The sequence below is a fragment of the Anolis sagrei genome, chromosome 4, assembly GCF_037176765.1.
Source record: "Anolis sagrei isolate rAnoSag1 chromosome 4, rAnoSag1.mat, whole genome shotgun sequence".
Taxonomy (NCBI): Eukaryota; Metazoa; Chordata; class Lepidosauria; order Squamata; family Dactyloidae; genus Anolis; species Anolis sagrei.
Window position 1 is genome coordinate 174,358,600 of NC_090024.1, and position 144,179 is coordinate 174,502,778.

The following is a 144,179-nucleotide window of genomic DNA, read 5'->3' on the forward strand; positions in this document are numbered from 1 at the left end:
TGCCTTTCTCCTTCCCACATCTCCAACATCGGTCTTTCATTTTACCTTTGTTAATTTTTGCTAATATTTCAGGAGTTAAATACCACCTAAAGACAGCAACTCTTCATCATAATTCCTGCTAAATTTCACTTGTGTGCGAGGTGCTGCTCTCTCACAACAATGACAGGGTTGGGGGGGACACACAAGAAAATTGGCAATTCCCAGAAGTGAGATCTATGTTGTGGATCATGCCATCATTCACTTTCCCTGTAAGAAATCAATGATTGTGCTTCAACTGATCATTGTACCCACCATATTTGCCTGACCTCGCACTGTCAGATTTCCACCTTTCCCCCGCTATGAAGATAAGCTTGAAAGGAAAGCATTTCCTGTCCGACACCACTGTCAGGGTTGCTGTGAATGACTGGTACAACTCCCAGAGGAAATTAATTTTTCCCAAGGGTTGACTAACCTGGAGCATAGATGAGAAAAATGTGTCAAAGAGGAAGGGGAGAATGTGGAACAGCCGTGAAGTTTCATCGCTATCCTATAACTGCATCACAGGTAGGATGAAGATTTTCATCCCCCCTCATACATAAACAATAATGTACCTTGGAGATGAGATCCATGTCTAAACACAAAATTCATTTATCTTCCGGTTCCGGCTATGGCGGTCGGCAGCAACAACGCGGAGCTGCGCCGCTGAAGGGAATACAATCCAAAGAATCCAAGGAATCCACCCCCCCCTACGACCACCAGAATAGGGGTGCATGAGGGTCAACACTCCTACGACCCTTTTAGGCCCAAGAGGGCTGGAACACAAAAGAGGACTGGAACACAAAAGAGCGCGGACCAGGAGACGGAGGTGAGTGAGCAAGCGAACGCCGCCGCCATTGCAGCTCCCCTAAGACGCGGAGACGCAGAGACCTACCTAGTTTGCTAGGGGGCTCTGCCATCGGAGAGCGGCGATCTCGGTGGTTCCTGCCGCTGCTGGGCTGCCTATCACCCTGCCACCTTGTCACCGCGTTGTTGCTGGTGCTGCTGCGACCGCCGAGCGTTGTGGGCGCCGCCATTTTGGCACCGGCCATCTGGCTGTTCGCCGCTGTTGCTGGTCCGCTGGTAGACCTCCGAGCCCCCTCAAGGCTGCTGTTTGCTCATTACCATCACTGCTGCTGCCTGTCGCCGGCAGTCGCGGCTGCTGCCATTGCCGCTGGTCGCTGCTGCCGCTGGGCGTTGCTGCGCGCCGCGGCTGGTGCGGTCGCCATCTTGGCGCCTCAGCGCCGGCTGTTCACCACCGCGGCGGCTGCCGTTGGGATCGCTGGCGAGCCATCGGGCTGTCTATCCGTTCGTGGGGGCCGCGGCTGACCACCGGGCCGCGGCGAAGCGCTCCCGACACCTTATCGACCAGGCCACCGTTCGCCGTTGCTCCCACCGCGGCCTTGGCGTGGCTCGCCGTAGCTGCCGCTGCTGCCGGGTCTTCTTCGAGCCGTTGGGCCAAACCAAAGCGCAGAGCGCAGCGGCGGCGGCCGCCATTTTCTGGCATCGCGTCTCCATCGCCACCGCCCTCCTGCAGCCGGACCACCGCAGCAGGGCCATCGCGGAGCCGCTGGGCCGAGCCGGGGCACAGGAGCACTGCTGCTACAGCCGTCTTTGTGACGCGTTGCCTCACCATCGCTACGGGCGGCCCACTGTTACCGCTGCAGCGACCGAGCTGCCTTGCTTTCACTGCCTTGCTTTCACTGCCGCCTTCCATCGCGGCCACCACTATATGGCCCGCCACCTTGTTACAGCGGCTTGAGTTCGCCTCTACCACCAGCTAACAGTGACTATGTTGCCGTGTTAACTATTTTGTGTAGAACTTGTATGTGCCTGATTTGTGAAAACCTCTTGTGCAGACCTCAATTTAGTGTGTAGATCTCTTGAGCTGGCATTACTACTATGCAAAATTCCTGTGCTGGCCTAATTGTGTAGATCCCTGTACCAGCCGAATATTGTGTAGATCGCTGTGTTGACTTAATATTGTGTAGTCCTCAATACTGTGTAGACCTCTTGTGCGGGCCGAATATTTGTGTAGTTCTTTGTGCTGGCTTAATACTGTGTAGACCTTAATACTGTGTAGACCTCGTGTGCCGGCCTTAATATTGTGTAGACCCTTGAGCTGGCCCACTTTGGATTGATAGATACGAAACAGACCAACGGCGCTGACCGCCGCCGTGTATACCAGCGCCGGATGCCCCATCCGCTCTTAGACCATCCGTCTAGAGGTACACCTGAATCATAGGAATTTTATTTAATTGTTATTACCATCATCCTCGTAAGAGTGTGACTATATATACTATCATAACACACTCCTGGTTGTCCTCGCTGCTAAGTTGTTACAAGACCTCTTTAGCACTTTAGGGCGCCTGCCACCGCTGCTAAACATCACTGGCACTTACACCCCCTTCCTTACCCCCCATGCCGCACCTTAGTGAATACTGAGACTCAGTTTCAGGCACTTACTGCACTTTAAATCTTGCACTTTATGTATGTGCCCAACAGAACATAGTGTTGTCAACCGAGTGGTACTGCTGTCGGTATCACATCTAAGACTCTTGCACTCTCACACTTTACAAACTGTCTAACGGGTGCGGCTGAAACGCCCCCACCACCTGTAGCTATTATCATCCATGTGGCCCCCCACCCCCCTGTTAATACTATCTCTGCTACTAGTAGTCAGCGGAAAGGCCAGGGGGGGAGGTGGGCTGGAGCCCAATGGGGCCGAGAGGAGGGAGGAAGGAGAGAAAGGATGTTGGCAGGATCCAACAAAGCATACAGCTGATGAAGCAGGAATCAGGTCCTTGATATTAGATCGCGGCATGGAGGGAGGGAGGAGTTCCACTAGCCGTGGGGCCCCCATAGAGGTCGTGGTGGGAGGGAGGAGATGCGGAAGAAGGAGACCTCGAATTCGGCCTAATTCGGACCGTTTATCTAAATTAATAACTCCCAACCGGTCTCCTAAGGTAAATTGGTGTAGCCAGGTGAGCGGGCCCTCGGGATTGAAGGTGGTGCTGCTGAACGCCAGATCTGTCAACGGAAAAACGACCTGGATCCAGGACATAATCCTGGAGGAGCGGGCAGATCTGGCGTGCATTACGGAGACCTGGTTGGATGAAGCTGGAGGGGTAAACCTGACCCAGCTTTGTCCTCCAGGCTTCTCCGTACAGCACCAACCTAGATCCGGAGGACGGGGAGGCGGGGTCGCAGTGATCTATAGAGATTCCATCCATCTGACCAGGAGCCCCATCCCGCAGACCACAAATTTTGAATGCGTCCACCTGAGGGTGGGTGACCGGGACAGAATAGGGATTCTGTTAGTGTACCGTCCACCTCGCTGCACTACAGTCTCCCTGCCTGAGCTAGCGGGGGTGGTCTCGAGCCTGGCGTTGGAGTCCCAACGGCTTCTTGTGCTGGGGGACTTCAACATCCATGCCGAGGCGGCCCCCACAGGAGCGGCTCAGGACTTCATGTCTGCCATGGCAACCATGGGGCTGTCCCAACAAATAACTGGCCCCACCCACTGTGCTGGACACACATTGGACTTGGTTTTCTGTCAGGGATGGGAGCAGGGTGGCGGTGTGGAGGAGTTGTCCATCTCTCCGTTGCCGTGGACTGACCACTTCCTGATCAGATTTAGACTCACTGCGCCCCCCAACCTCCGCAAAGGTGGAGGACCCATTAAGATGGTCCGCCCCAGGAGGCTTATGGATCCGAATGGATTCCTGACGGCTCTTGGGGATTTTCCCGCCACCTCGGCAGGTGATCATGTCGAGGCCTTGGTCGCTCTCTGGAATGGGGAGATGGCCAGGGCAATTGACACGATCGCTCCGGAACGTCCCCTCTCAAGTAACCGAGCTAAACCATCTCCTTGGTTCACTGAGGAGTTGGCAGCAATGAAGCGAAGGAAGAGGGAACTAGAGAGCGTGTGGCGCTCAGACCCAAGCGAGCCAAACCGAGCACGGTTTGTGTCCTTTTTGAGGGCATACGCCGTGGCAATAAAAGCCGCAAAGAAGACTTTCTTTGCGGCTACTATTGCGTCTGCAAAAAACCGTCCGGCGGAGTTGTTTCGGATTGTCAGAGGTCTTTTGACTCCCACCACCTCAGGTGGGAGCCCTGACAATTCGGCCACGCGCTGTGAAGCATTTGCTCGGTTCTTTGCAGACAAAGTCGCTTTGATCCGCTCTGGGCTGGACACCACATTAAATGCAGTCTCTGTGGATGTGACACGAGCGCCTGCTTGTCCTATTTTGTTGGATTCTTTTCAGTTTGTGAAGCCCGAGGATGTGGACAAGATACTTGGAGGAATGAGGCCCACCACGTCCATCCTAGACCCCTGCCCATCCTGGCTTCTGAGGGAGGCCAGAGGGGGATTGGCTGAGTGGGTAACGGTGGTGGTTAATGCCTCCCTTCGGGAAGGCAAGATTCCAGCGAGCCTAAAACAGGCTATTATAAAGCCGCTGTTGAAGAAACCATCATTGGACCCCACTAAATTCGACAACTTTCGGCCTGTTTCCAATCTTCCCTTTTTGGGCAAAGTCATGGAAAGCGTGGTGGCTTCACAACTCCAGGTACTCTTGAGAGACACGGATTATCTGGATCCGGCACAGTCTGGTTTCAGACCGGGACATGGTACCGAGACGGTCTTGGTCGCCTTAGTGGATGATCTGCGCCGGGAGCTAGACAGGGGGAGTGTGTCCCTGTTGGTGCTCCTGGACCTCTCAGCGGCCTTCGATACCGTCGACCACGGTATCCTTCTGGGGCGCCTTGCGGAAGTGGGTCTTGGGGGCACTGCTCTACAGTGGCTCCAGTCATTTCTGGAAGGCCGTACCCAGAAGGTGTTATTGGGGGACTCCTGTTCAACTCCACAGCCGTTGACCTGTGGGGTTCCTCAGGGTTCTATCCTGTCCCCCATGCTGTTTAATATCTACATGAAGCCGCTGGGTGAGATCATCCGGAGTTTCGGGGTGCGGTGTCATCTGTACGCAGATGATGTCCAGCTCTGTCACTCCTTTCCACCCGCTACTAAGGAGGCTGTCGAAGTCCTGAACCGGTGCCTGGCCGCTGTAATGGTCTGGATGAGGGCGAACAAACTGAAATTAAATCCAGACAAGACAGAGGTACTCCTGGTCAGTCGCAAGGCTGAGCAGGGTATAGGGTTACAGCCTGTGCTGGATGGGGTCGCACTCCCCTTGAAGGCGCAGGTTCGCAGCTTGGGTGTAACCCTGGACTCATCGTTGAGCCTGGACCCCCAGGTTTCAGCGGTGACCAGGGGAGCATTTGCACAGCTTCGGCTTGTGCGCCAGCTGCGCCCGTACCTTGGGAAGTCTGACTTGGCCACGGTGGTACATGCTCTGGTCACATCCCGTCTTGACTACTGCAACGCTCTCTACGTGGGGCTGCCCTTAAAGACGGCCCGGAAGCTGCAGCTAGTCCAGCGCGCGGCAGCCATGTTGTTAACAGGAGCAGGACGCAGGGAGCATACAACGCCCTTGCTGTTCCAGCTCCACTGGCTGCCGATTTGCTACCGGGCCCAATTTAAGGTGCTGGTGTTAACCTACAAAGCCCTAAACGGTTCCGGCCCAAAATACCTTGCGAACCGCATCTCGGCCTACGAGCCCACGAGGACCTTGAGATCATCTGGGGAGGCCCTTCTCTCGATCCCGCCTGCCTCACAGGCACGTCTGGCGGGGACGAGAGAGAGGGCCTTCTCGGTGGTGGCCCCCCGGCTGTGGAACTCCCTCCCTGCTGATGTCAGACAGGCCCCCTCCCTCATGGCCTTTCGTAAGGGCCTGAAGACTTGGCTCTTCGAGCAGGCTTTCAACTAAGTGCTATGCTACGGGTAAGGACAACCGGATTGAACTACGACGACGAGATTGACTATGATGCTATAAATATGACGGAGCGGATTTTTAGTATAAGTTGATGTATGTATTAGTGATGTTAATTGTTGTTGATTCTTTTGTAAAGTGTCTTTTTGTACTGTACGCCGCCGTGAGTCGCCCTAGGGCTGAGAGCGGCGGCTAACAAATGCAAGAAATAAATAAATAAATAAATAAATAAATACACCTTATACACATAGCCTGAAGGTTATTTCATGCAATATTTTGTACAGGAAACAAAGTTTGTGTATACTGAACTAAAACCAAAGGTACCGTATTTGTAATAAGAAATTCAATGTGCAAATTTTATAAATGTGAATTTAATATGATGTGTTGGAATGAATGGAAGAATGGAAGATGAATGTATGGATGGAGTTAGTAATTTTGGAAACACCAGAATAATATTAAGGCCTGCAATGACTGCTTGCTGGACTTGCTAATGAGAAGCTGTGATAAGAACTGGGACAGTGATAACGGAAATGTTTGCAACATTCCTTATGTTAAGAAGGAAGTCTACACGAGTCTTGTGTTTGTTAACACCAATCAAGAAGATCAACACTGAGATGGATCCAGGATGGAAGATGTCTATCATTAATTTACAACAGAATATTCCTATAAAAGACTCAGTCTAATAATGCTCAAATTGTGGCAGACCGAGGAGTCTGTTCCACCCACCATGCTCTGCTCCATGGGAAGGAGAGAGATGGTGTATTTGGAGAGTGTCAGATATGCTATGGGAAAGCATGATTCTGGACACTTTGGGGCTTCTTTCTCAAGGGAAGAGGAAGAGGTGCGCCTTTGAAGTCTTAGATTTTGTGTAGGGAGTCAGAGATCTGGTCCTTGGCATTGGTCTTAGGGAAAGAAGTTTTGGCATTTCGGCGTTTTGAAGTTTTGGCGTTATGGAACTATACATTGGCAGGCTGCAAGAAATCAGGGTCTGGCCTAACAGGTGCTTCTCCAAGGAGGGAGAAAAGGATATGGTGATACTTGAATGCCTGAGGATGAATGCATGTACATGTGTGTGAATGTTAAATGAAAATGTAATTCCCCTTTGTTTGTTTGTTACCCAATGTAATTGTAAATCCAATATAGTTGCATAGAACCTGTATGTCCAATGTCATTCTTTGAGCCGTAGCAAACTAGGATTTTGTGAGAGCAAACTAAGCCAGCACGAGCGATGCTCCGCCTCTTTCTCCGCCTATTTCCCTTTGCTAGGGCAGCGTTGCGAGCATACGCTCGTGCCGCAGCAAACTACAGGAAGCTTGCACTCGGGCTTGCTCCGAAGCCCCGCTTTCCCCCCCCCCCCCCAAGGCTGCTCTCTCTCTTGCTGGCGTGCCTGTTTTCCATTGCAGAGGGCAGGGATTCGAGCGTACGCTCACAGTTGAATTCTGCCAACTGCGAGAGTACACTCGCATCGCTTCCCTAGCAAGGGAAAACAAGCACACTAGCAAGAGAGAGAGCAGCCTGGGGGGGGGGGGAGGCGGGGCTTCGGAGCGAGCTCGAGCACAAGCTCGCTCTCCCTTCCAGTAGTTTGCTACGGCTCTTTGTCTAAATGTTTTCTGTAATCTGATATATCTTCTTATTGAAAAGTCATTCATGACATATTTTCCGGTGTAGAAGATGACTGGGCATATAAGACGACCCCCAACCTTTCCATCTAAAATTAAGTGTTTAGGATATACTCATCATATAAGACCACCCCTCTTTTTGTAGTAGCTTGAGAGAGCGTTCTTCTTACCGGGCTTAAGGGTTGTCTTCTGCCGGAGGCTCACGGCGAGGGAGAGCCACCATAGGTCGACGGCAGGGACAGCCCAGTGGTCTCCATGGCAATGCAGCTTGTCACTCCTCCTCCATGTGCCCTCCCTCTGCTCTCCTCCTCCTCCTGCCATGCCTGGGGAAGAGGAGAGCTTTCTTCGTTCCAGGCTTGAGGGTTGTCTTCTGCCAGAGGATCATGGCGAGGAAGAGCCAACACTGGGCCGGAGGTGGCAGGGACAGCCCAGTGGTTTCCATGGCAACGTGGCTTGCCACTCCTCCCCGCGCCCTCCATCTCCTCCTCCATCCTCCCCCCTCCAACTCTTCCTTCTCCTCCTCAGGCTACACCGCTTGGGCTGCCAAGGGCAAAGAGGCGGGCAGCTGCCTGCCCGCAGGAGCGGAGCACCCGAAGCAGTTTCTGCTGCTGCACCCCTCTGCCACCGCTTGGCTCCCTCTATCAGGCTTCAGTCTCCCTGAGCGCTCCTCCACTCCATACCCACCTTGGTGGTGGCAGCAGAGGAAAAGGAAGCGGCAACATGAGGGAGCTACTGGGCGACGGCGAGGAGGAGGAGAAGCTGCCTGAAAGACTTGAGGCTTTTGCTTGACACCCTTGCCAAAGTAAGCACCCACCCTTTAAGCAACATTTACTCATCCCTTCCAAAATATTTAATATAATAAATGTTATTAAATTATATTAATAAAAGTCTGTAGGCGTTTGGAGAGCGAGGAAAGGCAGCAATGGCTCATACCAAGCAAACTGCTTGCAAGTCCATCGGCAGGAAGGCTCCCCGCAAGCAGCTGGCGACGGAAGTGGCTCGGAAGAGCGCCCCGGCCACCGGGGGAGTGAAGAAGCCTCACCGCTACCGCCCGGGCACTGTGGCCTTGCGGGGGATCCGCCGCTACCAGAAGTCCACTGATCGAACAAGCATTTGATTAAACAGTGTAACTGAACATAGGAATACAGAATAATGGATGACAAGACTGGATTCTGATTTTACTGTTGAGGCGCTAATGACTGTTATACTGATGTTAATGATTTATGTGATAATTGATTTTAATTGCCCTATACTTGTTTTGTGATATTTTGTACTGATGTTGTTCACCGCTTTGAGTAGCCTGAGGGCTGAGAAAAGCGGTATAGAAATAAAGTAAATAAAATAAAATAATATACCTGGCATATTAGAAGACCCCCAACTTCTGAGAGGATTTTCCAAAGTTTAAAAGTCATCTTACATGCCGGAAAATACGGTAGATGGTTTTGGAATTTGAAAGATTTTGTAATTCCAGACAACAATTGCTCAACCTGCAATGCCCTGTTCAATTGTTTTATGAATGTCAGTTATATGTTTACACAGATGGTGAGTCCTTTTTTAATTTAACTTTTATAATTTGGTATTCATCTTCCTGAGAATGAGATAAGGACCACATTATATTGCTTTCCTATTCTTTTTTTAAAAAAAACAACAACATTACAGTTTGAAATTAGGAGTGGGCAAAGTGAAGACACATCCAGTCCCACAAGACTGTATTTACAGCCTGCAATCATTTCAAATCCCCCAGAAGCCTCCATGAATAGCAACTTACCTTTCAAATATGTTGCAGGAACCTTTTGCTCTGTTTAACATTGGGAAAACAAAAAATTTTCAAAAACAGAAGTGGACTTCCAGCCCTGTTAGCCATGCAACTATAAAAGTCTGAGACCTTTTGTTTGTTGTGTTTTAGTCAGTATATTAAATATTTTTGTTTACCTTGATGTATGTAGCATGTCTTTGTTTTTTCAAAATAACTATTGGCAGAACTTTTAGTACATTCAAAGAAAATGTCATGGTTGAATCTGAATCCTTTTGGGGAATCACAATTAAATATTTCTTGGATGAAGCCGTAAATAAAAGCAGAGCTACTGGAGGAACGGCACATTCTGCAAGGAGAGGGAGCTCTCCAAGAACATCTTTACAGCACAGACAATTTAATACACATCTTTAATCCAGCTGCAATTACTGCCCGTGTTTACATCTTCCATGGCACTTTGAAACTGCAAGCAAATGCATCTTTGCAGAGCCAAATTCCTGATGCCACCCCACATTGTAACAACCCTGGGAGTTGGCAAATAAAATCTGGGTTCCTGTGGAGATTGGACTATATTCCTTCTAGTGGGATGAATATTCGAATTGATATTATAGCAATGGGTGTACCTTTGCCTCCTATTTGTCCAGCGATAATGGATAATGGGAAAGGGTACGCACCCAACAGCGACTTCAGTTTTGAATAAACAATTCCAAATTGCTTAAGAAAGAAGTCAGCCCAAATGAACAGATTTATGTGATGAAAGATTAAGCACAGAAGAATTTGTTCTCTCCTACTATATTTGGCAGGGTCTAAATAATCAGAAAGCACCCATATTTGGATGGGAGATTGCCAGAGAATACCAGGCATTGTAGGCTATATTTATGAGGAAAGTGATGTCAAACCACCTCTGAGCATTCCCTGCTTAAGAAAACCTTATGAAATTAATGATATTGCCACCAAATTCTACAGACTAACAATATACTTTGTAGGTTGCTGTGAGTTTTCTGGGCTGTATGGCCGTGTTTCAAAAGCATTCTCTCTTGACATTTCGCCCACATCTATGGCAGACATCCCCAGAGGTTGAGAGGTCTGTTGGAAACTAGGCAAGTGGGGTTTATATATCTGTGTAATGTCCAGGGTGGGAGAAAGAACTCTTGTCTGCTTGAGGCAAGTATGAATGTTGCAATTGGCCACCTTGATTAGCATTTAATGGCCTTGTAACTTCAAAATCTGGCTGGTTGCTGCCTGGGGGAAGCAGACAAGAGTTCTTTCTCCCACTGTGGACATTCCACAGATATATAAACCTCACTTGCCTTTTTTAACAAAGAATTCTCAGCTCTGAGGATGCCTGCCATAGATGTGGGTGAAACGTCAGGAGAGAATGCTTCTGGAACATGGCCATACAGACTGGAAAACTCACAGCAACCCAGTGATTCCGGCCATGAAAGTCTTCAACAACACAATACATTTTGTCATAATACTTTTCTCCCCACCTCTTGGTTTGTGAGTCTTGGAAGAAATGATGAATGTGAAAAAAGTGGTTAATATTATTAATTTTCTAGTGTAACAATCCAAGGTAAAGCAAAAGAAAAGTCTGGCAATACTTCACAAAAGAGACAACATCATTTATGAAAAACAACACATGGAATGGTAAGATAGTATGGTTTACTATGAAAATATTGCACAATTTCATTTCTTTCTCTCTCAAATTCAATTCTTGCAACTGAGAACAAAAGAATTAAAGGTTGGGAACTGAGAAATGTAAATCACCCTAAGACTACTTGCTTTAAGCTCTTTTCTTCTGCAATCTGCGGAGACCGCTGTGGATCTAATCTGGAGCTCATGGCGAACTGTCTCGCCCAAATTCAGTGACCTATTCCAGGTATATAGGAATCAGGTTCAATCTGTCCTGTCCATCAAAATGATTTCATAAGGTCTGCGTGTATACAATGGGGTACACATTGGAATGTGCATTGAGGCATTTGAATAATAATCCACAGTGCCCATTTCTGCAGGATAATAAATAAGACATTATACAGGTTTTTGCATTCTACTACGTAATCTTGTAGAAATTATTTGACATGTCATTGCTCTATACTGTTAAGCATACAGTCCTCTGGAGTAGTTTATTTAAATACATTTCTAAGAACAATGTAATCAACCAAAAACAGTCCTCAATATACTGCAGTTAACTAGAGCCTGCATCTCATGCTAAACTAAAAGACTCGCAATGTATTGGCATTAAGTCAAATGTATAAAAGTTACATTAAAGAACATTGAAGAGGACAAAAAACCCACATGCTAAGTGGATAAAAAAATATTTCTTTACAACTACACTTTCTTTGTATGACTGTGTATCAAGTATTATTATTTTTTCTTAATTTCAAAAAGGTAAATACTTGGAACCAGCCTTCACCAGCTGCAGATAGCTTCCTTGATCGCTCCTATGCAGTGCCAAATATGAATTTTGCGTTTTTGTACAAAACATAAAATATAGATTTTTCACATCTGCTTTATAGACTGCTATACCAGCCAGCAGAATACAAAAAATACATTTAATACAGAGACTGAGATACAATGCGGTCTTGAGAATCTAGGAACTACAAGAATGAGAGATGCAGTATCCTTTTTTATATGGTTCAAGATAACTTTTTTCTGAAGGAAGAACTTCTAAACAAACTTTTGTGTGTTTGCTATAAGCAATGTTTACCTTGTCTTCATCTGCACCTGGTGGCGCAATGAGTTAAACCCTTGTGCTGGCAGGACTGAAGACTGACAGGTCGGAAGTTCAAATCTAGGGAGAGAGCGGATGAGCTCCCTCTGTCACCCCCAGCTCCCCATGCAGGGACATAAGAGAAGCCTCTCACAAGGATAGTAAAACATCAAAAACATCTGGGCGTGCCCTGGGCAACGTCCCTGCAGACAGCCAATTCTCTCACACCAGAAGCGACTTGTTGTTTCTCAAGTCGCTCCTGACACACACAAAAAAAATCTGCACCATGCTTCATTTTAACGTAACCAATGTAAAATCAATTTCCATATTTAAGCCCTGCAAGCTCCTTAGGCAGAAAGGAAGCAGCAAAAGAGATAGTTAGGAAGATAAGCACTTATTTGCCTATTAATATTTTTAATACCCTCACATGGAGCTCCTGGTGGCGCAATTGGTTAAATCCTTGTGCCGGTTGGGCTGATGACCAACAGATCAGAGGTTCAAATCTGGGGAGAGAGGGTTGAGCTCCCTCTGTCAGCTCCCGTTCCCCATGGGGGGACATGAGAGAAGCCTCCCACAAGGATCGTAAACATCGAAACATCTGGGCGTTCCCTGGGCAACGTCCTTGCAGATGGCCAATTCTGTCACACCAGAAGTGACTTGCAGTTTCTCAAGTCACTCCTGACACGGGAAAAAAAACCCTCACAAAATGTCACATAGAAAAGAGATAGTGCATCTCACGTTTGCTAATAAACTAGGCGATCGTTTTCGAAGACCACATAATCCCAACTGCAAACAAAATATAGCACTTTTATAACAGGTTATAAATAAACTGGTTTTCAAGCATAGAGCCAGCCCAAACATAAGAATACATTATTTAAAAAGACCTAAGGCAAAATGGATTCCATTTCTCATGGATAAAAAAAGAACTGTGCAAACAAGCTTAAAACTATTTTTGTGCCAGTGTTATAAAATATAGTTGTTGGGGGTTTTTTTGTAAGTAGAGCATTGACCCAAATACCAGGAAACCTGCGAAGCAAACCAGGCAAGAATTGCCACTTTCTGTAGGAGAAAGGATACTCCAACATCCCTTTCTCGAACTCCTTCCTTCTCATAGTAGCACTCTTGATTCATTTCACTGACGCTTGGGCACAAGACCTTCGTGGTGGTTTAAGTCCACACAACTGTGCCGGGAACTGTACTATTCCTCAGGAGAGGTGTGCTAACACACCAGTCTTAAGGAGTGAAACTGTTTTTAAACACTAGATCGAGGCTTTACAAAAAAATAACATCCTACTTATTTCTATATTCTCTAAAACGTATTTCCTCCTCCCTCCCTCTGCCGCTACCTGCAATTAGGCAGGATTTTGTTTTCTTTCGATCGTTAGGAAACAAGCTTTTATTGTGCACGATTTTACTTCCTAATCTCTGGTTCTTTGGGCAGAATGACAAAGGATAAGACCCAGGAAGCCGGATGTTTTCCTCAACCGATCAGAAGAGAGGCCCTGGCTCAGTTAGTTTCGTAGGATGACAATAGTGCTGCATCAACCGGCTCCATGCAGGAAGGACACGTGAAAGATCTCATCAACCAGTCATCTATACAGTCCAGGTGGTAAATATGCATGCACGGCAGGAATCTGATAGGGTCCCCGTAAACAAAGTCCATCATACAGATTACGCACCTAGAAGGGGAAAGGGAAAGAAAGTGGAGAAAATCTAAATTATTAACTGGTCCAACCTCCATGAAAGCCACTTAACAGCTGCAGTTACTGCATGATTGAAGCGATCGACAACTCTGACGACAATCTTGAATGTAATCTTCCTGAACCAGCATTGTTCAAGCAATACTTGCAGCACTGTAGCATAAGGCAAAAATGTGCAATAAGCTATTTGGTCGAAAGATGATGAGAAAGCAGCGGGTGAGGAAAATGGAAAGACAAGCGAGGCTTCAAACTACATAAAAAGAATGCTTTCAAATGGACAGCCGCAGTGCCAACAAGCCAAATTTCTATCCCACCTATTCTTCTTTAGTGGATAAAGAAAAAAGGTTGTGAGAATACAGGAAAGGATTCAAGATGATGCCATCCAGAACTTCCTCTCCTCCCTCAATACTCGGTGTGGTTACATCATAAAAGCCTTGACTTTAGTTGGGAGGACAAGAATTATGAGCACAGTGAGTTCGGAGCAGAGCCCAGGATCATGACATATCAAAAGGAAGTGAATAAGCATCATCCTCCCTGTGGACTGACAGCACCGAAACCAGCAGTAAACAGGTAGACATTTCTAAAACCTGCCCCCCTTTTTTTTAAAAAAGTGCAATTTTGCTTATGTTACATGCATACATGTGATATGTATTTTAATTATGTTGTGGTCTATCTGCCTGCTTTAACCATGTTGTACCCTGCATTGAGCTGCAAGGAGAGGAAGGTAAGAAACAAATTGATGATGTTGATGACAGGCATGGGATTCCTCATTTATGACTTCCTTCCAACATTTTCCAAATTTTGAAATAAATTAAAAACTGCAAGGGGATCTTACTTACCCGACTTTTACAGAATACATTTTACATTTTTATGACTTCTTTAAAAAAAAATCAACCAATTTCATAATTATTATTTGAAACACAACAAGATGAATCCACAGCAGACAGTCTGCTGGCTGTTGAATTGGATCACACGTCAGATACTTCCAAGTGTCTAGGACTGTGTGATGTATTGGAGAATAATGCGTGCAGATCCCAGTAAGGTGGCCTTCTGCAGCTGGCAGATGGTAATCTTGTCAGCACCTATTGTGTTTAAGTGCAGGGCAAGGTCATTATTATCATTAGTAGTAGTAGTAGAAGTATTAGTATTATTATTATGCCCCTGGAGGTGCAATGGGTTAAACCCTTGTGCTGGCAGGACTGCTGACCTAGTGGCAGTTGTTGTTGTTCATTCATTCAGCCGTCTCCAACTCTTCGTGACCTCATGGACCAGGCCACGCCAGAGCTCCCTGTCAGCCGACACCACCCCCAGCTCCTTCAAGATCAGTCCAGTCACTTCAAGGATGCCATCCATCTTGCCCTTGGTTGGCCCCCCTTCCTTTTGCCTTCCACTTTCCCCGGCATAATTGTCTTCTCTAGGCTTTGCTGTCTCCTCATAATGTGGCCAAAGTACTTCAACTTTGTCTCTAGTATCCTTCCCTCCAATGAGCAGTCGGGCTTTATTTCCTGGAGGATGGACTGGTTGGATCTTCTCGCAGTCCAAGGCACTCTCAGAACTTTCCTCCAACACCACAGCTCAAAAGCATCTATCTTCCTTCGCTCGGCCTTCCCTAAGGTCCAGCTCTCACATCCGTAGGTTACTACAGGGAATACCATGGCTTTGACTAGGCGGATCTTTGTTGCCAGTGTGATGTCTCTACTCTTTACTATTTTATTGAGACTGGGCATTGCTCTCCTCCCAAGAAGTAAGCGCCTTCTGATTTCCTGGCCACAGTCTGCATCTGCCATAATCTTTGCACCTAGAAATACAAAGTCTGTCACGGCCTCCACATTTTCTCCCTCTATTTTCCAGTTGTCAATCATTCTTGTTGCCATAATCTTGGTTTTTTTGACGTTTAGCTGCAACCCAGCTTTTGCGCTTTTGTGAGAGTATGCAGCCTTGCCGTACGCCTTTCCCAATCTTGAACCAGTCTGTTGTTCCGTGGTCAGTTCTGACTGTTGCTACTTGGTCCTTGTACAGATTCCTCAGGAGAGAGACAAGGTGGCTTGGTATGCCCATCCCACCAAGAACTTGCCACAATTTATTATGATCCACACAGTCAAAGGCTTTAGAATAGTCAATGAAGCAAAAATAGATGTTTTTCTGAAACTCCCTGCCTTTCTCCATTATCCAGCGGATCTTGGCAATCTGGTCTCTCGTTCCTCTGCCTTTTCTAAACCCAGCTTGAACATCTGGCAACTCTCGCTCCATGTATTGCTGGAGTCTTCCTTGCAGGACCTTGAGCATTACCTTACTAGTGGCAGTACCTGGATTCAAATCATTCAGTGGTTAGAATTTGGAGAAAGTGGGCTGAGCTCCCTCTATCAGCTCCAGCTCCCCATGTGGGGACAAGTGAGAAGCTTCCCACAAGAATGGTAAAACATCAAACATCAAGACGTCCCCTGGGCAACGTCCTTGCTGATGGCCAATTCTCTCACACCAGAAGCGACTTGCAGTTTCTCAAGTCGCTCCTGATATGAATATATATATAAAACACCCAGCTTTATCTCTCCCTAAGGAGACTCAAAGGGGTCCCAAGGCAGTTCACAGATAAAATAAGTTAAAATAATTTTTAAAACAGTATAAAATTATTTTTAAAAGCTACAAAGGTTAGAACCGAGCATGCACCCCATTTCCTCCCTGAGAGTAATTACATATTAAAAGCCTGATTGAACAGAAATGTGTTTGCCTGCTAGTAAAAGGAAAATGTTGTCACAATTTGTTATTTTGGTGCAGTGGGAGATCTCTCCTTCTCTTTCTCCCGCTGCAATCTTTTCCTGGCTACCACAGCCTCTGCCTATTATCCTAGTAGTGCTTTCAGTTATCTTTCCTGCCTTCATTCCCATCAGTTCAATGTGCTCCAGATGCCACTGGACAAAGTTTTCATAAAAAGTGGTGTTTATGGGACTTACTCTCTAATTTTTTTCTCAGAGCCATCTCTTCCTGGATCGTAGACTCCTTTCGGCAAATGCTGTATAAGACCTATCCGTTGGGCTATCCTAATTTGTTCCTCTTCCGTGAGCTGTGTTGCTAGACGGGTCTGGCTGGGAGTCGGGTGGTAAACTGGAACTGGAACTTGTTCCTAAAATTAAAAGAGATGCAGAGAAGAGAAGGAAAACAAATAAATTCCCTTTCAATTTCAAGGTCAGGGTAGAGAGAAAGTTGGAAGGGATATATTAATATTTCTTTTTCTGGCAAAAAACCATTCATATGACACTTTCTTTTCTGACAGCTTTATGGATTAATTATAAAGAATAGAATAATAGAATAAATAGCCATGCCAACTTCACTGGGAAGCTGGCACGAACCTATTCTAAGCTATTTTCTGCAAAGAACATTTAATTTTTGTCTCCAGGAGTTCTCTAAGGATTAGTTAAACAGATGTACAAACTTGACATGAAAACTGACAAATTAGGCTTACATGCTTTGGCTAATTGGCTGATTTGCAGTCTGCCAACAAGGAGAAGGTGATGGGTTTCAACTTGTAGCTTATGAAGTATAAAGCATGAAAAGGGGACGAATTTCATTTATAAAAGTTGTAGTTTTGGGAGGGTCAGCATGGTGCAGTGATTAACATGTGGACTAGGCCTCTGGAGAACAGGTTTGAATCCCCACTCTGCTATGGAAGCCCACCTTAGACAAGTCATGCTCTCTTGGGCCAAAGGCAAATTCCCCTCTGAACAAATCTTTCCAAGAAAACTCTGTTATAGGCTTGTCATATGTCAGGAGCAGAGACACATAATATCAACAAGTATCTCATCCCATGAGTGGGGTGAAAGCGGAGAAGTCTGTCTTCTAGGATGGCCAGCCATTCCACATCCTTTCCCCGTCTTTTGCCATTTGGAGTTGGGTAGCACTCAACTCCTAAAAACCCATTCTGGGCTTTGTTTCCATGCATAGTGGAAATTGAGTTGCATGGAGTACCGTTAGAAGTGCCCTTGCGTCATGGGAGTTCATTTCTTAAGAGTATGGAAACAGAGCCCAGACTGTGTGGAATGAGATCCCATGTGTTTGATTGGGATGGGATAGGGAGTCAGAAAAGAAATTTTAACTGACCCAACTCAAGTTCCCTTGATTTGGGAACACAAAGACAAGGATAGTAAGTCCCTCCCATGTATGCAGGCTGATGAATTCACTCCAAGTTTTTGACCAAACTTTCATGGAGATGGACTGGATTCACTGCCCTAATGACATGGAAACCACCATCAGCTGCTACACATACACATACAGACAAAATATTATTAAATATATCCTCTCAAAAGTCCAAATTTTATTACAAGCATAAAAGCTAGATGCTCAGCACCCAATTAAGATTGTTTGCGCTTATGACTGCAGTGGTAATTTCACTAGCTAAAGGTTCCCTCTCCCTGGTTTTCTACAAGAAATTTTGCCCCAAACTACCCTTCTAGACAATATCTAAACCAGTGGTTCTCAAACTGTAGTCTTCTCCAGTTGTTTTGGACTTCAATTACCACAATCTAAGCCAACTGGAAGGCTGGCTTAGATATCTGGGAGCTGAAGTCCAAAACACCCAGAGAACCAAAGGTTGGGAACTGAAAGACATACAGTCAGGAGCAAAATGGGGAAGCCCATAAGCCCCTTCTTAAACAGAGGAATCAGGCTGGTTTAGAAAGATAACTGAAACAGCCATGTAATGCTAGAATCAAGATGTTGTAATTGTTATTATTGCTCTTTCATGTAAAATGCAAAAATCACCACTAGATCTACCTAAAACTTCCAAGCAGGACAATTTTTTTACAACTAGATTCTATAGGCTGGCATTCTTATTTCATTTCGGTAATGTTTTTCCACTCCAAACAAGGACCAGATGGATAGAGAATAGATGCCAGATGGACATCTATTAATCTACAGAAGAAGGGGCTTATGGGCTTCCCTATTTTGCTCCTGACTGCATGTCTTTCAGTTCCCATCCAGAAGTGCTCACAATTTAGTGTGTGTGATTCAGACAGGGGGTTCTTACTATCTTGGCATAATTTCCGGATCTTTACCAGTAGAAGGCTAGAAACAGAATTGAAAGAAAAGGAAATGCACCAACAAGACACAAACTTAAATGCAATAGCGACAGATCCATGTTTCTAAATCAGAACTTAGGCAATTTTGGATGACAATTTCCATATTCCCCAAGGCTACTGGAAACTGTGATCAAAAATGGTAGCTTCTTAAAGTTCTTTGTCAAATCCAGCAGATATCAGGAAACGGAGGGGGGGAAATTCCATCAGGAGGAACTATATTACACCTCCTTTCTTATCCCATCCACTCTAAAAACACCTTTTACAAGTGCTGCTTCTCCCCCAAACATGGCCAGATAAGCATACATTGAAGACACCAGATCCTGTCTGATCTTAGAATCTAGGTAGGGTTGGCTCTAGTTAGTACTTGCATGGGAGACAGCCAACAAATACCAGAAAACACTACAAAATTCATGTGGTACCTGAAGTTGAGAGGTGACATGAAGACACATATACATGTCAACTTTATGTACACACATATTATGGAGGCACAGACATATGGAATTCTTGGGAGAGGGTCCTTTGGAGATCCCGATGGATGACATTATTGAGGGTCTCAACTAAGACAAAGGTAAAGGTTTCCCCTTGATATTAAGTCTAGTCGTGCGCGACTCTGGGGGGTGGTACTTATCTCCCTTTCTAAGCTGAAAGGGGCCGGCATTATGTGGCTGGCATGACTACATGGTGTGCCATTACCTTCCCACTGCTAGGTTGGCAGAAGTTGGGGCTAACAGTGAGAGCTCACCCTGGTCCTCAGATTCGAACCACCAACCTTTCAGTCAGCAATTTCAGCAGTTCAGCAGTTTAACCCACTGTGCCATTTGGGGCTCCAACTACAAGAACATATTTGGTCATTTCTCCATTGCCACCTGATTCCTCACCAGCCAGTGAATGGCCAAATTGAGGTGAAAGGTGGATTTTGGTGGGAAGTTCAATCATTGTGTGAAGTCAGGAGAGAATTTCAACTCCACAACTAACAAAAGAATAACACAAGCACAAATTGGAGGAACCTCTGGGTAAACTACTAATGTGATACCAGCCCACATTTTTATCCTAGTTAAGTTGTAATGACAGCAATTATAAGATTTAAAAGCAAAAGGCTAGATGGGGGGGGGGGGGCAATACTTGATTACATTAGACATTGAGCTATTTACCTCATCGTCTATTATGCCAGAAATGGCACAGTATCCTGGCTGGGGAAATAATTACAAGATGGAAGAAAGGGGTCAGCTGTGCTTACCATGTTACCTTTTTTGCCCAATGAATACCAAATGCTGTAGGTTATATTTTAGAGGCAAGAACTGGCAGGTCCATCTCTAAGCACTCCTTCCCTAAGACACAGGTAATTCATGGGGTTGCCCTAAGTCAACAGGCGGCTTGAAGGCGCACTCACACACATTTCTCAAGCAAAAGAGAAGCAGAAATGTTCTAGCACAGTGGTTCTCAACTTGCGGTTCCCCCAGGTGTTTTGTCCCACAACTCCCAGAAATCCTAGCCAGTTTACCAGCTGTTAAGATTTCTGGAAGTTGAAGGCCAAAACATCTGGGGACCCACAGGTTGAGAACCACTGTTCTAGAACAAGGGGTAGGGACCCTAGACCTTCCTAATGGTGGACTGCAGCTTCCATTAGCTAAGGTCAGTATAGGCAATGGAGGACAAAGAATCCTTGACTACATTGACTAGAGCTATGAGAGCTGCAATCAAACATCTGGAAAGTCATAGTTTCCCCTTCTTTGCCTGATGGGGTAGGTTACAGGTTCATCCTCAGTCACTGGGAAATTCTGTTTTCTGAAAGCCTGCCCGGTGGAAGTCAGCCAATATACACTGGTAATGCCCTGTGGACAATGTTAAGCCACCTGGACCAATAGTCTGAGTCAGTATAAAAGACTGAACCTGATTTCCCCCCAGCTTTCAAATGCAAACCATTTTCATTTATGTACTGCATGACTAACAATTCCCTAATACTCTGAAAACAGGTCAATGGTAGCTCGGGAACTCATAATCCCAGGATAAAGATTATCTGAAGATTACTCAATATAATAAATTGATATAAAATTCTGAATATTTTAAAAAAATATTTTCACAAAGGTATTCAAAGAGCTTAGCTAGTAATTAAAAAAGAAGCCCTAATCCAAACAAGTTACTAATTTCCATGTTTTATTTAATATTTGCCATGATATATATTGTGCTCAACTTGGAAGATACATTTATGCTCCAAAATGATTTCCAACAGGACGTATCTTGATTTCAGAAGCAAATTTGTCACTAACAATGCTCTTATGGACTAATTTTTGAGACCTACAATGCCACAAATATTTGCTTTAAATGGAATATATTGATTGTTAGACTATAATAAACCATAGGCGCAGTTCAGCTCGGACTTAAGTGTACTTAAAACCAATGAAAAGTAATAGGTTCAAAGGTAACGTTCTGTGCTGGACTGTGGCCAACAATGATTTTATGCTCTTTCAACTATTTAGAAGCTGAATGGTAGACACTTGTATTACCTGTATGGTCTTATTAACCTGTGATGTGTTCCAGTATTATTTATTTATTTATTTACCATACTTATATACCGCCTTTTCCAGCCTGAAGACGACTCAAGGTGGTTTACAGTCGGCAATCAATACCCCCAACAACATAAAATATAATTAAAAACATAACGTATAATATAAGCCATATGAAAACAGTAGAAACAATAAAAACAATAAAAACACAGGTCCTCGGCGTCTCATTACTAAAATCATTTTCCCGTTTGCATCATCCAATCATTCCATGGATCTAACTTAGCCTGTTACACTGCATTTGCAAATGCTTGCTCAAAAAGCCAGGTTTTAACTCTTTTTCAAAATGTTAGGAGGGAGGGGACCGATCTGATATCTCTAGGGAGGGCATTCCATAGCTGAGGGCCACCGCTGAGAAGGCCCTGTCTCTCGTTCCCACCAATCGCATCTGCGAAGGAGGCCGGACTGAGAGCAGGGCCTCCCCAAATGATCGTAAGTTCCTAGCTGGTTCATAGGGAGAGATATGTTTGGACAGGTAAGCTGGGCCGGAACTGTTTAGGGCTTTAAAGGCTTTGAATTGTGCCCAGTAGCAAACTGGCAGCCAGTGGAGTTGGCGCAGTAGAGGAGTTGTATGCTCCTTGAGCACCACTCCTGTTAGTAACCTGGTTGCCACCTGTTGGACCATTTGAAGCTTCCAAACAGTCTTCAAAGGCAGCCCCACGTTGCAGTAGTCTATACGGGAGTGTTGCAGTAGTCTATATGGGATATAACCAGAGCATGGACTACCGTGGCTAAATCAGACTTCCCAAGGTACGGCGCAGCTGGCGCACAAGTTTTAATTGTGCAAATGCTCCCCTGTAGAAGGGAAGGGAAAGCACGTAAGTGAGCTACTTGATCATGCTAAAGGTATATTAATTCCTTTTCATAGTTAATTGGTGCAGCTCCTTAGAAGGTCCCTGTCCCTTATTAGGTATGGTAAGTTCACAGCAAAGCAAAGCAAATGCCTATGGGAAGCCCACAGCAACAAAACAGTAGACTTCCAGCTGTGCTCCCCAAAAGCAGGTGTTCAGAAGCACACTATCATGTAGCCGCCATACTGTTGCTGCTACTTACCTTCGTGTCAACTTTGACCTATAACAACCCAGTCTTAGGGATTTCTGCTATTAATTCAAAGAAGATTTGCCATTGTCTTCCTCTGAAGGTAACAGAATTTCACTTTCTCAAAGAGAAGATTCCATAACTGAGTAAAGATTTGAACCATGGTCTTTCCTTAATCCAGTCCAACACTCTAATCCCAATATAATGCAGTCTGACACCACTTTAACCACCATGGCTCAATGTATGCAATCCTGGGAGTTATAGAGATACACCCTATGTCACATTGACTTCTCATATCCTTCATAATCTCTGGCCATTGTCAATCAACCACTTCTGTTAAGGTAGACACTTCTTCCTAAGCCTGGAATATAAATGTTGACAGCAAGAAGCCCCTTCAAGGCACCTTTTGGTCAACAAACCCTCATCTCAAAACAGAAAGAACCCTAGATTTGTTGTTTTTCCCCCTCAAACATGAGATTTATTGTTTCTCGGGATCTGAATTAAGCTACAGTGACTACGCTGGGAACAAAATGTCTTAATCCTAGCCAACAATAAACTAGTGGCCCTGATCATATCTCTGCTAACTTTACAATACATTTTATTGTGCACAACATGAATTTTGTAGCACAGTGGGGGTTCTTATGAAACATCTAATTAACCTGTTCCCTATTATTTTTCTGCTCCATGAGGCGTTTCAAAAAAAGTTGTTGGGCCAATGTCTGAAAAATCTTGCTTGAAGTTTGCTCAAACTGAAAAACGTAGTTCCTTACAGTCAGCAACCACCATGTCCTACACCAGCAGTAGGCAACAGCAGGGCCATTTTTGCTTGTTGCATTTCAGTGCAACCAAAGAGGTACGCTATCACTTCCAACAGCCTGTTCAATTGATTTTTGGGGTCTATTTTGGAAAAGGATTAGAAGAACAAGCTGTTTTCTTGTATGGGTTGAGTAGAGTTTGGGTGGTTCCCAGGCAAAAAATCACCCCCAAATCAACCCAAAATATTTTGCAAAATTTGGGAGCAATTGGCAGATTTAGGAACATTAGAAAGAACATCAGGAAGAACTTCTGGATTGTGAGAGCTGTTCAGCAGTGGAACTCTCCGCCCCAGAGTGTGGTGGAGGCTCCTTCTTTATAGCTTTTAAACAGAGGCTGGATGGCCATCTGTCAGGGGTGCTTTGAATGTGATTTTCCTACTTCTTGACAGGGTGTTGGACTGGATGGCCCATGAGATCTCTTCCAACTCTATAATTTTATGAGGGACTTCCGAAGTGTCCCTTTGGCCACACCTAGGGATCTCAAGGGCCAGACCTTGCCCACCCAACCCTACACATTCAGTCAAAATGAACAACTATATAACAATTTAGATAATTCCATTATCTAATTTCACCACAGACACTACTATATGCAAAATGTGCAACAATACCAAATTTAAGCATTAATTTAATAGCTGGTTTATTAAGTCAGTTATACATTCTTGAACGCAAAATACCCACATTTTTCAGAGGACTGATTATGGAACTGGTTAGATTAACATTAAAAAAGGGATTCTAAAACATTTGTGTCCCTTTTCAATAAATTTTGAAAGGGATTGCTAAGTATTTCTTCACATTACACAAAATATGGAGCAAGTCAAAACTATTTAGACTGTGATCCTTACAAAGGCTTTATCCGCACTAAGACGATATCTACATTGCCATATAATGCCATTTAAGAATGCAGTTTAACTGCATTGAACTGGTTGCTGTGAGTTTTCAGGGCTGTATGGCTATGTTCTCTCCTGACGTTTCGCCCACATCTATGGGGGAGGTTGTGAAGTCTGTTGGAAACTAGACAAGTGAGGGTTATATATCTGTGGAATGTCCAGGGTGGGAGAAAGAACTCTTGTCTGTTGGAGCCAAGTGTGAATGTTGCACTTGGCCACCTAGATTAGCACTGAATAGCCTTGCAGTTTCAGAGCCTGGATGGTTGCTGCCTGGGGGATCCTTTGTTGGGAGGATGCCTGGCATAGATGCGGGTGAAACATCAGGAGAGAATGCTTCTGAAACATGGCCATACAGCCCAGAAAACTCACAGCAACCCAGCGATTCCGGCCATGAACTCCTTTGACAATGCATTGAACTGCATTATATTACAGAATGCAGCTAAACTACATTCTGAAACTGCACTATAGGGCAGTGTAGATGGGGCCTTGACAAATATGATGAAATTTACTTCTGAGTAAACATGCACTACATGTTGTTATTGTTGGGTGTCTTCAAGTAATTTCTGATTTGCCATGATCCTTGGGGGAACCTATCATAGGGTTTTTTTAGCAAGATTTCGGAGGGCAGTTGCTTTTGATCTCTTCTGATGATGAGAAAGTGGGAACCACCTTGCACAATTTTTGAAGAAGTACAGTCATTTGCACAACAATTTTTATGCTAGTGTAATGTCCCAACAGGATGTCTCCCATTGTTTTAATCTTAAACCCTTGTGCCAGCAGGATTGCTGACCAAAAGGTCAGCAGTTCAAATCCGTGGAGTAGGGGGAGCTGCCATCTGTCAGCTCCAGCTTCCCTTGTGGGGACATGAAAAAAGCCTCCCGCAGGATGCTAACACATCTGGGCATCCTCTGGGCAACATCCCTGCAGACAGCCAATTATCTCACAGCAGAAGCAACCTGCAGTTTCTCAAGTCGCTCCTGACACACACACAAAAAATCTTAAATTGGGACAGCTGCTTAAAAATAATGAAGTCTACACACTCTGTATTCTAATTTTCATAACATGCTTAGCTACAGCAAATGTCCCTAAATTCTCACATAAAAAACGCCAATATAGACAATCAAATAGATTGATTGTCCATTTTTCCATTCATGAATACTGAAAACCAGCATAGAACAGATTAAAGAGAGGAAAAATAGTTTTGATGAAACATAGAGCTTCTTGTTATAAGTTTTTTTGCACTTCAATTATTGCACAGCAGGTCCCCCTCATGCCAGGATAATCTCCCAGGGTGCGTTTTAGCCAGATGAGTTTCCACCCTCCGTTGCTCATCAGTTCAGCTCTTCACTTGATTCTTGTCCCTACCAGGTGTGATAAATTTCATTTTATCTGGCACTGGTCCCATGTCAGGCCTCACTGGAAAAAGCACATTCTGCTACTTATTTAAGATTCAAACCTCCAAGATGCTCCACATGGGCAACCCCAGCTTGTGCCTTTTTAATGAGGCAAGAGCTTTTGTGAGAAATATATATACATGTGCCAGAACATGGAGTGCAAGCAGCGATAGACTTCAAGATGTGGCACGGTGCATCAGAAGCAATTGAATAAACAGATATTCTTGTCTGAATGTATTCATAGAATCGAGTTGGAAGAGACCTTGTGGGCCATCCAGTCCAACCCCCTGGCAAGAAGAACAAAAATCACAATCAAAGCATCCCCAACAGATGGGCATCCAGCCTCTGTTTAAAAGCCTCCAAAGAAGGAACCTCCACCACAGTCAGGGGCAGAGAGTTCCAATGCTGAACAGCTCTCTCAGTTAGGAAGTTCTTCCCAATGTTTGGATGGAATCTCCCTTCCTGTAAGTTGAAGCCACTGTCCCATGTCCTAGTCTCCAGGGCAGCACTGGATGTCAACTTCTTAGTACCAGTTGACATCTGAGCTACAAATAGGCTCTTATAACCACATCTAATTCTTAGCTCTTATCATCCACCAAGTCAAGAACTTCCTTCACCTACCCATGTTGATCCTGTGTCCCCTAAGTGCTTTTTAGGGCCATTACTGGAATTAAATATATCACCCCATCATTCTACCAAGGTGCTTAGGTGCTTCTGCTATTTACACTTATACACTTCCACTGGTTAAACCCCTGTGCTGGCAGGACTGAAGACCGACAGGTTGGAGGATCGAATTCAGGGAGATTGCGGATGAGCTCCCTCTGTCAGCTCCAGCTCCCCATGCAGGGACATGAGAGAAACCTCCCACAAGGATGGTAAAACATCAAAACATCTGGACGTCCCCTGGGCAAGGTCCTTGCAGATGGCCAATTCTCTCACACCAGAAGCGACTTGCATTTTCTCAAGTCGCCCCTGACACAACAGCAACCAAAAAAAACCTTTTACACCCTGCACATCTATTGGTATAGACGCACAAGTGCTTTACTTAATGCATTCACTGAAGTAAGCTGAATCTACCAAAACTTACACGACAAACTTCTTTCTCTCAGGTCTCATCACACTTGAGCATTTTCCCACTTCAATCCACTTTAAATCCTGTGACTACCTCCTGCAGAATTCTGGAGCTTGTAGTTTAAGAAGGGGCTTTTAAACTGCTCCTCCAGAGAAGCCCTGGGCCTCCCTAAACTACAAGCCCCAGAATTCTGCAAGAGGCAGTCACGGCATTTAAACTGGGTTGAAGTGGGAAAATGCTCAAGTGTGATGCTACACTTTGTACCCTAACATGGCTATGTCTTTGAATGCTCTTACAGAATAGGTTTGTTTTGACACAGAGGACAAGGCTAAGAGGTCTGTGGTTTACAGAACTTGTTGAATGCAAATACCCATCAGCCCAAACCAGCCTGGCCAACAATGAGGTATGATGGCAACAGTATTTCATTAATAATTGGGGAGCTCAAGATTGCCCCCAAACACTGTAGAACAGGGGTCCTCAAACTAAGGCCCGGGGGCCGGATGCGGCCCTCCAAGGTGATTTACCCGGCCCTCACTCAGGGTCAACCTAAGTCTGTAATGACTCAAAAGCACACAACAACAACAACAACAACAACAACAACAACAACCCTATCTCATCAGCCAAAAGCAGGACCACACTTCCCATTGAAATACTCATAAATTTATATTTGTTAAAATTGTTCTTCATTTTAATTATTCTATTGTTTTTAAATGGCTTTTGCACTACAAATAAGATATGTGCAGTGTGCATAGGCATTCATTCATGTTTTTTTCAATTTATAATCCAGAATTCCGACAGTTTGAGGGACTGTGACCTGGCCCTCTGTTTAAAAAGTTTGAGGACCCCTGCTGTAGAAGAACTGAAGGGTAATTATAATTATCAAGAACTTTTTATTTTAATCCACATTACTGTTAAAAAAAAACCTCCATAACAAAACAAAACAACTAGATTGAGAAACTGATATATCTCTGTTGGTAAAAGCAGAAAAGATGCATGGCCTGCTCCCAAGGGGCCGAAACTGTAAAAATAATTAATTCCCTAAGGAGAAATGAAAAATACTATGGAAACTGATATGATGCTGCTTAATCTTCTCTCTGCCATCCCAGCAATATTTCCATTGAGCTTTGTTCATGTTTCTATCACCTCTCTTACTCGAAGTGCATTCGTATAGATTCCTTCGGAGAGACCATTCCACCCATCTTGCATATTAATAGTAGATCTGTATACATTCCTTATTGGATGAAGAAAGCCACTGCTATGAGAAGGGTCTTGCCAAGGCTATATACAATATTCTTCAGCAGAACAAAACCAAGTACTAGCTTGTTTGTTTGTTTGTTTGTAGCTGTACCTGCCACGCGTTGCTGTGGCCAACCTTCCCCCCCCCCTTCTCTCCTTCCTTCCTTCCCTTTTTCTTTCCTTCCTTCCCTACCTACCTCTTTCCTTCCTTCCCCTCCCCTTATCTTTCCCTTTTTTTTCTTTCTCTCTTTTCTTCCTTCTCTACCTATTCTTCGACTGCAACTCTCAGCAGTCGTCCTGATCCATCTATCTACCTGCCTACTTATCTATCTCTATTTAATCTATCTATCTTACCTATCTGGAGGATTGCTGAGAGTTGCAGTCCAGGAATAAGAAATTGGAAATATGCACTGTATTATCGTTTAGCTTTTTTTTTTTTTTTTTTGGTTTTTAAGTCCTTTCTGCTGCTTTTTTTTGGGGGGGGGGGGGTTATGAGTGATAGTCACTCATTGGTTTGTTAAGGGTGTAGTGTCCAAATTTTGTATCAATTCAACCAGTGATTTTTCAGTTATCTTAATCCCACAAACTAACATTATATTTTTATTTATATAGATTTTATTTATATCATTTATACCCCGTCCAATCTTGACCTCCGAGGAGGGACTCAGGATGGCTACCAACAGGCAACAATTCAATGCCAACACAATATAAACACAAATAAAACACAATCAAATACCTAAAAATATATAAATATACATGCTGTGGCTGCTATTGTTGTGTGCTTTCAAGTCATTTCTGACGTATGGCAACTCTATGGTCAATCTAGCATGGAGTTTTGGGGGGCGGGGTTGTGGGAGGGGAATATTTGTTCAAGAATTTGCCATTGGCTTCCTCTGAGTCTGCCTTGCCCAAGATCACCCAATGGGTTTCCATGGCCAAGCGGGGATTGGGACCATGGTCACCAAGGTCCTAGTCTAACATCCAAACCATTACTCCATCCTGCGTGTAAGTACTGGCTACCTGGGCCTTCAGTGATAAATAATTCTGCATATGAAACAGGAGCATGCAAATGCTTCCATCGAAAACACTACATCTGTTTGTCTTTTTTCAGCAATTGATGCTAAAAAAGGACTGCTATTGTTGAATGAACTTGATTAAAAAAATAGTTAGTTAATAAAGGTCTAACAAGGTCTCCTTCCTCTCACAATAATTTTCCCAATATACAGAAGAAAACAGAGCATTCCTGTTATTCAACACAGTTTGAAATACCATAAGCTGTTTTTGTGAAATAAACAGGTTGGCAACCAATTGAAAAACACTGCTCTAGCGCACAATTTTGAAAATGTTGGATAAAATGTGTTTGCGCCAACATACCACACGAGAGAGATGCCGTAGACTCCTATGTGTGACTAATTTAAGACTTGTCCCTGCAAACAGTGACTGTGCATGTTCAGATCCTTGGGCATAAAGCCAAGAGTGATTTCATTCCCAGCTTATCCACCTCTAATACAGGGAAGACATTTGCACTTAGGACACGTGCAGGAAACAGAAGTATGTTTGCTGAGGATGGATGGTATAGTATAAACAGGGGGGGGGGGGGGACTTCAAAGAAAGTTTGTTTCTTAAAGTTTTTTTTCTTTTGTAAAATCTTTTAATTTGCAGATTATTCAAGCTCAAGGAAAGTATGATCTACTTGTGTTCACTACCAAGAAACAAGTGAATCATAGTTGTTAATAGCAAGAACCATTACATTCCTGGTTGAGATATCAGGTACTTCTTTTCACCCAAGCTTTGCCAGATTATTTTTTGCTTATCAAAGATTTTGCTGTTTTTTGCATTTTATTTTATTTTTTACATCTATACCGATTGTATTTTACTGTACTCTCATTTTTCAGTTGCATTTCATTTTAGTAAATTCCCCAGAGTATATACATTTATTAAATAAATGAAGTGTCCGGAATATTAGGCAAACCACTATCCATAGTTTTTATGGATTTTAACTGAATTTTCTAATACCAATGATATTTTATTCTTTTTTAATTGTTTGTATATTTGTAGATTTTAAATTGTGCTGAAATGCTTTGAATGTAAGCCACCTTGAGTCTCCTTGTGGGGAGAAAAAACGAGGTATAAATAAACATATAATGCTGCAAGTCGCTTCTGGTGTGAGAGAATCAGCCATCCATACAGACATTGCCCAGGGGATGCCTGGATGTGTTACAATCCTGCGAGGTGGCTCCTCTCATGTTTTGCACCACCTGACATCCGCCAAGAAGTTGCAGCCAATAATGAAAGGTTCTCCGGCCCATCCCCTGTTCAGATATCAGCCAGCACACCAGTGCCTTAAATCAATCATAGCTTTCTAAGATCTACAGAGATAGTTGCAGGAACCCCTCAGCAAGCAAGAGTCCAAAAGTGGCAGGCTAAAACCTGGAACCTCAATCCATGGCTGATACCAAATAAGAGACACAGAAGGCTGGGCAATTTGGACAGCGCTGAACAAACTGTACTCTGGCACCACGAGATGCAGAGCTAAACTTAAGAAATGTGGCCACAAAGTGAAGTCCACGACATGCAAGTGTGGAGAAGAGCAAACCACTGACCATCTATTACAATGCAGTTTGAGCCCTGCCACATGCACAATGGAGGACCTCCTTATAGCAACACCAGAGGCACTCCAAGTGCCAGCTACCGGTCAAAGGACATTTAGTATAATGCCAAGTTTTTAACTCTTTTTTTTAAAAAAAATACATTACAACTGTACCCTCAATTTGCTTCTGACATGATAAATAAATAAATAAATAATATGAAATAACAATAACAATAACAACAATAATAATAATAATAATGTTTAGTCTATAATATGGATTGGGTATACTTTGTCCAAAATGCTTGGGACCAGAATTGTTCTATTTTTTTGTTTTGTAATACCTGTATTTGCAGATAGATGGATGGATGGGTATCTCACATTCTATGTGTACATGTACTATTTCATTATCCTTTGTGGATGTGTTTATGTCTCTTTCCACCCTTGTGCCTTGTTTATTTGCCACTTGTGTTGTGTGTGAGATGCAAGGTTGGAGAGAGACCGAGGAACTATGAAATGGTATAATACAGCACTATGGAAACACCTTTTTCAAAGTAGTAACTGTAGCTTTATCTGAAAGAAACTTAAATAACTGAAGATGCTGATTGTTCGCACTAGTCTAGCACGTAGCTAATACTGTGTGCTCCTTAGGGTATTATGCAATGCTTCACAAAGATCATAAAAATGCAGGCAACTCAGAAGCCAACTACCAATGCAGCCTAGCAGAACAATCTGTCATGTCTCTGGATATCCTGAAGTCAGAAGGGAATCAGATCACGAAAAATAACCTCTATAGTTTGGCAGAATCATCCATACATTTATGACACAGCCTATATCAAAAGAAGACTCTGAAATATCCAAGGCAGAGCTTTCTAAACATTTCATGTTGGTGACACACATTTTAGATATACATCATTTGGCAACACAGTAATTCAGTAGGAGCCCCTGGTGGCACAGTGGGTTAAGCCACTGAGCTGCTGAACTTGCTGACCGAATGGTTGGCAGTTCGAATCGAGGGAGTGGGGTGAGCTTCCACTGTTAGCCCCAGCTTTTGCCCACCTAGTAGTTCAAAAACATTCAAATGTGAGTAGATCAGTAGGTACTGCTTCGACATGAAGGTAACGGTGCTCTATACAGTTATGCCGGCCACATGACCTTGGAGGTGTCTACAGACAACACCAGCTCTTTGGCTTAGCAATGGAGATGAGCACCCCCCTCCCCCAGAGTTAAACAAGGCTAGACTTAATGTCAGGGAAAACCTTTACCTTTACCTATCCAAAGAAGACTCAGAATTACCCAAAGCAGAGCTTTCTAAACATTTCATGTTGGTGACACACATTTTAGGTATACATCATTTTGGGATACAGTAATTAAGTAGGAACCCCCGTTGGCACAGTGCATTAAGCCGCTGAGCTGCTGAACAAATGGTCAGCGGTTTGAATCCAGGGATTGGGGTGAACTCCCACTGTTAGTCCTAACTTCTGCCAACCTAGTAGTTCAGTAACATTCAAATGTGAGTAGATCAGTAGGTACCACTTCGACAGGAACGTAACAGTGCTCCACATAGTTATGCTGGCCTCATGACCTTGGAGATGTCTACAGACAACGCCAGCTCTTCAGCTTAGAAATTGAGATGATCACCACCCCACAGAGTCGAACAGGACTGGACTTAATATCAGGGGAAAACCTTTACCTTTACCCTAATACAGTTTTAATAGCAAACCAGAGGTTTAACCAACCCTTTAAAAGAGATACAAAAATGGTAGCAATGAAATGTATGGGGACACAACCTATCCCATAAAAAAATCATTTATATTTATAAAAATATATGATTCGTAGGATAGGATGTGGTTTTTGCTGCCAAAAAATACATGTAAGTGGACATTTTTCATTACGTTTACACAACACACTAGCACACTAACATGTCGCGACCCACAATTTGGAAAGCTCTGACCTAAGGGATCCCAGAGCCATGACTCATTGGCATGGACTAATTCAAATAAGGCATTAGATATGTCTGGAGCCACAGAAGTCACTTGAGGGAGTCAACTCATGCATAAAGAAAAGAACAAGAGTGAAAGCTTTGTTGCAGCTGCCACTTTATGTGCCTTCAGCTCTCGAGCAGCACTATCAGGACAGGTTTCAGCAGCTATATTTGACAGGCTCTAAAAGGCTACGACTTGCAATATGAAATTATAATAGAAACAACAACAAAAACCCAACATGTATTAATATCCAAAGATAGGGCAACAGGCCAGTATTAATATCCTGGAAATTCAGATCTAGTACATCAACTCTGGCACCATTCCCCACCCCACTCTCTTCGGTAGGAATTCCTGCTACTCCCACCCGCTTTGTTTGCTTTTTGCCTCTACTAACATCTGTTGATGAACGGGGTGGGAGTAAACAGAATTACCACTTTGTTCCATATTCTCAACACTACACTTGACATGCCCCGATGCTCATAAAAAGGCCAACCAATACAGTGACCATGACTGTATGTATGAATAAAGAGCTATACATCTTGGTCACTAGAGCTGAACAGCGCATTTTATACAATGTATATGTGACAGTTGCCAGAGTGTGAGCAAAAACAATGAAGCCATTGCCTCACAAACCAGGAACCAGCGCACTCCATACAAACAGTTTCCTGATTCAACTAACTTACCAAAGCCTATGAATCTATAATTAAGCAGGAAGTTTACGTCAATCTGGAAGTTTAAATTAAGAGAGATGATTTTTAGGGAAAGCAAAGATCTCACATGGTTTGCTTGCATACAACTGAAGGATAGGGTTGATCAAGATAAGAAAAATGCAGCCGTAGAGGTTAGAGAAAATTAGATTCACGTAGAGTTGTGCACAGATGATGACCATATATACCTTTTAACAAGTTTATAAATGGCTACAGAGAGAAGACGAGCCTATAAAAGATTACATGAGAAAGTGAGTCCAAAATTTAGGGCACAATGTCCATATAGATATATGGGAAATGTGGTTCAAAGATATACAATCTTTGAACTACATTTTGTGCTCTAATTTAAAAGAACTCCTGTATAAAATGATGCACAGATAGTGTCTAACCCCAAATAAGCTGTTAAACGTATCCCAGAATGTTATTAGCATTGTTGTATATACTCAAATATAAGCCAATCCGAATATAAGCCGAGACACCTAATTTTACCACAAAAAAACTGGGAAATGGATTGACTCAGTATAAGTCGAGAGTGGGAAATGCAGCAGTTACTGGTACATTTCGAAATAAAAATAGTTACCAATAAAATTACATTAATTGAGGCATCCGTAGGTTAAATGTTTTTGAATATTTACATAAAACTGTAATTTAAGATAAGATAAGATAAACTGTAATTTAAAGTAAGTCCAACTCTGATTAAATCATTATTCTAACTTTCTTCAATGTAAATATGCTTACGTACCCTTCCAATAATAATAAAGAGAGTAAAATAATTAATGTAATAACAATAATAAAGTAAAATGATAAATGTAATAACAATAATAGAGTAAGATAATAAATGTAATAATAATAATAATAATAACAACTCGAGTATAAGCCGAGGTGGACTTTTTCAGCCTAAAAAAAGGGCTGAAAGCTAGGTTTATACTCAAGTATAAATAGTACTTTGATTGTTAACTAGATTGCTTGTGTTGAAATTATTAGGAAAAAGGTGACCCAAAATTGATTATATTTGTTAAAGTAATGATAAGCACCACCAATAATGAGACAGGATATAATTGTGCTGAAGTTCTACTAGTACATATATCTTCCAACCCTCTATTAATTTCCCAACATATATTTCCCACATTGGAGAAAATTGAGATCTTGAAATTATTTTATGATTGAAGAACAGGACATATTGTCCACTGCTTCTTCAATGTAAAACTAATCAAGATCAAGACAATCCAAAAAGTTCATATGAGAAGAAAGTTGGATTAATAAGTGCAAGATCTGTTGATGTTCTTCCACTTGGCAAAAATCCAGGAAATTATACATAGCAACTATAGAGCAGAGATGAGAAAGCTATGGCTGCCTACATGTTTTTGGGCTATAATCCCCTTATTTCCTAACCATTTTCAATCCTGATGAGGGCCGGTACAACTTGTGGTCCAGTAACATCTGAAGAGACACAAATTTACCTCTATCACTGTAGAAGAAAGAACAATAATTAGAAACTGTAATCCATCTATTTAAAAAAATCCATAGTTTTGCTCATTTTTGTGTCACGTGAAAAATGACAATAGAAAGCCACAGGAGAAATCATAATTTTTAATTATGACTATCCAGCCACTGGGTATGCTGATCTTCTCTTAAGTAGTGAGGAAGAATCTTGCCATCCGGTTAAACCTGAAGACTCCAGGGAAACAAGAGCATGGTAGGCCTCCTGTCCCATAATACTATCTAGTGATTGGCTGATACATTACATATAATCAGTGGTTACATGAATATGCTGGTTATATGCATATAGCAGTCAATTGCTACTTTGCAAACATTCATATATGTTCATTGAAATATGGTGTTGTTAAAGATGAAAGAAATAATATTGTCTAGTGTCTGTTGGTGAACTATGTTTGACTTACACAGGTTGTGAGTTAGACTACCACAACTCACTTTTTAGTTGTTGAAGTGGTCATCACAGAATCATAGAGTTGGAAGAGACCTCGTGAGCCATCCAGTCCACTTCCAACCCCCTGCCAAGAAGCAGGAAAATCGCATTCAAAGTACCCCTGACAGATGGCCAACCAGCCTCTGATAAAACTCCAAAGAAGGAGCCTCCACCACACTCCAGGGCAGAGAGTTCCACTGCTGAACAGCTCTCACAGTCAGGAAGTTCTTCCTCATGTTCAGATGGAATCTCCTTTCTTGTAGTTTGAAGCCATTGTTCCGCGTCCTAGTCTCCAGGGAAGCAGGAAACAAGCTTGCTCCCTCCTCCCTGTGACTTCCTCTCACATAGTTATACATGGCTATCATGTCTCCTCTTTATTGGTCTTTATGGTCATTCTTTATTGACCATGAAGTGACTAAAACTCCTCCCAAACCCCCCACTCTCAAACCCAAATATTTCCCCATTGGTAGAGGATTGGAGCAGCACATTGTCAGATGAATAATGATGTTATCCAATGTCATTTGGAGGTCCAAAACAGCTGAATGCTTCTCTAGCTTTCCACTGCATTTGGAAAGGGGGAGCAGTTGTGAAAAGATGGATTTGGGGGATAAATCAGCACAAGATTATCATAGCTATCTCTCGTGCAGGATTGCAGCCAGAGTGTTCTCCATTCCAGAGACACTGATAGCTTTGCAATTATGGAACTATATTGCATGGTTTGTGGCAGTGCCTTTGAAGAGGTAGGAAATTTAGAAGTGAAAATGACATAGTTATATACATTTAATAAACAATCCCTGATGAAATGCCACAGATCGTCAGTGTAGATAGTGTATAAGCAAAAGAACAATGGCAATAAACCTATAATAGGAATTAAGATGGTCTAGATTAGAGATGGGAAATTGTGTGTGGGCTAAGGGACCAATTTGTCTTCTAGCTCCTTCCCTCCACCGATGGCTGCACCCCAATCCTTGCAGTAAACTCAAGCACCTTTGTTTTCCTCAGCAGATCTTCTCAAAATGGTGGTAACTGGATTTGCATCACTTCTTGTAGGTTTTCCAAGTTCTGGTAGATGTTGACCAGAGTTATGCTAGAAGACCTACGGAGTCCTAGAGATGTACTCTCAGGTTTGAAAAGAGCTTTTTAAAACTTGCACTTTCCCTCCTTAACCCCAGTGACTGTGGAAGGTCCACAGTATAGGTTCCAGTCTCACTGGAGTGTGATTTTTCCCACCACTAAACCATGAAGTAAACTGAAGTGGAGCACCTACGGAAAAATCACTTTTATAATACCAGAAAGCTTCAAATGCATTCAACATGCAGATGGGGACAACAAATGCCTGGATACCTGCCAAGTATCAAACAAAAACTACTTTCCAAATCACTTTCTTCTCCTTGGGAGCTGATAAATTTAGAATGATCAAAAGGAACTTCATCCACAGTGAGCAGGTTTAGCTTGAATGGGAGCTTTCTGTGCAGAGAAAGCCATATTATACATAGCAGTGATATGTGTCTGAAATGTCAACCCATTTCACTTAACATAAAATTAGAGGGAAGGGAAAATGACATGTGTGGAGCTTGGAAATGCTTCTCCTAGCATCTATCAACCATCCTGGCCACAGAATACAGAATATTAATTCTAACACTAAAAGAATATTATAAATCATAAAAAATTACAATTTAAATAGGATTGTAAATACTGTATATACAGTAAATAGGGTCTCTACTTTGTGGGTTCCAGGTGGCCATGGAACGTAACACCCCCAATAAGTGAGGGAACACTGTACTGTTAAATCCTACCCAAGGTTTGAAGCTGATACTGTAATATACTAGTCTAGCTACTACACCATCCATAGGATCCCTTGAGCTGGGAAGAACTAGATGAGCTTCCAAAGGCAAAGCACTATTCCTTCCCCAACTGCAAATATTTGTTACAAATAGAAGCAAAAGATGAGCCATGATTGCTTAGTTATGAAGATATCCTACTTGATAATGCCTGTCACGTTACTAATTATGAAAAGCAGAGTGTGATTCTCTCATGCCAGCACCACATTGTCATCATTCTAAAAGTATTCTGGCATCCTGCTGGGGAATTATAATGGTGTAAGTCAGGTAATTGCTGAAATCAGAATTAACTACCAACCACGCAACAACAAAAGCAGTGACATCATCTGCAGGGACCTTTGGATGTCTGCTGCTGGTTGTTCAGCATAGCTAAACAGCTTGACCCTGGTATGCCACCTCCTTCATCAATCAATACATGGCTGGGTTGAGGTAGAGAAAATGCAGGTGGAGGTAGGCAGGAGACGAGCATAGATATGTCCTGCCACTATGGCTCCCAATAGTGGATCTCATACCTTCCCCTCCCTTTTAAGAAAGACTTATGGATTAATTTTTACACAAGTGTTCCAAATCAAGAACACAAACCCTTTCCAGGAATATGCTGAGTAAATGCTGTTGGATCAAAGCTGAAGTAAATAAAACACGATCAACAACTAGAAACACCTTGGAAGGAATGTCTCTAGCTATATAATCACAAAGGAAATTGCACAGTTATGACACTGTGTGCTAGAAAAGGCAGAGTCTAGGAGATTTTGGAGATCATATTTCCCAGAATCTCCAGGCAACTTGGCCAATTTCTAAGTTAGCAGGGGGTTTCTGGGAGCTACGGTCCAGAAAAGATAACTTTCTCAAGCTCTGAAGGGAAAATCTTATTGTATTAGGCAACTGATTTTTGCAAATTCAAATTCAAAACAGATACACCATTTCCAAAAGAACTAGAGGGACACTTTATGTTTGCAGCAATTTTGTTCACATTTTATTTGAATCAGTCTACTTGGGGGCAGCATCCTAACTAGACATTGGTAAAACGTTTAAAACACGAGCTATAAGAAAAATCACAAACATTCAAAATGTTTACAATTGTGCTCTGAATCCTCTTGTTTTATATTGCCTTAATCTGTTATAATTCATTTTACATGGTTCCTGCCCTAAGGTCCCATGGAATAGGGTGGAATAGATATATTATAAGCAAACAGAAATGAAACAAATGTTGACGATCATTCATTGGTCTGGTGTCTCAAGCATATATGTGATGTCACATAAAAGTGGTATGCGTAACTGTGAAGGGTTGAGGAAAGGCTGGGGAAGATTCAAGAAGGGTTTCTCCAAGGGTCACACAAACTCTCTATAATGACCCCCTGTTGTAACCCACCCCCCAAAAACTCCAAAAAGCTAAAAGGGGCTAAAAATCCATATCTGGTTTTGAAAGTTTTAAATATGTTAAAATGGGAATAAGGAAGTGTTGGCAAAGTGGGTTAAACTGCTGAGCTGATGAACTTGCTGATCAAAAGGTCGCAGGTTCAAATCCAGTGAGCAGCATGAGCTCCCGCTGTTAGCCCCAGCTCCTGCCAACCTAGCAGTTCAAAAACATGCAAATGTGAGTAGATCAATAGGTACCGCTCCAGTGGGAAGGTAACGGTGTTCCATGCATTCATGCCAGCCACATGATCTTGGAGGTGTGTATGGACAATGCCGGCTCTTCCGCTTAGAAATGGAGATGAGCACCAATCCCCAGTCAGACACAACTGGACTTAATGTCAGGGGATTACCTTTACCTTTACCTTTGGGAGTGGTGGCTGTTAGCTATTTGAATCACCATTCTTGGAAGTTTCCCAAAGAGATAAGTGAACTTTTTGGGGCCTCCCCAAGAAAAACACAGTGTCCAGAGGAGTCTGGAGGAGTTGAAGTTCAGAAAAACAACTTTGGGCCTACATGCTACAATGGGCAGCATTTTGTTGAATTCCGACATAAAACATGCAGGGGACACCTTTGGCTTCTGGGCCAAAAACCCAGACTATCATCTCTCATTCTCAGTCTTGTCCCCTCCTCACTTTGTTTACTTTTCTTCACTTCCTCAGACACTAACTCGCTGAAGCCATCTCTTGAAGTTTTCTCCTGACTTTCATCGGGAGTTGGTGCCTCTAAGATCTTCCACTCATTCATCTTTTGGGAGGTGGGAGAGAAAATTCAAGAGCTGCTCCTTCAAGGCACCTGGAAGAAGTCTGATGTATGTGTCTGCGTGTAGATGAATGCCTGGATTCAGGCCTGTAGCGAGGGGGGGGGGGGTTAGGGGTTCAACCCCCCCCCCCCAAAAATGTTTCAGATTTAAAAAAAAACCTGGATTACTTATGAATTTTAACTGGTTAACCAAATTCCCATGCTAAGTCTATGAGATGCAAAAAATTAAGAGTCCTTCCAGAACTGCAAGCACTATCTCAAGCAAATAGTGACAATTTCTTCTTCTTCTTCTTCTTCTTCTTCTTATTATTATTATTATTATTTACTGTATTTGTATACCGCCTTTCTCAGCCTATCGGCGACTCAAGGCGGTTTCCAACAAAACAGTATACATAGTATCATAATACAATTTAAAAACATTAAAATTACATAAATCACAACAGCAATAAAAACAACATCATTGGCGTCTCCTTATTGTCAAGCATTGTCCAATTCCATCGTCAGTTATCCGTTCCTATATCAGTTGTCTGTATCTGTTACTCTGTGTTTGTGAACGCTGGCTCAAACAGCCATGTTTTGAGTTGCTTCCGAAACGTTAAGAGGGAGGGAGCAAATCTAATCTCTCTGGGGAAGGTGTTCCATAGCCGGGGAGCCACCGCTGAAAAGGCCCTGTCTCTCGTCCCCGCCAAACGTACCTGTCACAAAGGCGGGGCCGAGAGCAGAGCCTCTCCGGATGATCTCAAGGTCCTAGATGATTCATAAGGGAAGATACGTTCGGACAGGTAAGTTGGGCCAGAACCGTTTAGGGCTTTATAGGCTAGAACCAGCACTTTGAATTTATTCACACTGTCATTACTTGCAGCAATAGCCGATGTAGTGAAGCAACCAAGTAGGGAGGGGTGTTGAATGCTCTCATTAAGGAGGCCAGACTTGGTGGAGGTGGTTGACAGGGGTGGAACTGCAGGCTATTGAAGGCTGCTCTGCCCCTGCTGTGCGCTTCAGCATGAGCTAGGAGGCAGGTTTCAACCCCACCCCCCACCCCCGCAAAATTTTCAACCCTTCCCCCCGAAAATTTCAACCCCTCCCAAAAAAATTTTTTCTGGCTACGGCCCTGCCAGAATCGATTATGTGAATAAAAGTCTGGTGGATGGGAATACAGAAGGAAAAGGCCTGCCCATTGCTAATCTACAGCCCCTAGTAGTTAACCGTGGAAGAATAAGTCCCTTGGAAGGAAGGGGAAAAAAAACACTTTCCCCAGCCAAACATAAATATCATGAACCTGAGCTCTGGTCAATGGAAAGCGTAGCAAGGAACTAGCTGAACTAGCTAAACATGAAAAGGCCTGATCAAAGGAAGTCCTGAGGCTATCTTTGTACCAGCTGACAGACCAGTCATGTCTCTTTCATTTAAACAGCAGAGAAATTCATGTCTCTGATTCAGTATTGTCATGAGATATCTTTTATTTTGACACAGGTTACCTTCTATCATTTTACTTTGCCTGAACATCTTGTTCAGTGGGAAAAGTTCGTGTTAGGATTTGTACAACCATCTTGCCAAGGTGGATATGTACTATATATACTCATGTACACCTTGTTTTCAAGTATAAGTCAAGGGGAAGTTTTGGAGGACAAATTATGGATGTTGATATGACCTGTGGATAAGATGAAAGCCATTCTACAGAGAAGTGAAAGCCTCAATGCTGCCTCAGGGGGCCAGCCCACGTAGACATTCAGAAAGGCCAGAAGCAGTGCTATGGCGAAGAGGGTAAAGGGAGTCTGTGCTACTTATGGGTTCTCCTGAGTTACATTAAGCCCTTCTCTTTTGCTATGTTACTAAGAGAAGGGGATGGTTTCTTTTATATATATATATATATATATATATATAAGTGTTAAGGTACAGTACACACATTGACCCATGGTTAAATCAATCCAAGTTTTTTGAGTTGAATTTTTTGCCAGAATTGGTAGGCTTATGCACGAGAATGTATATGGTCTCAAGTTGAACTACTTTCAATTGTCTGATCAAGGATACAAAGGGGTTAACTCAGTGTTTCTCAACCTTCCTAATGCTGCGACCTCTTAATACCATTCCTCATGTTGTGGTGACCCCCTCAACCTTTAAATTATTTTCGTTGCTACTTCATAAGTGTAATTTTGCTACTGTTCTGAATCGTAATGTAAATATCTGATATGTAGGATGTATTTTCATTCACTTGAGCAAAATTGGCACAAATACTGGATGTGCCCAAATTTGAATACTGGTGAGGTTGGGGAATAGATTTTGTCATTTGGGAGTTGTAGTTGCTGGGATTTATAGTTCACCTACAATCAAAGAGCATTCTGAACTCCACCAGCGATAGAACTGAACAAAACTTGGCACACAGAACTCCCATGACCAACAGAAAATACTGGAAGGGTTTGGTGGGCATTGACTTTGATTTTTGGAGTTGTAGTTCACCTACATCCAGTGAGCACTGTGTACTCAAATAATGATGAATTGGACAAAACTTGGCATGAATACTCAATATGCCCAAATCAAAGTGGATTCTGAACCCCACCAATGATACAATTGGGCTAAACTTCCCACACAGAACTCTATGAGCAACAGAAAATACACAATTGGACCAAACCCCTCCCCCCAATTCTGTCTTTCCCAACATGTGACCCTATAATTTACAGACTGGAAATCACAATAATAGAACATGTTAACCTTGATTCAAAGATGAGTGTTTCTGAGATGACTTTCTTAAGTGATGCTTTTCTTTTGTTAAACAAGTATCTCTCAGGAAGTCAAGTTGGACAGTCTTTGCTAAGAGTCACAGAAGTCAACCTACTTCTGCAGGAGTCATGCCCATGAGTAGCTGGAATGATTTTCAAGCTATGTCTTCATAATTCTAGTTGTTATTCATTTACAGGAAGAAGGTGCCAATTGTATAGTTTCATATTACAAAATATAGAGCTGAACAAAAAAAATGCACCTTCTCTAATCCCAGGAGAAATATTAATTTAAAAACAGAAATGATACATCCATTCTAGGAAATACCACTTCCAGTCTTATGAAGCAAATATGTGTAAGATGATATATACTCTTTAAATTCTACATATACGGCCTGCATAAGTTAACTATTGGGGTGCTCCAATTCTTTAGGCTGAAATCCTAAATATACTTAACAGGCAGCAAGTCCAATGGAATACAATGGTAAACCGGCTTAGTTATATTTCAGAGTAAGCACATAAAGAATGTAAATATGATATGTGTTGTCGAAGGCATTATCTGTGATGCTATCTGTGATGCTATAGCATTATCTGTGATGCTATCACAATGGTATCTTTGGCATTCAAGCACTGCAGCCAGTTCAGCCACCTTCAGAGATATTTAGTACAGACACAGGAGAGGGTCTACTCCAGTGGTTCTCAACCTGGGGTCCCCAGATGTTTTTGGCCTACTACTCCCAGAAATCAGGAAATCAGAAGACGCTTACTTCTTGGGAGGAGAGCAATGTCCAATCTCGATAAAATAGTAAAGAGTAGAGACATCAGACTGGCAACAAAGATCCGCCTAGTCAAAGCCATGGTATTCCCTGTAGTCACCTACGGATGTGAGAGCTGGACCTTAGGGAAGGCTGAGCGAAGGAAGATCGATGCTTTTGAGCTGTGGTGTTGGAGGAAAGTTCTGAGAGTGCCTTGGACTGCGAGAAGATCCAACCAGTCCATCCTCCAGGAAATAAAGCCCGACTGCTCACTGGAGGGAAAGATACTAGAGACAAAGTTGAAGTACTTTGGTCACATCATGAGGAGACAGGAAAGCCTAGAGAAGACAATTATGCTGGGGAAAGTGGAAGGCAAAAGGAAGAGGGGCCGACCAAGAACAAGATGGATGGATGGCATCCTTGAAGTGACTGGACTGACCTTGAGGGAGCTGGGGGTGGTAACGGCCGACAGGGAGCTCTGGCGTGGGCTGGTCCATGAGGTCACGAAGAGTCGGAGACGACTGAACGAATGAACAACAACAACTCCCAGAAATCCCAACCAGTTTAACAGCTATTAGGATTTCTGGGAGTTGAAAGCCAAAAACATCAAGGGGATCCCAGGTTGAGAACCACTGGTCTACTCAGTGTCTGCTCCTAAATTATGTATTATCTTTCCAAAGGTTAGGAATCCCCTTCCTTTTGTTTCTGCATCAGCAGGAAAGACCCTTCTCTTAAGTCAGGCCATCAACAACTGCCTGCATGTTATGTTATGTTGTGCTAAACTAGGCAATATTTTATTACTTCTTTTGTTTCAAAGCCGCTTCATTATATAATTTATTAAATTCATATTTTAAATGCTTGTTTTATTCCTTTTCATTAGGAAATTGCTTATTGTGTTTGAAGGCCCCTTGCAAACCAGCTCTGGGAAAACTGCAAGCTATAAATCAAAGTAAGAATGAATCTGGATATGTACTCAGATTTGCCTTGATAAGAAACTTCTAAATTCACCCTGCTCTTTTTCTTTCCACCAATCTAGATACCTTCCCATACACTCAGGCAGTCCTAGGCTTCATGTACACCTTGGAATTAATATGGCTTGACAGCACTTTAAATGCCACGGCTTAATACTATGCAATCCTGGGATTTGTAGTTTGGTGAGGCACCAGCATGCTTTGGCAGGAAAGGTGAAATATCTAGAAAAACTACATCTCCTATGGCTCCTTACCACTGAGCAATAGCAGTTAAAATAGTGTTAAATTGCATTAATTCTGAAATCTTGGTAACCCAAAATCTCCATCTACCCTATCATTGGTCTCTCTCATGAAGCCCTATCTCTCAAGGGACCGTCTTTTTCTCCTCAAACCAATAACCTTCCTCTACTCTTTTTGTAGTGGTCTCTCACTGTGTTTTCTTCTCTCTCTCAACTTCAGTGTTCATTCAGCCTTTCTTTCTGTTCATTTCTCTCTCTCAGAAGATCTCAGAAGTAAGTATCACAGGGAGCAGCTTAAATGTCCCCCTAGACTAGACAAATTGACACTTTAGGCTTGAATGTAACTGGTTAGGCTAGGTTATGGGGGACATGATGACTGAAGATGATCTTACAGAGATAGGTTATTAATTGGCTAAAATTAAGCAATTTTTTAAAATAAAATTATTTTAGGCACACTCCTACTGTCGTGTAAATATCTGAGTCTCTAGCTGTCACAATCTTGGAAGTATGACAGATATACATCCTCATTTATTATCACAGATTATCAAGTCTGTGATCAGTCCACAATAAGGGATTTGTGTGAGTTTATAGAAGCATAGAGTTGGAAAAGATCTCGTGGGCCATCCAATCCAACCCCCTGCCAAGAAGCAGGAAAATCACATTCAAAGCACCCCCAACAGATGGGCATCAGCTCTGTTTAAAAGCCTCCAAAGGAGGAGCCCCCACCACACCCTGGGGCAGAGAGTTCCACTGCTGAACAGCTCTCAAAGTTAGGAAGTTCTTCCTAATGTTCAGGTAGAATCTCCTTTCCTGCCATTTGAAGTCGCTGTTCCGTGTCCTAGTCTCCAGGGCAGCAGAAAACAAGCCTGCTCCATCCTCACTATGACTTCCCCTCACATATTTATACATGGCCATCATGTCTCCTCTCAGCCTTCTCTTCTTCAGGTTAAACATGCCCAGCTCTTTAAGCCACTCCTCATAGGGCTTGCTCTCTAGACCCTTGATCATTTTAGTCGCCCTTCTCTGGACACACTCCAGCTTGTCAACATCTCCTTTCAACTGCGGTGCCCAGAATTGGACACAGTGTTCCAGGTGTGGTCTGACCAAGGCAGAATAGAGGGATAGCATGACTTCCCTGGATCTAGACAATAGACTCCTATTGATGCAGGCCAAAATGCCATTGGCTTTTTAAGCCGCTGCTTGACATTGTTGGCTCATGTTCAACTTGTCCATGAAGACTCCAAGATCTTTTTTACATGTACTGCTGTCAAGCCAGGCATCCCCCATTCTGTATCTCTGCATTTAATTTTTTCTGCCTAAGTGGAATATCTTGCATTTATCCCTGTTGATCTTCATTGTGTTTGCTCTTGAACTGTTTCAACTGAAGTCTAAAATAAGATAAGTTAGATACAATATAGACTACTTAATCTAACATTCAATACAGCAATATTTACTTCATATGAGTATTGTAATATGATCCAAACTTGGAGATGAGAAAAGTGAAGTGAAGTGAAGAAAATTACTTGATTTGATATTCCGGAAAGCAGGCAAGCAAAGCTTTCAGATCCTCCCATAGGTGAAAAAGCTCTTTTTGAAATGGCTATACACAGTTTCTTGTATATAGTGAGTAAAATATTACTTTAAATTCTGCTAGTATTTTGCCTTACACAGCAACATTTTGTATGATTACTCAGAATGCTTCTTGAGCTTGGAGTTACTTTCTAATGAAAGGGAAGCAATTACTGTTTTAATTCAATTCCCATGCATGTTTACCTGGAAATAAGCTTCCCTATGCTCACTTGGACCTAATCTCACACACAGTACATATGCAGAAGACTACAGCTGTCCAGGGGTATCTTATATTTAGCCTGTAGAAGAGAAGGCTGAGACGAGATGAGGGACATGTGTAAATATTTGAGGGGAAGTCATAGGGAGGAGGGACCAAGCTTGTTTTCTGCTGCCCTGGAGACTAGGACACGGAGCAATGGCTTCAAACTATAGGAGGAGATTCCTCTTGAACATTAGGAAGAACTTCCTGACTGTGAGAGTTGTTCAGCAGTGGAACTCTCTGCCCTGGAGTGTGGTGGAGGCTCATTCTTTGAAGGCTTTTAAGATGAGGCTGGATGGCCATCTGTGATTTTCCTGCTTCCTGGCAGGGGGTTGAACTGGATGCCCCACGAGGTCTCTTCCAACTCTATTTGTTCTCTGATGTCTCATTGTAACAAATGGGATTTACACTATGTCAAACATGCACAGAAACTGCACATATTTTTGGGAGAAAGTTACACTGTTTTTCATGGAGATTACTTCCAACAAGCATGTGAAAACAGTCAATAAACCACTGCTTTGAGTTGGTAAGGCTCTTGGAAACCTCTTGTTCATAGGACTGTTGTAAAGTGAAACCAGCTTGATGGCATATAATAACGACAAGAAATCTCATTCAAAACATTAAAGATACACAGGGAGGCAAGTCTGTTTTGTATAATAGCTCAAAGTTCTTCCTTTCTTCTGAAGCTTAAAATATTTAGACTAAATTATAGGTAGATGGCTACATTATACTCATTATCGAGGAATTTCTAAGGATCTGAAATATACAAAAATATGTCCTTGGAATGCAATAGCTGAGATCCAAAGCAGTGTGCATGCCAGATTAATACATGCACTAAACAATAACCCCCTCTTTTTAATGAAAGAGGAACTTCAAAATCCATCAAGAGTCAAGAGACTGTGGCAATGAGGGGAAAAAAAACTAAACAAGGAAAGCCCAATCATGTGTGGATAGCTCCTCCTCCCATAGCCAGAGAATGCCAGACGCACTCTGTCTATACAAACAGAAATGACTTCACTGGACAATGATGAGTGTTTTTGGGAGCTTCATTCCATCACACTGCATCACAAAGGACAAGGGCAGCAAACTGTATATATACTTACACACTTCCTGAATTCAATGTCGGCCTACTTATGGGTCTATGTTCAGGATAAGGGTTGAAGTGATTGTTCAAGATTGGCAGCTCATGTGTAGTTTCAAAAGAACACATCCTATCTCGCATCCTAAAACAATGATCGGTATGTATTGTCGAAGGCTTTCATGGCTGGAATCACTCAGTTCTTGTGGGTTTTTTCGGGCTATATGGCCATGTTCTAGAGGCATTTCTCCTGACGTTTCGCCTGCATCTATGGCAAGCATCCTCAGAGGTGAGGTATGCTCAGTATGATCGGTATGCTCAACAGAAAAAATGTTGAAAGTCAATTATTGTATTTATCCTTAACAAAATAAGTAAATGCATTTGTTTCATTTTAAAGAATATATTTAACTTTGGGTGAAAGCATACCATTGCTTACTAAATCAAAACTAGGAGTTCATACATAAGCTCTATTATGTTACATGCAAAACAATAGTTGTATGGATTACTGTGAGTTTTCCAGGCTGCACGGCCATGTTCCATAAGCATTCTCTCCTGATGTTTTGCCCACATCTATGGCAGGCATCCTCAGAGGTTGTCAGGTCACAGCCTCTGAGGATACCTGCCATAGATGGGGGCAAAACATCAGGAGAGAATGCTTATGGAACATGGCCATGCAGCCTGGAAAACTCACAGCAACCCAGCGATTCTGGCCATGAAAGCCTTCGACAATACAATGTGTTGTATCTTTCCTTGTCACCATATGAATGGGAAAACAAGGCTGGGCCCATAATGGTGAATGGAGTGGCTACTACTGTTCACAGAAAGTATCAGGAGGTTCCCAAAGGAGGAAAGGGTGGGAAGGCCATTTTTAAACTCCTCCCTCCTATTGCATTCCCTTGTGTCACCTCTCTTATGGAGGGAACCACAGATATATGGAGCAGCTTCTGAGGAGTCACAGGTTCTTTATAAAGATGGAGGAATCATAGAATCACAGAGTTGGAAGAGACCTTGTGGGCCATCCAGTCCAATCCCCTGCCAAGGAGGAGAAAAACAGCATTCAAAGCACCCCTGACAGATGGCCACCCAGCCTCTGTTTAAAAGCATCCTTCACCACACTCCGAGGCAGAGAGTTCCACTGCTTAACAGCTCTCACAGTCAGGAAGTTCTTTCTAACATTCAGGTGTAATCTCCTTTCCTGTAGTTTGAAGCCATTGTTCCACGCCCTAGTCTCCAGGGCAGCAGAAAGCAAGCTTGCTCCCTCCTCCCTATGACTTCCCCTCACATATTTATACATAGCCATCATGTCTCAGCCTTCTTTTCTGCAGGCCCAGCTCATGATGGATATCACCTTCCCCCTTGATCCCAGTGCAACTAGAACTCCACAAAGTGCTTCTCATAATCCTATCCATTGAATAAAAGTACTTTCCCCAATTCAAAGCACTGGTTATCAACAAAAGCATTCAAAATAGGCAGTTCTGAAAAGATGACATGCCAAATTACTTTAAATGTTGCAAGTCATTGGAGCCAGTGGAGGGAGCGGCTACGGAAAAAACATCAAAAACCCACTTCCGAAGCCTGATAGCAGTCAAAATATCAGAAAGAAATAAGGAAAGGCAGAAAGAACTACAATGCATTGCCTTCAGAAGTTCTGCATCAATTGTCAGAACTTTATAATTAAGTTCAGGAATTGGAGGGGTCAAATAACTAAGCAAAAACGGTGTTGTGGGCCCCATTTCCCATATAGGAAGAAGGTGATGACAAAAGCCTCCCCAGACAATGATGTCACTGCAGGAAGAAACAAAGGAAGCTGAACTGAGGAACAGGAACAACCCTTTCCTTGGGACTTGAAGGGAGGCAATCCTGGCTCAGACCAGGACTTCTACAGACCCAGGTTTCAGAGGCTAAGTCCACAAAGAAACCATGGAGCCCATTAGGCCCAATCTGAAATCTATTTACCTGATCAACTTTCCCAACCAGAGCAGGGTAGTTAGTCTGAGGGCCCTTCAACACAGCCCTATATCCCAGAATATCAGGCAGAAAATCCCACAATATCTGCTTTGAACTGGGTTATCTGGGTCCACACTCAAATAGTGTGGGATTTCCTGCCTTGATATTCTGGGATATAGGTCTGTGTGGAAGGGCCCTGAGTCCACACTCAGATAATGTGGGATGTCCTGCCTTGATATTATGGCATATAGGGCTGTGTGGAAGGGCCCTGAATCCCCATTCAGAAAATGTTGGATGTCCTGCCTTCATATTCTGGGATGCAGGGCTGTGTGGAAGGGCCCTGAGTCCACACTCAGAAAATGTGGGGTGTCCTGCCTTCATATTCTGGGATACAGGACTGAGTGGAAGAGCCCTCCGATAACCCAGTTCAAAGTAGATATTGTGGGATTTTCTGGGCTATAGGGCTGTGTGGAAGGGCCCTTTGTGTCTTTCTTATTGTTTCCCATTCCCCCCACTATTTCTGACTACCTTTTGAGAGCAGTCTTTCAAAGGGAAATTCGGGGAACAAAAAACATCAACACACTTCCCTTTTCTAGGCTGAAACGGGAGGAGCGAAAAAAGAAACAAAGAAAGTCTCCCTCCTCCTCCTCCTCCTCCTCCTGAGGCTGAGGCGGGAGGCTCAGCAAAGGGAAGGGAAGGGAATGGTTTGGGGGGCCCTGGTCCCATTTCAGACCCTCCTAGAAGGATGTGAAGAAGGAGAAGCCCTCAAAGGAGAGGCATTTTATTCTCAGCGTCGATGCATTTCGACGCCGAGCTCTTTATGAGCAGCCTAAAGACGTCAGGTCAGAGGGGAACCTTGCAAAACCAAAACAAAACAAATGCCAGGCAATGGCGCAAAGGCAGGGCTCACTGGGCTCTCTCCCCCTCCTCTCGCCCCTCTTCCTTTCCTCCTTCTGCAAAGGTGGGTCGGTGTCCCCACGCAGCCCCCCCCCCTTGGCCTCTCCTTTGGGCCCCCGCTTTCCCTCCCCACCGGACTCTCCCCCAGCCCCACCTGATATGGCGGCGGCGGCTCTTGATCCGGCTCCGTCCCGTCCCCATAGCTGGCCCGGTCCGACTGGGATTCGTGCAGCAAGGAGATGTCATCCGAGGTCGGGGATTTCAAGCAGTTCCCCATCTCCCCCCACAATAAGGGCAGGCAGGCAGGCAGGAGGGGGAAGGGGGCTCCTCTTCCTCCGGATCACAATCCCGGCGCAAGGCGGTGGAGACAGCTGCTGCTGCTGCTTCCCTTCGGCCTTCCTTGGGCGCTCATGCCCGCTCTCGGCATAAGCGGCTTAAAGCCCCCCTGGCTTGCCCCAATGACACTCCGCCGCCCTCTGAAGACCCCTTCCTCTCCCTCCCTCCCTCCCTCCCTCCGCCAGGAACAAAGGTCCAGCCCTTAGAGAGCCTCCGCCAGAGCCGCGTTGGGCTCCCCAGCGGAGGGAAACCGAGGGGTCATGTCCAGGTCCACAAAGGCCAGCCCTCCTCGGCTCCCCCAGCGCCGCTCTCCTTCCTGGTCAGCAGCCCTCCTGCGCATTGAGCTGTGTCAGGAAGGCCTCTGTCTGTGTGTGTGTGTGTGTCTCTCTCTAGGCTCCTCCTCCCTCCCCTCCTTCTCTCTCTCTGACGCTCGCCTGGGCGACAGGCCCTGCCCGCCTCGGGGCCACCTTCCCTTCCAAGCCAAAGCAGGGGCTGGGCTGCCAATGCCCTTTCCCTCCTTCCGCCAAAGGACCCCCAAAGCCCCCTTCTCCAGGGACGAGGCCTCGCCTATCCAGTCACCCTTGCATTAGGTTGGCAAACGGAACAGATCCCTGGCAGGGCTGTGATTGAAATCCACAAGGACAATTTCAACAGAAAGGGGGGAAAACCATGAAAATGAACAAAATCTGGCTACCAGTATTTTAAAAAATCTAAAATCATAACAGTAAAGAAAGAACAACAGTCAAAAACAGGGGAAATCCAGACAAGAAACAATCAGGGACTGCTGATCGCCTCCCAACAAAGGATTCCCCCAGACGGTAAGAAGCCAAACCTTGAAACTGCTAGGTCATTAAAAGTTAAGGTGGACAATACACATCTACATACTTGTGTGCTTGAGGTACATTCACATTTACCTCAAACATACAAGAGTTCTTTCTCCCACCCTGGACATTCCAGATATTTAAACCCCATTTTCCTAGTTTCCAACAAACCTCACAACCTCTGAGGATGCCTGCCATAGATGCAGGTGAAATGTCAGGAGAGAACATGGTCATACAGCCTGGAAAACTCACAACCACCCATGGCTGTTATTGTTTTTGGGCATCATGAGTCTACATCAGGCATGGGCAAACTTTGGCACTCCAGGCAGGCCCGTAGCCAGGATTTCGTTTTGGGGGGGGGGGGCTGAGTTTTTTTTCAGGGGGAGGTGTGAGTTTCGGGGGGGGGGGTGAGTCTGAGTGAAAGAGGGTCTAGCCTAGCAAACCTTTTGTATCATTACCCCAATACCCCCATGCATATGGGATATATTGAGTATGATGATCACATCATGATATGAATAAACATAAGTTTAAATAATGCACCAGTAAGGCCTTTTTGCGAACCACCATGAGAATTTCGGGGGGGGGGGGGCTGAAGCCCCTCAAGCCCCCCCCCCTCCCCGGCTACATGCCTGACTCCAGGGGTTTTGGACTTCAACTCCCACAATTCCTAACAGCCTCAGGCCTCTTCCTTTTTCATTAAAAGGAAAAGGCCTGAGGCTGTTAGCAATTGTGGGAGTTGGGCTGAAGTTTGGCCATGCCTGGCTTACATTCACCAAATCCGAAGATCCTACTAATGAGGCCTATTCTCCCACTGAGGTAATCTCTCGCACAGTGGTTTCTCACACGGAGAGCTCTCTCAGACTGAGGCATTTCTCCCACTGAAACAAACCAACACAGGGGCCTACTAACCTACAGGCGCACCTGCTTATACACAACTGCAGCTTTTTTGCTGAATCATTACATCCATTTAACCATTTCAGTGCTTGAGTCACACTTTTGTAATCAATAATATCTATCCAATTTTCAATATTTCTGACAAGCACTCTCGACAGACAGCCATCCAGCCTCTGCTCCAGAGGAGATTCCTAAGCACGATATTCCATGGCCAAAGAGCTCTTATCATCAAAAGGTTCTTCCTAAGGTTTACGTGCCATCTCTTTTCCTGCAATTTGAACCAGTTACTCCATTGTATCCTGGTCTCCAAAGCAGCAGAAAACAAGCCCGCCTTCTCCTCGATGTGACATCTTTTAAAATATTTAACTATGGCTCTCATGTCAACGTCTTTCCTCCAAGCTAAACATCTCCAACTCCCTAACCCACTCTTCATAAAGCCTGGCTTCCAGACCTTTGACCATTTTGGTCGCCCTTCTCTGGCACACCTGTTTCGTGAGGGTTTTTTGGCAGCATTGAGCAGTGTTTCTCAAACTGTGCTCTTCCAGATGTTTTGGGTTTCAGCTCCCAGTTCCCAACAGCTGGTAAACTGACTGGGATTTCTGGAATCCAAAACACCTGGAGGAGCAGAGTTTGAGAAATACTGACATAGAGCATAGGCTGAATGCTGTTTGACACTTTAGCTGCTATAACTGAATGCTAAGGAGTTCTAGCAGCTGTAGTTTGGTGAGGCACCAGCACTCTTTGGCAAAAGGTAAAGACTTTGTAAAGCTGCAACTCCCACAATTCCAGAGCACTAAGCCATGGCAGTTAAAGTGATTGTAAAACTACATTAATTCTTAGTGTTGCACCACTAAAATATTGGGCAATGTATTGGCATGGGCTAATTCAGTAACATGTTTAACAGGTATACTTGTCCTTTGCCTACTTACTGAAAAGAGGGGTCAATTTCAATGTGACAAAAGAGCATATTGCAGCATTAATATGACATGATGGGAGTTGCTTCCTCGTTTTAGGCCCAAGAAGATTACAATGTTGCATTGTTACACTTGCCTAGACAGGAAGGTCCAAGGAACTTGAGTAAATGCAGCAGGGATTGCAGCATAAATGTAGCCCAAGGGCTTATTTCACCTACTAATTGTTGAGAGAAGGGGGTTGGATACTCTACCTCATGTGTAAAATAAAGAGGTGATCATTATTTATTAATTACTCTGAGCAATAGTATTACACTTGAAAAATATTTCTTTCTAAATGGTATTTAAAAGTCATTGCCATGTTACCATGAGAAAATAAAATCAGGAAATTCTGTCTGAAAACTCCATAAACCATGAAATGTGTTGTGTAAAAGCATCTCCAGCCATTTTGTGCAGCCTAACGATTTTAAACAAACTTAAAATTCTTAAAATATCTGAAATTGATTTTTTTTTTGACATGGGAAATTGCAAGTTGCTCCTGGTGCGAGAGAATTGGCCGTCTCCATGGATGTTGCCCAGGGGATGTTTGATGTTTTACCATCCTGTGGGAGGCTTCTCTCATGTCCATGCATAGGAAGCTAGAGCTGCGACGGGAGCTCACTCTGCTCCCTGGTTTCGAACTGCCAACCTGTTGGTCAGCAGTCCTGCCAGCACAAGGGTTTAACCCATTGCACCACTGGGGATATAAATTTAAATAAATAAATGTAAATAAATGGGATGACACAACTTTAAATAAGTAAACAAATACAGACTCTCTTATAAAACACATGAAAATGGGATTTTATTTCTAAACTTCCCAAATAAACCAGACATGAAAATGGTAGGTACAACCATAAAAACCACAGCATGCCCCAGAAAGTAATACCAAAAACAAATAATCTGCTAAACAAGTTTTTTTTAAATGTCTTACGGCATCTTAAAGGTTAATGAATATTATGAACTACATGGTGAAAAGGATTGCATTAAAGTTTAGGAAACAGAAATGTTTTTGTCATTAGGGTGCCCCAAGATTCACCTGAGCAGGAAAAGCTGGTTGGAGAGGATTTCTTTTATCTGTCTAGATTAGGGGATGGGAGAAAGCATTGCCAGAAGGAAGGCATTTCCTTTGCCTGGTTGGAAGCGAGTGTGGGGGGAATCTTGGAAGTTTTTGAGTGGTCATTCTAAGGATTTGTTTCATCTGCTTGGGTCAGTGAGTTATGATGTGGAAGCAGAAGAATAACACTAACAATGACAAAAGGAATTACTCTCCTAAGCCAATTACAATAATAAAAAATATGAACTTTGTGGTATCTGCTTATCACCAAGAGCTCAGTGGAAAAAAGAAATTGCTACTTCTCACAAGAACATTGTTGCTTTTTTAGTGCAGCTGGTTATTGTGCAGATGTGCTACCTCTTCCAATGTGCTCTTTTTATCTCCTACAGAAGATACATCAGGTGTGCTCCCACCCTTCCCCTTTCCAAATGTGCCTTTTCCACCTGGGAATCCTGATAGGAAAAGCACAACAGAATGAAGTTTTTGCTAACTGCTCTCTATCTACATGCTCTTCCGAAGTTGGCTCTCCACATTTCCAGGTTTGACTTTTGTGGATTTGATTAAAATATTATTTTCTAGTAATCTCTAGAACTTTCAGTGTGATTCTGTACTCAACTTTCAGTGGATGTTGATCATAAGAGTTGTATTGAGGAACCTAGAAGCCCCTAAAACGTTGTTCAATAGTTTTTAAAGGGTTTTTTTTTCCACTTTCTCAGGGCTCCTGTGCCCCTAACCACAACAAATGTGGAAGGTTCAGTAGTTGCTCTCTCTTTTGGTGTCTCTGGAAAGTATTTGCCTGGAAAAATCTGCCTGGTTTTTAATGCTTTACATACCTCTAATGTAGTGAGTAAAATTTCTCTTTGTGACTACTTCAGCTCCACCAAAAGGCATTATCCTATGGAAATGGCTCCGCAAATTTACATAAGTTTACATTGCAAGTGCAGGATTGCAACCCAATAGAAATTGAGACCCACGTATATTTAGAGGTAGAGAGGATTATGTTGCCAAACACTTTTACACTCTGCATAGAAACAAGTGAGCTGCTAGATCCTCTGGTTCCAGGCATGCACAGAGGATGCCTTCTGTGCCAGTCCACAGGAGATGAATAAGAACATGGCAGACTAGAAAATGAAAGATTGGAGTTACTGTGAAGGTTCATTCTGGGATGGCATGAAGAGCAATCCACCACTGCTGGGTTTCTTCATGTGCCAAACCCGATCAGCAACAGCTTGAGTTCTTTTCTGGTGTTTTTTTTTTCTATTAGAGCTCCTCACTTTTCCCATCAACTTTTATTCCCTAGCACTATCCCAACTGACTAACTCTATTTAACAATTTATGTTACAAATCTTTGTGGTATTCAACAAAACTGATTTTTTAAAATAATCTTTTAAAACCCAGAATGGGTATGTTATGCTCCTCACGGCATCCCAGAATGAACCTTTATGATTAACCCAATCTCTTATCCTCGGGATGGTACAAGGAGCAATTCACCACTTCTGGTATTTACCCACTTATTCATCTAGGTAGGCACATCCTACATTACAGATTGTAACATAGTCCTGCCAAAGCTAAACCTAAACTTTAATTTGTAATGATGAACCAAAAGTACTTGGCTCCAACCACCCTGCTGCTTCTCAATCATCCCGCAATGAAGCCAATACTACATAAAACATTGTAGCTGCCATTGATCTTCTCAAACAAGGCCATGTCACTGTGGGAGACTTTTTGTCCTATGCTTTTTGGATAAAATGACACAAATAATGCCTCTGGCTTCCTTAAGCCAGCAGTCCATTTTAAGTATATCTTTACAGCTCAACACATCAAGCTTTTGCCATTTTTTTCTCCAAATGATATTTCAGCTTGCTGCAAAAACTAGGTATATATGCCCTCCATGTGTGACAATTTTCACCCCTCTAGCAAAAGAAACAAATATTGCAAATACCATGCACATCACAAATAGTTACAGGTAAGTAACCTGTCTTTCATAGATGCAGTTCTCAGTTCCCAAGTGCCTTGAGCTTCAAATCTGAAGCAGATCAATTCCACCATTCCAGAGATCCAAGTGACACCTATGCACATGGCCTATGCACATGGCCCACCTATGCACATGGCCCTTTCAAAGTTGGCTTCTTTGACACTTCAGTCCCCTTCGAGACTCCCAACTAAAACTCCTGTTGATTCCTCAAACTGTACTTCACACTCTCATCTGGTGGATTGTTCGAGACTATATTTGTGTGAGCACCTTCTTCTTTTCATTACCTTGCTGCCCCTCAGCATCAACATCCTGCAACTTAGCAGAGGGACTGCCAAGCTTGAAATTGGCTGACCCTCCATGCCTAAAGTATTGCTGCTATGAGTGTTTTGTCCAAAGACACTCTTGTGCAACTTTATCCTCCTCCTCGCAGTTGTTCCCATTATATCTTTACCTTTCAATTTAGAAGAGGTTAACTTTGAGAAAATACTGATTTATTGACCGCTTGGCCCACTACACTCATTTGGTCAATGATAACAAATGACAGATGGGTATTAACCACCATAACAAAGGAGTATATGATACTTTGATTCCTTACCTCCAACAGGTTGTCAAATCCTCATCACTCCTACAGAAGGGCGTAATAGAACCAGTCCATCCAGAAGACATACCCTGATTATTTTTCTCCTGTTACTTTGCTGTGCTAAAAAAGGGGTCCTTTGGTCCATAATAAATCTCAGAACTATCAACACCTTCATCACCACTCATAGCTTTTGTATGGTGATTGTGTCCTTCATCCTCCCACAACTCTGCTGAAATTGGTTCACCTTTCTCGATTTAAAGAATGCCTAATTTCACATTTCAATTCAACCATGCCACAGACATTTTCTCACCTGTGTTGGCAATCAAACATGCCGGTTTAATATACTACCACTTGAGCTTGCCGCAGCAGCCAGTGTTTACAAAGTGCATGGCACCAGTACCAGCATGGTTAAGAAAACTGGGAATTTCCCTATATCTCCAACGTAAGAAATTGGCTACTTGTTTGCAAGCTCCAGGACCCTTCTGCTCCAGGGTATCAAAATTGCTGGAAACCGAAAACCTAGCTTAATTCTGAACTACAAGAAATCCTTGCTGGTTCAGACTTGCTCCATCTTCATCATCATCACTATATTCGATTTTGACGCTTGAGACAGCTTTCCTCCTCAAGGACAGGGTTCATACTTCGAGGCAGATGACAAATATTCTGAACCAGGAACATTCAAACCTCACCTTGACTACTGTGGTCACACTCTTTGCCCACCTATGCACATGGCCCTTTCAAAGTTGGCTTCTTTGACACTTCAGTCCCCTTCGAGACTCCCAACTAAAACTCCTGTTGATTCCTCAAACTACTTCACACTCTCATCTGGTGGATTGTTCGAGACTATATTTGTGTGAGCACCTTGTTCAATTCCCTAGCACCATCTATATCAATTACAATGGATGCCTCACAAAACCCTTAAAGCATTCAAGACAATGGTCAATTCCTCCACAAGAACAAGTACTAACAAACAATACAATCACCATGTATATCAAGCTTCCTAACCTTGGTGTCCTGACCCCATTTGGAGTCCTGTAACTAAATCTGGGGGCTGCAACTGGCACCTCTTGTGCCCCCTGCTTTTCTTCCATAAAAAAAAACCCTGAGGGAGGTGAGCAAAGCAGAAAACCAAACAGATATGGGGTTGGACTGGATCGCTTTTAGGGTATCTTTTCACCTCTACATTACCGAATTTATTTTTTCAAAACCTTCAGTACCCTTCTGAGACCTTATGTCCTCTACCTGACTTTCACGTGATATAAAGATATTTCTTAAATTGTATTTATGCTCAATTCAAGATTTGCTGTATTGCAATAATCTTGGGCAGCAGACTTTTTTTGTGTGTGTCTCAATCTACTGATTAGCTATCACAGAGACATAACTTTGTATGCTGTTCAAATCAATTGAATTTTAATTCTTTCTTCCTGATCTCCTATTTTGTCAGGTTAGTCGAGCAGGAGAATAAAAACTATGAAGAAAAGAATGCACGCTCCTACTGAGCACGTTAGGCATGTGGAGAAACCCAGCAGTGGTGGATTGTTCCTCATGCCATCCTGAGAATGGGAAGATGTATTTACAAGATAATTGGTTTACAGCTAAGTTTACTATTCGTACTGTGGGTTTTCTTACTCACATACACTTTCCATTAGCCCTACATGCTCCACCGCCTTTCAGAGCACTGGCAGGCCCCCTACCAGCACAGATACTTCATACAGTTTTGAACCTAGAGGACAACATCATTATCATAAATTCAAAAAATATATGGTACTGTACTGTGCAGCATATGGGTTGATGCAACAAAACTACTAATCAAGTTAATAGTGCTTTATTATGGGGTTAGGAAGAATCATCATTAGCCATGTTTTCCATGTCAGTAAAAATATCTTTCTTACCATTATGTCAATTTAAAGAATCGTAATTCAAAACATAAGGAATAATTGCCAAGTTTGAAAGAATTATCAATGTGTGGTAAGTTTATGTGAAGAACAGGTAATAATAATAATAATCACCAAGTAATACCAAAAAGTCAAAGCACCATACTGTACCAACTGCCACTTGTCCTAGTATCTCATACTAGTACAACCAGTGGGCAGCAATACTCTGCTGGCACCAGATATTCACTGCTACTGCACACAAGCAGATTTAACATAGCAGCTATTAAGCATGCCACCAGTATGAATCTAATGAACTCATAATTGTGTCCTTGAACTTTCTGTGTGACTTTAAGCAAGGTGGCCTTTTGACCATCCGCAATATGGCCATTGCTTAAAGTATTATTTATTTGAATCCCATGGAGAAGTTGAGATGGCCAAAGCCCTTCTTATTGATGCTAATTATTAATATGGTGTTGTTCCTGTTAGAAACTGCTTCTTTATAAAGGTATTATAATAAATAAGAGTAACAGCTACAAAAATGTGCTGCTTTATTCTGATAAAATTTTGAAAAATTCAAATAGTTGCCAAAAATAATCAATTCATCCAGATTTACTATTTTATAGCAGTGAAAGGAAAATACAAAAATAGACATGTCAAACAAAATAATTTCCTCCTCATACCCAAGTTAAAATAACATTGAATATATTTAGTCAATTTAATTTCTAAGAAAAGATGTCGCCAAATATGAATAAAACATTTAAAACTGTTGACACATATTCCTACTATTCAGGGACTTACAATTTCTTCATTCACATGTATGCATATTTGTTGAAATAATTGGTTTTTAGAGGATATTTGGTTCATCATTTGTAAGGTTAAAAATATTGAATGAGACACATGGATACTGATCAGGGACACTTATAAAGACGAGTCAATGACCGAGATACATATGCTCCTCTACTAGAAGAAGGCCTTATGTCATTTTCAGATTTTGATTTTGAAATGGATTCTCCCTTTACCTGCGGAACATCACTAAATATACACTGTTTTTGAGTATGACATCTTGGCTGAGTTACAACAGGAGCTATTGCTTTTTCTTCTGGGGCAGTGGTAGGCAGATTTGAAAACTGGTCTTCTACTGTGATTTCGGCTACCAAGTAAGGTTGTGAAGAATCTGTTGTTTTCTTTGGCTGTGCCAATATATCACCAGAAGTACATTGTTCCTGATGACCACGTAAAGAGTCCGGCTGAGGTGTAACAGGAAACATTTCTTTTTCTTTTGGGGTAGTGGCAGATAGATTTGAGACTTGATTTTCTACCGTGATTTCACCTGAAAAGCTCGGTTCTGATGAATCTTTTGTTTTCTTTAGCTGTAATAATAAATCACCAGAGGTACACTGTTCTTGGTTATCATGTGAAGATTCTGGCTTAGGCACTGATTCTTTCTCTTTTAGAGTACTATTAGATGGATTTGTAAAGCGATTCTCTCTTTTAATTTCATCTGATGAGGAAGGTAGTGAAGTGGAAAGAGCACCTACATCATCACAGAATGATCTTATGCTCTCACTGGACCGAGAAGGAAACACATACGCTCTGGATTTTAGAGTCAAACCATGATGATCATGTGACATTTCTGAACTGTCTTCTGAATCAGAGTTGTCATATATTTGTTTTACAATAATGAAATCAGATTCCTTTATAGAGTAAGCTTCAGCAGCTGTAAAAAAGGTTAGTATTGTTAATTAGAAATAGTTATACGTATTTATTTTGAACAAAATTTTACTGATTCACACATATTTTTGAAAAAAATTATATAGATAGTCTGCTTCTCCTGGCATTATTTATTTTATTTGTATAATAATATGTATCTCACATCACTGGCTCTAACAAAACAGTAAAAAAATCAAATCATATTATAAAGATAAAACACTGAAACAACAAAATGAGTTCAACTACTTTAGCAACAACACAGCAAAATGAAAATGGTTTGCGTCTACGACACCACTAGTAACACCTATACCTCCCAATCAAGGCCTTAAGGCCGCCGCAGATCATTTATTTGGAAGGTTTTTTGTGGACTCCACGGCAGCAAGTGACCACGATTAGAGATCCCAAACTACACTTTCAATCTGGGCAGAAAACACTTTTAGTTATGCAGGAAGAGTAACTTTTTGTATCTTTATACTGGCCTCAGACACCAAATTTTACAGAGTAACTAACATTCTTTTTCTTTAAATGTTTAATTCACATTGCTGCATAACGTTAACTTCCTTTCTTCCCGTTGCCCTCTGTAGTGGAATCTACCTTTAAGACGACAAGGCCGAAGCCTGCATGACAGTAGCTGTCATCTTGGAAGGCAGGCAGAGACAGGAGGAGGAGTCAAGCCGACTCCTGATTGGGTATAGCAATTGGGGGAGGAGTCGGTTGAGAGAGGGAAATAAGCTGTCAGCTCTTGACAGAGAGAGAGAAGTGTCTTGACATCAGACACAGAAGGATGAAATGTTAAGATAGGAAGTTACAGTAGGGATCTGACAGGGAAAGAAAGTTTTAAGTGAGCCTTTAGAATAGGGAATAAGCAGCAGACAATGGCTAAGGTTACTGTATTGTTAGGATCAGTAACAGAAAGACTGGTCTGTTTATACTGAGGAAAAGTATAAGAGTGCTTATTTGCCCTGTGGGAGAGACAGATAGGGATCTGTTCTCAAGTGATACTGTGTCTAAAGATAGAGCAGTGTGTTTAAGGAATCTCACAGTTGATAAAAGCTTTACTGTCAGTGGAATTACTTGTTGAAGTAACTAAGTCTCTACAACTGAATTACACTTCTGTACCCCTCATGCTATGAGGTGATATTTGTTCCACGTTCAATAAACTCTTTCTTAGTTCACTTTTAACTGGTGTCAGCTTCAGTATATCAATCTCCTCAGAACCAAGTCTGTCAAACCCATTTTTAAGTCCAGTCCTCCAGTGAAGAAGCAATAGAAGAACCAAGAGCCCAAACACACCTTACCTATAACACATTCACACCTTTGGTTCCTCAGGCCAATAGAAGCTGAGGTGGTGGCAGTCATACCCACCAAGCAACATCGGTCATTGTTATATTCAACTTAGGGTCAGCCTCTAAATTGTATTACAGAGGTGGCAGCGGTGGGATTGATTGTTTGTCCACCCTGCCCAGACAGCCTTTAACTTCGTTATACCCTCATTTTCTAATTCTCTCATAATTTCCTATCTACCTCTCTCCACACTTTCCTTTGTTCTCTTTCTCCCCACCTTCCACTTTGGAAGCCTTTCTACATGTTCTAAAGGCCAATTTGCTGCAACGCTTGGAGACATGACAGCCAATTAACCCTTTTGTCACCTGTATACATTTATGCTCATCCATGTTTTTACACATCATCCAATATAAAATGTTTCTGTATAAATTTTAATTGTGAAGTTTTGTTACAATTAATCCTAGTTATACAGTAAACTACAGTACAAAACATACAAAAAGTTTCTCACAAGCTTTTCGTTTACATAAAGCTGTAAGCCAGAAGAGCATGGACAATCGATATTGAACAAAAACCATGCAGACTAAAGTCACAGGTAACCATAAAGTGTTGATTGAAATAGTGTTCCATGCATTCTGAATACAGCTCTATATTGGGAACAATGAACACATTGAGAACACAGCTCCAGGAACAATAACTATTCAGTATTCTAACTTAAGAAGCTTCTTGTATCAGATCTTTGTGTGCACTCAGTCAACTTAAAATCTAATTATATCTTGAGGACACTTGACTATGCAGTTCCTCAATAAATTGAATTAGTATCAATACTGACAAAATGATAGTATGAGCTGTGTAAGAGGAGTTATGTGACTGGTTTACAGATCTAGCATCAGAAACTACGAGACCTGCTCTAGGCAATGGATGAAATAATCTGAAATCGTCACTGCTTCGTTTGTGCAATTTAGATTCAGCAAGAAAGTTAGCACGCATGCCTTAAACCTCTTTGGACAAAGGAAGATTACACACAACTAGATAAAATTTTATGTATTTAGTTTACATTTATATCCTGACTCACATATCCTAACTATTAAAATATTATGCAAATTGTGTCGTGTGTATAGTATACAGGCAGTCCCCGAGTTACAAACATCTGACTTACAAACAACTCATAGTAAAGAACAGGAGTGAGAAAACAGGAAGTGAGAGAAATTTACCTCTAGAAAGGGAAATTCACTTCTGGAAGAGTTATCATGGAAAATAGGTATCTCAACTGAAGCTTTATTTCCAATCCTAGTTTCCAAAACAAACCAAATTTTTCAAAATCTAATTATCATGGGGACAGAAAGTGAGGTGAAATCTTCTGAACAGGGACACAGACAGCAAAACAAACACTACAGGTGTGTTAACCTTTCCATATGCTATCCAAAGCTTACACACACACATACACGCGCGCGGCTGGAGTTATACTTAAAAATGTACCTGTTGTGACTTACAAACAAATTCATCTTAATAACAAAACTACAGAACCTATCTTGTTCATAACTTGAGGACTGCCTGCATTGTATGGCTAGACAGACATTTTTCAGGTTTTTCTCATCTTGTATTCTTTCAAGTATTTGAAAAAAAAGTTTCTGATAGTACAATCAGATGTATATATAACCAAATAGGATATGCACCTTTATATCAAAACAATTAAGGACACTCAATATTTAAATTTGTTAGCTGAGAATGTGTACAAGATAATTTAATTGCAATAATTAAGCCAATATATATTAAGATCTAGTTATACTGAAAATTATTTTGGAGCTTATGTAATTACAGTTTACATATTTACTCCCTTAAGTTTGTAAGGGCTTTCAGCCCATTTTCAGTTCACAAAAAATAATTACCTGTCACTGATGCAAATGCTGTCTGATTCCTCCTTGATCCCTAGCACAAAGAAATTAAAAGCAATCAAAGCACTGATACTATCATTTTTAAATAGATAACACAATTCTAACAATTTTAAAACCAAAAGAGGAAATTGATCCTAACTCCTGTAGACTAATTACTTTATGTAATGTGAATTATATAATATTTACAAAAATTATAGCAAACAGATTCAAAGAGATAATGGCCACTTTAACTGAGGAAGACCAGTACATGTTTATTAAAAAAGAATGATTGCTGACCCAGTCAGAAATATTCTAAATGTAATTGACCACACAACAAGAGAGAAGGCAAAATTACTCCTAATAAAACTAGATGTCTATAAAGCATTTGAAATGATAAATCACAACTATTTAGCCAAATTATGTGAGGAGTGTAATTTGGGGATAAAGATGTTTGGAGTGGTTAAATAATTATACAAAGAAAATCAAGTAATAGTAAACTGATCTACTTCCAGAATCATTAAAATCAAAAGTGGAACCAAACAAGGCTGCCCCCTCTCTCCACTACTTCTCGCTCTAGCGATAGAACCTTTAGCCATTTTATCTTGTCTTTCAACAATACAATAAAAGATTCTATTGAACACGTTATTGTTTTGTTGGAGAACCAACATGATACAGAGATTTAAATGGACTATGATTCCGGAAACAAACGTTTGGTTTTCCACTCAGCCATAGAATTGAAATGGGTGACCTTGGGCAAGCCACGCATTTTCAACCCCAGAAAAGTCTATAATAGGTTCACCTTAGGGTTACCATAAATTGGAAACAATATGAAGGTAAACCAACAACAAAGTTTTTAGTTACATATTGGCACTAAAAATGTTATCATAGAACTGTAGCCAGATATATTAATGAAATAATCGTTATTTGTTTCAGTCCAGGTAGGTTTTTTTTATATAAAGCTGACACAAATTACACACTTCCAGTCTTAAGTCACCTAAAACATATGTATAGCAGTTTTTCTTGGCTAAGATGGGAAATAATTGTGTGGTTCATATTAGAATTAACACATGTTTTGTTGGCTCAATGTATCCATGCACAAAAACTGTCAATCTCCAATTCCAAGATAAAGGATGAAGAATGAAATATAGCTGTTTCTGATCCCAGTATGGCTTCTTATTGTCATCAATAATCCACTGGAAACTTCCTGGCTTGGGTGTTGCATATCATACAGTGAGCATCATGTCATACTGTACAAGCAAAGCGTAATACTCCACTTGGGACTGTTACATGTGGTTCCCTCCATCCATAGTCCTCACCAAAGGAAATGTCAAAAGTTGAAAACACATTTCTTGGGAGAACCTTGACAAGATGGCCCTATGAAGGCTCCTCTCTCAGTAAGCTCCCAAGGGAAGAAACCACCACCTACAGTAAACTCCAGTCAAGGGACATCTTCAGCAGGGGAAAACTGCTCTTTAGGAAAATTTGGAGGTTGTTCTTATTTTGATTTTGATGCCTGGCCGTATCACAGTGACCTGCAAGGCCCGTAAGGACTATGAACAAAAACCCACATGCATATGGTCTGCTGCCAAGCAGCTCCAAGCAATGTCAAATGTCAGTTTTTAATGATGAAACTGAAGAGGTACCTTATGAGAAGCTCTTTATCTAATGCCTAATTATTTTCCCTTCTGGACCTGCATTATTTTAGTTATCTGAGAAGCGTGAGTAAAAAAACAAACAAGCTGAGTTTTAATGAACATAAATCAACAAAGCCACAGTTGCAAGCGGCTGTAAGAAGTGACTGCCCTACTAGCATCCAACAACTGAAAAATAGGCCAATAAAACTTGGAAGATTAGACTTAGTAACAACTACACGTTTACAAAAAGTTAAGGATTGTTTCCTTTATATTGTTTACCCTGCTTTATAGCCTTAGAAACTAGCAAGAAGGTAATAAAATCTTAAAGAGAACTAGAAAGATCTTCACTGCAGTCCATCATGTGTTTAATCAAAACTGATGCAAGAAAATCCCTGATATTTTAGACCAGCAGGTAATTTAAGAAGATTTCAAGGGAAATGTATTCTTAAAAGTATTGAGAAGATTTGTGGATAAACAAGAAACAATCAACTTTTTAATGAATTGAGGATGATGAGAAAGAACGTCACAGCTGATATGAAAGAGATATGTAATTATTTGGAAAAGTTGACTGGGGAACTCAGATGAACCAGAAATCAGCAGAACTTGAGGCTCACAGTCAGGTAGAAATGGCAGAGAAACGAATGCACAAGAAGGAGGAATTTTTAGAAGTACCAGCACAGATTTTAAGGGGAGAGAGAGAGATAATTTAATGGGACTTTGTAGCCTTCCAGCTGAGCAGAAAGAAGTAATTCATGTCCTAGCTTATTTCTTGAAAGTTACACATAAAAGTTTCAGCTGGGAGGCTAATAAGCTCTTTCGATAAGATTCCTATTTGGCCAAACAGAAAAACCCACACAGACATATGGTAGATACCTCCCTGATTCGCTATTTGATTCTACAGCAAGGATGAGATATAGAAACAGGATCAACAGACTTTGAGCCCTTCCAGCAAAGCTGAAAGAAGAAAAACATGACACAGAGAAGATGAAGGACTATGAGAATGGCTGGTGAAGACTTGTGAATTAGCCAAGGGGGGCAAAATGATGACTAGGGTGACTAAGAAGAAATGTCTGTCCAATTTTTAGAAAGATTGGGATTCATTTTATTACTTTGTTATAATGTTCATGGCATTTGTCAATTGTGAGATCCATCAATTAAAAGACTGTCATTAAAAATAGAAGTGTGACGATATAATGTTTAATGGAGAAAATAAGAGATATAACAATCAGATAGTGAGAGGTTAATACTGGGTTTTTTCCTATTAGTTTTGTATTTGTGCAAGTGTGTTTATTCATGTGTTTCCTTTCTGTGTTTATGTTCTCTACTTGGGTGCTTAGTTGTGTTGAAACTGTAGTAGGTTAAAGTAGATGTATAGACTTTAAAACATATAAACTTAAAAACTTATTTGTATGTTCTACTCTTGTGTTACCATTTTTTTTTTTGTTTTTTTGAATAAAAATATTTTGAAAAAAGAAAACAGAAAACATTGCTTGGTTGGGTGCAGGTGGAAGAAGCCTGGCTAAAATCCATTTGAGATCCAGGAAGACAATGACAGTTTTCCCCCCTGGGTGGACATCCATCACCTTTCTCCAGTCAGTAAATGTTCATGGAAACATGTTCCAGTCCTTTGAAGCTGTGTTTTGGCAGGACAGGGGAATGTTTCTCAAGCAGGTATTCAATAATCCCTTCCACAACATCCCCAAAAGGAAATAAATTGGCATAAATAAATTGTTAAAATGTATTCTGTGGTTTAAGTTTGTTTTTTACTTTACTATACGCATATAAAATTCCAACATTGATAAGGATCAGAATATGTGGAAGATAAATGTCTTGCCTCCATCTGGGTCATGTTTCCTGCGGTCCATTGCTGACAGCTACACAAATATAGTGAACTGGTACAAATATGTTAGGGAGTAAGGCAAATACACTGGTTCTAAATTGCTGCACTAGGAGATATTCTAAGAAATCTAAAGAAATGTCAAGTGTTTAAGATATTTCTACACTATGCTTTCATCCATACACAATTCTGTGCATAATACATTAATTTCCTATAAATATACAAATATTCTATTTTACCTGTGGTTGTGCTAAATGAAACCTTTGCGAAACAGAGATAGGTGTGGAACTTTGATTTTCAACAGGTTTTGTGTGTTTTTTTGATTTTCCATGTTTCAACATTATGTCAAAAAACTGACCAAGCTCCCTGAAAAACATTGAAAGCAACATCTATTAGAATACATGGCTGTGCGGTAAAATACAACAGTAAAGACAGTCCCTGAGTTACAAACATAGTTAATAACGGGAGTGAGACAGCACAAAGCCACAGAAATCTACCCCTAGGAAAGGAAATTCACTTCTGGAAGAGTTATCATGTGTCTCGACTGAGACTCTCTCACCAATCCTTGTTTCCACAAGTCATTTTTTTTTCAAAATCCAATTATTACAAAAACAAAGTGAGATGAAATCTTTTGAACAGGGGCACAAACAGCAAAGCAAAGCCCACAGGGGTGTTAACTCTTCCCTATGAGATCTAAAACTTGTGTGTGTGTGTGTGTGCAGCTGGAGTTCCACTTAAAATGTAACTGTTCCAACTTACACACAAATTCCACTTAAAAACAAATCTATAGAACTTAGCATGTTCTTAACTTGGGGACTGCCTGTACTTAATGAAATATTGGTATCGCAACACTGCTTTATACAAGTCTAGAAGAGTAACATTCTTCATAAAAGCCAGAAAAATTAACATGACCATGGTGGAATTGTTTAAATGTGCAAGAGACGTTTTTCTAGCAGGTAGCACAGTGTCATGGTTTTCATCACCCACATGGTGAATGGCTGTGAAGACAGATTCTGGGTTCAGAATGGCAAAGTCTTTAAGGGGCTCAAAATTAAGATGAGATAGAAAACAAGTGAGGTTTCTTAAGGGTGATGCACAAATCAAGATATTGTAACAGACAATGCAAGCTGTGATACAAGAGACATTTGGAATAAACTATCAACAGCCAACCATTTCTACAGGGAAACATAGCTATTCTTTAGCTGTCAAAACTTGTAATAAGACATTGCCATGAAAAAACATAGTTACTAATCAGTTACTAATCTGAAGGGAAGAAGGCAAACCTGAAAAAGGTCAGTCCATGATGTGAAGAAACTTATAATGATGAAGACGAATAGAAATATGCAAATATGTTATTTTAAATCTAAGAAAGTATACTGGAGGAAAGTGAAGTAAACTGGAGGAAATAAACTTTAGTACATCTGAAAATGCTAAATTGTAATGAAAGACATCAGCTCTCCATATCCATGGGTTCTATACCCACAGATTTAACTGACCATGGCTCAAAATACTTGAAAATTCCATAAAGCAAAATTTAAAAGCACATCAGCATAGCACCAGCAGCATGCAGGTGTGTAGTTATACCCTTCCCACCATTTCACAGATCCTTCAGCAATTACTTTGCTTTTCCTTTTTAGATTTTTTTTTTTTGACTGTTTGGCCCACTCAAAGGCCCTTCTCTGACCGGTAGGCGGTGGAGCCACCTTGGGCTACTTAGCCTTGGGCCTGGCTGAGGCCGAACGGCTATCCAAAGATACAAAAAATAAACACTTGAAAGTACTGAGGCCCTTCAGCTGTATCACGGTAAATGGCCCCCTCAGCGGTAGTATTCCCCATCAGGGCAGTCAATGGCCCAAACACCGCTCCCCTGAAAATTGGCGCGGGATGGGTGGGTGAAAAGAAAAGGCCTGCTCAAGAGATGAGCCATAGGATGACCCTTACACGCCTGAGGGGTGAAAAAAGGAGCAGAAGATGCCGGATCATACCCCAAGGCCTCTCCTCAGGCATCGCTGACACAAAACGCCCATCCATCTGGCGGCTTTTCCCTCCACATGAGGGACACGTCTTAAAGAAAGTGGTGGTCAACATACCATCACCATGACAAAAATAAAATTAAAGTCAAATAAAATAAACATAAAAGCAAAAATTCACGCAGTCCAGAAACACTAGAAGAAAAATGAGAGAAAGATTCCTAGCTGCTGCAATGGCGGCGGGAGTCGTCTGCCTTGAGCGTGCTGCCTCCAGCTCCTTGCCAGCCTTGGCCATGCCCTGGGAGAAGGAGCAGGCCCCAATTCGAGCGCCGAGGTGCTCTCCGGTCTCGGCGAGGCCTGGCTGAGGATCGGAGCCGGGCAGCCTTCCTGCGCTTCCTCTATGCCTGCCAGCAGAGGGAGCGCGATCGCTCTCTACAGCTTTGGCAGAGCGATGCCAGAGGGTCTTCCCGCCTTCTTTGTGGAAGGCTTAGGCTGTACACCCTCGGCGCGGCCATCTTGAGGGGCCTTCTTTTTAGCCCTCTTCTTCAGGCCCGATGGATCTGGCCTAGCCAAGCCAGGTAAGGCAGCTGGTTCCCCTATTGGTGGTGGTCTGGCAGCGGGTGGCGGCAGCAGTAAGGTTGTCTTGAGCCGCAATTCTCAAGACATACAGGGCTGTCTTGAGCCGCAATTCTCTGTTTTTACGCGTTTGTGGCGTAAAAGCAGCACAAATCCCACAGGGTTGGGATAGATGCCCTTCTCCCAGGCACACAAGCCAGAGAACATGTCCATCTGTATCCGGGAGGACATTCGGGCAGGCCGTGCACTTCTTAAAAGAAGTTGTAGCCATGACCACAATTCAATAGGAGAAGGCAAAAGAAGAGTCGAAGTCCTGTCTGAGGTGAGGGGGAAATAGAGTATCTCGTCGTAAAATGACCAGTCCAAGCTCAAAAAGCCAGAAGATCTCTAATCAAAGGTTCTCTAGTTGATAGCCTACTAACGGCGGAAAAAAGAGGAATGGAGGCTGGCTCTTCTCTGGGGCTTATATACTCGAGAGGGGGGGGGGGGGTGGGGCCTGAGGGGGATACATTGATTTTAAGCTTCTAGAAGGTTCCGAAGTTGGCCTGCGCTGGCGCAGGAATACCACAATGTGCGATTCGCAGTTAACTACGACAGGAAAACCACTGTGCTATACCATTGTATATAATGTATATATATTCACGGATTTGAGTATTCACAGAGTCCTGGAACCAAGACCCAGTGGATACCAAGAACCCCAGTGTGATTCATGCTTCCAAGGTTAAAAAATAAGATGAAAGCAACATCTCTTTAGAATGATAGGAAACAAGGAATAGTTTTTGCTTCTTTTAAAGACCATCATGTGTCTTCTTTCTCACTGATACCTGATTCTAAGCACTGGATATATGGTGGTATTAGAGAGATAGAATATGATAGGATATCTACTTTTCTGATATGATTATGGCTCTAACCATTGGCAGCATTTTAACACTTTTGGTGTTAAAACAAACCAGTTTCACTGAATAGCAAGTACAGCAATCAAGTTAGAAAGGTGTGGAGCTAAGCAGTTAACACTTTCACCTTTTTCCATAATGCAAGTGATCTCTAATACAAGGGGGGATTGCCACAGAGACCTCACTTTTGCCTGGAATTGGCACTTCCTCCTCTCTCCACCCCCCACCACCAATGCATTGCTCTGGCCCCCTGACTGACATCATTCCAGGTGATCAGAGACAAACACTAGCCATACTGCACCTATTGTCTGCCACTAAAATGAGAATGGGAGGCAAACAGTAAGATTGGCCACCTAGTGCTGCTGGATGGTCAACACTTCTTCCTGCCTCCACAGTCGCCAAAGGGCTGGCAGTCAAAACCACCCTGGGTCTGATCTGGAATTCCACACTTCAGATCAACCTTAGGACAAAGTGTCCCTATAAAACTGCCTGAGTAACTTTCCTATCTTAGGATGGAGTTCCTATAATGAAGCTATCAATTGTTTTTTTTTTCTCATTTGTGCCTTTGCACCTTAATCTCTAACCACTCTACATATTAAAGGAATTGGATTCCTGTTGATCACAACAACTGCTTACTGGTGAATGAAGATGGGCCAGATTTCACCCCTTGGCTAGTTATGGTAGTTATGCATTGCACCAGCCCAATAGTGTTTGGGCCTTTATTTCTAACATTAATTTATTATTAAATAAATAAGAATCAGGATCATAAGGTGATGTAGCTGGGATCAATAAAAGGCTTTAAACATTATACATTCATCACAGTAATACATAAAATAAAAGCCATCTTTCAGAATATTTTTAACAAAAAGAAATAGTAAAACCTATTTTAAACCTACCTTCTTTTATCAAACAAGTAACAGCCTGTTAATACCAAAGCAAAGATAGCTATTCCAAAAATAGTAGCACCTGCTATAAGAGCAGAGGTTAAACGCTTCAGAACATCTAAACAGAAACAAATATTTTTACAGTTAGCACAGAAAAAATATTCAACATTTATTATACTTTGAATGTTAAAAAAATTAAAAATCTTTCAGTATTCTCTTAAATACATATTAACAATTCTATATGATCAAATGGAATTCTGTATGCTCCATAGCAATTAACCAGAGTGAAGGAAAGCAACTTCTAGTTTTACCAGCTCTTCCTCACTTCACCATATATATTTTTAAATTATACTACAATTCTATTTGTATTCAGAGGTAAGTAACACCAAAATGATGTATTTTATCTTATTTATAAATCAATTTATCAAAATGGTTTTGACCAATCAGCTGACAAATTAAATATTTATAAAGTTACACAAGACTAAATGCTTTTGAAACATTTTACACAATGCACAAGTAAATTGAATCAAGCATATCACAACTATTTCGTCATGTGAAAATATGAAGTGGGGATACCCTTTCAATGTTGATGCCTACCATTTTGTGTAAATTATTTATACTTTAAATAATCTACTTGCCAATTAATTAGCAAGTCTTTTTTATATCAACTGAAATATTTTAACTTATACATCTAAGTATCCAATCTATTAATTATTGTAGCCTTTATTCTTTGAAAGTTATTCCTCAAAAAACACCACTTATATGTAGAAGAATCCCAAAATAAACCTACCTACAGGTACTGGTACAGTTTCTCCCTGTGCTGATCGTTTCATTCTTTTAACAACCAATGGACTATTGGAAATGTGTTTATAGAGATATGAAAATGTTGGAAACCTATCTTCTGTATCAAGATGCTTTCTTGTCATAAGTGTTTTCAGGCTTTTATGTCTATGTCTCTCCTGGGTAACATTAGAATATTTTTTTCCTCTCTGGGAAGACTGTATGAGATATTCCAATGTGTTCATCATAAGGACTGATGGTTTTGCTGGACTGACTTCTGAATTAAGTTTTCCATAGTATACTTCTATGGCTATCTTAATAATTGGAAAGACAGGATGTATTACAGAAGGTTGCATTCGTACTTTTTTCCATTTTCCAATTAGCCTTTTGTTTCTGTATATTTTTCTTTGAAATGTGAATATGTCATTTTCTTGAACATTAGACACAATGTTACATGTTGAGGACATCATCGGTACATCACTATTTCTTTGATAAGTACATGCATGTACAAACAGAAACCTGTGGTTTTCATTCAAGTTTGTTTTTGTTAGTGTTTTCTGTTTCCACACCTTCATCGTTTCTCCGATAGGAAAGCTTGTGGTCCATTGAAAACTCTGACAGGATAACACATAATTTCCAAAATCCATATATTGGCCTTCTTTCTCTGAATTAACTTTTTTTCTATCCGTAAACATTCCATAATTAATTTTATCAAAAACATTTCTGTTTTCTATAGAACATTCTTTGCTATAATCTGACATTTGATCATTATATTGTTTATATTTTTTCATTTGCAGCATTCCAGTGTTAATATGTCGTCTTAGCATTAGCACTTGTTTTAACTTTAATTTCATAATGCTTTCAAAAACTTCCTGACATTTTAGGATAGCATCTAATATAATATTTGCTTGAAGTGCTAAACAACTCAGTGATGACTCAGTTTCTATGTATTTATTTTCAACATATATCTGTGATTCCTCAATTATTTTAGTGTCAGGTTTAATTCTAATATTGACTATACTGTAGCACTTCATTTTCACTTGAAATCTCCTATTCTTCAAAACTGTATTCCACATGTTTCTTGATTGTCCTCCTTGAATATGTTTAATTGTTTTTGGATGCCTTTTTGAAATACGTGTGCTTCTCCTTGCAATTAGATATAAGTTTCTTCTATAAAGAATTACACATTTTAACATGTTTGTTTGTTGACAGTTCATATAATCATTTTTCCGAAGTACTTCTAAATTTCTTTTGAAAGTTTTCAAATCTCTGCTGCTCCTTCTCAATGTTGATTGATTTAAGATCACATTCACTGATGTTTTGAATACACAATTTTTAACAGTTGTGATTGATACTTGTTGATACTTTTCTCCATGTCCTGCAACAAAGCAAACAAAAATCATCTTAAGTCCAACACTCAAGCATAAGGTTACCCCTTCCAGCAAATTCTTTAGCATGGGGTTTATCAACAGTTCACTAGTATTACTTTACAATAGTTTACATGTTTAACACTATTATGTTACTTTCTTCATTTCTATCTTGCCTTTTCCCCCATACAGACTCAAGGCAGCTAATAACATGATACAACCTGATAACATTTTTAAAAGGTAAATACAACAATTAAAAAACAATTACGTTTGTGTCATTGATACAAAATACTGTTAAAATACAATTAAAATTACATTTAAAAAATAAATATTCTCACAAAATTCCACCCATAACCTGTGACACATGGACTATCTACAAACATTACTCTCGGCTTCTGGAAAAATTCCATCTGTGTTTGAAAAATTCTGCAAATCTCTTGGGAAGACAGATAGACAAATATCAACATTCTGGAAGAAGCAGAGACCACCAGCATTGATGCGATGAGTCTCCACCATCAACTTTGCTGGACTGTCCATATTGTCCTAAATATGACCAGTCCATATCACTGTCTGCTAAAGCAGTTCCTTTATTTTCAACTCAAGAACATAAAACAGAATATCAGTAGACAACAAAAGCTAGCTTAACGCCGAGAATCGGAAAACCCTGGCACTTAAACATTGTAAATGGAAGTCAGCTATTCTTGCGGCAACCCCAGAGGCACTCCAAGTGGCCAGATACTGGTCAAAGGTCATTTAACCAAATACCAAATTTACAAAATCTGTGTGGGTTTTTTTTCTTTCTCTTTTTTTTTCTTTTTAATCTCTGTGTTTGTTTTGCTCTGTTAGAATTGTAATACAATGGTTGCTGATGACACGATAAATAAATAGCTATTACCAATGGTGTTATGTATTTTGAAGAGGCATGAATACATGGCAAAAGGAAGAGCAAATTCAGCTAGAAAGACCATGTGGATGCAGAATATGTCTTCATAAAGAGATTAAATCAGTTCCCTCTTTAACCTCTTTTAAAGAACAACTAAAAGCTTTCTTATGCACTCAGGAGTATAAAGGCTTAGTATGTTACATAGACTACTCACCCTGGCTGCTGGTGGTAGTTAATTTTATAGTTAATTTTATAATTTATAATTTTAAACAAATTTTGCTGGTCTGACTCTTCTGTTTTCTTGATGGATTACTATGGAATTGTAAATATTACAAATTATAATGAATCTTATTTTTGGTTTAAATATGGATCTGTACGGGTTTTGGGTGGGATTGTTATTTGTCTTTCTTTTGTGTGGAATTTAATGTTTGCTGACTTTGCTGTTCACCGCCCTGAGTCCCTTCAGGGAGATAAGACAGTATATAAATAAAGTTTTTATTATTATATTATAGTCACTTACAGACCCACTTCCAAGACTCTACCTTTAGAAGACATACTTGGTAACAGGTGATCATCTATATGAGTGTAGTAGATTAAAAGAATTGGGCTGAGGTTTGGAAATCAAGCCCCACTGCATCATGAAAACTCACTGGGTGACTATTAACCTATCATTGTTTCTTAGTCTGGCATCTATGACAAGGTCTCTAAGAGGAGAAAGTGAGGAGGTAGAGAAGAACCACCAGATACTTCCTTGAGTTTCCTATGCCGATATATTACTGAGGTCACACTAGTTAGAGCTCTTTCTGTTCCAGATACAGAATTCTGCTGTACTTTGGCCACATCATGAGGAGACAGCAAAGCCTAGAGAAGACAATTATGCTGGGGAAAGTATAAGGTAAAAGGAAGAAGGGCCGACCAAGGGCAAGGTGGATGGATGGCATCCTTGAAGTGACTGGACTGACCTTGAAGGAGCTGGGGGTGGTGACGGCCGACAGGGAGCTCTGGCGTGGGCTGATCCATGAGGTCACGAAGAGTCGGAGATGACTGAACGAATGAACACACACACTTGGAAATGTACCATCCAAAATTGGAGTCTAGAATACTATATTACCAAATATATTGGTTACAGTAAATAAATAATTGTGGTATATTGTGGTATTCTTACCTCTTAATAATAGTAATCTGTCTCTATTAATTTGATTCAGGTAAGGCATCTTTATTATTGTATAAAATACAGTCTTAAGAAAACAGAGACATTATTTATTTATTTATTTATATTTCTAGGCCGCCTTTCTCAACCCGAAGGCGACTAAAAACATAATGCAGGGGACATTATAAAAATATGTTGGTCTGCCCATCAGAGCCACAGCTCCAAAGGCCATGACACCCAGATATGTGAAACTGAATAAAATATATTTGGGGGCCTTAGGGGTATGCATCTCAGGATATTTTGACTATTTTTACCTTAATTATTATGTACCCATGTATTTGAAATCGGCAGGGTCATCTCCAGTCACTGGGTGGCAGACTTTACCAACCTATGTATAGCTTTGTATGTATAGTTTCATAACATGGATAATCCAAAGCAGAGAATCCTGCCCCAGATACAAAGTAGGCAAACCATAACACACACCATGGTAGTAGGAATGCCTAGGAATCACAACAGTAGTGACTTAAAAGACGGAGCAGGCACAATGTGTCAAGTTTTGACGGCTGAATAACGATGTTTCATAGCTTGAGTGCAATATGTATTCTAACTAATGAGAATAATAATAATAATAATAATAATAATAATAATAATGTTGTCTAAGACATTCATGGCTAAAATCACTATGTTGCTGTGAGTGTTTTGGACTGTACGGCCATGTTCCAACAGCATTCTCTCCTGATGTTTCGCCTGCATTTATGGCAGGCATCCTCAGAGGTTTGTCCAAGGGTCTGATTCAGACATCTGAAGGAGGGAATGTCTGATTCAGAAATTCAGGGACAACATTTGCCATCCTCCAGCAAACTGGAGGAGGGCAAATGTTGTCCCTGTCTTCCAGAAGGGAAAAAAGAGGACCCAAACAGTCAGACTGATATCAATACCAGGAAAGATTCTGGAGCAGATAATTAAGGAGGCAGTCTGCAATCACTTAGAAAGGAATGCTGTGATTACTAAAAGTCAACATGAATTTCTCAAAAAACAAGTTATACCAGACTAATCTTATCTCTTTTTTCGATAGTTACAAGCTTGGTAGATGCAGGGAATGCTGTGGACGTAGCATTTCTTGATTTCAGTAAAGCTTTTGACAAAGTCCTCCATTACCTTCTTGCAAACAAACTAGCCAAATGTGGGCTAGGCAATGCTACTATACTGTAATTCTTGAATTCCCCCCCCCCCCAAATCAAATTGCCCCCCTGTGGGGCATGCGCTTCCACATTGAGAACCAGAGGCCTAGATAATCCTCTTCCAAGAAATATGAAGTTGCCCAACCCAAACAGAATTTGTTTTCCTGACACCAATACAAGTACATTGTCTAATAATTTTCGATTATGATAAAAGAACAGGCTTTTGGACAGTCTACATGGTCAAGATTTTTCAAGTGCCAAATGGGAAATATATTTCTAATCAGCTAATTCTGCCAGAAATATATCCAAAACATAAAGAAGTCAACAGTTACTGTACGCAGATGATGCCCAACTCTACTACTCCTTTTCACCAGATAATGCCAAGGAAGTTGTGCTGCACCTGAACCAATACATGGAGGCAGTAATGGGCTGGATGAGGGTAAACAAATTGAAACTGAATCCAGATAAGGTGAAGTACTACTGGTTTCACACAGGATGGACTGTGGCCATTCCTGGAAAAATCTGACCTGACCACCGTGGTTCCAGTCTTGATTACAACAAGCTTGGACCACTGTAATGCACTCTATGTGGGGTTGCCTTTGAAAACTATTCAGAAACAATTTGTTCAAAGATTGGCAGCTAGGCTGATAATGGGATGAAATATAAGAGAACATACTATCCTACTCCTGAAATAGCTGCATTGGTGACCAATTAGTTTCCAGGCCCAATTCAAAGTTCTGGTTTTGACCTTTAAAGCCCTTCACAGCATCAGTTCAGACTACCTGAGAAGTCAGGTTCCTTTGTACACATTTCTCCCATTTGATCATTAAGATCAAATGGGAGAGATGCTGGTGTCCCCAAGCATCTGCGACACTCTCCATTTGAAGATCGCTAGAGACGGATCCGGATCCTCGGGAGTAGCTCCCTCTTTAGAATCCCCCCCCCCCTCCCCGGGAGATTAGATTGGCACCTTCTTGGTTGTCATTCAGGAAGAGCCTGACAACCTTCCCTTTCAAGGAAGTCTTTGGAGGTAAGTAGTGATATTCGAAGGTTCAGAAGGCCCTTCGACTTCCTTATGTATTATCAGTGTGGTTTTTAATGTATTTATTGGGGTTTTAATTAGTATTTCACAGCATTTGCTAATATTTATGGTTTTAACTTGCTTTTAATTTTTATATTGTATGTTTGTACTGGCTGTAAGCCGCCTTGGGCCCTTGACTGGGGAAAGGCGGGGTATAAATTTCATAAATAATAATTCAGAAATTGAGGCATAAAATCATGTGGTAATTTCCTGTGGATGACTTTGGGATGCCTCACAATTACAATGTACTTTGTTCTCATATAATTAAGTTCTGGATGTTGTCCCTCTGTGACTTTCTTTGTGAAGCTATGACAAATGGCATCCATCTAATGCAGACATCCTGAAACTGCAGCCCTCCAGCTGAATGGGCCTCCAACTCCCAGAAGCCCTAACTAGCTAGTTCGATTGTCATCAATTCTGGAAGTTGAAGGCCCGAACTGCTGGAGGGCCGCAGTTTGAGGATGCCTGATCTAATGTATTGGATGGATGCCATCTAGAACTCCCTCCCCAACGAAATTAGATCAGTGCCCTCTCTCCTGGCCTTCAGAAAAGAGGTAAAGACATGGCTGTGGGATCAAGCCTTTGGGCAGAGAGCAATACAAGGAATGATCAGGGATTATGTGCGATAGATGTGATATTTGGAATGGCCTGGACTACAATTGTCAGTCATTTCCCCGCGTTTATTTACATGCTCAAAAGGCATGGAAGGGCAAGATTTGTCGAAGGGTGGTGTCAAATTCATACAGTTTGGTGCCAGTTTAAGGCTGTGAGATCACGGGAGTTGTAGTATGGTGAGGCACCACCTCTCTTCGGTGGAGGAAGCTAAATGTGTAAAACTACAACTTCCAGGATCCCACAACAGTTGAAGTGGTCTCAAACCGGGCTGATTCCACGGGGTAGCTGCACCGTACGGCCAACGGAGCCCAGACTACGAAAGCTTCGTCCTTTTCCTTTCAAAGACGAGGGAAAGGCGGCGCCTGGCTCCCTGTAGGTAGGCCTCAGCCCGACCGGCCCTCCCCGGCTGGCTCTGCTCACCCGGCCGAAGCTCGCGCAGGCGGGCGAGGGTCAGGGCTGGGCGCCCTGTGGCCGGCACAAGAAGCAGCAGCGCGGCCATCGCCAGGGGAGTTACCATGGCTCTCCCCCGCGCGGCAGAGGTCTCTCCCGGGGCGCCATGACGGCTCTAACGGCTCCTCGAATGGAAGGGCGACGCGAACGCCATACAAAATGGCGCCGGAAGCCCTCGCGACGGCTGTGGAGGCGCGCGCGCGCGGAGAAATTGGCGGGCTGTCGGCGCGCGGAGAGAGAGGGGGAGGGGGCGAGGCTGAGGGCGCGCGGGGGGCGGGGCGTCGCCTCGCGGTCAAGCTGTTCCAGAACGTTGGCACTTGTTTGACAGTGACGTCCGACCATTTGGAATCTGTGAAAGGCCCTCCGTGGTGTAGCGGGTTGAGCGGGGGACTTAGTAGGACCCTAATCGTCTTGGGTTCGAATCCCGCGTTCGGCAATTGGAACCTCTTGGGTGACTGATATACGGTATATATCAGTCTCAACATAAGACAAACAACCTCTCTGAATAACAAAATGATGATGGTATGATAGCTGGGTCCGGAAGCACAAGGCCCTTTGTAAAACTACAACTCCTACAATTTATTAGCATTGAGAAAGAGCAGTTACAGTTGTTTAGTTTGAGGCTACCGACAATGCGGTCGCTGTTGCCTGTTTTTGGCTTGTGCTCCTATTTTTATCAGTTTTTAACTAACGTATGCAACGCTTTTGATGCGAAATAAAAGCCTTCCAGGTGTTTTGCACTTCAACTCCCACCATTCCTAACAGGCAGTGGTGGGAGTTGAGGTCCAAAACACCTGGAGGGCCCAAGTTTTCCCATGCCTGGTATAGTTAGATGCTTCACCCAATGCTCAAACCTTACACTATGCTGTTTTGATGTAGGATTTTTATTATTCTTTCCTGAGCCCATCAACCACTGTTTTGCTGTTGTTTTTGGAATGGGCCCATCGTGGACTATGGAAGATGGTATAGTCTTGTCCTCCACCATCAAATTGTCGCAACCCGTACTTTCTTCCTTTTTATTGTCTGTGTTGATGATTTAAGTGAGAGGATACTGATCCCTAACATAAATATTTGAAAATCTAAGATTAATGTTCATTCTGCTAGTCTTACAAAACACTTTTTTCTTATATTAATAACTAGCCTACCTGCGGATGCCCGGGTTTGGGATTTTGTAAGGATAAACATTAGTAAAAGGAAATTGAGCCTAGTCATGTCCGTCTCTTGGGGGGGGGGGGTGATGCTCATCTCCATTTCTAAGTTGAAGAGCCGGCATTGTCCGTAGACGCCTCCAAGGTCATGTGGCCGGCATGACAGCATGAAGCGCCATTACCTTCTCACCGAAGCGGTACCTATTGATCTACTCAATCTTGATCTCACATTTTCATGTTTTCATACTGCTAGGTTGGCAGAAGCTGGGCTAACAGTGGGGATCACCCTGCTCCCTGGATTTGAACTGCCAACCTTTTGGTCAGCAAGTTCAGCAGCTCAGTGGTTTAACCCACTGCAATACCGGGGGCTTCATTAAAAGTAGTCATTGTTTGGTTTTTATTTTATGAATAGACCCATTAGAAAATGCGGGTGAAGTACAACTCTCATCATCCTGGGCCAACTCCCTCCCAAAAACCACCATAGAATCATAGAATCAAAGCGTTGGAAGACACCTCGTGGGCCATCCAGTCCAACCCCCTGCCAAGAAGCAGGAATGTTGCATTCAAATCACCCAGATGGCCATCCAGCCTCTGTTTACTTCAAGTTGGCCATGTTGGGTATGGGTGTCAAGAGTGGTCTGGATTCATCATGAGTTGGGTTCACAGCGCTCTTTGTTTATGGGTGAACTCTAACTCCCAGCATCCAAGGGCAATTCCCTCTAAATCCCACCAGCGCTTAAAGCTGACCATGCTGGGTGCGTGTGCCAAGTGTAGTCCAGATCCCTCGTCGATTGGATTCAAAGTGCTCTTTGATTGTGTGTGATCTACAACTCCCAACACCCAGGGTCAATTTCCCCCAACCTATCTCTAGTGTTTTCTGTTGGTCATGATGGGTCTTTATGCCAAGTCTGTTCCAGATCCATAGTTGATTGGGTTCACAGTGCTCTCTACAAGTGGGAGCCATCCTGGAATATACATACAAACATACACACATATATACATACATATTTGACTTTTATTTATATAGATATACATATGCATTCTAGATAGATAGATAGATAGATAGATAGATAGATAGATAGATAAATAGGCCAATAACCAGCAGTAAAATACACTTGATGCTGTCAAGGTGATGCATGCAATATGCCAGCAAATATGGAAAACACAAGAATGGCCATCAGGCTGGAAAAAAATCAACTTATATCCCCATACCAAAAAAAGGGAAATGCTAAAGACTGCTCCAACTTCCATACAGTGGCCCTTATTTCTCATGCCAGCAAGGTAATACTCAGGATCCTGCAAGGAAGACTCCAGCAATACATGGAGAGAGAGATGCCAGATGTTCAAGCTGGGTTTAGAAAAGGCAGAGGAACGAGAGACCAAATGGCCAAGATCTGCTGAGTAATGGAGAAAGGCAAGGAGTTTCAGAAAAAAACATCTATTTCTGTTTCATTGACTATTCTAAAGCCTTTGTTTGACTGTGTGGATCATAATAAATTGTGGCAAGTTCTTGTTGGTATGGGGATCCCAAGCCACCTTGTTTTCCTCCTGAGGAATCTGTACAAGGACCAAGTAGCAACAGTAAGAACTGACCACGGAACAACAGACTGGTTCAAGATTGGGAAAGGCGTACAGCAGGGTTGGATACTATCACCCAACCTATTCAACTTGTATGCAGAACACATCATGCAATGTTCGGGGCCTGACGAATGCAAGGCTGGGGTTAAAATTGCTGGAAGAAACATTAACAACCTTAGATATGCAGACGATACCACTTTAATGGCCAAAAGTTAAGAGGAGCCGAGGAGCCTTCTAACCAAGGGGAAAGAAGAAAGTGCAAAAGCTGGGTTGCAATTAAACATAAAAAACCAAGATTATGGCAGCAAGATTGATTGACAACTGGGAAATAGAGGGAGAAAACGTGGAGACTGACAGGATTTGTATTTCTAGGCGTGAAGATTACTGCAGACACAGACTGCAGCCAGGAAATCAGGAGACATTTACTTCTTGGGAGGAGAGTAATGACCAATCTTGATAAAATAGTGAAGAGTAGAGACATCACACTGGCAACAAAGATCTGCATAGTTAAAGCCATGGTATTCCCCCGTAGTCACCTACGGATGTGAGATCTGGATCATAGGGAAGGCTGAGCAAAGGAGGATAGATGCTTTTCAACTGTAGTGTTGGAGGAAAATTCTCAGAGTGCCTTGGACCGCCAGAAGATCCAACCAGTCCATACTTCAGGAAATAATGCTCGACTGCTCATTGGAGGGAAGGATAGTAGAAGCCAAGATGAAGAACTTTGGACACATCATGAGAAGAAAGGAAAGGTTAGAGACAGAGGTGGTCCTAGGTAATTTTCAACAGTAAGCAAACAGTATTTTGGCGCCCCCCCCCCCCCAACCAATCATTGATATATATTTTCTGTTTGTCATGGGAGTTCTGTGTGCCATATTTGGTTCAATTCCATCATTGGTGGAGTTCAGAATGCTCTGATTTTAGGTGAACTATACATCCTAGTAACTACAACTCGCATATGTCAGGTCTATTTTCCCCCAAGATCGGCTCAAGAGCGCCCCTGGGCAAAATCAACTATACTGCGAATGCTTACTTTGCGTAATGGGTTGAGCCGCCCCTGCTTAGAGAAGACAATGCTGCTGGGGGGAAATGGAAGGAAAAAGGAAGAGGGGCCGACCAAGGGCAAGATGGATGGATGGCATCCTTGAAGTGACTGGCTTGATCTTGAAGGAGCTGGGGGTGGTGACGGCCGACAGGGAGCTCTGGCGTGGGCTGGTCCATGAGGTCACAAAGAGTTGGAAATGACTGAACAAACAAACAACAACAAAATATACAATTAATAAAACATAAGATGAATAACTGAAGTACAATTTTAAAACAGTTAAAAAAACAGTAAAATAGTGAAGTTAAATCAGTATTAAATATGTAATTATAGTGATAAAATCCAATATAAAATGACAATAACTTTTAAAACGGAGACAACATCCTAATATGTCCTCCAGTCTCTTATAAATAGTCCTATGGCACCCTCCACCCAATTCAGATTGACATTGCAGGAATATGAGCTAACTTGCCCTGCCAAACCATCTTTCCTTCAAAATGGCCTCAGGGAGGATGGAATTACGCAAACTTCAGCAATGACTTCTTCCTGAGGAACAGCGTGAACAAGATTTCAACCCTTATATTATTATTTTAATTGTAAAACTAACTTGTATGAAGAAAATAACATGTCTGAAAAGCTAAAGGGAGCAGGCTGTGGAAGTAGCATATCAAACATCTTTAATAACATTCTGAGTCTGGTGCAAAGAGAAATTATTCATGCAGGAAAAATACCACCAACCCAACAGGAAACCCAGCAGTCCCTAAAGAAAAGCCAGTACAAATATCTCCCTTTCCCAGTCCCGGGCGCTCAAAAGAACAGGCAGTAATTCATTGTGGCCCACCATATTGACACAGGCGATTTCCCCTGCTATTTTTTGGATTTTGTCCCAGTTTAGACTCTTAAGAAGTGGGTAAATCTTGCATATCTCCAAGAAGGACTCAGCGTTATCTTGCAGAGTATTTATTTTATTTTATTTTAATCCTGCCTTTCACCCAACATAGAGACCGAAAATGGCTAACAATATGACCACAAAGCAAATTAAAGCAATTTAAATGAATTAAAATATAAATATAAAATTATAAAACAGCTAAACAATTTGTGTCATTAAAATAATTAAACGTTAAAATATTAAAATGGATTAAAACTCCACACACATCCCAAAATCACAATCACACCACGCTATATAGTAGCAAATCGTTCTATTGTCTATTATCAATATAATTGAGGTATGTTCTCAATTTTGAGTACGGACCTCATCATACGCTGGCTTTTACATGTTTCTAAGCACTTTAAAGATAGAGACCCGTGGAGCCCATCAAATGACGCAGGAATACTTCCATCGGTTTCCCTTGCAATTCCGTTTTTAGTGTTTAGGAATGGAGGGGTTTTGAAGTCAAGTGAAGTGAATCCAGCAACTCTCTATTCACATAGAAACTACAAAAGGTGGGTATTTTAAGGTGGGATAGGAACTGTCTTTTATCTCCATTTTTGGACCATTTTCTGACATGAAAGTGTGGGCATTCATGTGTGAGGTCTTTAATTGTGCTTCAATGCTTCTTTTGTCGCCATTACTCCCTTCTCATGAACTTTTATCAATAATTTTAAAAAATTGGCTGAAATCTCACAATTTCAAAATATTTCCTACTAGCCGTCCCCTGCCATGCGTTGCTGTGGCCCACATGGGGGTTCTGTGTGGGAGGTTTGGCCCAATTCTATCGTTGGTGGGGTTCAGAATGCTCTGTGATTGTAGGTGAACTATAAATCCCAGCAACTACCAACTCCCAAATGTCAAAATTTTATTTTCCCTAAACTCCACCAGTGTTCACTTTTGGACATATTAAGTATTCGTGCAGAGTTTGGTCCAGATCCATTATTGTTTGAGTCCACAGTGATCTCTGAATGTAGGTGAACTACAACTTCAAAACCAAAGGACACTGCCCACCAAATCCTTCCAGTATTTTCTGTTGGTCATAGGAGAACTGTGTGCCAAGTTTGGTTCAATTCTATCATTGGTGGGGTTCAGAATGTTCTTTTATTAAAGGTGAACTATAAATCCCAGCAATTACAACTCCCAAATGACAAATTCATTTTTTTTTTTTTAGTGAAAGACATACATTGGTTTGTTAGGTGTCTTGTGTCAAAATTTGGTGTCAATTCATCCAGTGGTTTTTGAGTTTTGTTAATCCCACGAACGAACATTACATTTTTATTTATATAGATCAACTGTATCATTTAGTTTCCTTTTTTGCAGACATGGCATTGGGAAATTAAAGGAAAAGTTGTGCGTGTTGATTGGATTCACTATATGGCTTGCCCTAGATATCATAATTCTTTTGTTTGTAAATTTCAAAAAAATTCTTTTTCCAATAACTAAAACTATAATTATTTTTCTGTCATCTTAAATAAATTAATGTTTAATCAACCTCTTCAAAGTGTAAATAATTACCACAATTTTTATTTTGCTTTACCACTATTTATCTATTTATTTACAGTATTTATATTCCGCTCTTCTCACCCCAAAGGAGACTCAGGGCGGATTGCAGAACACATATTCGGCAAACATTAAATGCCAATTATGCAATGACAAGACAGACAAAAAATAGAGGTATATATAGGCTTTCCCATCTTTCGGCATCTTTGGAGGCTGTGCTCGGTTCCAGCCATGGGGGGTGCTGTCACTCCATCTCCGTGCCGAAGAGCTTTCTTTATTTGCAAACTTCCTCCTTTTTCTGACCGAAATGCCGTGCCTAAATATCTCCCCGCTTTCATGCGGTTCCTATTTATCTACTTACCTGTGTTTTTGAACTACTAGGTAGGCAGAAGCTGGACTAAAGGTCAGGACCTCACCCTGACCTGTGCTTCTAACTGTCAACCTTCTGGTTGGCAAGATTTATTGCAGCTTGGTGATTAATCTGCTGTACTAAAGCCCGGTATGTACAAAGGACAATATTCAAGGAATCAAAGTACGTATATGTTTTGGAGTTGTCACATAGTAGTTACATTTTGGGAGGAAGCAATCCCATTAGTATATTTGATATTAGGAAGTTCCTTAATATTCAAGGATATGCATGTCCTCTATAATTATTTTCGTTTTTTCAAAATTAACACATGGACAATGGATTTTCATACCTTTTGACTGCAAAATACTTCATTAGTAAGAAGATTATCTCTTTCCAGCTCTGATCCAATGAATGGAAGACTTAACAATGTTTGCAACATTTGAAATAATGATGTAATTATGTATAGATGAAATGTACAAGTACATTTTATTTGGACATTTGGTAGGCTTTTTAAATAAGCAATATAGTTCTTTGTCCTTGGGCAAGTCACACACTCTCAGCCTCAGAAGAACACAATAGCAAACCTCTTCTGATTGAATTGTGCCAAGAAATCCCTGCAATAGGATTGCTTTAGGGTCACGATAGGCCAGAAACTACTGGAAGGAACACAACTAGTCTCTTTTGGTAAAGGTTTATAGTAAAAAAAAACAAAACTAACACATAATTTTGCCCTTCCAAATGTTTGAACTGGTGAGAAATATAGTTATCATCTAGAATTAGCTGCATATTTATATTTGGCACTCCAAAAATAACTTTCCTGTTTTTACTGCACTAAATAGAAATAGGTCTTCAGGACCAGAAATGCAGTTAAAGCTGTCTAACATAGAGTGGTTGTACAGCTCTGTTATTTTAAATATAATATAATATATCATATTCTTTTAAAAATCTTATAAAAATACTAGCTAATACAGTGGTGGTTATTTTAATTGTACCCTATCAGCCTTATGTAATTTAGCTGTGTTTTTAATTGTCCACAAGATGGTGCTCTGTTAACCATGTTAATAAAACACACTTGTATATTAGAAGTGTTATACTTTGTCAAGACTAGGTTTTTACTTTTCACGAAATTAAGTGTTTGATTTGAATCATTAGCAGATAGTCTTCATTGTGTGTGTGTGTGTGTGGAGCAACTTGAGACATTGCAAGTTGCTTCTGGTGTGAGAGAATTGGCTGTCTGCAAGGACGTTGCCCAAGGGACGCCCCGGATGTTTTGATGTTTTAGCATTCTTGTCGGAGGCTTCTCTCATGTACCCACATGGGGAGATGGAGCTGACAGAGGGAGCTCATCCACACTTTCCTTGAATTCGAACCTCTGACCTATCAGTCTTCAGTCATACCGGCACAAGGGTTTAACCCATTGTGCAACGGCAATAATTTTATATTGTAACATTAAGTGTTTATAAAGTCTATTACTGTATATAAATTATTGAATAAGACATGAATCACAGCTGTTATCCCTTGTATGGCTGGTCTGATTTCTGTCTTCAATTAATCCCTAGGTTTAAGCTGAATCAGAGTTATTTAAAACAATAAAATATATAGAGCATACTTGTGATCAGAAATATTGTTTTGAAAATATATAATATTTTAGGGGGAAAGAAACCTGGTCTGGGAAGCAGCTGCTAATAACTCATCTTTGTAGGCCCATACTTTTCAGAATTGACAGTCCAACACATGGGGAAAGGGTTTCCAAATGATTTTGAAATACTAGACTAAAATACTGGTTTTAGTCCAGTATTTCAAATAGACTCATTGGAATCAATGAGACATGCATAAGTGCTGACTAATAAGTTTCATTCATTACAGTGACTTTACTGTACTCACGGATAATCTTGGCTTTAGCTCAGTGTTTATCCTATTTTAGTAGGACTTACGAAGGCAATCTTTCCCCCATAATTTATCACTGTTTATTTAGACAGCATTAAGATTATGTTATGCCCTGAATAGTTTCTGTAAGCCGCCAGAACACTTTGGGGTGTAAAGTGGGGTGTAAATGTTGTAAAATAAATAAAAAAACATAGGAACACCAGTGTGGGGTTTATGAAAGTCAGCATGATACTTGGTGGTTGTAATTCTGAAAAGGATTTCATGAGAAAAACATTATTCACATTGGTCCTGTTAAAAAGTATAATATTCTTCTGCATTTTCTAGAGGGTCTTCCTTTAAGTTCGGTCTGCAATAGTCCTATCTAAGCATTGTAATTTTATTAAAGAAACCATAGTCAATAAAGTGTATGAGTTTTAGAAGATCATTGATCATATCTGTATATTAGTAGAAGATGATGCAAATTTATCACAAGCACCCTTTTAAAGAGAAATGCCCTCCTGGAGAGAAAAGGCCTTCACACTTAAAGGCCTTCCTGGAGATTTATAAAAAGGCACCATGATGAGATGGGTTGACTGGAAAGGTATATGTTGGCAGCTGATTGGCTGAGCATGCCAGGAGTCAGAATTCCGATTGGCTACTGTCTCTGGTTTGCTGATGAGACAAACGGTTTTAACTGCCACTTTTCACCTCGGAGGGTGATGAGAGCGCTGACTGAAAACAGTCAGGAAGAAAATGGCTGCCAATTCTCCAAAGCCTGATTATTTATAAAGCAAACAAGGCATATTTAAAGACTGTTTAAAGGGACTGCTTATTCCCTCTGTTCTCTGTGTGAATTCAGAGAAACTGCTGTATATGTTGTTGCCCTGTTTGAACTTTTGAATGGAAGTAAAGATACTGTTACTTGTTGTACAAGCCCAAGTGACACTTTATTACACTGCAGGATATATTGTGGTTCAGAAACTGTGGTAAAGCTTCTGTTTATTTACATTTGCAACCTCCAAAAAATAGACATACGAATGCAGTCAAAAAAATACTAGTAAAATAATTTAAAAAGAGCCCCAGTAAAGATGAGATAAGAAGGCATGCTCAGTGCTGCCATCTTGCATTATCACAATCAGAAGAAACAAAAGGATGGAAATCTGACAGCCCCAGCACCCCTTGTCTACACCCTGTGCTATATTCCAACAGATAGGCTCCCATTTTTCAGCCAGGCCTAAGATCTACAGCTAGGGCCAAGTACTAAAAAGTAGAGTCCAGTTCTCCTCCTTGAAGTAGTTCCCAAGCCCACAGATGGAGCTGCTGACATTACAGTTAACATCTGTCAGGTCTCAATGGGAGATAGCCCAGAAAGTATATCAAGCTGAGAAAGACCAGGAACAAAATAAGTCAGAAGTTACCTGGGGCAAAGTAGAATCAAATATACACGCTGTCATAGTTGCTACAGGTGAATATTAACACATTATAGCCCAGTTAAGATTCAATTATGCATTTTTACTGCTGTCTGGCAAATCTCTTTTAACAAAACTCAATACAGATTACATTTGAGAAAATATGCCATTCAGAATTCTGTCAACCAGGACAATGTAATCAAAGTTATTTCAGAATCAGAATATGTCACTTGCAAAAGACAGGTCCACAGCATTTACACTTTTCTAGATACTCAACAAGTTCAATGAGAGTTGCCTGATCCAACCTGACCTCAATCAGCATAGCTGCTACCAAAGCATGGGCTGAAGTGGAAGCTGCCCAGACATGTACCTCCTATGACAAAAAAAGAAGAAAGCATGAAAGCAGAAGCTTTCGTCCTGAACTCCCTGCCTTTGGAAAGAGAAGCAGCAGCAGCTGAGACCCAAGCTAGAGTTGTTAAAGCAGCTGCAGATAGGATGATCTGGAGAACCAACTCAATAGAATTAAGGCATTGGACTCTTCTCAATGCACAACAAACCATGTCAACAGCCAAAGTACCAGATGCAAACCCAATGCGCACCTCACTATAAATACAAACAGCTTCTAAGATGATCCAGACACTTCTATACACATGGAATCACCATAAGTAGACTACAACCAGAGCATGGTTACATGGGACAATGTACGGCTTTGGACTCAGATTGGGAGAATAGAACTCAAAACTCAGCTGTCAAAACACCACCAGTGTCAGACACCATCAATATGCCTTAGTATAGCTCAGTGGTCCTCAACCTTCCTAATGCTGTGAACCCTTGAGACAGTTCTTCATGTTGTGGTGACCCTCAACCATAAAATTATTTTCGTTGCTACTTCATAACTGTAATTTTGCTACTGTTATGAATCATAATGTAAATATCTGTTATGCCAGATATATTTTCATTCACTGGACCAAATTTGGCACAAATACCTGATTTGAATATGGAGGGGTTTTTTGGGGAGGGGGGTAATTTTGTCATTTGGAAGTTGTAGTTGCTGGGATTTATAGTTCACCTACAATCAAAGAGCATTCTGAACTCCACCAACGATAGAATTGAACCAAACACATTGGTTCATTGTGGGAATTGACCTTGAGTTTGGGAGCTGTAGTTCACCTACATCCAGAGAGCACTGTGGACTCAAACAATGATGGATCTGAACCAAACTTGGCATGGATACTCAATATGCCCAAATGTGAACACTGGTGGAGTTTGGGGAAAAACAGACCTTGACATTTGGGAGTTGTAGTTGCTGGGATTTATAGTTCACCTACAATCAAAGAGCATTCTGAACCCCACCAATGATAAAATTAGGCCAAAAATTTCCCACATAGAACCCACATGACCTACAAAAAATATAGTGTTTTCTGATGGTCTTTGGCGACCTCCTAGTGACCCTCCCCAGGAGTCCTGACCCCAGGTTGAGAAAAACTGGTATAGCTGAACATCAGTCTAATCAAGTCATGTTACAAGCAGCTAGCCACTACCATCCCCAGAAAAATTATCAGAATACTCAGAAAGAAGCTACCAGTATAAATGATCTTGCTAAATATCCAATCTCTTATGAGCTTGATAATATAGGGTTCACCAATATTATCAGAGCATAAAGGTCTAAATTTCAGAATACTACCATATAGTTACATATTACTGCCAACAAGGAGTTGGATCTTCTAGATAAATGGCTAGGCAGCAACTCCTCAATGCAGGTAAAGAGGCTCAGGGTAGCACATGCAAGCAACCTCATAGTCATTCTGGAAGTAATATATTTCCTCAATTCTAAGAAACACTCCCCCCCCCCCCCATATTGACATTTTAGAGATGTTTATATGGGAAAATGGGCTGCATCTTAGAACCGCGGGTGCTCTCTTTCCATCTATTGATCTATCTTCTGAAACTACTGCCAGAAATCTGCTCTCTTTTGTTTGAAGGACTATCCTGCAAATACTTGTACTGTCAAACAGTTATTTCTTTGCTTTCACACATCAGCACAATACTATGCAATCACCTGTGGGAAATAGGGAGGAGAACATTATTATGGTAAAGCAAATATAAATAGCTAATTATACTTTCCCTATTTGGATTCCTCCTCATTCTATAACCTCTACTGCCTGCAAAAATGTAGGGATACATTCACACATTTCCCCATAAAACTTATTATTGAAACCAAAGTTGGAAATATGCTTCCTACTGAGACAGCATAATCCCCATATTTAGTTTGATTGTCTTCCTATTACTTTTAGAAATCCTCTTTGTTGGAAGGCATAGTTATTAATTTTAGTTGTGATATTATGTATATATCTAAGAGGATTGTTTAGAATACACAAATTGTGCATTATGTCTGTAATATACTTGTACTTATTTCCTGTGTTTAGATGTAATACCAGTAATCACAATACCACAATGACAAGAATGCAGAACTGGGAGTGAGGTTCTGTGTAAATCACCATACATCATAATGAAATATACACTTCCTACAGGATACCACTACAGTTCTAAATTCTTTCCTGTTAGTAATGCGCACATATATTTGATCTCACTTTTTTATTCTCAGCAGGAGTTTGCTGATTTTTTATTTATTTATTTATTTTTGCAAAATAATGTAATACAAAATAAAGATTTAACAGCCATTTACCATATAGTACCAATGGCTCAATGCTATGAAAACATGGGAGTGGTAATTTTGCAAAGTTTTTAGCCTTCTCTGCCAAAGAATACTGCAACTTCACCAAATTACAACACCCAGGATTTCATAGCATTGAGTCATGGCAGTTAAAGTGATGTCAGACTGCATTAATTCTGCAGCGTAGATGCACTATTCGAAGGAAAAGAGAATTCTTTCAGCTCCCTGGGAGAGTCTCTTTCATCATTCTTTTTTTATTCTACTGTAACTACATCCTTGCTCAACTATTATGTTTAATATGTGTGGGGAAATTACAACACATGCAGTCAAGAAGCAACTTTCAAGCACTGTTGCAACTTGAACTTTATGATAGCAAAACCTTTAAGACCAACATAATATAATTGAAAGCAGATATAAGAGTATAATTTTATTCTGATCTTTGATAAGTGAATAAAAACAATGAGATTTACTTATGACTACTACAGGGTTCTAATCCTGTAGACAGTGGAATTAGGGATTTTCCACCAAAGTTAAGTCAACTGGGTCAGTTCTGAGTAATCATGTATTAGACTTTGCAGTTTCCTTCAATTTCTCCCCAGTGCTTCCTTTCAAATGTTTAAATTGTTTTCTTTTCTCTAGAGGTATAGTGCTATAGTCGAAATTGTAAACAGTGCCATTGCCAGGCTTGTTTCATTTATGAAATATCACTTTCCATAACATAGACTCATTTTTTCTGCTGTCAATATCCTCCAAGGTCTCAGGTCACACAGAAGAGGTGTGCAACAGTGTATGTGTGCCTCCCTTTACAGATTCATTCCCTTTGGTAAATCCCTTCCAAAACATCATTTCATAAAGGAAAGGGGGACACCCTAATCCAAGGAAAGAGATATTGGAATAGCATCATTGCATTTTAAAACTTTATCACGGTTGCTGCCATTTATTGTTGATTTTGAGTTATGTTGACCCTATGCATAACAATTCTTCCATTTTGCTGAGCATTAAATATTCCATTAAGTCAAGTTGTCTCATAACACAGCCCAAGAAAAAATAAATCTTGATATCTTGGTGTTTAGGCCTATTCCTGGAGTTATTTGAGGCACTGAGTCAGAAAATTGCATTGGATAGACTGCATCAGCTGTAGTTTCTTGGACATGATTATCATAATTTTTATGGGTGAGCAGATGAATACTCGTATTGTGTTTGGCACATGTTCTCTATTTAGAATAATCGAATCATAGAGTTGGAAAGGACCTTTTGGGCCATCCAGTCCAACCCTTTGCCAAGAAGCAGGAAAATTGCATTCAAAGCACACTTGACAGATGGCCATCTCAAACACTAGAGCTGATAGGAGAGAACTGATGACATTTTTGAAATCAGCTGGTCAAATATACCCAGAAATTAATTTACCGGTTACTTTTGAGGCATACTTCTGAAGTATGAAGCATCAATTTTGGCTTTGAGTAAGAGTTCAAGTCAGGTTTGCTCTAGGACCCATTCATTTATCCTTTTGGCAGTCCGTGGTTCTCTAGATACTAGCACCTCCTTTTAAACTGAAGTTTTCTCTTCTTGTGAGTTTTCTTCACTGTGTACAGCTTTCACATTCATACATAGAAATAGAAAATATTATGGTAGAAATTATTCCGACTCTGGTATCTAAAGGTCTCTTCGCACTCAAGGATTGTTTCTTAGATCTTTCATACCTGCCCTTCAAAGTCTTGCTGTTTCTGCTCTCTTGACTAGAGTCTCCATTTTGATTAATGATTGAGCTGGAGAGTGCACTCATTGGGACTAACAATTGGATTTAGACCAAAGACAGCAGTTGACTATACATACGCTATGCACAGTTCCTTAAGAGCAGGCCCTGGACATAATTAATTCTTGATGTCTGTAAGGTGTGTACCTTTGTGATTATTTATTTCCCTCTAAAATTACAGTCTATTCATATACTTAAGTGAGTTGCCCGTTTTCAAACTCCTGGTTCTATCCAGTTGTTCCTGGCAGTTTTGCACAGTGCCATCTGTTTACGGGAACTGATGTAAGCATAAAACCAAATTACCATGTTGTTCTGAGATGAATTCTTAAATCTCAACAACCATGAAATAGAATAGATCATGGTATTACATTGGTAGTTCTTTCACTTTATCCCAGTTACTAAGAGTTTAGCAACCCATATAAAAGTTTTAAATAATGTTATAAAATTATGAAAATTAATATACCATATGCATTACATATTCTTCATGCATAAAGACATGTTGTATTTTATATATTCCACATTCCACTAGTACATATGCAGTAATGGAAATTCATTTTCATTGTCATGTATGTTGCCAAGTATAATAATATATAAGATATGGATTCTGTTCTTAATAATTTCACGTATTCTGTCTTGAATTAGCATAATGTCTATGAGCAGTATAGAAATAAAAGTGAATTATATTTATTACTGAATGGCTCATGAGCCATTTATTACTCATAGGCAGTCTCTGTCCTTTGCAAGAAATCATACTTGCTTGATTACACCTGGTCCTATTTTTAAAAGAAATCAACATAGTTTTTGTATATCACTGTATAGTGATGGTACCACCAAGTTTCTCATTTGTTCTTTCTTGAGCTTACTCTTTACTAAGGACAGGTTTTGCCAGTCCAGATGAGAGATAAAAGATCCTGTTATATTATCAATGTGGGTAGACTCTCCATCAATGCAATTTAAATCATTACATACTGTAATTCTGTAACTTTTGCTGTGGCCAATTAATTACTTAATAGGCAATCTTCTGGTTATGTTTCCTGTATTAATGTGATATGGCTTCACTGCCATTCAGTAATGTAATAACAAAAACTGAAATCAGAAAATAACAAGCTCTTTATTAGACATTTTATGCTTTATTAGATATTTTCTCCAAGCTAAACATACCCAGCTCCCTCAGCTACTTCTCACATGGCTTGATTTCCAAACCTTTGAACATTTCTGTTGCCCTTCTCTGGACATGTTCTACCTTGTCAATCCCCTTCTTCAATTGTGATACTCAGAACTGGACACAATATTCAAAATGAGGTCTTCAGGCTAAATGTACCCATCTCTTTAAGCTTCTCTTCATAGGGCATGGTCTCCAGATCTTTGATCATTTTAATCGCCCTCCTCTGGACACGTTCCAGCTTGTCTATATTTATTTTAAAATATGGTGCTTGGAACTGGACACAGTATTAAAAGTTGGTTTGACCAAAAAAATAATAGAGGGGCACCATGGACGCCAATTGATTGATTGTCTATGATTGTTAATTGCTTAACTTGTTTCTGTGTTAATCTGTTTTTAATTACCTGTTGATACTGCATTGAATTTTTGCATTGATTGTTCGCTTTGTTTGTGCTTGACTGTTGTAAACCGCTATGAGTCGCCTTAGGGCTGAGAATGGCGGTATACAAGTGAAGTAAATAAATAAATAAATAAATAAATAAATGACTTCCCTTAATCTAGACACTTGACTCCTATTGATAGAGCCCAGAATCACATTGGCTTTTTAGCTGCTGCATCACACTGTTGATGGACTGCTTTCAAGCCAAGTCTCACCCATCCTATATCTGCACATTTCATTTTTATTGTCTAAATGTAGGACCACATATTTCTCCCTGTTGAAATTAATTTTGTTAGTTTTATTTAGTTGTGTATGTATTAACCATTCTTTACGATTTCTGAGAGAATGTGACTTGTCCAAGATCACCCAGTGAATTTCTATAGCTGAGCAAGGATTTGAACCCCGGTGTCCAGAATCCTAGTCCTATGGTGGCTCTCAAGAGAACTTATTACTTCAGGGCCCTTCCACGCAGACCTATGTCCCTAAATATCAAGGGAGAAAATTCTACAATATCTGCTTTGAATTGGGTTATCTGAGTCCACACTTCCAAATATTCCGTTCAAAGCAGATAATGGGATTTTCTGCCTTGATATTCTGGGATATTGGGCTGTGTGGAAGGGCCCTCAATCTAATTATTATTCTAATAGATGCACTGAGTCAATGATGACTCTGTGGGCAAATGTGTACATTCTACTGAATCAATTGATCTACTGTAGTTGGTACTAAGGGCCATTCCTTAGTCTATTCTTGTTACATCCCGAATAGACTACTGCAACGCTCTCTACATGGGGTTGCCCTTGAAAACTGTTCGGAAACTTCAACTAGTCCAGCGAGCGGCAGCCAGATTGCTCACCGGAGCGACATACAGGGAGCATACCACCCCCCCACCCCCCCACCCCCCGCTGTACCAGCTCCACTGGCTGCCGATTCAGTTCCGAGCACAATTCAAGGTGCTGGTTTTGACCTACAAAACCCTGTACAGTTCCGGTCCAGTGTATCTGTCCGAACGTATCTCCCTCTACGTCCCACCTCGGAGTCTGAGATCATCTGGGGAGGCCCTGCTATCTACCCCACCACTGTCACAAGTGAGGCTGGTGGGGACGAGGAGCAGGGCTTTCTCAGTGGTGGCCCCTCACCTGTGGAACTCACTCCCGGGGGAAATCAGGGCATCATCATCCCTCCTCGCCTTTAGGAGAAGGGTGAAGACTTGGTTATGGGACCAGGCCTTTGGGCACTCCGGCAATTAAATCAGACAACCAGGCGAGTTAGACCAGCAGGATTGATGAAGTGGAACGTAAAAATAGATCTATGAGTAGCGAACGCTGACCATGTAAGAGGAGAAATTGGGTTTGTATTTGGTTTTATTGATTTTATTGATTTTATGGTTATAATGCATAAATTGCTGTTAACTGTGTATTGTTGTAATTTTGTGTATGATTGTTTTATGATGCAGGCATCAAATTGTGCCTTTGCTTGTGTAAGCCGCCCTGAGTCCCCTTCAGGGTGAGAAGCGTGGGGTAAAAGAACCCCAAATAAATAAATAAATAAATAAATTCCACACAGCTATATAACCCAGAATGTCAAGGCAGATAAACAACAATATCTACTTTGAACTGGGTTATCTGAGTTCACACTGCCATATAATCCAGTTCAATGTGGATTGTATACAGCTGTATGGAAGGGGCCTAAGAGATTTAATTCTGTCACTTGAAAATCCCTACTCATACACAAGTAAGTCCACCCAGTTAAGCAGCTGAATAAGCTTTTTTTTGGCATCTCCATGTTGGCAGAGACAATGTTGGCTGGAACAAAGGAGATGGTCCTTATGGTGCCTTTTCCTAGATGCTGAACGACTCTTTCACAAGAATTCCACTTGGCCCCTGCTTTCTTGACTTTGTGTAAGTTAGTTAACTTCTGGTAACCTTTTGACCTAAGACCTGAAGAGGTCATAGTATACTGCTCTCCTGCATGAGATATTTACACTTGAAGTACTTTCCCTGGTTTAATGTTTTACTTTTTATGTATATTTTCTGATTTTTTATTTTCTTCTCTGCCTTCCTGAATATTACTGTTGTAATAGATTGGTAGGGTATTCATTAGAAAGAGCAGTAATCGTAGCAGTATTTCAAAGCAGATGTTTAACTGACAGCAGTTGTTACAAAATATAACAAAATATAGATACACCTGCACTGTAGAATCAATGCAGTGTGCCACCACTATAATTCTCATGGCTCACTGCAATGGAATCATGGAAGTTCTAGTTTTGCAAGGTCTTTTCTCTTTTCTGCCAAAGTCCTGGTTTCTCAGCAAACTACAACTCTCAGGATTGCATGGAATTGAGTCATGGAAGTTCAAGTGCTATCAAAATGCTTTTTTTCCTACAGTACATATGTACTCTTTGTTTCTCCAGCACCTCAATTTTTCAAGTTAGAGCCATCTTTGGCTTGCTGAATCTTACAGAAGTTGTGAAATATCTTGCAAACCAAACTACATTAATAAGTTTCTCTACCTCTGCAATGAAGAGCCACACAATTCCTACCTCGTGATAAATTAATGAGCTCCAATTGTATTGCTTCTCAAATGCTATTGTATCTTCACCTGTGTCATTAAGGATTGAATGCAAAGGGCAGGTATAACTGGGCAAAGTATCTATTTTTTCCTTTCCAGTGGAAAATGTTTAACCACCTGAAATACTCTCCATTTCAGTTAGACTTTCAGTTTCCATGTAATAACCTACAAATTGGATGCTCCTGGTGGCATAGTGGGTTAAACTGCTGAGGTCTTGAACTTACTTACTGAAATGTCACAGGTTCGAATCCGGAGAGTGGTGTGAGCTCCCACTGTTAGTCCCAGCTTTTGCCAACCTAGCAGTTCAAAAACATGCAAATGTGAGTACATCAATAGGTATCGCTCCAGTGGGAAGGTAACGGTGCTTCATGCAGTCATGCCGGCCACATGACCTTGGAGGTGTCTACGGATAATGCTTGCTCTTCAGCTTAGAAATGGAGACAAGCACCAACCCCCAGAGTAGGATACGATTGGACTTAAAGTCAGGGTAAAACCTTTACCTTTACTTAACCTACCAATCACTGTATTCCCATGCTGTTTTTCAAAAATATGCTTAGTTTTCTATTTGTAAAATAAAAGACAGTATATAATCACACTTTGCATGTCAGATAACCCAGTTATTTTTTTGCTCACGGGGAATATAAAGCAGCTGCCATATGGCTCTAGAAATCGTTGGTGTTTATTATTTTTGTCCCTGAATCCCAAGGGTAGTTTTCTTCATCTGAAACAGTTGCCAAAGAGAACGCAATTTTGCTCTTGAGATTATACAATCCATGCAGGCTGTGTGAAACCCTGACGTTCTTCTAGCTTGTTCAACATTAGTGGTTTAATAAGCAACTATATTGGTGTCTCAGTCCAAGTAGAAATACGTTTTATAATACTACAAGGAAGGGGAAAGGGCATATTCTATACAGTCTTCGCTTTGCTGCCCACTAGAGCAGTCTTTCTCAACCTTTTTACACTGATGGAAACCTTGAAATAGTTTTCAGGTCTCAGTTATCCTTGCATAAAAGAAATTACATCTATAGTTTTTTAAAAAGGGGTTTTCCATCCCATTTTTGATCTCTTGTGGGACTTCTAGAAACCCCTTGTAGATGTCTTGGGTTCTGGGAAACCCTGGTTGATAAACTTTGCTCCACGGTGTTTTTAAACATGCTTAATGTAGCCCAAGGATTAAAGAATATAGATATATCTGCATAAAGGCCAAATTCAAATTGCTTGACACGCTGCCTCCATCGTGGAATGGTTAGTCAGTTCTTAAGGGAATTCCACTGATTCTGTGGATTGTGTTTAGATGTGACATACAACGTGGTTTGTGCCAATATTTATGCATGATAGTAAGGTATTTCTGCCATATAGATCTCTTACAGCTTGTCTTCGTGGACTAAAGTAATTGTACTCACCTTGTAGGTGCTGTGATCATGACATGATGTTGTTGAGGATTTTGCTTCCAATGCAGTTTTTTGGGCTTTAATCTGATTCAAAAACCATGCCTTGTACTGAAAATCTGGAGCTTTTAGCATGTACATGACCTCCAACTGACATTATTTTGCTGAGCGGTTTGAGGTAAGAGTTAGTGGTGGTGGAAATGGTTGAAGGGAAGTTGTTTTCTGGGCCGAATTTTAATGTTAAATTTTAAAAGAAGGTGAGCATATGGGAATATTTGCATATTATTATTAGCAACCCTTATTTAAGATTGCACACACACATACAAGCTTGGATACCCGGTGTTGCCCAGGTTATTTGAAAAAGTCATTTTTTAATTGTACATAATGCCTAAGTTTGTGGATTAGGTAAATACAACTCGCATCATGCCAGGTTAACCCCGAAAAACTCTGTCAGTACTTAAAGTATGTTATGTTGGGCAAGTTTGCTCTAGATCAGTGGTTCTCAACCTGGGGTCCCCAGATGTTTTTGGCCAACAACTCCCAGAAATCCCAGCCATTTTACCAGATGTTAAGATTTCAGGGAGTTGAAAGCCAAAAACATCTGGTGACCCCAGGTTGAGAACCACTGCTCTAGGTGCATCATTGCAGAGGTTCCATGTGCTCTCTGACTGGAGGGTAAACTACAACTCCCGCTATTGTGAGTCAGTCCCCTCAAAACCCTCCAGTAGGTTGAGTTAGTCATGGGGGTTCTGTGTGCCAAGTTTGGTCCAGGTTCATCATCAATGGAGGTCATAGTTTCTCTGGTTGTGGTTGAACTAAACTCCCTGAAAGAAAAATAAGTTCTCCTCAAAACCCACCAGTAATCCAATGTCAGCATATCAGGTATGTCTGCCAAGTTTGGTCCAGGTGAATTTTCCCCAAAGACCTCCGGTATTTTTTGGTGGTCATGGGGGTTATGTGTGCCAAGTTAGTTCCGGGACAATAATTGGTGGAGTTCAGTGTGCTCTTAGATTGCAAGTGAACTATACATCCCAGTACTTAAAACTCCTATAATTCATGGTGAATTCTCCCCAAACCTCTCTAGTATTTTCAGTTGCTGATAAATTCCTCTGTTTGCTGTGTGTCATAGAAAAGTGTAGGAATGAGTTATGGGAGAGACAGTGGGCTGGGTCAGGCAAATTCCACACCAATTGAGAAAGTAAGAAACACTAAGATATCTGTGGTGGAGGAAAAACAAAAATATAGAATGGAATTGTCTCCGTATGAAAGCCTTTACTTGAGTGGTGGGCAGCATAGTGTTTGTGGAGGACATTGGCAGGGCGCTCACTATAACCTGCAATGTCATTGGAGGGAGGGCCATTGGTGTCTCCTGTTTAGTGAGAGTTATAGATGCTTGTGGAGGCAGGAGCTTGTCTGTGTAAGTGGACACTCCAGCCCCCACACATACATATTTTCACTTTTATTATGTGTATAGATATCAGAGGCTATGGCCATGTGGCCCAGAATAATGCAAAATATAAAAAATGTGAACTGTCTCTCAACAGCAAGGACTGATTATGGCAAAATATGTGCTGCACTTGACATTAAAGTTGTTGTTGAAAACCATAACACTGAAACATGCCCTAAAACCTACAACTCCATAGGTACTCAGCAATGGAGTCTGCGATAAACTTTTCCCCAGTTTCAGGAGACTTCCTGGTGGACTTGCCAAAGTTACACAAGCACCACATGCACACCTCAAGGAATATCCCAACATTTCACTTAAGGAAAGACAAATCTCTTCACAATGCCCCAAGACATACATAATGGATTTAAGAAGAGCCAAAGGGCTTTTCCAGATTTTATTTGACTCTATCCCTGGGAACATTTCCTCATCCCAATCACTAGATCAGACCACCTCCCTGGGGTCTTCATTGCGGCTGTGCCAACATCCACTGGATGGCCAGTCAAAGCTCATCAATCTGTTCTGGACGAGCAAGGACAGAGCTATCAATCCCATTAACTCCAGCCCAGCTGCATTCCTTTCCTCCCCCACCCCTTCCATGGTTGGATGAAGAAGCAGCCGCTAGACTTCAAATCAAGCAATGACAGTTTATTAAATTTCGTGCCACATTTGCAAACCAATCAACAGCAATGACGAACAATATTCCTGCTCCTATCAATGAGTGGATCCTAGCTGGCGCCAATCTGGACCAATCAGTGGCTGGTGCAGCAAAAGCCCTTTGTTTTGAATTACAGTCAAAATGCTATAAATAAATCTGTATGTTTGAAATTGTGCTTTTTCCAGTTTTTGGAGCACAAATTCTGCTGACATCTGTTTTGGCCAAGTTGAATAAATGTCTCTGTTCTTTACCTTCATCCTGTCTGGCTCTTATTAGGTCCTTTGGGATCTTCACACACTGGGTCTCGAAACCCACGATTCTTGCAGAGCTGAAATCACATAACAAAGAGGTTACTACATGCTAAACAAGCCTCTTCAAAATGCCAAACATTTTAAAACTGTACTGTATTTTCCTGTGATTAATCTAAGGAACTTCTCAAGTGCCTTCGTGGTTATTAGTTAATGTTTATGATCCAAGTTAATTGTGACAGAAAGGTGACAGGGAAGTATTATATTAAATAGAGGACAAGAAGACAACATTACGCTAACTAAAATAATAATCTTTAACCATCTACATATTCACAGGTAAATCTATTAACAAAATCAGACACTTCTTTGTTATATGGCAGATCATATAAGATTTTACCAGCAATTCCAAAGTCAATAATTAAGTGTTTTAGTGTCGTCCCCTGTGGGAGATACTCTAGAGCAGTGTTTCTCAAACTGTGCTCCTCCAGATGTTTTGGACTTCATCTCCCACAATTCCTAACAGCTGGTAAGCTGGGTGGGATTTCAGAGAACTGAAGTTCAAAACACCTGGAGGAGCACAGTTTGAGAAACACCGGTCTTGAGCTTTAATCCCACAAATAAAATCTGTTTCAGGCTGCCACATAATTCCCCTTAAACCAGTCAGAGATTCCATGAAAATATGTTATGGAGCTGATACCCTCAATCGAGGCCCTGAGTTTTCAACACTGGGAAGAGCTGTCTTTCAATATGACTTTTACCATTACTGACATTATTGGTATTATTCCACTCAAAACAAGTGACAAAAATGATTCATACATATGTTTGTTTGATTTGTTTCTTTTTCCATTTCTTTTAAAAAGCAGTATGGTCTATATCTTCACAGTGGTATATGAGTAGAAACTCCATTCATTTCAGTTGAGGTTTCACTTTCTACAGTAATTTATTAAAGGTTCTGTAACAAATATCTGAATTTGAAAGAGTGGCATTAATTCTGACTTGTGCTGATATTTTAGATACTTGTGTTATCAGTAAATACTGGCCTGAATTATATATTATAAATTCTGTGGGACACTGCCTTTTGTGAGCTGTGCTCTCATTCTTATGTATCTTGCTCCCCTAGTGCCCTGTCCATACATTATGTTGGGCCTTTCCACACAGCTGGCCATCTAAAGAACTTAACTGTGGCCAAATACCATTGCCTATTTTCCAAAGCAATGTGCTCTCATCTGAACTGCTGTGTGGTAGATTTGCAGGTACCCCAGATAATGAAAGAACCTACCCATGTAACAAACAGGAAGTAGAATGCATCTATGACATTCAACTGTCATGCAGTTTCTATGAACAGGCCCGAGCACACATAATCAACTCCCTACTAAGAAACTTACTAGCTAATCCAGTGAAATTTATGTGAAGTTTCTACTGGTGACGACCTTTCCCATGTGACCTTGGTGGTTGCCAAGTTTCTTCCCAAGGCAGCTAGTATTAGACAATTTCCAATTTTAGACACAGGCAGAAACACGCTGGCATTTCTTTTAGTCTTTTACCTATATTTTTAGCCAACATGCATTTTAAGCAGTTTTTAACTGTTGTAAATTTTACCCATGTGTGTGTTTAATCAACCAGATGTTGTTAATCTCATTAACTTCCATACCTTGTTCACCTACCGTGCAATAAGGGTCTTTGGACCATAATAAAATATTGTTATATTATAAATTTACTTCTTTGTTCTCATTAATATTATTTAGTAGCAGCAGTTAAAGAACTTGAAATTTGGTTTCTACCAAGACTCAGATCAGGATTTTTCCTTCCATATATTCCTCTTGTAAAATAGAATATAAGTAAACAACTAACACCAAAGATAGATTTTTACTATACTTCTTACTATCCCCCCCCCCCCCCCCAAGCATCATTGGCATATTATGGTCAAGAAACATTTGTCCAGATTACAGCTGGTTTTAGAAGAAATTGTGATTTTAAAAGAAATTCAGATGGATTTTATAACTGGATATCCAACAGTATAAAAGTTGTGAATCTAATGTAATTCTGGAAATAGTGATAATAATCAAAGAACAGATGAATAGATGGATCAAATATTTTAAATTGCAAAACAGAAAGCTCTTAAAAAGACCAATGAACATAACTTCATATGTATGATAGGTTTATAATGCTGAAATGCACTTTGCACTGTGAGCTTACTGGTAACCTGAGTTTATGTTAAAGTCCTCTGATGACAAAGTACTTCAGGAAAGAGTATGGTGCTGCTTGAAATAGTCTCACACTCTGCTGTGCTTCTGTATGTGTGAGCTAAACTTTAATTCCATATACATGCCTTTTCAGATTGTGTGCCAAAGAACCTCTTATGGTTGTTTTTCTTCCCTTTTTAGCCGTAATGCAAACATTAACACCTGCGTGCCTCAAGTTAGGCACCTGAAACCATGGTTGGCAGCTAAATAAAAGCCTGATTCTTTACTGTGTTTCTTCTCAAGCAACTCCTGTAGCTTTTATGGGAAGAGATCTTTTCAAATAATTCCTGTGAACTGCTTCATAGACATAGCAATTCAAGGTTCAGGAAAAAGAGATTGCCTAACTTTGGGGGTCCTAGTCGAACTGGTGTCATGGTTCAAGTGAAATGTTTGTGAACTTTGTTGCACACAAATACCCAGTAGATCTTTCTGACCAATCTAAGCTGGTAAAACCTTTGACTTCCCTTGGACTAGGAAATTTGGTCACTTGGCAGATGAAAACAGCCCCGACTTGTGCTAGACAGATCTCTAATGAATACGCCAAGACTCCTCCTCCTCCTCCTCTTCTTCTGCTTCTTCTTCTTCTTCTGCTTCTTCTTCTTCTTCTTCTTCTTCTTCTTCTTCTTCTTCTTTGTACCCCCTCCTCTTCTTCTTCTTTGTCTCCTCCTCCTCCGTTATTACAGTGGTTTTAAAACATAGTGTTAGAATGCCATTATTGGCCCAGTGAAGCATGAGACGGGAGTGAAATAGCTGAATATCTTGAATGAGTTACACTTCCATCAGGCTGAAGCTTCAACTGTGATCCAGCTAAATGATGCCTCTCCATAGGCCAAGAGGCAATAATGGAAACTGAATCTACATGTAATTTGGTGGACAATTTGCCTTCCAATATGTGATTGATAGAGTTATAATGTGCCAGTTCAATTTTCAAATAATAATAATAATAATAATAATAATAATAACAACAACAACTTTATTCTTATATCCCGCCTCCATCTCCCCAAAGGGACTCGGGGCAGCTTACATGGGGACCAAGCCCAATATAAACTTTTTTTTAAAAAAAAACACACAATTAGAAACATATAACAATCAAATATATTAAAACAATAAAACCAATAAAATCTATATATAATGAAACATAACCAAACAGCAAGCAACCAATGACCAAGAAAAGTGGGCATGTGCAGATTTGGGAGGGCAGGACAGGGCTAGTGCAACATAAACTGTAAGGCCGGGGGCTAGGAATAAAGTGCTGGAGATCCTACCAAAAGATGAGGGTTAGGCAGACTTGATCAGTAGTTATAATATAGAACAAATTCTTTACAAGCATCCTACAAAAATGGCTAAACCTCCAAATATTAGATAGCATTGAGAAGAAAAGATGCTGGATCTGTTTGAAATATAGACCATTTATTTTTAAGAAATATATGTGGTTACTTCCATCTCTGTGATTCGATATCTACCACATCTATATTTTAAATTGAAAGAACCTTGATTCATGCCACATCTCTCTTCCCCACAGCCTTACCAGGATTTGTTCTGTTTTCCATTACAGTTATATGAAAAGTAGAGTACAATGGTGCTGAAGGTTTAGGCAGTCCTCAGACTTGCCTAATGTAGAAGGCAAAAACATTTGCCCAGCAGATTTTATTACCATTGGAAATAAATGTTTGTGGTATGACAAATTACCCAAAGCTCCCTTTCATATTAGTAGCATAAACCTATCTATACAAGCTAAGCCCACTTGAGTTCAAGAGGCAAGACTTAGAGGCGAGTGGGTAAAAGAATCTCTGTTTAATTTTCAGATCCATAAAATGTTATTACATTTACAAAACAATAACATCAACTTCTTGCCTCATGCTATTTGGAGCACTAATTTAATGTTTCTGGGGATTCCCACCCAGAGATGGGACGTTAAGAAAGAATGTATTAAGCAACTGCACTCTTCTTTCAACGGGGTTGAATGTGCTCAGCATTGCAACTCATCATATTGCAACTCTTATATCCAGTGCTTTTTTGAAGGACAAGTTTACCAAGCGTTTCAAGAAACCCATGCTTAAGAATTTGCTTTCGAAAGTATTTGGACCCTTCTGTCACAGTAAATATTCAGAGATATTTTCTTTGCTCTGACTCTGAACAAAAAATGTTTTGTTGCTCTGTTATCTTGACACTGCACATTTCTGTCTGATGCAATAGCTAATAACTGCAAATCCTGTGTGTAAAAAGAATAGGCCACTTTCAATCTGTGGAAAGTTTGACCTCAAGGGCATAGAAACTGTTGACTCATTGTTTTTACTGCATATACTATTAGCCCTTTGTCAGATTTTGAGAGTGACATCATCTTCACTGCTATTTGAAGCAGGTATGGGATAAATATTGGATAAGACAGAGCTTTCTCCTTACTGAATGTAACTTATTATAGCTCTTGTTCCATTCTTTTAAGCTATTCTTCTTATAAGTCCTACGTAAGAAAACCTTGTAATCAAAAGAAGGGTTTCTGAGGGCCCTTCCAGACAGGCCCTGTATCCCAGGATCTGATCCCAGATTATCTGACAGTGCAGACTCATATAATCCAGTTTAAAGCAGAAGGCTCTCAGGGCCCTTCCAGACAGGCACTATAACGCATGATCTGGTCCAAGTTGGGGACCAGGTCTTTATGTTCATCATGATTTCTTTTCCTTCCTTAATTTTAGAATATTCTCTTCATGGTGGTGGAGTAGCAGCAGCACACTCTTTCAGTACTCTTGTTGCTTTGGTTGGGCTGTTCCTAAAATATATATTCAAAGTCTGACCCTTAAAAGTAGGCGCCTTTATCAGGTGATGCGCAAGTTATGATCTTGAGCAAACTGACATCAGTGGGAAGACATTGAGCCATGGAGCATCAATGCTTACAAAGCACATAGAAAGCTCAAAGCTATGGTTTACCCTTCATGTAATATGGCATCTAAAAATTACATGAAGAGAATTTTTTTTTCAGGTTGCCTGGTCAAAAAATGCATGAATACATTAAGTGTCAATTTTATGGTTATCCAAAAAAGCTGGAGATTTTTATATACCTTAAAGGTAAAGGTTTCCCCGACATTTCTCTTGACATTAAGTCTAGTATTGTTCGACTGGGGGGGCGGGGGCGGTGATGTTCATCTCTATTTCTAAGCCAAAGAGCCAACAAGCTGGCATTGTCCATAGACACCTCCAAGGTCATGTGGCCAGCATGACTGCATGGAGAGCTGTTATCTTCCCGCAGAAGCGGTACCTATTGATCTATTCACATTTGCATGTTTTCGAACTGCTAGGTTGGCAGAAGCTGGCCCTAACAGCAGGAGCTGATCCCACTCCCTGGATTCAAACCACCAACCTTTCAGTCAGCTAGTTCAGCAGCTCAGTAGTTTAACCCACTGCACCAGTTAGAATATGCTGGGAGTCCAGCTGAATTCAACAGGTTTAATGGTGGAGCACAGAACTGCTTGTCTTCCTAGTATAGCTTTATCCAATGTACTTTGCGGTTCAGAAACTGCCTGGTTAAGAAGTCACACTCAACAATGTAAACAATCATAAAAGGCATGGACTGATAGCTAAGGGTGCATTTACATTGTAGAATCAATGCAGTTTCATGTCACTAGAACAGCCATGGGTTGTTGCTAGGGAATCCTAGAAGTTGTAGTTTGGTGAGGTGGCAGCACTTTTTGGCAGAGAAAGGTCAAGACCTTGTTAATCTACAGTACAGCTTGCACGATTCCATAGCAGTGAGGCATGACAGTTAAAAGTGTTGTCAAACTGCATTAATTTTACAGTGTAGATGCACTGTTGGATGTTGCTTATTCTTACAGGAACCTTTTAATAGAAATACTCTTTAAAGTAGTGTTTCCAACCTGTGGTCCATGGACCATCAGTGGTCTATAAGAACTAAAATATGGTCTGCGGCTTCACCAATACTACACCATTGCAACTATAGCAACTGGTCTCATGAAACCCTCTTATAGTGCCGAGGCTTATTAAATATTGTCTGTGGGCGAGCAGATGGCAACTACTGGATGGCATATGTTTTGTATCAGAAACTAGAGCTGATGTGGTCTATCCAATGCAATTTTCTGAATCCGCACTCCAAATAACCAAACAGAATCTAAAATTGACCAAAAACTGATTCATAACCCTTTTAGTACTGATGTTATAGAGTGGTCCCAGGTCAAAGTAGTTCCTGGTCAAAGTGGTCCCTGGTAAAAAAAAATGGTTGGGACCTACTGTTTTAAAGAAATTTAATTTAAACTACATCATTTAATCCTGAATGATGCTAGGGATATAATTTTGAACAGTAGAAATATTAAAGATATTGACTGATTATATAATCTTCTCTGATGCTCAGTTAAATAATGCCATCACAGTTTTGCAGTCTATCATTGTGGAAATAAAAATAATCTCGGTGATGACAAAAGTCTGCGAAGGCCATAATTAAAAAAGAATATAAGAAACTTCCTGTTTAAAAATAATAGAGACCAACTGTGCATGTGTAAATGTTAATGCAGCAGTTATGCTTCCCCATCTGAGCAGTAATGTGAAGAAGATTAGAACAAAAATCCCCACTTACTTGAAAATACAACAACATGAGTTTGCTTCCTCTTTCTTGAATGCTGAGACCTACTCGACAGGCTTTGGAGAGTAGTTTCCGTCAGAGAAAGGGCAAGTGTTTGAAAATTACTTTTATTTGCAAAGAGGTACATCAACAAAAGAAGACAGCAATAAATGCTTATATTATAGAGGCAGAAGGCAGTCAAATTTCAGCTTTAAGGCTCTATGTAAGGTTTTCATCTGATTTCTGTAAACCCTGCAAACTCCTTTTCCCCCCATTTGGCAAACACAAGAGTTGTTTCAGAAAGTTGTTCTATATTGGCTCAACTGTTTTCCCCTAACACAGAAGTGCTCAGGGTTTCATTTGGGTTGTATTTCAAGCCTAAATGGCACACTCATCATACTTTTTAGGACGAAAACATTGTAACAAAAAGAAAATACCTGCTTAGAAACATCATTCCTATCTTTTGTATAATTCTTCTGTAACACCGCAGATTATAAATTAATCATTCATAAATATCGACATGTTGATCATTTATTTCTCCTTACCTTTTTATGACATGCATGCCCTACAAGACCTCAGTTCACAAGTATTCTCACAACAATTAGCAACAACAGTAACAAAACCACAAAAGTAGCAAAAACAACATAATAAATAAACAAAGAGCTACTTTTAAATGACTCAGATCCCTGTGAGGATAAAGCAGTCTTAAGCTGGCACTTAGAAATATAACATAGGTGCCAGGCAAGCCTTCCTCAGAAATGCGTCCTAAAAGTGGCACCATGATTTTAAAAGCCCCTTTTTTCTGATCGCAACCTGAAAATAGGGGCAACATTATGAGGGCTTCACATTGCAATGACAGGGTAGATGGTTTAGGCCCTATTTTCCCTTTGGGTTTAGGCCCTAATTTTATCTTTCTTTGCAATGGTACTGTTTGTCGAGTGAACTTATAGATGAGAAAGGGAGTGGAGGGGGAACTACAGAGCCATTCAAAAGATCAGTGCTGGAAAAGGATTTGGCCACTGATCCAAATTTGTAGCAGCAAAAAGGCCTTGAATATGAACTAGTATGTTTGAATTTATGTATGTCTTATGTTTAATGGTTTTTAATTGATTTTAAGTTCGTAGTTATATGTAGTAATTAGTTATTATGATTTCTTTGTGTACTTTATCTTGACACTGAAATTTTGCCATTAGTATGTTGTGAACCGCCTTGAGTACCCCCAGGGGTGAGAAAGGCGGTATATAAATACAGTAAGTAAATAAATAAATAATAGTACTATATAAAGAAAAATACATGCAGGCACTGAAAATTAATATGATGTTGCATGAAGATATGCATGGGAATGCATGCCATTCTATATCAGATTTTCCTGTGCATACTATAATATATTGATTAAGGCAAAATATTTAAGTAGACATCCAGTTGATCTGCTGGCCTATCGTGTAGGTAGGGATGCCAACTATCAAGATAGGCAAGGTGCACATGAACACTATTTCCTTAAGCTTATTGTGAGATAGAAATGCTCTTAAAATAAACCTTTTGGCATAGGATGTTGCATGTATCAAAGAGCAGGCCTTTGAATGTTGCTGTGACTCTTCTGCTCACTACACAATGAAACTGCACCCAGTAATTCTGAAATCACACTCTTGCACATATATGTCCATATGCATTCAGAACTAAGGTATAGACATTTTATCACATTATAAATAACACGTTGCTGTATGTGCCTTCAAGTCATTTTAATTTATGTCGACCCTATTGCAGTTTTTTCTCAGCAAGATTTGTTCAGAAGGGATTTGCCAACACTGAGACTATTACTTGCCCAAGGTAATACTCTCATGGCTGAGTTGGGAACTGAATGTGGTCTCCAGAGTCCTGATCCTACACCCAAACCACTACACCATGCTGGTTCATAAATAACATGCATTAGAACAACTACCAATCTATGGATCACATTTGTGTGACAGGTATGTGTGTAGGAGGACAAAACTATAACTATCCCATTAAATGGGCTCCAGTACTTAAAGCTCATATCACAACAATCCATTTTGTGGGATAGCAGAAACAACTAAACATTGTATAGTAATATAATGCAGCACTGCAAAGTTGTGTACGTTCTAGCCAATGGAATGAATTTTCATGCAATTTAAAAAAATGACTTTTCAAACTGGGATGGATATATAAGTTGAGTATCCTTTTTCTGAAATTCTTGGAATTTTTTATTATTATTTATTATTTACCACATATATATCCCACCCTTCTCACCCCGAAGGGGACTTAGGGCTGCTTACAACAAAGGCACAAAAATTAGTATATAAAAATAAAACAAAATATACTTTAAAATCACACAATTAAAATGTATCAACTTAAAACAATTACTTAAAATTACACAATCTAAAAGCATATTCCAGGAGGCATTCCGGATGTCACTTGTATTATTTATTATTGCACTGAGAGATCATTGTTGCACTGGGAATCATTGTGCAAATGCTTGGTCCCACAACCATGTCTTCACTTTCTTCCTGAAGGTCAGGAGGGAAGGGGCTGATCTAATTTCAGAATCAGAAGTCGAGTTCCAGAGTTTTTCATAATTTGGAATAACTATATTTGCATTTGCATATACACACATATGGAATAGGGAGCCAAGCCTAAATGGAAATCATATATGTTTCACATATACATTTCAAATAATATTATGCATGAAACAAAGCTTATGTACATTAAACCATCATAAAGCAAGGGGGTCACTGTTTTGGTTGCTTGTAAACAATTTTGAATTTTGGAATATTTAGAGGGAGGATGCTCAACCTGTACTGTACATATACAGTAACAGAAACAGTACTTCTATTTTTCCTTCTATGTGCACATTAAAATTAAAGCTTTCTCCTTTTTGCCTCTAAGAAACATAAATTAAAGTAAATTAATAGATCTAATTGCCTGCCTTCTAATTTATTTATTCTTTCAATATCCTGTCCCTATGCCCAATTAATTGGAGGCAGGCCCCATTTATTTTAAGGAGAATTACTTTTGAAACATAAATGCTTAAAACTGCATCCAAAATTAGAATATTCATATCACTCAAACACTGTTCATCTTTATCCATTTTTACTGACAGTACTACGAAATAACTTCAGGCTTCAGATGCCATATGCATACACCAAAAGATTCTAGGAATCTGAATCTCTTATGTGTCTTATACTTTATTTTAATTAATTTTATACTTTAATTTAATTTAATTTAATTGGTTGTTGTCAGTAGACTGGAATAATAAGAACGGAGGAATCAAAAAAATATAATTGATTAATTAGGGGAATTTTAAGCAATAGCTTGATCATTCTGCTTTAATTCTTCCACTGGAAACTTAGAAATCATCCTGGTACAGCAGCATCCAAAAATAGAAATACTGTAACAGTTTACTTGAATATATTACCAAGTTGCACTTTCCATTATAATTGTAGGTTAAAGTTGTAATCATACCAAATGATGCTGCATCGCTTTTGTATTAACACATGTGCCAAAGAAAATGTCCTTGGCAAGGACGTCATCTGGGCCTAAATGCCATATTTATGTCATTTAGAATTGGAAGCAAGTACTATACTACAAGGCCTGAAATGGTAGTTCTTACTAAAATGCTCTAGTAAAATGGCGTCCAAAAGGGTCGCATTGTCACTTTGCTGCAGCAAAAACTCCAAAAATCCCTGTGTACCTTACAGACAAATAGCTTTATTATTGCATGAGCTTATATATAAGAAATACTATCCAGAATTTTGGTACATATAAAATAAAGATGCTTTGGTGCTCAATTACACAGCAAAGGGCGTATGGAAATTCAAAAGAGAAAGTATTTACAGCAACAGTGGCAATTATACTGACAACGGCCAATATTTTTGAATGACATGTGTTGTTAACAATGCAACATTTTAATGTGGACCATTCTCAAAAGTTGCTGATAACACCAATATCTATTAACTGCATCTGTTTTGATTTTTGGAAATTGGGGCTAGACAATTTGTAATACATTATATTGTATGATTGTCTAAACTTCAAAAAGGGCTTCCTAAACAGCTGCTTGTTTTATTATCTTAACGGCATCGTTTTCATCTGCAAAACTCTTTAGATATCAGTTAATTAGGGCAGAAAAAAATGTAAACATAGTTAATGTAAGTTAGCCCTCTCAAATTCAGACTGGACTCCTATGTTTTAATCTCTTGGGGAAACTGTTCGCTATAAATAAAGCAACTGAGTAATTAGTTATAGTGAAGATAATTACGGATTGCAAACTGTTAATTTTAAACAGAAAGTTGATTTCTCCACCCCTCAAAGTAATTATATATTCGGTGTCTGCCTTTATTGTCCATATTATATTATGTCCATATTATATTAAAGAGAACAACAATATTTTGTTGTGCTAGAGAAGCCAGCAAAAATGTTTATAAAAAAGTTTATCATTTCCTTGGACACAAGTTAATTATAAGTAGAATTCCAAAATTGAGCTTTCAAACTGCCTCTAAATTTTAAAATGGCTGATTAACAGAAACAAATAAATACGAGAGGAAAAATAGGTTGAAGTGGATCGTCCTTCTTCCCTGGTATTCTTTACAGCTTTGATTATTTTCCTCAGAGAGAAAAGTTTTGCAATAGTTACTAGTTAATGCTTGAAAGGGGGATTAGAACTTTTAATTAAGATAAAGCATAGCTTACATTTCAGAGGGTTTTGTTAGGAGTAACCTTCTGACATTGGTCTCTTTCCAGGCTCAAAACCATAAAGGGATAGGAACTTCTGCCTGAGGCCATTTTCTGCTTGTTGACATTATCCCTTGACTTTCAAAGATGATGCACAAATAAAACTTTGGGGTAGTTATGAGATGCCCCAAATCAGGCACCTAAACAAGTTTATCTATTCCACTCAAACTTGTCAAACCTTAGAATATCCTTTCTAGCTATTTTGAAAAGAAGGTTAGTTTTTAAGCTAATCGCAGGGCCCTTCCACAGCCATATAACCCAGAATATCAAGGCAGGAGATCTCACAATATCTGCTTTGAACTGGACTCAGTTAATAAAGTTCAAAACAGATATTGTGGGATGTTCTGCTTTGATATTCTGGGTTATATAGCTGTGTAGAAAGGCCCCTTGTTCATTTTAAAACCTCATTAATCTTCTGGGGACCCTTCCACACAGCCATATAACCCAGAATATCAAGGCAGAATAACCCACAATATCTACTTTGAACTGGAATATCTGAGTCCACATTGCCATATATCCCAGTTCAAAGCAGATCTTGTGGGGTTTTACTCAGCTGTGTGGAAAGGGCCTAAAATCAGAATACTGACATGACATTTTGGGGAGAGGACTGGAAAGACAACCCATTGTTTCCAACAATTTGAAGTGAGAGGCCACATCCCCATTTAGGAGAAAACCAAGATTCCAGACCAAAACCTGATTCTGTGGAGTTTACCTTGGGTGCGTCTACACTGTTGAATGAATGCAGTTTGATACTGCTTGAACTGCCATGTCTCAATGTTATGGATTTACTGGAGCTGTACTTTGGTGAGACCCCAGCACTCTTTGGCAGAGGAGGCTGAAAAGCTTGCAAAATCTAGGACAGGGGTCCTCAAACTAAGGCCATTTACCCAGCCCTTGTTCAGGGTCAACCTATGTCTGAAATGACTTGAAAGCACACAACAACAATAATCCTCTATCACCCAAAGGCAGGCCCACACTTTCCACTGAAATACTAATAAGTTTATATTTGTTAAAATTGTTCTTCATTTTAATTATTGTATTTTAAATGGTTTTTGCACTACAAATAAGATATGTGCCGTGTGCATAGGAATTCATTCATTATTTTTTTCAAATTATAATCTGGCCCTCCAACAGTTTGAGGGACTGTGATGTGGCGCTCTGTTTAAAAAGTTTGAGGACCCCTGTTCTAGGATATAGGACTGTATGGAAGGGCCCATAGAGTTGGAAGCTACCCCAAGGGCCGATCTGACCTCCTGTCATGCTGGAAAAAAACAACCAAAGCACTCCCCACAGGTGGCCATCCAGCCTCTGCTTCAAAACCTTCAGAGAAGGAGACCCCGCCAACTTTGGGGCAGCATATTCCTCTGCCAGACAGCTCTTAGAGTCAGGAAGTTCTTCCTAATGTTTAGGTGGAACCTCATTTCCTGCAACTTGAACCCATTGCTCCATTGTGAGCAGTGGAAAACAAGTTTGCCCCTTCCTCAATGTGATTGACGTCCTTTCTATAATGTCCCCTATAATGTCCCCTCTTGGCTTTCTTTTCACCAAGGTAAACATACCCAGTGAAAGAAGCATCTAACTGCATGGATTGGACAGAGTACTAGGTATGGCAAACTTGGGCCCTCCAGGTGTTTTGGACTTCAACTCCCACCATTCCTAACAGCCTCAGGCCCTTTCCTTTTCCCCCTCTGCCGCTTAAGCGGGGAAAAGGAAGGGGCCTGAGGCTGTTAGGAATGGTGGGAGTTGAAGTCCAAAATATCTGGAGAGCCCAAGTTTGCCCATGCCTGGTGTAGATGCATCTCTAGTTTCCACAGACAGCTGTTTGGGTTGAATGGAGGGAAATGAAGGGAGACAGGACAGTTTCAACACAGAAGAAGCCAAGGGAGGAAGGAGAGGGAATAACCCAGCGAGGGGCATACCTGGAGGCCTGATGCTCAAGCTGGCTTTGGCCCTTTGGCGAAGGGAGGCTTTTCCAGGAAGGAAGGCAAGAGTCTGCCAGCAGCGCGCCAGGGCGCATTCCTCGTCGCCGCCTTGGCATCTTCTTCCAGGAAGGAAAACGGCGAAGGGATGGAGGATTTCTCCTTAGGAGCGTTTCCGGCATCCTTGACTGAGCCTGGGGGAAGTTTCGTGGGCGATCGGGGTCTTTCTGGAGGAAGAAGAGGAAGAGGAAGGAGCAGCAGCAGCATCCCGGTGGGCGAGGGCGCGTCCTTGAGGGGTTTCTCTCTCTCTCTCTCTCTTGATCTTGGAGGGGCTTCGGATTGAGCCAAAGGACCAAACCAGAGGAAAGGCAGTAAACAACAAACCAGACTGTTGGGGAAGGCGCGGAAATTTAAAAATGTTTGGACAGGAAGAGATGGGGGAAAAAGAAACCGTAAAGGGGAGGGACGGCGCGTAACGGGGACGGAGCGGGGAAAGAAGAAACCTAACGGTTTTGAAGCCGCTGCCTCTCCTTTTCCCTCCCCTTTGGACCCTTGGACTCCTTCCTGGCCTCCTCTCCCTCTTTCTCCTCCTCGATCTAGGCTGGAACGCAAAGGAGGAGTCGTTTGGGCATTTTGCGGGGCCAGTTTTGCGCCTTGGCTTCCAACGAAGAAAAAGCCGTTTCTGGGGATGGAAAACCACCCCAGTGGAGCCAGAGTTCGGGAAACTACGCAGCCAGAGAACAGGAGTGGATGGAGGAGGCTGGAAAGGAGGCGAGCTGAGGATCTTTTCCAACGCCGCCAACTTCTACCTGGCCGGTCCAGCGCCTTGCCCTCTTTTGGGGTCCCCAGATGTTTCTGGCCTTCAACTCCAAGAAATCCTAACAGCTGGTAAACTGGCTGGGATTTCTGGGAGTTGTAGGTCAAAAACAGCTGGGGACCCCAGGTTGAGAACCACTGCGCTAAAGGGATGGAGACAGGCGCCCCCAAATCTGGCATCTGGAGCTCTGCCCCATTCCCTTTTCTCCAGCTTGTCAGGAACCTTCTGGACTGGGTTGTTGTAGGTTTTTCGGGCTATATGGTCATCTTCTAGAAGTATTATCTCCTGACGTTTCGCCTACATCTATGGCAGGCATCCTCAGAGGTTGTGAGGTCTGTTGGAGACTAGGAAAATAGGATTTATAGATCTGTGGAATTATGTCCTGGGTGGGAGAAAGAACTCTTGTCTGTTTGAGGCAAGTGTGGATGCTGCAACTTGAACCAATTGCTCCATTGTGTCCTAGTCTCCAGAGCAGTGGAAAACAAGTTTGCCTCTTCCTCAATGTGATTGACATCCATTCAAATATTGAAAGGTAGCTATAATGTCCCCTCTCGGCTTGATTAGCACTGAAAGCCTGGCTGGTTGCTGCCCGAGAGGAAGCAGACATGAGTTCTTTCTCCCACCCTTGACTTTCCACAGATATATAAACCCAACTTGCCTAGTTTCCAACAGACCTCACAACCTCTGAGGATGCCTGCCATAGATGCAGGAGAAACGTCAGGAGAGAATGCTTCTAGAACATGGCCATATAGCCCGAAAAACCTACAACAACCCAGGGCCCTTCCACACAGCCCTTTATTTCTGAGATAAAGGGCTGTGTGGAAGGGCCCTGGGTTGGTGTAGGTTATCAAGACAGAAAATCGCATATTATCTGAGTGTGGACACAGATAACCCAGTTCAAAGCAGGTATTGTGGGATTTTCTGTCTTGATATTATGGGATATAGGGCTGCGTGGAAGGACCCCCAGTGATTCCGGTCACCAAAGCCTTCGACAATACCTTCTGGACTTCGTGCAGGGGATTGTTGTTCACTTGGGCCCAAACCCCATGGATATGGAGCCTGCGCATGACAGGCTACTGGGTCCTCTGCTTGATTTCCCCAACATCTCTCTTTTGATGTACGTATATCTTATTTTGAAGCGAGTGGCTTTGGTATCCGCGGAAACCGGCTGCCAATCCAGTCACCAAGCCTTTTGACGCAGCTGATTCTATACAGGCCATATAATACAGCTTGAACTTCATTGAATTGCATTTTTCCGTGTCAGAAGCGACTTGAGAAACTGCAAGTCGCTTCTGGTGTGAGAGAACTGGCGTCTGCAAGGACGTTGCCCAGGGGAAGCCTGATTTGAACCTCAGACCTGTCAGTCTTCAGTCCTGCCAGCATTGCGGGCGGTGGTGGTGGTCATTGAACTGCATTATATAGTCAGTGTAGAATAGGCATAGGCCAAACTTGGTGGTTTGGACTTCAACTCCATTCCTAACAGCCTTAGGCCCCTTCCTTTTCCCTTTTCCCGTTTAAGCGGCTGAGGGGGGGGGGGGGAGGAAAGGGCCGGAGGCTGTTAGGAATGGTGGGAGTTGAAGTCCAAAACACCTGGAGGGAGGGCCCAAATTTGCCCATGCCTAATCTAGACCCATATCATGCCCATATCATAGAATATCAGATATTCTATGCCGGTGCAGATCCAGCCTCACAAACAACCCTTAACCCTTGTGTGGCAGAACAATATGCAAGGCTGACATCTACTACTCTCCATTTTTGAGAATGGCTGTCTCACTATACCCTGAACATTAAATGCCCCTCTTCCAGGGATATTTTATGACCCTCTTCCAGGTAATATTTAAGAGGAGCAACATTAATATTATTTGATAATTAATATTTATTAATATTTAATATTAATAATATTTAATATTGCCCTCTTCCAGGTAATATTTAAGAGGAGCAACATTAATATTATTTGATTTTAAGTTGGTACCGTCTTGATAAGGTTTGGAAATAAAAAAATTGTTTTAAGAAACTTTTAAGACATGAATGTTCCTGTTCTTTTAGCCTTGCACATGGGAAAACAGAAGTCTAATTTCTGAAACCACACTGAGTTCACACCGTGTCTTCTGTGTTTACAGATCCAAAGGATTGGGTTATCTTTTGTTTTGTTTTCTATTATTAGCGTATTATTTCTATTATTTATTATAATAGTATTATATTATAATATAATGTAATATAATTATATATTATTGTATTGTATTTATTATTGTATATATTATTATTTCTTCTGTGTTCACAGATCCAAAGGATTGGGTTGTCTTTTGTTTTGCTTTCTATTATTAGCCTATTATTTCTATTATTTATTTTAATATTATAATATTATATTATATTATATTATTATAATATTATTTCTATTATTAGCCTATTAACCATCTCCAACCCTCTCACCTGCTAAAACTTCTCAGTTTTCAAAGCCACTTCAGAACAGTCCTAGTCTAATGCACTGTGGAAGGCTTTCATGGTTGAAATCACTGGGTTGTTGTAAGTTTTTCGGGCTATATGGCCATGCTCTAGAAGCATTCTCTTCTGACGTTTCGCCTGCATCTATGGCAAGCATCCTCAGAGGCTGACCTCACATCTATGGATGCTTGCCATAGATGCAGGCGAAACGTCAGGAGAGAATGCTTTTAGAACATGGCCATACAGCCCGAAAGACTTACAACAAACCAGTCCTAGTCTAGCCTTGTTAACAAGGGTTCAAGGATTCGGAGATCTTGGCAAATATGAGGTGAATTCTAAAATCAGGACAGCAAATAATGAACAACACTCAGGAAACGGGGGAATTCCAGACTAGAAACAATCAGGGTCAGCTAACACCTCCCAACAAAGGATTCCCCCAGGCAGGAAGCAGCCAGGCTTTGAAGCTGCAAGGCTATTCAATGCTAATCAAGGTGGCCAATTGCAACATTCACACTTGCCTCGGGCAGACAAGAGTTCTTTCTCCCACCCTGGACCTTCAACAGATATATAAACCTCATTTGCCTAGCTTCCAACAGACCTCACAACCTCTGAGAATGCCTGGGCGAAACGTCAGGAGAAAATGTTTCTGAAACATGGCCATACAGCCCCGAAAACTCACAGCAACTCAATCAGGTGGATTGTTTGTTAAATTTGCTTTTTAAGATGCAGGTTTTGTTTTTGCCAGGAAGGAAACCGTGAAGGAAGGGAGAGGAGTGGGTTACAGCCTGGCCTGCAGGAAAGGTCGTTTTTTTTTTTTTTTATGAGCTGTTTTTGAATCGACCGTTTCGAAACTTCAGCTCAGAAAAGGATCAGCTGCGAAGTTGGTGCGGTTTTAGTCGGGAACAAAACTTCTCCTGTGATTCAGAGCCTCTCCTTTTAAACATGGGGAAGGGAGGGATGACACCTCGCCGTTTTCAGCCGGGTTTTGCAGGCTGTGAAAGAGATAATATAAGATGGCAAGTTTATCCCCTTTGAAGGTGAGAATTTCAAATTAAAAAGTGGGTTGCTGTGAGTTTTCCAGGCTGTATGGCCATGTACCAGAAGCATTCTCTCCTGACGTTTCGCCCACATATATGGCAGGCACCCGCAGAGGTTGAGGGGTCTGTGTATTGTCGAAGGCTTTCACGGCTGGAATCACTGGGTTGTTGTGAGTTTTCCAGGCTGTATGGCCATGTTCCAGAAGCATTATCTCCTGACCTTTCGCCCACATCTATGAAGGCATCCGCAGAGGTTGACGGGTCTGTGTATTGTCGAATGCTTTCATGGCTGGAATCACTGGGTTGTTGTAAGTTTTCCGGGCTGTTTGGCAATGTTCCAGAAGCATTCTCTCCTGACGTTTCGCCTGCATCTATGGCAGGCATCCTCTGAAGCCGTGCAATCTATTGGAAACTAGGAATTATCAGTATTTAAAAAAAAACCTTTAAAATCATACCAGTAAATAAAGAACAACACTACAAAACAGGGGAATTCCAGACAATAATCAATCAGGGCCAGCTAATCACCTTCCAACAAAGGATTCCCCCAGGCAGTAATAAGCCAGACCTTGAAGTTGCAAGGCCATTAAATGCTAATCAAGGTGGCCAATTGAAACATTCACACCTACCTCATACAGACAAGAGTTCTTTCTCCCGCCCTGGACACTCCACAGTTATAGAAACCCAATTTTCCTACAGACCTCACAACCTCTGAGGATGCCTGCCATAGATGTGGGTGAAACGTCAGGAGAGAATGCTTCTGGAACATGGCTATACAGCCCCAAAACACTCACAACAACCCATTGAGGAGTCTGTTGGAGGTTGGGCAAGTGAGGTTTATATATCTGTGGAATAATGTCCAGGGTGGGATAGAGAACTCTTGTCTGCTTGAGGCAAATGTGAATGCTGCAATTGGCCACCTTGTTAGCATTGAATGGCCTTGCAGCTTCAAGGCCTGGCTTATTACTGCCTGAGGGAATCCTTTGTTGGAAAGTGATTAGCTGGCCCTGCTTGATTCTTGTCTGGAATTCCCCTATTTTTAGTGTTCTCACAGCAACCCAGTGAATCCGGCCATGAAAGCCAATGTCAACAAACTCCACCAGGCTTGGTAATCTTCACATCCTTCATTGTGTACCATCTTTCAAGCCACTTGCTTGTCACAAGCCCACTCAAAGGCTGATGTGGGGAAGAGAGCAAAAATGAGCATCAATAAGTTCCAGCTTTGCAACATAACGTTTTTAATCAGGAAAACGGTAGCAGGATGAGAGGTGACAACATTTGAAATACTGGATCAGAGTGACATGCGCTGTTGGTCGTTTATTCCCCTGCAATTAGACAAATTGGTTTTTTTTTTAATATCTCTTTTTTTTCTACTGGGAATCTTAAAAACCGAAAGATGAGAAGGAAAACGGTTCACTTTCACTAACCTCCCCCACTTTGTGAGGAACACTTTCAGGGTAAATGCCTTGACCCTGCAGAACAAGGTCCCAGTGACATTGTCATTTCCTGATACAAAATAATAAATGCTTCATTTGGAGTTTTTAAAAATTTGAAGCGTTCTCGGAGTAAATGCTAGTGGGGAGTCAAAGGGATCTAATCTTACTCACTCCGGTTCGGTTCTCCAAATGGAGGTGACTCATATACTGTATACTTTGTAATACCCCCCCCCCCCCAAATATCTGAACATCTCTGAAAATAGGCATCACAGAAAAAGAGCTCTAGCAACAATTCAGTGAGAGATGAAAACCTGAATCTGCAACATGAACACACATTCAAATGCAGGCTGAGGCTGCATCTACACAGACATAGAATGCTCTTCAAACTGCATTAGATGGCATGGATCTGCATAGCCATATAATGCATATAATGCAGTTCAAACTGCATTATGTGGTGCCTAAGACCTGTGAGTTTTCCGGGCTGTACGGCCATGTTCCAGAAGCATTTTATCCTGAAATTTCAACCACATCTATGGCAGGCAGCCTCAGAAGTTGTGAGGTCACAACTTGGTCATACAGCCCGGATAACTCGCATGGTCATACTGCCCGGATAACTCACAGCAACCCAGCATTATGTGGCATTGTAGATCCAGCACACCTGTACTGCCAAATAATGCAGTTTGAATTACATCATATGGTTGGTATATAGATCAGGCATGGGCAAACATAGGCCCTCCAGGAATTTTGGACTTCAACTCCCACAATTCCTAACAGCTTCAGGTCCTTCCCTTTTCTCCTCAGCCGCTTGGCTGTTACGAATTGTGGGAATTGGAGTCCAAAACACCTGGAGGCCCAAGTTTGCCCCTGCCTGATATAGACCTATATAATGCAGTTCAATATGGATTTACATTGACCCTATACAGCACTTCAAACTGCATTATATGGCATGGTAGCTCCAGCATATATCTAGACTGCCAAATAATGCAATTTGTACAACGTTCGTGAATATAGACTCACATAATACAGTTTATAGGCAGATATAATACAATTCAAACTGGATTGGGTTGTTGTGAGTTTTTCTGGCTTTATAGCCATCTTCCAGAAGCATTCTCCTGACGTTTTGCCTACATCTATGGCAGGCATCCTCAGAGGTTGTGAGGTCTGTTGGAAACTAGGAAAATGGGGTTTATATATCTGTGGAATGTCCAGGATGGGAATCCTGCTAACAAAGGATTCCCCCAGGCAGTAAGAAGCCAGGCCTTGAAACTGCTAGGCCATTAAATGCTAATCAAGGTGGCCAATTGCAACATTCACACCTACCTAAACAGACAAGAGTTTTTTTTCTCCCACCCTGGACAGTCCACAGATATATAAACCCCCTTTTCCTAGTTTCCAGGAGACCTCACAACCTCTGAGGAAGGCTGCCATGGATGCAGGCGAAACCTCAGGAGAGAATGGTCAGGAAAACTCACAACAACCCAGTGTTTACAACAAACTGGATTTGGTGTAACAAACTGGATTGTTTGGCAGTATAGACAGATATGTGCTAGATCTACAATGCAATATAATACAATTGACCATAAACTGCATTATTTGGCAGTGCAGATCCAGCCTCCCACCTCTCCTCCCCATAGAGAAATACTCAAGAAATTGACTTCACCTTCAACACTGACAGGTTCACATGAAAGTTGCTTGGACTTCAACAGAACTTAATTCGGAATGAATACAGAGGCTTGAAGAGAGAAAGGAAACCACCATAATTAGAACACCATTCCCAGTAAACAGCTTCAGGGATGTCTTAACTTCTGGCACACTTTTGTTAGTGTCACACATCGTATAATTCCACAAGTTCAGACGTTTAGGGTTGTTTTTCTCCCCCCCCCCCCCCGCCCTTAACCCCTTTGGGGCACAAAGCCCTTTCACAGCATGGCACAATCCTTCATGCAGAGTTTCATATTATTTTAGCCTTGATTCGACAGTTGTTCCTGGTTTTTTTTTAAGGGGGTGTTGAGAGGGTGGGAATCACAGTAATTGTTTTGAAAAGAAAGACTTCAGCAAGCACAGAAGAAGCATAGAGGTATACCTTCTAGAACCCTCAAGATTTGGCTTGGAGATTCAGGGAATAAATCCAAAAAACAGAAAGAGTGCTGGTGCATCTACACAGGATAGAATTAAGGATACTACTGTAACTGCGATGGCTCAGTGCTATAGGAGAAGGAGAGTTGTAGTTTTATAGTGTTTTACATTATCTGCCAAAAAGAACTGGAACCTCAGCAAACGACAACTCCCAGAATCACATGGCAACGAATGTTGTGTCAAACTGTCCACAGAGAGGTACTTCTGCACTGTAGAATGGATGCAGTTTGATATCACTTTAACTGCCATCACTCAATGCTATAGAATCCTGGGAGGTGTAGTCTTAGGCTGGATCTACACAGGCATATGATGCAGTTTGAGCGATATGGTCACTGTAGACCCCTATAATGCAGTTCAAACTGCATTGTATGGCAGTGTAGATCCAGCCTTACAATCAACAACAATTTGATACTGCCTTGATATTCTGGGATATAATAGGGTTGTGTGGAAGGGCCCTTAGGAGCATCCCGTAGCCTTGAGCCAATGGCAATTAAAGTGCCTGGACTGGACAGTTGTAAGTGAAGAGAGCAAAGCAAAGGGCCTTCTTTCTGGGACGGAAAACTGCTGCTGCTGCTGCTGCTGCTACTGGCGTGGCCGGTTTCGCGTTGAAACCCAAACCACCCCCACGTCTGCATTTGAGAGGGGAGGGAGACGCGTGTCCGAGTGGGGGGGGGAGGGGAGAGGGTGGGCGTTCAGTCCCCTCCGCCCTGGCCCTGCTCCCCCCGGCGGCGCCCCTCCTCCAGGAGCCTGGCCACGGCGTGCCTCTTGTAGAGCCGGGCCACGTCGTAGGCGGTGTCTCCGCGGTGGTTGCGGTGGCCGAGGCGGGCGGCGGCGGTGCGCTCGAGCAGGAAGGCCACGGCGGGCAGGTGCCCCTCCTGGGCGGCCAGGTGCAGCGGCAGGTTGCCCCCGCCGTCCTCCGCGTTGACGTCGGCCCGGAACTCCAGCAAAGTCTGCAGCGTGTCCAGGAAGCCCGCGCGCGCCGCGTCGTGCAGCACCGAGAAGCCCGCCGAGTCGCGCAGGTCCGGGTCCGCGCCGCGGAGGAGCAGCTGGCGAGCGATCTCCGGGTTGCCCAGCTTCATCACCTGCCATTCCGGGGAAGGGGGGGGGGCGTGGGAAAGACAGGGGACACGCAGAAAGAAGACACCCGTCAGATGGGGACACACCTTACGCGCGCGCACACGCAACCTTCCAGTTCAGAACTTTGCAAACTCAAATGTTAGCTCTCTTTCTCGGTATCTTTGACTGCTGATTCCTAAAATGGGACCAGTTTCCCCCCATCGGAGTGTTTCTCAACTTTCCTAATGCCGTGACCCCTCAATACAGCTCTTCATGTTGTGGTGACTCCCAACTGTAAAATTATTTTCGTTGCTACTTCATAATTGTCATTTTGCTACTGTTATGAATCGTCATGTAAATATCTGATATGCAGGATGTATTTTCATTCACTGGACCAAATTGGGTACAGATATACGATAGGTCCAAATTTAAATACTGGTGGGGTTGATTTTGTCATTTGGGAGTTGTAGTTTTGTTGTGTGTGTGTGTGTCAGGAGTGACTTCAGAAACTGCAAGTCGTTTCTGGTGTGAGAGAATTGGTCGTCTGCAAGGACGTTGCCCAGGGGACGCCCCGATGTTTTGATGTTTTACCATCCTTGTGGGAGGCTTCTCTCATGTCCCCGCATGGGGAGCTGGAGCTGACAGAGGGAGCTCATCCTCGCTCTCCCCGGACTCGAACCTCCGACCTGTCAGTCTTCAGTCCTGCCGGAACAAAAGTTTAACCCATTGCGCCACCGGGGATCCTGGATTTATAGTTAACCTACAATCAAAGAGCACAATGGATCTGCACCAAGCTTGGCACACAGAACTCACAAGAGCAACAGAAAATACTGGAAGGGTTTGGTGGGCATTGACCTTAAGTTTTAGAGTTGTAGTTCACCTCCATCCAGAGTGGACTCAAACAATGATAGATGTGGACCAAACTTGGGACAAATACTCAATATGCCCAAATGTGAACACTGGTGGCGTTTGGAGAAAATAGACCTTGACATTTGGGAGTTGCAGTTGCTGGGATTTAGAGTTCTACAAAGAGCATTCTGAACGCCACCAACACTGGCCCAAACTTCCCACATAGAATCCCCATGACCAACAGAAAATATTGTGTTTTCTGATGGTCTTTGGTGATCTCACTGAAACCCCTCATGACCCCCGGGTTGGAAAACATTGCCCTATCAAATCTAGTTCCTGAGATACAGAACAAATGCCATGTATTATTCTTAACTCTGCTCACAAATAGAAAATGTTCAGCGACAGGAGTGTAAAAAGGCATTGAATATGAACAGGGGACTTTCTGGGACATAGTTTGGTGAGGGAAAATAAAGCCCAAGGCTCTCCGAATTACACTGCAGGCATCAAGGGAAAGGGAAGTGTAGAGTCGCAGAGAGGCAAATGTCACATACATTTCTTGGTAAGCTCCTGCCCAGCATGCCCTGCAAAATCTGACCTTTTGGGGAGCAAGCTAAGAAAGCCCACTCAAAGAGTTTTTACCAATGAAGAGTAAAGTGTGCTTATGTATCTGGAGGAAGAAATATACCCCAGAAAATATAATAAAAGTGGGAACTTTGTATATCAGTCTGAATGTGAAACACATTGGATAGCATTGTTTCAAAAGTGGAAAAGGAATAGTTAGGAAAGAAAGGGCCTACATAAACAACTCTTATTTTTCTTAGCCAAATCCAAATGGAAGGCCTGCTGAAAAGCACCTGTTTGAAGAAGGAAGGAGAAAATAGCTCAGGGCCCTTCCTTCCACACAGCCATATACCCAGAATATCAAGGCAAAAAAATCTCACATTATTGGATTTGAACTGGAATATAGTGTGGACTCAGATAAACCAGTTCAAAGCAGTTATTGTGGGATTTTCCGCCTTGATATTCTGGATTATATGGCTGTGTGGAAGGGCCCTCAGAGACAACCTGACTGAAAAGGTGCCTGAATGAGAGGAGAGAAGCCAGCATTTGCTTCCACTCTCTTTGGTATAATATAAACAATATTAATATTGGAGGAGGTGTTGACTACCAACTTTCTCTAGTTTGGTCATCCACCCACTACATCTCAGCACATGCAGATCCGAAAATAAACAGTCTGCCTCTGCGGTTGGGTTTAGTATTTTTTTATATACTAGGGTATGTATGTCTCAAATAACACACATGTTCATGCCTCAAATTTTAGCCCTGCTTCAGGGTATATTTGACCTGCTGATTCCCCAAAATGGCACCAGTTTTCCCCTATCAGATCTAGTTCCTGAGATATAAAACAAATGCCATATACCACAGTTAACTCTGCTCACAAACAGAAAATCTTGATAACCATATCTAAAAAAAAAAAACCAACCCAGACACAAGATTTTTTTCCCTTTTGGTTGGGCTGTGTAAACATTTATAATCTGGCTGGTGGGGAAAAGCTATACCTGGCTAAGGGAGCTTCCTCTTGCTACTTGGCCTTGAAAATAGCCTCAGGCCCCTTCCTTTTCCCCCTCAGCAGCTTAAGCACTGAGGGGGAAAAGGAAAGGGTCTGAGGTTGTTAGGAATAATGGAAGTTGAAATCCAAAACACTTGGAGGGGCCAAGTTTACCCATGCTTGGTGTAGACCCATATAATAAAATTCATACTGCATTACTTGGCAGTGTAGAACCAGACTATCCTTCTCTCCCTCTCCTTTAGGTCAGTAGCCTGGCACACAGCTTCTTAAACTATGGGTCCCAACCACAACTTGATTGTCTATGGGAGTGTGCCACAAAGCAGGCAATGTAGGCCTACCAGGCCCGCCTCCTTCAGGGCCCAAGTAAGGAGCCTCATAACTAACTAGCACAGGGCCTCATTTGTCCTGAATCCAGCACTTAAAGTGTGTCTGCTTAGGTGTGGAAGTTGTGTCACGTGAAAGTAGCAAGAAACATCTACATATATGTGATATAAGCAACTACAAGGTAGCCTGAGCCTTGCCACATGCACAATGGAGTTACTTCTCACACTGATAACAGAAGCACTTCAAGTGGGAAGCTTCTGGTCAAAGGAAATTTAGTACAATGCCAAGTTTTTAACTTTGGGCCCTTCCACACAGTCATATAACCCAGAATATGAAGGCAAGAAATCCCACAATATATGCTTTGAACTGGGTTATCTCAGTCCACACTGCCATATATTCCAATTCAAAGCAGATATTGTGAGATTTCCTGTCTTGATATTCTGGGTTATATGGTTGTGTGGAAGGGCCTAATGTTTGTGGTTTTAAATGCATTATAATTGGATTCTCAATTCCCTTTGGACACAATATATAAATGAAATAAACATGTGTAGCTTCTAAGGGGTTGGTTTAACTTCTGGTTTGCTAGGGAAGCTGAATTAATATGTTGCAAAATAATGCATGTCTGCAAAGTGTCACCAAAAGTGAAGTGTCTGGAAAGCTCTGCTCTAGGTTGTTAAAACGGGTTCAATCACATTTTCATGCTCCCAAGCAAATCCCTTTCAGGGCCCTTTCACACAGCCATTTAATCCAGAATGTCAAGGCAGAAAATTATCTGAGTCCACACTACAATATATTTCAGTTCAAAGAAGAAAATGTGGGATTTTATTTAGCTGTGTGGAAGGGGGCTCAGTCACAACCTGGAAAAGAAAGAAAAGGAAGGAATGAAGGAAAGAAGGAAAGAAAGACAAGGAGTACTAAGAAGAGAGGAGGAAAGAATAAAGGAAGGAAAAATAAAGGAAGGGAAAGAAAGATAGAATGGAAAGAATGAGTTGTGACTTGGATTTTTTTTTATCATCATCATCATTCATTGGCCAACACATACTTTGGTGCCTCCCATGTTAGCCCTGTTTCTGCTGATTCCAAAACTCAGTTTTCCCTCATTGGCTCTAGTTTTTGAGATACAGAACATATGCCATCTACCACTCTGGATACAGAACATATGCCATGTATCAGTCACCATCTGCTCGCCTGTAGAAAACCATGATAATCCACTAGAGCTGATGGGGTCTATCCATCAACATCCCAAATAACTCCAGGGACAGGCCTAAAAACCAAGACACCAAGAAAAACATTTTCCTTGCTGTTGGGCTAAGTTGTTGTTGTTGTTACTACTACTATTTTTATGAGTTCCAGGTTTCCTGCAACTTCAAGGAGAGGCTGGGGTGTTCTGTGAGGATTCACACACACTGTAGACTTAAGGCAGTTTCTCATTCTGTTTCCATCAAATGCTCCACAAAAATAGTCACAGATCTTGAAACCAAGCTCGATAGGAAGATGCTTAGGGAGCCTTGATGTCCCCTCTTAGCCTTCACTTCTTCCAGGCTAAACATACCTAGGCTTCCTAAGGGATATATATATAGGGATATATATAGGGGGATATGTGTGTGTGTGTGTGTGTGTGTGTGTATGTGTGTGTGTGTATATGTATATTTTCTGCTGCTATGGGGGCCAGGATAGGGAGCAATACATTCAAATAACAGGAAGAAAAGACTCAAACTCAACATTAAGAGTAACTTCCTCATGGTAAGAGCAGTTTAATGAAATATGCTGCCTCGGAGGGTGGTGGAGTCACCTTCTCCTGCCCATGCTTCCTGGAAACCGGTATTCAAAGACAGAGATAGACCCCATGGGCCATCTAGTCCAACCCCCTGCCCTGCAGGAAACGCACAATTAAAGTACTAACAGATGCCCATTCAGCTTGTCACAGAATCCTAGAGTTGATTCACAGACCTCGTGGGGCCATCCAGTCCAACCCCCTGCCGAGAAGAAGGAAAATCGCATTCAGAGCACTCTGTAAAGCTTCCAAGGAAGTAGCTGGATTGGCCAATGATCGCCTTCTTTCCTCTGAAGGATGCATCTACGTTGCAGAATTAATGCAGTTTGACACTACTTTAATTGTCATGGCTCAATGCTATGGAATTCCGGGAGTTGTAGTTTGGTTAGGCACCAGCACCTTTGAGACACAACTCCCATGATTCCATAGCCTTGAGCTAGGGCAGTTCAAGTGGTCCCAAACTGCATTAATTCTACAGTGTACCCAGAGAGAAATAGAGAGATTGTGGAGAGAGAGAAAGAGATAAAGTTTCTACAGCTTTTAAGAGTGCATCTATGGGTGTTAACCCTCCAATGTAGATACACCCTTAGTAACTTTTTTTTTTTTTGATCTTCATGAAGTGCAGGATATTCTGGGAGTAGTTTTTCCTATCGTTGGCTTTGGGATAATATTTGCTGTCTCCTCCCAGTCCTGAACTTCTCTCTCCCTGCCCGGCGCTGCGTTTCCCAAGGATGCCGCCTCTCCAACTCCTGCTTCAGAGGCGAAAAAGACAACAAGGTTTTTCGGGGGAGAGACGCCCAGGAAAGGGCTCCACCTGCCCTGTTCCCCTCTCGCAGAGAGAAGGGAGGAAGAGGCACAAATTCGGGGAGGTTTCCCTTCCCATCCGGGAGAACCCAGGGACCGGGAAGGCTCCAGGCTTAGCATAAGAGGAACACAGAGCAGAGAGGATGGAAGAACCTCGACCTGTGCTGATTGCCTCCACTGGACCGCATGGGATCTCCGCCTGTGTATCCCCAGCGATAATATAAATCTCACCTATTTTTCCACCTTTATTATTGGAATCCAGTGGAATCCAGTGGATTCCAATAATAAGGGGGTCATTCCTCATGAAATCAAGGGGACAAGGAGATGAATAGCCCTAGTGTTCATCTCCATATTTTGTCCACATCACGTGTGGAGCAAAGAAGCTGCCTCTCCTCCTCTGTTTATTTACCAAACGCATATTTGAGAATCCGTTGTTATAACACCTCCATTTTTTCCTCATTGCAGCAGCTTTCAAAGGGTAAGCCTCCTGGAGCAAAACAAACAGTGGCATTTCAAGGACTAAAGAATGGATTATCACATTGAAAAGTTCCTGGGCTGCAACTAACTTCACTAGAGATGCATAACATCCAGAGTTTCAGGTGTATATATTGTCTTGCCCCCAAATTTCAATTTAGATACCCATGCAGAGGCTTGGGTGTGGGACTATAGACAGTGGAATCAAATGCACAAGGTCCTGGCAGTGACAAGAGGGATTATAGACAGTGGAATCAAGTGCACAAGGTCCTGGCAGTGACAAGAGGGACTATAGACAGTGGAATCAAGTGCACAAGGTCCTGGCAGTGACAAGAGGGATTATAGACAGTGGAATCAAGTGCACAAGGTCCTGGCAGTAACAAGAGGGATTATAGACAGTGGAATCAAATGCACAAGGTCCTGGCAGTGACAAGAGGGATTATAGACAGTGGAATCAAGTGCACAAGGTCCTGGCAGTGACAAGAGGGACTATAGACAGTGGAATCAAGTGCACAAGGTCCTGGCAGTGACAAGAGGGATTATAGACAGTGGAATCAAGTGCACAAGGTCCTGGCAGTAACAAGAGGGATTATAGACAGTGGAATCAAATGCACAAGGTCCTGGCAGTGACAAGAGGGACTATAGACAGTGGAATCAAGTGCACAAGGTCCTGGCAGTGACAAGAGGGATTATAGACAGTGGAATCAAATGCACAAGGTCCTGGCAGTGACAAGAGGGACTATAGACAGTGGAATCAAGTGCACAAGGTCCTGGCAGTGACAAGAGGGATTATAGACAGTGGAATCAAGTGCACAAGGTCCTGGCAGTAACAAGAGGGATTATAGACAGTGGAATCAAATGCACAAGGTCCTGGCAGTGACAAGAGGGACTATAGACAGTGGAATCAAGTGCACAAGGTCCTGGCAGTGACAAGAGGGACTATAGACAGTGGAAACAAATGCACAAGGTCCTGGCAGTGACAAGAGGGATTATAGACAGTGGAATCAAGTGCACAAGGTCCTGGCAGTAACAAGAGGGATTATAGACAGTGGAATCAAATGCACAAGGTCCTGGCAGTGACAAGAGGGACTATAGACAGTGGAATCAAGTGCACAAGGTCCTGGCAGTGACAAGAGGGATTATAGACAGTGGAATCAAATGCACAAGGTCCTGGCAGTGACAAGAGGGACTATAGACAGTGGAATCAAGTGCACAAGGTCCTGGCAGTGACAAGAGGGATTATAGACAGTGGAATCAAATGCACAAGGTCCTGGCAGTGTCAAGAAGGACCATAGACAGTGAAATCAAATGCACAAGGTCCTGGCAGTGACAAGAGGGATTATAGACAGTGAAATCAAATGCACAAGGTCCTGGCAATGACAAGAGGAACTACAGACAGTGAAAACAAATGCACAAGGTCCTGGCAGTGACATGAGGGACTATAGACAATGAAATCAAATGAACAAGATCCTGGCAGTGACAAGTGGTATTTTAGACAGTGAAATCAATTGCACAAGGTCCTGGCAGTGACAAGAGGGACTATAGACAGTGAAATCAAATGCACAAGGTCCTGATAGTGACAACTGACACCATCATTAGTCATTATATTGCTGTTAGTACTTTGTGCCCTTAAATACTTCCTATTCTCACAGTCTAAATTTTCACCTCTAACCATGTATGTATATTTAGATATTATCCACATCTAGATAAGACTCCAAGCTTTGGATGAAATAAACTATAGCTCCCAAATGTTGATGCTATCATACATGTATCAGTCTTCGCAGTGGCACTCCTACTACTGCTTTCTTACTACTAACCATACTAGTCATATTACTACATCCTACACCAAGGATAGAAAGCAAGCCGAGAAAATACCTTGAATCAAACTGACTTATTTGTAGAAATGCACATCTTGGGCATATTAAGGTCTTTCTCAGGCAAAAGGCAAAGAAGCAAAGGGATTAATTCTGCACAACAGAGTCTGACCCACTAAATAAGATGAGAAACTGGAGGAAGATTACTGTATGTGTTTACACCAGGCATGGGCAAACTTTGGCCCTCCAGGTGTTTTGGACTTCAATTCCCACAATTCCTAACAGCCAGTATACACACACACACATTTACAGAGTTTTACTTCTATATTGGCAAAAGGCTGTAATATAATCCCACCATTCATGCATTTTAGACTACAAAAATAATTTGCATTATATTTCCTAGAATCATTTACAGTATTATGCAACACAAGCCACCATAAAGATTACTAAAAGATAGCACTGGAATAATTGCAAGGAGTGGATGTCCATTAGTGTGAACTGCCAACCTTAATATATGGCTTCTTTGAATAACATCAGAGAATTCAGTGGGCCTTTCCACAAATGTAGCCAGGATTTGGCAGTCACAGTTTCATTTCCTATTGTTACTTTTTCTATGAATACTGTAAAAATTAAACATGTTAGTTTTACCATATCTAGATAGATAAATAGATAGATAGGCCAAATTCTCATGTTTTATTTGATGGAAAAGTTTTTAGAACCTGTAGGTTTCCCTTCTTTCTTTGCTGTGTCAAGACTGTGTGATAATGACAAAAAGCACAGCATTTAAGACTCTTGGGGCCCTTCCACACAGCCATATAACCCAGAATACCAAGGCAGAAAATCCCACAGTATCTGCTTTGAACTGGGTTATCTGCCACATATTCCAGTTCAAAGCAGATAATATGGGGTTTTATTCAGCTGTGTGGAAGGTGCCTTAGGGCCCTTCCACACAACCTTATATCCCAGAATACCAAGGCAGAAAATCCCACAATATCTGCTTTGAACTGGGTTATCTGAGTTGGATAATGTGGGATTTTCTGCCTTGATATTCTGGGATATATGGCTGTGTGGAAAGGCCCTCATTCTCATCCTGTTGCTTTCAGCTTTACCCAAAAATGTCAGGATATTACAGCTTTATAAAACTGTCACAGGCCATATGTATAATATTTTCAGCACAGGGGCAGGACTGCCCAGATCTAAGACCCCTTGGGTTTCCTGAATCCTTTAGTCCCTTTGACTTTAAATATATATATATATACAGCCAGATCTTTTGTAATATCACACATTGGAGGTTAAGCTTCGGTCAAGTTCTTTGCTTTTTGGAACGGGCAGGTTTTAAAGGATAATGTGTTCCTGTGGTTTCAATATTTTTTTATATCCCTGTCCTATTACCCCACCCTTTTTTCCTGAAGGAATATGTGCACAAACTCACCACAAGCACAATACACATGGACTTATATTATTTTTCTCTTACAAGGAATGCTGCCTTCGACTTTCAGCAGCACAAGAGCAGCAGTTACAGTAAACAATACTGGAAAGAGCAGTAAAAAAATAGAAGGAAGTTAAAAGTTTCGTGAGGGGAAAATGCAAGAACTCGAATGTTCAGCAACAGGAGTGTAAAAAAGGCTTTGAATATGAACAGGGGACTTTCTGGAACATAGCTAGGTATAGGAAAATAAAGCCCTAAACTCTCAAAATTACATTGTAGGCATCAAGAGAGTTGTAGACTTGCACTTATTTTAGAAACTAATAATATGGCCCCCTCACCACTTTGGCAAATGTCACATATATTTCTTGGTAAGCTTTTGCCCTGCAAAATTTGACCTTTTGGGGAGCAAGCTAAGAAAGCTGAGTTTAGAAGGTGAAGAGTAAAGTGTGCTAATATATCTGGAGGAAGAGATATACCCCGGAAAACATAAGAAAAGTGGGATTTTGTATATCAGTCCAAATGTGAAACACACAGGATAGAATTGTTTCAAAAGTGGAAAAGGAATAGTTAGGAAAGAAAGGGCCTACATAAACAACTCTTATTTTTCTTAGCCAAATCCAAATGGAAGGCCTGCTGAAAAGCACCTGTTTGAAGAAGGAGGGAGAAAATAGCTCAGGGCCCTTCCACACAGCCCTATATCCCAGAATATCAAGGCAGAAAATCCCACATTATCTGAGTGTGGACTCAGATAACCCAGGGCCCTTCCGCACAGCCCTACATCTCGAAATATCAAGGGGGAAAATCCCACAACATCTGCTTTGAATTGGAATATATGGCACTGTGGACTCAGGGCCCTTCCACACAGCCCTATATCCAATAATATCAAGGCAGAAAATTCCACATTATCTGAGTGTGGCTTCGGATAACCCAGGGACCTTCCACACAGCCCTATATCCCAGAATATCAAGGCAGAACATCCCACAATATCTGCTTTGAACTGGGTATCTGAATCCACACTCAGATAATGTGGGATTTCCTGCCTTAATATTTTGGGATACAGGGCTGTGTGGAAGGGCTCCCAGTTCAAAGCAGATATTGTGGGATTTTCTGCCTTGATATTCTGGGTTATAGGGCTGTGTGGAAGGGCCCTCAGAGACAACCTGACTGAAAAGGTGCCTGAATGAGAAGAGAGAAGCCAGCATTTGCTTCCACTCTCTTTGGTATAATATAAACAATATTAATATTGGAGGAGGTGTTGACTACCAACTTTCTCTAGTTTGGTCATCCACCCACTACATCTCAGCACACGCAGATCGAAAATAAACAGTCAACCTCTGCAGCTGGGTTTAGTTTTTTTAATTTATTCTAGGGTAGGTATGTCTCAAATAACACACATATTGATGCCTCAAATGTTAACCCTGTTTCTGGGTGTATTTGACCTGCTGATCCCCAAAAATGGCACCAGTTTTCCCCTATCAGAGGCCCCTTCCACACAGCTGAATAAAATCCCATATTACCTGCTTTGAACTGGAATATATGGCAGTGTGGACTCAGATAACCCAGTTCAAAGCAGATATTGTGGGGTTTTCTGTCTTGATATTCTGGTTTTTATGACTGTGTGGAAGGACCCAGATTCAGGGCCCTTCCACACAGCCCTATATCCCAGAATATCAAGGCCCAAAATCCCACAATATCTGCTTTGAACTGGTTTATCTGAGTCCATACTCAGATAATGTGGGATTTTCTGCCTTGATATTCTAGGATATATGGCTGTGTGGAAGGGACCCTAATTCCTGAGATACAGAACAAATGCTATATACCACTCTTAACTCTTCTCACAAATAGAAAATCTTGATAGCCATATCTTAAAAAAATAAACAAACAAACCAAGACGAAAGTTTTTTTCCCACTTTTGGTTGGGCTGTGTAATCATTATGGCGGGAAAAAGCTTGCATCTGGGCCTTGAAAAAAAAAACACGTAAAGGAGATGAGTTACTAATGCATTTGGAAAAGAAAATGGTGCAGCAGTTTGAAGTGTGAATAGGATTATGCTGGTTCTACATGGCCAAATAATGCAGTCTGAAATACATTATATGGTCAGTGTAGAACAAGCAGCCCAGGGGGGAAAGGAAAGGGCCCGAGGATGTTAGGAATGGTGGGAGTTGAAATCCAAAATACCTGGGGCTCCAAGTTTGCCCATGTTTGGTGTAGAACGATATAATAAAGTTCATCCTGCATTACTTGGCAGTGTAGAACCAGCCTATATTTCTCTCTCTCCTGGCACCCTATCCCTTAGGAGAACAGCTTCTTAATCTGTGGGTCCTGACTCCAAATGGGGTCCCCTTAGCTCAATGTTGGAGTCAGGAAAAATTTGGCAACTATTTTTCTGAAGGCCATCAATTTGCACAAATCTGTCAGCAACAATATGGACCCTGTGGAGAATGTTTCAGCTGCACTTCACAAAAAAGGGAAACCAGGTGGCCATTTGCAGCATTCACACTTGCCTCAAGCAGAAAAGAGTTCTTTCTCCCACTCTGGACCTTCCACAGATATATATGTAGAAGAAACCTCCCTTGAATAGTTTCCAATATGCATCAAACCTCTGAGGATGTCTGCCATAGATGTGGGCGAAATGTCAGGAGAGAATGCTTCTGGAACATGGCCGGAAAACACAGCAACCCAGTGATTGCCTTCACAACACATTGAAAACCAGCTTGTTTCACAAGGCTTGCAAATGCTAGGGTCCTATTTTATATACCTATGTAACTAGGCTCACATAAATATTTCTTCCTCGGCCAGTGGGGAAAAGGTTTAAGACGCCCTGGCCTAGAAGAGCTGCAAAGAGCTACAAAACAAATATGACACTTGTTGAACTGCACTCGAATATAGAAGGCAAACACTAGATGATGTGTTCTGAGGATGCCTGCCATAGATGTGGGTGAAACGTCAGGAGAGAATGCTTCTGGAAGATGGCCAGACAGCCCGGAAAACTCACAACTCAAACACTATACAAACTAACCACCAGACTGATTATGACCATTTTTTAAAAAAAGCTTAAAGAGGACTCGGTGTTATGTCGCACCCATCCTTCAGTCCCTTCCAACCTAGTTTGGCCTGACAACGTTTTAGAGAGGGCTTTCCTTTCAGGAGCCGATTCAAAGGGTCCCCAACGCACTCTGGTACTCGGAACAGGGGCAGACTTTCACCCACGCTCCCCATCTTTGGCGTGGGTTGCTTCCCCCTCTTTCCCCCGTGTATAGTAACACTTTGGAGTCCCGTTCTGGAAAGAAACCATCTTCCAGCGGATCCAGAGTTTGGAGGAGTTGTCGAAGGCTTTCATGGCCGGAATCACGGGATTGCTGTGAGTTTTCCGGGCTGTATGGCCATTCCCCAGAAGCATTCTCTCCTGACGTTTCGCCTGCATCTAAGACAGGCATCCTCAGAGGTTGTGAGATCTGTTGGAAACTAGGAAAATGGGATTTATATATCCGTGGAATAATGTCCAGAGTGGGAGAAAGAACTCTTGTCTGTTTGAGGCAAGTGTGAATGATGCAATTGGCCACCTTGATTAGCATTGAATGGCCTTGCAACACTAAAATCTGGCTGGTTGCTGCCGGGAGAAGCAGACAAGAGTTCTTTCTCCCACCCTGGACCTTCCACAGATATATAAACCTCACTTGCCTAGTTTCCAACAGACCTCACAACCACTGAGATGCCTGCCATAGATGTGGGTGAAACGTCAGGAGAGAATGATTCTGGGACATGGCCAGACAGCCCGGAAAACTCACAACAACCACTTTTGGGGGAGTTGTTTGGAGGCGCCCCAGAATCTAAACACTGGGGAAGGGTGTGGGCGAGGTTGTACCCAAGGCAGGGAAGAGCCTCGGCTGGGGATTCGAATTAAAAACACCCTACTCCATCACACTAGAGAATAAATCCACTTTAAATCCGGTTCCTGCCTCCAGCAGAATTCTGGAGTTTGCACTTTAGTGAGGCTGTTAAAGCCTCCTCCCTGAACCACAAACCCCAGAATTCTGCAGGAGGAGGATTTAAAGTGGATTCATTCTCTAGTGTGATGTTAGTAAAGAGACAGATCCAGAAGGATGGGCAATGTTTCTGAGCCCGGGATTGAGGGCGGCCGAGCGTTGCAGCCCAATTCGGGGTTTTTCAGTTGAGTGAAAGAGAGGGAAAAACACACTCGCGACGAAAAAAATGAGAGTAAAAAAAAAAAAAAAGAGAGAGAAAAAGATGCCCTTTCCAAACAGCTGAACAAAATCGCACATTATCTGCTTCGAACTACGATATATTGCAGTGTGGACTCAGATATTCCAACTCAAAGCAGATATTGTGGCTTATTTTGCCTCTATACTCTGGGTTATAGGGCTATGTGGAAAGGAGCAGAAAAAGAGGGAACCGAAATTGTTAAAAAACAACAACACGAAATTGGGATTATCTAGACCAGGCATGGGCAAACTTGGGCCCTCCAGGTGTTTTGGACTCCAACTCCCAGCATTCCAAACAGCCTCAGGCCCTTTCCCCGGGGGGGGGGGGGGAGGAAGGGGCCTGAGGCTAGGAAGGGTGGGAGTTGAAGTCCAAAACACTTGGAGGGCCCAAGTTTGCCCATGTTTAAACGGCCGAGGGGAAAATGGAAGGGGGCTGAGGTCAGGAATGGTGGGAGCTGGAGTCCAAAACACTTGGACGGTCCAAGTTTGGGCTGAAGGAGAAAAGGAAGGGGCCTATGGCCAGGAATTGTGGGAATTGAAGTCCAAAAAAAAAAAAAACGGGAGGGCCCAAATTTGCCCACGCTTAAGCGCTGAGGGGGAAAAGGAAGGGGCCTGAGGCCAGGAATGGTGGGAGATGAAGTCCAAAATACTTGGAGGACCCAAGTTTGCCCATTCTTAAGCGGCTGAGGGGGAAAAGTAAGGAGCCTGAGGCCAGGAATGGTGGGAGTTGGAGTCCAAAACACCTGGAAGGAGGAAAAGGGAAAAAGGAAGCGGTTGAGGGGGAAAAGGAAGGAGCCTGAGGCCAGGAATGGTAGAAATTGAAGTCCAAAAAACGGGAGGGCCCAAGTTTGTCCATGCTTAAGCAGCTGAGAGGGAAAGGGAAGGGGCCTGAGGCCAGGAATGGTGGGAGTTGAAGTCCAAAATACTTGGAGGACTCAAGTTTTCCCATTCTTAAGCGGCTTAGGGGGAATAGGAAGGGGGCTGAGGCCAGGAATAGTGGGAGTTGTAGTCCAAAACACCTAGAGGGCTCAAATTTACTCATGCCCGGTCTAGACCCTAGAGCAAAAAATCAGCGAGGTGTTTACACCGACCTGCTCCGAAATAAGCCCGGATGGTTTCCTTTTTCCCTCCCCTTTTGCCACTTGCTCCCCCCCCCCTCTCTCGGAGACAGGAGAAGGTGGAAGGGGGGGGGCTTCTTTGGCGAGAAGGGACACCAAATAATCAAAGGGAGCAGCGGATACCGAGATTTAGATCTCTAACTCAAGATCGAGCCATATTTTTTTCCTGAAAAGTACGTCACTTTGAGGAGCTGGAGTGGTGAAAATATGGCAACCGAGCCGGGATGGTTGACAAAGCTTGGCTTTCCCTCCTCTCCCTCCGCTCTTTCCTTCCCAAAGAAGCCTCCCCCCCCCGCTTTGAGGAAGCCCCCCCCCCTTTCCCGATGTGCGGGCACCAACCTGCAGCGCCGTCCTGCCAAAGCCATTCCTCGCGTTGACGTTGCCGATCTTCCCCAGCAAAGAAGTCACTCTCTCCAGGTCGCCCCGGGCTGCGGCGGTGGCCAGCTCATTCGCCAAAGGCTCGGCCATTCCTTTCGCCTCGCTTTTTTGGGGGGGACGGATTCCTCTCTCGGTATCTCTCCCCCTCCCTCCCTCCCTCCTTGTTTTGTTTGTTGTTGTTCTGATTGTGGTGAGCTTGAGGAGTTTGTGTTGTTTTCCTTCTCCTCCCGCTTCTTCGCTTTCAGCCGGGCATGGCCATCGGAAGTGACAGCCCCAGCGGGGATGTGCTACTACTCTCCTGGAGTAGGAGACCTTCTGGTAGTAAATACTAGTAAAAAAGCTCCGTGCCAAGAGACCGCCCCTCGGGTTCACACGTGACGCGCGCCCCAGCAGCAGCAGCAGCAGCAGCAGGAACAGCAGCAGGAACAGCGGCTGCAGCTTCGCTTGCTTGGCAAAGACATCGGGCCAAAGAGACCCCACAAAACCCCTCGGGCAGGCGGTCCCAAAGCCTCGCAGGCTCCGTCTCCCCGGAGAAGGAAGGGAAAGCGGAAAGGTGGAGGCGGAAGAGGAAAAGGAGGCAAGGAAGCAACTGAGAAAGGGGAGAAACACCAACCAGTTCCTCTGCCCGGTCCAGAACCGCTTTCCGTGCAAGCCCAGAGGGAGATCCAGCAGGGTAGGGCGTTTCCGGAGCCGTTTCCCCACTTTCTTCCCCTCCTGTGGGTCCATTTCCGCCCCCAGAGGTGAGCCTGCTTCCTCGGCAGCGAGAGGGTTAAGCCCAGCCGGCAGCTGATCGCCTGCCAAAGTCTCCCCGAAGGATCTTTTCGCGCTCTCTCCGGCCACACCGCGTCCAGGCGCTCTCTGCACCGCCCTGAGAACATCCACATTCTCTGCTCTGAACTGTAGTGCGGACTCTCATAATCCAGATCCAAAGCAAATAGTGTGTCGCCGGCCAAAGTCTCCCCGAATTATATTTTTCGCGCTCTCTCCGGCCATATCACACCCAGGCGCTCTTCTCTCAGGCCCCTTCTACACTATAGCATCCAGATGCTCTGTTCTGAACCGGATTGTTGTGCAGACACATATGATCCAGTTCCAAAGCAAATAGTGTGTCGCCTGGCAGTCTTTTCGCGCTCTCTCGGGTCATATCACATCCAGATGATCTGCTCTGAACTGGATTGGAGTGCAGACTCATAGAATGAATTTCAAAGCAGATCGTGTGGGTGATCTGCTTTGGATGGCAGAAAGGGATTCTCTCTCCGTGGATCCCGAGCACGAGTGGGCATTCCCACGCGAAATTGCCCCCTTCCTGCGAGTTGTGGGCTCCTTCCTCCGTCTTCCGAGTCAGAGAGGGAGGGAAAGGATTTTATGTTTTGTCTTCCCAAAGAAGGGGCCCGCCCTCCGTGGATCCCGAGCACGAGTGGGCATCCCCATGCGAGATCGCCTCCTTTCCGCGTGTCGTGGGCGCCTTCCTCCGTCTTCCGGGGCAGAGAGGGAGGGAAAGTCCTTCGTCTTCCCAAAGAAGGGCTTGCTCTCCGTGGATGTCAGGCACGAATGGACACCCCACGCGAGATCGCCTCCTTTCTTCACAGGTGTTGTGGGGTCCTTCCTCCGTCTTTCGGGACAGGAAGGGAGGGGAGGTCCTTTCTTGTTCGTCTTCCTAAGGAAGGGACTCACTCTCCGTGGATTCCGGACACGAGTGGCCATCCCCATGCGAGATCACCTCTTTTCCGCGTGTCGTGGGCTCCTTCTTCCGTCTACCGGGGCATGAAGGGAGGAAAGGGCCTTTCATATTCGTCTACCCAAAAAGGGGGTCTCGCTCTCCGTGGATTCCTGACACGAGTGGACATTCCCCACGAGATCGCCTCCTTCACGCGTGTCGTGGGCTCCTTCCTCCGTCTTCCGGGGCAGAGAGGGAGGGAAAGGCCTTTCTTCTTCGTCTGCCACAGCTTGGGAACCATTTGAACCGCCGAGGAAGAGAGATGCAGTTTGACCTGTCCTTGAGCCTTCTCTGGTGCGCCGCCGAACTTGACCTCCCTCGATTCCATAGCGGTATCAAACTGCGTTAGTCCTGCAGTATAAACGCACTGGCAACAGGAGACAACATCGGCAAAACCGGCTGCTGAGCAAACAACATGCAAGTCCACAGAGCCGGCCTTTCCTTCTGTCCATTCCTGGGTGGCTTTCCTCTTCTCCGCCGCTCCTTCTCCCTTCTTCTGTCCATTCATTCCTGCCTGGCTTCTCCTTGCTCTCCTTTCTTTCCTTCCTTCTTCCTTCCTCCTCTCAATCTCTTTCAATCTCTCTCCTTGCTTTCCCCTCCCTTTCGCCAACTTCTAACCCTCGGCAGCTTTTTTTGAAAAAGGAAAAACATTTGAGCGCTCTTTGACTTGAAACACCCGCCCACATTTTAACGGCAGAGATTTAAGGAGGCGCCACCGAGTTGCCGGCAGAAAAGAAAAGAGAGAGAAAAAGCCAGAAAGGAGAAGAGAAGCAGGAAGGCCTGGGCGGGGCGAGCCTGAGACGCAGAGATAGAGTTTGGACTACAACTCCCACCATTCCTAACAGCCTCGGGCCCCTTCCTTTTCCCCCTCGGCCGCTTAAGCGGCCGAGGGGGAAAAGGAAAGGGCCCGAGGCTGTTAGGAATGGTGGGAGTTGAAGTCCAAAGCACCTGGAGTTCTGGTTTTGACAACCTCCTTAGCTTGCTGTTTCTGCCAAAGAGAACCACAACTCTCATGAGTCTATAGCACGACTGAGCCACGGCAGTCCCAAGTACTGTATTGCACTGTGGAAGAGCCCTGGCGTGGATTTGCAACCAGCTCAACCGGTGGGGAGGAGGGGAAGAGGCTCGGAGCGTGGGCGGGGCCCAAAGTTAAGGCTACGTGGAATGACTGGCCGTGCCCTCCGCGCCACAAGCCTCTCTCCTCCCCTCTCGCTCCCCCCCCCCTCCCGCCAATAGCTGCAGCCCAGTTGTGGCCTGGGAAAGGTAGCTCAAAGGTAGCTCAAGGCAGGTGAGAGGCTCTGTCTCTGGCGGAGTTAACTGAGAGCTAGCTGCATTAAATCACTACTGACCTAGAGGTCATGAGTTCGAATCCAGCTGGGTGGGAGTGGAGTGAGCTTCCAGCCATTAGTCTAGTTTGCTGTCGACCTTTGCATCTGTCTAGTAGGAAATTTAGGTACCGCTTCATGAGGGGAGGCTAATTTAAGTAATTTGCTTTATGCAGGGAGGCTAGGACCGGGCTGTGGTGCAGTCAGCTTGAAAGCTAGCTGCATTAAATCACTACTGACCGAGAGATCATGCCAGGTCAGAGTGGAGTGAGCTTCCGGCAATTAGTCTAGCTTGCTGTCAACCTTTGCAGCCGAAAGGCAATTGCATCTGTCAAGTAGGAAATTTAGGTACCACTTTATGCAAGGACTGGAGGCTAATTTAATTAATTTGCTTTATGCAGGGAAGCTGGGACCAGGCTGTGGTGCACTCATCTGAGAGCTAGCAGCATTAAATCACTACTGACTGAGAGGTCATGAGTTCAAAGTGTAGTGACCTTCCGGCCATTAGTCTAGCTTGCTGTTGACCTTTATTTATTTACTATATTTATGTACCGCCTTTCTCAGCCCGAAGACAACTCAGGGTGGTTTACAATCAACAAAATTAAATGTCCCCAGCAACATAAAATAATATTTATTTATTTATTTACTTTCTTTATATACCACTTTTCTCAGCTCTCAGGCGACTCAAAGCGGTGAACAACATCGATACAAAACATCACGAGACAAGTATAGGGCAATTAAAAACAATTGTGACATAAATCATTAAACATCAGTATAACAATCATTAGCGCCTCAACAGTAAAATCAGAATCCAGTCTCATCATCCATTATTCCGTATTCCTATGTTCAATTACACTGTTTAATCAAATGCTTGTTCGAACAGCCAGGTCTTCACTTTCCTCTGAAACGCCAGCAGGGAGGGGGCCGATCTGATATCTGCAGGCAGGGCATTCCACAGCCGAGGGGCCACCACTGAGAAGGCCCTGTCTCTCGTCCTCACCAAGTGCGCCTGTGATGCAGGCAGGACAGAGAGCAGGGCCTCCTCAGATGATCTTAGTGTCCTAATATAATTAAAACATCAACATATAATATAAACATATAAAACAATAGAGATAAAAAACCCCCAATAAAACATAAGTCCTCAACATCTTATTACTAAAATCATTTTCCAGTCGTATCATCCAATCATTCCGTGGATCTAAATTAGCCTGTTACACTGCATCTGCAAATGCTTGCTCAGAAAGCCAGGTTTTAACTCTTTTTTCGAAATATCCCTAGGGAAGGTGTTCCATAGTTGAAGGGCCACCGCTGAGAAGGCCCTGTCTTTTGTTCCCGCCAGTCGCATCTGCGAAGGAGGCAGGACTGAGAGCAGGTTTTGCAGTCCAAAAGACAGTTGCAGCCCAAAAGACAGTTGCATCTGTCAAGTAGGAAATTTAGGTACTGCTTTATGCAAGGAGGCTAATTTAATAATTTATTACACCATAAAACCTTTCAGCGACATGCAGAAGAATGAGGAAGTCCTCCATCAAAGAACTCAGTCACAAATGGACGGTGAAATGGCAGCTCCCCCTGTGGCAGGAATCAAGCATACCCTCATGAAGCCAGAATACCTGGTATGTTAAATTGCCTTTGTGTCTGTCTACATATGTTGTATGTCTAAATGGCATTAAATGTTTGTCATTGTAATCCGCCCTGAGTCCCCTGCAGGGTGAGAAGGGCGGAATATAAATACTGTAAATAAAAATAATAAATAATAATTGTCTCTAAGGAGGCAGCCCAGGCTGAAGTGGGGTCCCACTTCAAAACGGCTCTGGGATTGAGCAAACAAAGAAACCTGTGCTCCTTTCAGCAACCTTTTGCGCCAACCACACTCTGAAGGGAAACAAAAAAGCAAGGCAGAGTGCAACCACACGCTAGGGCAGGCATGGGCAAACTTCAGCCCTCCGGGTGTTTTGGACTTCAACTCTTAGAAATTGTGGGAGTTGAAGTCCAAAACATCTGGAGGACTGAAGTCTGCCCATGCCTGCTGTAAACTTAATTGAGTGTTATTCCAAATGTCTGGGTTGTGGCGTAGCTGGTTAGGAGTCAGCTGCATTAAAAAATCAATACTGACCGACCATTTGTCTAGCTTGCTGTTGACTTTGCAAGCCCAAAAGACAGTTGCATCTGTCAAGTAGGAAATTTAGGTAGTGCTTATGTGGAATTTACAACACCATAAAATTCTCCAGCAGCATGCAAAAGAATGAGGAAGTACTCCATCGGTGTCACAAGTGGATGGTGAAGCGACTGCTCCCCCAGCGGCCAGAATTCAAAGCATACTCCCATGAAGCTGGAAAGTTAAATAACTTCTGTGTGTCTGTCTATATATGTTGTATGTCTATGGCATTGAATGTTTGCCATGTATGTGTGCATTGTGATCCGCCCTGAGTCCCCTACGGGGTGAGAAGGGTGGAATATAAATACTGTAAATAAATAAATAAATAAAATCTTGAAATGCTGAACTACACTTAGAGAGCTACAGAATCCGCAGGTTTGCCTCAACAGTTAAAAATAAGCCCTAAACCTGGGGTGTCAAACTCATTTTCATTGAGGGTTTCATCAACCTTCAAAGCAGCGGTTCTCAACTTGGGGGTCTCAACCCCCAGGAGGGCAAACAGCCATTTGAGAGGGGTTGTGCCACCACCATGCCTCTTCTGGCCCACCTCCCCGGCAGCGTGACTGCTTGGTCCCCTCTACCAGCCAAACAGCCAGCATCTGCGCCCACGCCCCTTCGACTCTTCCTCTAGCTTTACTCCTCCTCCTTCTAAATAGAGAAGTAGACTTGTTGTGGAAGATTATCTTCATTGTGCTCTTGCAAAGACTGCCCCAAGAATTTATGATCTGGTGAGAAAGAAGCAATCTCAACCTTTGCACTGATGTTGGCTTTTTACACATACTGTTGTAAAATGTAGCAATGTAGTTAACTGTTGATATTAAGACTGTTAACCATGTGACACCATGCTTCAAGGCAAAGTTTCATTCAGAAATAAATATTTCACAATATATAATAACATCTTGTTTTTGTGATTAATCACTATGCTTTAATTATGTTCAATTTGTAACAATTAAAATACACCTCTATATGCAGGGAGGCTAGGACCGGGCTGTGGTGCAGTCAGCTTGAAAGCTAGCTGATTCATAACAATAGCAATATTGTTACGATTCATAACAATAGCAATATCACAGTTATGAGCCTTTGATGGTGCAATGGATCAAACCCTTGTGCCGGCAGGACTGCTGACCAAAAGGTCAGCGGTTCGAATTCGGGAAGAGGGGTTCGAATTCGGGAAGCTGGAGCTGAGGTCCTGTCTCAGCTCCAGCTTCTCATGCGAGGACTTGGAAGAAGCCTCCCACAGAATGGTAAAACATCCGAGTGTCCCCTGGTCAATGTCCTTGCAGACAGCCAATTCTCTCACACCAGAAGTGACTTGCTGTTTCTCAAGTCACTCCTGACATGAAAAAAAACCCCGTTTTGAAGTAGTAACAAAAATAATTAGCAATTGTCTCATGGTGACCTTGTAAGTGTTTATTGTATTTTAAGGCTTTTTGGGAGGGCTTTTTGGGATGCTCTCCTCGGTTCTCCAGGCTTTTGGAAGAACTGAGAAGAAGGTCCAGATCTAACAGAGTATCAAAATAATTTGGGATAAAGCAGGGTTTATTGCTTCGTCTCAAATTACTTCGCTTTTACCTAAAGCATCGTTTGGATGCCTCAGGTAAAAATCCGACAGGGCCTGCATTTCTGGCCCTGTCTGGAAGTGTCCCCAGATAAATATTTTTCGTGAAAGGA

At 42.0% G+C, this 144,179-nt stretch overlaps 3 protein-coding genes and 2 long non-coding RNA genes across 6 annotated transcripts; 2 read left to right on the forward strand and 3 right to left on the reverse strand.

Annotated features, from left to right (window-relative positions):
- Positions 1-7,757: 7,757 nt before the first annotated feature.
- LOC132773911 (uncharacterized) lies at positions 7,758-9,402 on the forward strand. The gene is made up of 2 exons (XR_009631352.2): positions 7,758-8,267; positions 8,354-9,402. It is a non-coding gene; the product is annotated as an uncharacterized lncRNA (long non-coding RNA).
- A 1,461-nt stretch (positions 9,403-10,863) lies between these two features.
- Positions 10,864-49,877, reverse strand: RNF11 (ring finger protein 11). Its single transcript, XM_060773488.2, has 3 exons — positions 49,509-49,877; positions 16,580-16,749; positions 10,864-13,607 (listed from the first exon to the last, which is right to left on the reverse strand). Exons 1-3 carry the CDS (start codon positions 49,629-49,631, stop codon positions 13,436-13,438), a joined length of 465 nt encoding a protein of 154 aa, XP_060629471.1. The 5' UTR covers positions 49,632-49,877; the 3' UTR covers positions 10,864-13,435.
- Positions 49,878-50,101: 224 nt separating this feature from the next.
- Positions 50,102-57,750, forward strand: LOC137096978 (uncharacterized). Its single transcript, XR_010909868.1, has 3 exons — positions 50,102-50,508; positions 53,799-53,948; positions 57,409-57,750. It is a non-coding gene; the product is annotated as an uncharacterized lncRNA (long non-coding RNA).
- Positions 57,751-57,773: 23 nt separating this feature from the next.
- On the reverse strand, positions 57,774-114,421 carry LOC132773908 (uncharacterized). 2 transcript variants are annotated; one of them, XM_067467887.1, is made up of 8 exons: positions 113,634-114,421; positions 100,165-100,241; positions 96,652-96,719; positions 71,288-72,655; positions 70,510-70,615; positions 66,414-66,540; positions 62,719-62,758; positions 57,774-59,555 (listed from the first exon to the last, which is right to left on the reverse strand). In XM_067467887.1, exons 1-4 carry the CDS (start codon positions 113,813-113,815, stop codon positions 72,587-72,589), a joined length of 396 nt encoding a protein of 131 aa, XP_067323988.1. In that variant the 5' UTR covers positions 113,816-114,421; the 3' UTR covers positions 57,774-59,555; positions 62,719-62,758; positions 66,414-66,540; positions 70,510-70,615; positions 71,288-72,586. The 2 variants fall into 2 exon arrangements, with proteins under 2 accessions (XP_067323988.1, XP_067323987.1); XM_067467886.1 differs by lacking the exon at positions 96,652-96,719.
- A 6,821-nt stretch (positions 114,422-121,242) lies between these two features.
- On the reverse strand, positions 121,243-138,042 carry CDKN2C (cyclin dependent kinase inhibitor 2C). The gene is made up of 2 exons (XM_060773486.2): positions 137,273-138,042; positions 121,243-122,580 (listed from the first exon to the last, which is right to left on the reverse strand). The coding sequence occupies exons 1-2, from the start codon at positions 138,035-138,037 to the stop codon at positions 122,191-122,193; spliced, it is 1,155 nt and encodes a 384-aa protein (XP_060629469.2). The 5' UTR covers positions 138,038-138,042; the 3' UTR covers positions 121,243-122,190.
- Positions 138,043-144,179: the final 6,137 nt, after the last annotated feature.

Bases quoted from the DNA above. Each gene is read 5' to 3' on its own strand.
- RNF11 (XM_060773488.2), bottom strand. From the start codon at position 49,631: ATGGGGAACTGCTTGAAATCCCCGACCTCGGATGACATCTCCTTGCTG. The intron at 16,750-49,508 runs GTGGGGCTGGGG...TTTTAATTTTAG, and splicing joins AGCCGCCGCCGCCATATCAG to GAACAAGTTCCAGTTCCAGT. The intron at 13,608-16,579 runs GTAAGTCCCATA...TTCCCCTTCTAG, and splicing joins TCTGAGAAAAAAATTAGAGA to GTGCGTAATCTGTATGATGG.
- LOC132773908 (XM_067467886.1), bottom strand. From the start codon at position 113,815: ATGCCGGAAACGCTCCTAAGGAGAAATCCTCCATCCCTTCGCCGTTTT. The intron at 100,242-113,633 runs GTATGCCCCTCG...ATGTGATTTCAG, and splicing joins CTTGAGCATCAGGCCTCCAG to CTCTGCAAGAATCGTGGGTT. The intron at 66,541-70,509 runs GTAGGTTTAAAA...AATGTTTTTCAG, and splicing joins TACTTGTTTGATAAAAGAAG to GGAGCTTGGTCAGTTTTTTG.
- CDKN2C (XM_060773486.2), bottom strand. From the start codon at position 138,037: ATGGACCCACAGGAGGGGAAGAAAGTGGGGAAACGGCTCCGGAAACGC. The intron at 122,581-137,272 runs GTTGGTGCCCGC...CCGGAATGGCAG, and splicing joins TTGGCAGGACGGCGCTGCAG to GTGATGAAGCTGGGCAACCC.